This window comes from Lepidochelys kempii, chromosome 17, assembly GCF_965140265.1.
Source record: "Lepidochelys kempii isolate rLepKem1 chromosome 17, rLepKem1.hap2, whole genome shotgun sequence".
In the NCBI taxonomy this organism is placed as follows: Eukaryota; Metazoa; Chordata; order Testudines; family Cheloniidae; genus Lepidochelys; species Lepidochelys kempii.
Genome location: NC_133272.1, coordinates 1,343,679 through 1,479,142, shown reverse-complemented (window position 1 = coordinate 1,479,142; position 135,464 = coordinate 1,343,679). Strand labels below are relative to the sequence as shown.

The 135,464-nt window shown below is 58.2% G+C and overlaps 7 protein-coding genes across 11 annotated transcripts; all 7 read left to right on the top strand.

Moving 5' to 3' along the window:
- Positions 1-3,144: 3,144 nt before the first annotated feature.
- On the top strand, positions 3,145-5,142 carry SDF2 (stromal cell derived factor 2). The gene is made up of 4 exons (XM_073316001.1): positions 3,145-3,159; positions 3,245-3,317; positions 3,548-3,780; positions 4,397-5,142. The coding sequence occupies exons 1-4, from the start codon at positions 3,145-3,147 to the stop codon at positions 4,682-4,684; spliced, it is 609 nt and encodes a 202-aa protein (XP_073172102.1). The 3' UTR covers positions 4,685-5,142.
- A 4,483-nt stretch (positions 5,143-9,625) lies between these two features.
- Positions 9,626-34,979, top strand: BLTP2 (bridge-like lipid transfer protein family member 2). 4 transcript variants are annotated; one of them, XM_073315103.1, is made up of 39 exons: positions 9,631-9,743; positions 11,273-11,402; positions 13,072-13,121; positions 13,422-13,584; positions 13,680-13,798; positions 14,293-14,353; positions 14,732-14,942; positions 15,193-15,316; positions 15,778-15,902; positions 16,091-16,158; positions 16,278-16,426; positions 17,327-17,445; positions 17,862-18,025; positions 18,241-18,505; positions 18,716-18,921; positions 19,344-20,430; positions 20,735-20,926; positions 21,469-21,671; positions 21,752-21,870; positions 21,946-22,166; positions 22,488-22,678; positions 22,871-22,970; positions 23,054-23,256; positions 23,619-23,901; positions 24,199-24,356; positions 24,584-24,790; positions 25,094-25,193; positions 25,562-25,744; positions 26,318-26,439; positions 26,521-26,676; positions 26,769-26,881; positions 27,129-27,309; positions 27,397-27,483; positions 27,646-27,756; positions 27,965-28,100; positions 29,155-29,279; positions 29,656-29,757; positions 30,443-30,577; positions 34,346-34,979. In XM_073315103.1, exons 1-39 carry the CDS (start codon positions 9,682-9,684, stop codon positions 34,529-34,531), a joined length of 6,717 nt encoding a protein of 2,238 aa, XP_073171204.1. In that variant the 5' UTR covers positions 9,631-9,681; the 3' UTR covers positions 34,532-34,979. The 4 variants fall into 4 exon arrangements, with proteins under 4 accessions (XP_073171206.1, XP_073171204.1, XP_073171203.1 ...); XM_073315102.1 differs by having other exon boundaries at positions 15,763-15,902; XM_073315104.1 differs by lacking the exons at positions 9,631-9,743; positions 11,273-11,402 and adding an exon at positions 11,428-11,601 and having other exon boundaries at positions 15,763-15,902.
- A 3,442-nt stretch (positions 34,980-38,421) lies between these two features.
- Positions 38,422-43,861, top strand: RSKR (ribosomal protein S6 kinase related). Its single transcript, XM_073315316.1, has 12 exons — positions 38,422-38,623; positions 38,809-39,060; positions 39,587-39,670; positions 39,761-39,829; positions 40,305-40,374; positions 40,839-40,946; positions 41,214-41,254; positions 41,790-41,817; positions 42,067-42,156; positions 42,247-42,335; positions 42,946-43,056; positions 43,185-43,861. Exons 1-12 carry the CDS (start codon positions 38,459-38,461, stop codon positions 43,407-43,409), a joined length of 1,332 nt encoding a protein of 443 aa, XP_073171417.1. The 5' UTR covers positions 38,422-38,458; the 3' UTR covers positions 43,410-43,861.
- Positions 43,862-43,904: 43 nt separating this feature from the next.
- Positions 43,905-63,822, top strand: SPAG5 (sperm associated antigen 5). Its single transcript, XM_073315315.1, is given in 26 exon segments — positions 43,905-44,117; positions 45,610-45,756; positions 46,287-46,337; positions 46,339-47,103; positions 47,105-47,538; positions 48,498-48,690; positions 50,627-50,746; positions 51,529-51,621; positions 52,046-52,180; positions 52,854-52,973; positions 53,358-53,450; positions 53,865-53,999; positions 54,780-54,894; positions 55,372-55,465; positions 55,905-55,986; positions 57,189-57,322; positions 57,772-57,937; positions 58,094-58,187; positions 59,206-59,280; positions 59,758-59,881; positions 60,169-60,280; positions 60,963-61,043; positions 61,225-61,377; positions 61,899-61,952; positions 62,796-62,876; positions 63,545-63,822. Coding segments are annotated over 26 exon segments (3,804 nt in total). The 5' UTR covers positions 43,905-44,081; the 3' UTR covers positions 63,662-63,822.
- A 601-nt stretch (positions 63,823-64,423) lies between these two features.
- Positions 64,424-75,957, top strand: ALDOC (aldolase, fructose-bisphosphate C). Its single transcript, XM_073316000.1, is given in 16 exon segments — positions 64,424-64,447; positions 67,317-67,524; positions 70,889-70,978; positions 70,981-71,019; positions 71,661-71,687; positions 71,690-71,871; positions 72,253-72,307; positions 72,550-72,710; positions 73,296-73,379; positions 73,761-73,853; positions 73,855-73,936; positions 74,531-74,551; positions 74,554-74,605; positions 74,607-74,678; positions 74,680-74,725; positions 75,187-75,957. Coding segments are annotated over 16 exon segments (1,437 nt in total). The 3' UTR covers positions 75,388-75,957.
- Positions 75,958-78,410: 2,453 nt separating this feature from the next.
- Positions 78,411-88,531, top strand: PIGS (phosphatidylinositol glycan anchor biosynthesis class S). Its single transcript, XM_073315233.1, is given in 13 exon segments — positions 78,411-78,513; positions 79,448-79,587; positions 80,391-80,502; positions 81,540-81,629; positions 82,177-82,265; positions 83,052-83,192; positions 83,194-83,263; positions 83,689-83,831; positions 83,927-84,041; positions 84,519-84,664; positions 85,127-85,227; positions 85,893-86,103; positions 86,960-88,531. Coding segments are annotated over 13 exon segments (1,653 nt in total). The 5' UTR covers positions 78,411-78,494; the 3' UTR covers positions 87,236-88,531.
- Positions 88,532-92,403: 3,872 nt separating this feature from the next.
- UNC119 (unc-119 lipid binding chaperone) lies at positions 92,404-133,660 on the top strand. Of its 2 annotated transcripts, XM_073315286.1 has the most exons (6): positions 92,555-92,616; positions 107,977-108,082; positions 110,824-110,937; positions 114,592-114,694; positions 123,826-123,998; positions 126,732-133,660. In XM_073315286.1, the coding sequence occupies exons 3-6, from the start codon at positions 110,889-110,891 to the stop codon at positions 126,842-126,844; spliced, it is 438 nt and encodes a 145-aa protein (XP_073171387.1). In that variant the 5' UTR covers positions 92,555-92,616; positions 107,977-108,082; positions 110,824-110,888; the 3' UTR covers positions 126,845-133,660. The 2 variants fall into 2 exon arrangements, with proteins under 2 accessions (XP_073171386.1, XP_073171387.1); XM_073315285.1 differs by lacking the exon at positions 107,977-108,082 and having other exon boundaries at positions 92,404-92,616.
- The last annotated feature ends 1,804 nt before the right edge of the window (positions 133,661-135,464 follow it).

Sequence of the window (135,464 nt, the reverse complement as noted above, 5' to 3'; positions counted from 1 at the left end):
AACCCCCCCCCCCAGCCCCAATCGCCGGGCCTGGCTCCCGCCCCCGGGAACCCCCCCCCCCAGCCCCAATCGCCGGGCCTGGCTCCCGCCCCCGGGAACCCCCCCCCCAGCCCCAATCGCCGGGCCTGGCTCCCGCCCCCGGGAACCCCCCCCCCAGCCCCAATCGCCGGGCCTGGCTCCCGCCCCCGGGAACCCCCCCCCCAGCCCCAATCGCCGGGCCTGGCTCCCGCCCCCGGGAACCCCCCCCCCAGCCCCAATCGCCGGGCCTGGCTCCCGCCCCCGGGAACCCCCCCCCCAGCCCCAATCGCCGGGCCTGGCTCCCGCCCCCGGGAACCCCCCCCCCAGCCCCAATCGCCGGGCCTGGCTCCCGCCCCCGGGAACCCCCCCCCCAGCCCCAATCGCCGGGCCTGGCTCCCGCCCCCGGGAACCCCCCCCCCAGCCCCAATCGCCGGGCCTGGCTCCCGCCCCCGGGAACCCCCCCCCCAGCCCCAATCGCCGGGCCTGGCTCCCGCCCCCGGGAACCCCCCCCCCAGCCCCAATCGCCGGGCCTGGCTCCCGCCCCCGGGAACCCCCCCCCCAGCCCCAATCGCCGGGCCTGGCTCCCGCCCCCGGGAACCCCCCCCCCAGCCCCAATCGCCGGGCCTGGCTCCCGCCCCCGGGAACCCCCCCCCCCAGCCCCAATCGCCGGGCCTGGCTCCCGCCCCCGGGAACCCCCCCCCAGCCCCAATCGCCGGGCCTGGCTCCCGCCCCCGGGAACCCCCCCCCAGCCCCAATCGCCGGGCCTGGCTCCCGCCCCCCCTCCGCCGCCCCCAGCCCCAATCGCCGGGCCTGGCTCCCGCCCCCCCTCCGCCGCCCCCCGCCTCAATCGCCGGGCCTGGCTCCCGCCCCCCCTCCGCCGCCCCCCGCCCCAATCGCCGGGCCTGGCTCCCGCCCCCGGGAACCCCCCCCCAGCCCCAATCGCCGGGCCTGGCTCCCGCCCCCGGGAACCCCCCCCCAGCCCCAATCGCCGGGCCTGGCTCCCGCCCCCCCTCCGCCGCCCCCCGCCCCAATCGCCGGGCCTGGCTCCCGCCCCCCCTCCGCCGCCCCCCGCCCCAATCGCCGGGCCTGGCTCCCGCCCCCGGGAACCCCCGCCCCCCCCAGCCCCAATCGCCGGGCCTGGCTCCCGCCCCCGGGAACCCCCGCCCCCCCCCAATCGCCGGGCCTGGCTCCCGCCCCCGGGAACCCCCGCCCCAATCGCCGGGCCTGGCTCCCGCCCCCGGGAACCCCCCCCCCCCCCCCAGCCCCAATCGCCGGGCCTGGCTCCCGCCCCCGGGAACCCCCGCCCCAATCGCCGGGCCTGGCTCCCGCCCCCGGGAACCCCCGCCCCAATCGCCTGGCCTGGCCCCTGCCCCCCCGCCCCAATCGCCTGGCCTGCCTCCCGCCCCCGGGAACCCCCCCCCAGCCGCAATCGCCTGGCCTGGCTCGGCTCCCGCCCCCGCCCCCCCCAGCCGCAATCGCCTGGCCTGGCTCGGCTCCCGCCCCCGCCCCCCCCAGCCGCAATCGCCTGGCCTGGCTCGGCTCCCGCCCCCGCCCCCCCCAGCCCCAATCGCCTGGCCTGGCTCGGCTCCCGCCCCCGCCCCCCCCAGCCGCAATCGCCTGGCCTGGCTCGGCTCCCGCCCCCGCCCCCCCCAGCCGCAATCGCCTGGCCTGGCTCGGCTCCCGCCCCCGCCCCCCCCCAGCCGCAATCGCCTGGCCTGGCTCGGCTCCCGCCCCCGCCCCCCCCCAGCCGCAATCGCCTGGCCTGGCTCGGCTCCCGCCCCCGCCCCCCCCAGCCCCAATCGCCTGGCCTGGCTCGGCTCCCGCCCCCGCCCCCCCCAGCCCCAATCGCCTGGCCTGGCCTGGCTCGGCTCCCGCCCCCGCCCCCCCCAGCCCCAATCGCCTGGCCTGGCCTGGCTCGGCTCCCGCCCCCGCCCCCCCCAGCCCCAATCGCCTGGCCTGGCCTGGCTCGGCTCCCGCCCCCGCCCCCCCCAGCCCCAATCGCCTGGCCTGGCCTGGCTCGGCTCCCGCCCCCGCCCCCCCCAGCCCCAATCGCCTGGCCTGGCCTGGCTCGGCTCCCGCCCCCGCCCCCCCCAGCCCCAATCGCCTGGCCTGGCTCGGCTCCCGCCCCCGCCCCCCCCAGCCCCAATCGCCTGGCCTGGCTCGGCTCCCGCCCCCGCCCCCCCCAGCCCCAATCGCCTGGCCTGGCCTGGCCTGGCTCCCGCCCCAGCCCCAATCGCCTGGCCTGGCTCCCGCCCCCGGGAACCCCCGCCCGCCCCAATCGCCTGGCCTGGCTCCCGCCCCCGGGAACCCCCGCCCGCCCCAATCGCCTGGCCTGGCTCCCGCCCCCGGGAACCCCCGCCCGCCCCAATCGCCTGGCCTGGCTCCCGCCCCCGGGAACCCCCGCCCGCCCCAATCGCCTGGCCTGGCTCCCGCCCCCGGGAACCCCCGCCCGCCCCAATCGCCTGGCCTGGCTCCCGCCCCCGGGAACCCCCGCCCGCCCCAATCGCCTGGCCTGGCTCCCGCCCCCGGGAACCCCCGCCCGCCCCAATCGCCTGGCCTGGCTCCCGCCCCCGGGAACCCCCGCCCGCCCCAATCGCCTGGCCTGGCTCCCGCCCCCGGGAACCCCCGCCCGCCCCAATCGCCTGGCCTGGCTCCCGCCCCCAGAAACCCCCGCCCCCCCGCAGCCCCAATCGCCTGGCCTGGCTTCCACCCACCCCAACCCTGGTCACCTGGCTTGCCTCCCACACCTGGACTGGGACCTGCCTCCATGGATTGAAGCGCTTTCTCGCCTGTTCTCTTCCCATCCCTTCCTTATTGCTACATATTGTCCCAAGTTTGGTCTGGAACTGAGTCCCTTGCCTGGTCTCCCATCCCAGAAATCTACAGTTTTGGTACAGAATCTGTTCTCCCCCATCCACCCTGTGACATCATCTGCATCTGTGGCAGGCTTCTGGGAGCCTTGTTACCCCCAAAGTTCTTTTGAAGGCTGGGTATGTTGTCTCCTCTGGTGCAACTTGGGGTCCCTGCCCGCCTTGTACTCTGGCTGCACGTGGGCAGTTTTAGTGGCTCCCAAAAGCCTTAGGAAGGAAGGTACTCCTGTTCCTGGTTTGCGTGCTGCTGTACAGCATGCTCGCTGGATCGGTGCGTAGTGATCGATCTATCGCGTCTTGTCTAGACGCGATAAATCGATTCCTGAACATGCTCCCCATCGACTCCGGCACTCCAGCTCCTGAGAGGCGGAAGCGGAGTCGACACGGGGGGAGCGGCAGCCATCGACTCGCCACCGTCCTCACGGCCAGGTAAGTCGACCTACGATACGCAACTTCAACTACGCGAATAGCATACCTGAGGTCGGCGTATCTTAGGTCGACCGCCCCCGTGTAGACCAGGGCTTTAAGGGACCCAGCAGGTCAAAATTTTTTGTTGAACTAAAACTGCCTGATGGGCAAATTCCTGCTCTTGCTGAAGTCTGTCTGCAGCCTTCCGGAGTGTTTCTTGCCTTCTGCAGTAGTTAAGAATTAGTGGGCAGGTTGCACACTCTCTGACTTCTTTTCTGTTCACGCAGGTAGCGGGCAGCAGTCAGTGACGGGCGTCTCTGCTGTGGACGACAGTAACAGTTACTGGAGGGTTCGGGGAAAGACATCCACGGTCTGCGAGAGGGGGACTCCTGTGAAATGTGGGCAGTCCATCCGGCTGACCCACATCAACACAGGGCGAAACCTGCACAGCCATCACTTCACATCGCCTCTCTCAGGGAACCAGGTAATCCCTGGAGTTAGAGTTGTGTGGAGACAGCTGCGGGAATGGCTCCCACTTATTTCCCTCCTCTGTGGGGAGGTCTATGGTATAGCATCAGCCTTGGCACCCTTCTCTGCTCACTGAGTGGTCAGTACTTCTCTGAGGGGGTTGGACAGGATAAATCTTGACCTGTCTGCTTGAGAACTGGGCTTTTGCTTCCCTGAGACAGTGACACTGGCTACCCTGTTCTGTGCGCCTGAGAGAGGAGAAAGGTGTTGTGTGAATGACTGCAGCAGGGAGAGACTTGTCTATAAGTCACTGCCAAGAAAAGGCAAGTCCTTGTAGGTCCCTGCCCCCTTTTCCAGTGGGAAGCTGGTCTCTGTGTGAGTCCTGCAAATCTGACACAATGTGATTCCTCAGGAGGAGGGGGACATGGAGGTATGCTCCTTAATTCTGGTCCAAAGGCCCAAATCCCTGCTCAGTGATCATGATTGGAGGATTCATCTTCAGGCTAATATATAACCTGTACCAAGAATATAATCATTCCATGTTCTAGCTCTTCTCTGTGTGGCTCACTCTGTCTCCCCGGGAAGTTTTCAGAGGCCCATTTAAATAGTGTTTCCTTCTGCTGCTCTTGCAGGAAGTCAGCGCGTTTGGGGAGGATGGCGAGGGAGACTACCTGGATGACTGGACTGTTCTGTGCAGTGGGACCTACTGGGTGCAGGATGGCGAGGTACGGTTCAAGCACTCATCTACTGACATGCTCCTGTCTGTGACTGGGGAGCAGTATGGGCGACCTATCCATGGCCAAAAGGAAGTCCATGGCATGTCCTATTCCAACCAGAACAACAACTGGAAGGTGATGGAGGGGATCTTCATGAAACCCAGTGAGTTGTTGAAGACTGACTCCTATCATGCTGAGCTTTGATGGACTGCGCTGGGGCTCCTCAATACCTCTACCACACAGTGTTCAGCTCCTGAAGGAACCAGTCTGTCTCTAAATTCTTCTGGAGAGAGACTATTCCTGCACTGGTTGGCACAGGCCAAGGAGCAGAGCCCTTGGCCTCCTGGTTATTCCTTGTGTGTCTAATTCTCTGTATTATTTAGGGCTCTGTCTTTTGCAGGATCCTAGTGCAGTTGGTTTTCTCCCCGCAGTGGGGTTAAGAGAAACTCTCCCTCCACAGGAAAAGCAGGAAGGGACTTTTAATGATTTGTGTTTATCATCTTGTACTGAATCTGTTCTCAATGTAACGACCCTGAGCGTCTACCACATTGACATCCTGCTGCCCCTGTAAACTCCATATTGCTGACATTCAGGCACAGATGTGCCCTGGGGGAGAGAGCTGCTGACTAGGACTGGGCTCATAAAAGAATTCAATTGTCAAAGAGTGGGTGATACTTTATCTTGCTCCCATTCGTATTTGCTTACCGACTGAATTACTCCAACAGGCGTGGAAATCAGCAGCACCTCCCAGGGGGTGGGCAAGTGTCACCACACCCCCACTGATAAGACACATCCACGGTGCCGCCCCCCCACTGATAAGACACCCCCACGTCGCCACACCCCCACTGATAAGTGGCACAGATTAAAAAATAATGGATCAGCCAGCAAACTAATAGCACTTGGGAACTAAAAAAGCCCCAGACCACTCGTATCATCATCTGAGCACCAGCAGAGGCATGGTCAGCTGTTGCTGGCAAGAGCCAGGGTACAAGATGGGGAGAACGATAGTTAGTTGTGTTTAAACCAGTAAATAGCAATTGTCTGCTCTGCCTGCTCATCCAAAAGGGAATGAAAATGTTCTGTTGATAATCCCAGGTAGGAGAGCATAACTGTCTCGTGCAGGCGTGACCACGGCTCCCATGTCTGAACACAGGGACGGAGGGTGTCCGGGGCTGCTTGTCTCTGAAGGCTTAAGGGGGGGAGACTCCTGACAGCTTCTGGGATTCCAAAGTCTGACCATGTCTTCCTCAGGGCTTTCCAGCCTGTGCAGGTCAGAGGCAGCTCAGCACCAGTTGGGGAGGGGCTGTTGTGTTGCTTAGGCAGAGCCCGTGCTGCCACCAATGCCCAGGCCCCCACAATGGCAAGCCTTATTGGGTAGATGAGCTATGCCTAGGTGATCCATAGCCCATGCTGCAGAGGAAGGTGAAAACTACTGTCAGTCTGACCTGGGGGAAATTCCTTCTCCACCTCAGATCCGTTCCCTTGTCTCTAAAGAATTCATGCTTCTGGTGAACCGCTGGGTGGGCTTGTCCCAGCTGGAGCTAAGGGTGAGCCAGAGCGTGGGTTTGTGCTGAAGTCTTGCCACTGCCGAAGGACCTGGTGTGCGGGGGAAGAATTCTCTGTGTCCTGAACTAGCCTTTCCCCTTTCCCTATGGGACGGACACTCACCTTGCTGCAGGCTTGGGTGGGGCTTGGTTTCTGCTTTTTCAAGCAGGCTCCCTCTGGCTTCTGCCTGTGCATGAGTAGAGGGCTGGGCCCAGGGAGCTGCAGAGATGTACGAAAATAAAAGAACTGCTTTGGCCATGACCCTGTAACTCCCCACAGCATCACCCACCCTTTCAGGTGGGAGGTGGGGGACTCAGATACCCCAGGGAAGTGTGCCTCAAATGGACAGACACATTCTTAATTAAAACAGTCCAGCTCTATTGCTGTCAATTGCATTTTGGGGTGACTTTGGATAAACAGCTCCTGAGTTGCTGGTTCAGATGCCTCCTGGAGCAGTAGAAACGGCAAGGTATTCCCTTTGGATGGTGATTTCTTGGCTTTTGTGTAGGTCTTAGAGCAGTTCCTAATGCACGGGTGTCCACAGAATAAATCCACCTCCTCCAGTTTGAACTGACTTCTCAGGGCAATCCCTGCAGAGGCCCAGAGGTGAGTGAGGCAGGGACACTGACCAACCCTCCTACCCCACCAATGCTTCCTCCAGCAAAGGGCCGAGGCTGATGGGATGGTGGCAGTGCATGGAAGGGGAATTGCCCTGCTGTTCCCTAGCCTGTTCTTGTAGAAATGAATGGAAGCCGTCTGGCTGCAGGGCTGTTGATCCCTCACCTTTCACCAGCCACTCAATTCACTAAGCCATGCCCCAAGCCTGGCTGTGGGGCCGGAGTTCTAGGGTGGGAGAAGTGCAGGCTGCTGCCACCTGCTGTATTATTCTTTGTCCTTTCTAGTCCCAGGCCCTTCTGTCATTTCTCCAAGAAGTATTAGTTTGTGTTGGCTCCCCTGCACCCTGCCTCCATTAACAACCAGCTGTGATTTCATCAGGGAAAGGAGAGATGGGAAGGTTGGGGGCAGGATGCTGCTCTAATTCCTCTTGCTTCAGTTACACAGAGTGCTGCAGACCACTTCCCTGGAGCTTTTCAAGCCGCTTCCATGGTGTGGAAAGCACTGTTTGCGAACAGCTCTTTACCGAGTCCTCAAAGGCTGCTGTTGATATTCCGAGGGCATTACCACTGTCCCATCCTGTTAGCAGGGTGTTGCTCACTTGGTCCTGTCTGCACTGTAAACTCAGTTGGCATTCTGAACTATTCTGATGCAGAACTTGACTAGACACCAGAGAGGGAATGGAGTGATACTCTACGCCAGTTCTCTCCCCTCTCAGCTCCAGCCAAACTCCCTGTCCTCTCCTGTTCCAAGTAAAGGCAGTTATATAACAGAGTGCCTATCAAACTGAATAGAAACAGTGGGGATGTGGGGGGACCTGACCTGCCCCATTCTGTAGCCCGGCTTCAGCTGAGACATGCTGGCATCAAAAATGCAGAATTGTTGGGTGGATGTTTAATGAAATGGGGTTGGGGGAAGAGTTCTCAGCCCAGTTCTCAATGGCCAGGTGCCAATGTCATCAAAGTCACAGCTGGAATTGGCATTTATTGGGAGCCTCAGCAGAGGCCAAGGTCTACAAATAGGGACTGAAATTCCTTCTCCCCTGAGAGATGGTTCCTTGGAGTCAGGGAGAGAAGCAAGCTTGCCCTGCTCCTCAGCCTGTGTCTATTCTGCGGATAAGCAGGATTCCAGTTTTCAGCCCCAAATTCACATGAATTGGAGAGAGAAGTGGAAAAATGTATGCTCCAACCATAGGTTAGTGCATAGTTGACCAAACACAAAATGCAGACTTTTTAAAGGGGTAGGGTCCCATCATATTAAACCTTGAGTTTGGGTGAAAGAGGTGCCTGGATCTCATGGCAGTGGATGCTCCGTCCTGGATAGACGCTCTATGCTCAGACCCCGTGGTGACTTGGATGCCATGGTGATGGGCATTCAGATGTCATGGTGACAGATGCCTGGACATCATGGAGGGTGCTAAGATCCTGTGAGGACCGGTGCTCAGACGCCAGGGCAATGGCTGTTCAGAGCCCAAGGTGACGGATGTTCAGTATTATAGGCACTGGGGCACCATGATGACGGGTGCGGTATTGGACCTGGGCAGAGCAAAGTTGTGATCCACGTACCCTTGTTCCTGGTGCTGTGCGTGCCCGGGCTGGACAGGACAGCCTGGGGGTGGCCGCAGGATGGTCTTTCCCTGCTGGGACCCTGGGTTGGGGGTGGTGACATGACCAGGGAGGTGGCCGAGCGGCATTGAGGCTCACACCCCAGGTGGTGTCCCAGGCACAGAGACCCCCCTGCCAGCCCACAGCACCCCTCACCCTGTCGGAGCAGATCCCCTCAGCCCACAGTGCTCCCGACAGCACCCCCCTCGGAGCCAACCCCCCTCAAGCGCCCCCCATTGGAGCCGACCCCCCTTGCATCCCCCCATCGGAGCTGATCCCCCAGAGCCCCCCTCGGAGCCGACACCCCCAGCGCCCCCCGTCGGAGCCCCCCTCGAAGCCGACCCCCCTCAAGCGTCCCCCCTCGGAGCTGATCCCCCAGAGCCCCCCTCGGAGCCAACCCCCTCGGAGCTGACACCCCCAGCGCCCCGCCTCGGAGCCGACCCCCCCTGCGTCCCCCCTCGGAGCTGATCCCCCAGCGCCCCTCCTCGGAGCCGACCCCCCCTGCGTCCCCCCTCGGAGCTGATCCCCCTGCGCCCCCCCTCGGAGCCCCCCTCGAAGCCGACCCCCCTCAAGCGCCCCCCCTCGGAGCCGACCCCCCCTGCGTCCCCCCTCGGAGCTGATCCCCCAGAGCCCCCCTCGGAGCCGACCCCCCCTGCGCCCCCCATCGGAGCCGACCCCCCCTGCGTCCCCCCTCGGAGCTGATCCCCCTGCGCCCCCCCTCGGAGCCGACCCCCCCTGCGTCCCCCCTCGGAGCCGACCCCCCCTGCGTCCCCCCTCGGAGCCGACCCCCCCTGCGCCCCCCATCGGAGCCGACCCCCCCTGCGTCCCCCCTCGGAGCTGATCCCCCTGCGCCCCCCCTCGGAGCCGACCCCCCCTGCGTCCCCCCTCGGAGCTGATCCCCCAGCGCCCCTCCTCGGAGCCGACCCCCCCTGCGCCCCCCATCGGAGCCGAGCCCCAGAGCCCCCCCTCGGAGCCGACCCCCCCTGCGCCCCCCATCGGAGCCGAGCCCCCCTGCGTCCCCCCTCGGAGCTGATCCCCCAGCGCCCCTCCTCGGAGCCGACCCCCCAAGCGCCCCCCCTCGGAGCCGACCCCCCCTGCGCCCCCCATCGGAGCCGAGCCCCCCTGCGTCCCCCCTCGGAGCCGACCCCCCCTGCGCCCCCCCTCGGAGCCGACCCCCCAAGCGCCCCCCCTCGGAGCCGAGCCCCAGAGCCCCCCCCCGGAGCCGGCCCCCCCCCCCGGAGCCGGCCCCCCCCCCCGGAGCCGGCCCCCCCCGGAGCCGATCCCTCCAGCGCCCCGCCCGGAGCCGGTCCGGGCCCGTCACTCCGGGAAGGCCCCTGTCGGCCCGGCCGCTCCGCCTTCCCGGCGCCGCCCTCCGGGTTCGCGGCAGGTCGGCCCCGCAGAGGCGGCTCCTGGGCCGGGGCCGGGGCCGCGATCGCGATGCTGCCGCCGCCGCTCGCCGCGCTGCTCGCCCTGCTGCTGGGCGCGCTGGTGCTGGGCCGGTGAGCGGGGGGGCCGGGGGTGGGTGAGCGGGGGGGCCGGGTGTCGGGGGGGTGAACGGGGGGGGCTGGTGTGTGGGGGGCCAGGGAGGGTGTGGGGTGAGTGGAGGGGGGCTGGAGTGGGTGAGCGGGGGGGCCGGGGGTTGGGGGGGGCCAGTGAGCGGGCGAGCGGGGGGGGGCTGGAGGGTGAGCGGGGGGGCCGGGGGTTGGGGGGGGCCGGAGGGTGAGCGGGGGGGCGGAGTGTGTGGGGGTGAGCGGGGGGGGCGAGGGTTTGGGGGGGCCAGTGAGCGGGCGAGCGGGGGGGGGCTGGAGGGTGAGCGGGGGGGCCGGGGGTTGGGGGGGGCTGGAGGGTGAGCGGGGGGGCGGAGTGTGTGGGGGTGAGCGGGGGGGGCGAGGGTTTGGGGGGGGCCAGTGAGCGGGCGAGCGGGGGGGGGCTGGAGGGTGAGTGGGGGGGCGGAGTGTGTGTGGGTGAGCGGGGGGGCCGGGGGTTGGGGGGGGCCAGTGAGCGGGCGAGCGGGGGGGGGCTGGAGGGTGAGTGGGGGGGCGGAGTGTGTGTGGGTGAGCGGGGGGGCCGGGGGTTGGGGGGGCCAGTGAGCGGGCGAGCGGGGGGGGCTGGAGGGTGAGCGGGGGGGCGGAGTGTGTGTGGGTGAGCGTGGGGGCCGGTGAGCGGGGGGCCAGGGTGTGTGTGCGCGGTGTTGGGGGGCTGGTGAGCCAGGGCTGGGGTGCGTGTGGGGTGAGCGGGGGGGCTGGCATGTGGGTGTGGGGCAAGCATAGGTGGGGGAACAGAGGACATGGGGAGGGAGTGAGGGGCAGCGTTAGGCGCTAAGGGGGCAGGTGCTGGTGTCCGGGTACCCCAGAGTGTAGTTGCTGCACACTGGAACAGCTGCCGTTTCTAGTGGCTGGGGTGGGTTCCCTGGGGGCCCCCATCACCCCACGAACCAGGCCCCCCAGCCTTGAGGCCCCAGCACATTTCCCCAGAGGTGAATTGGGGGCCAGGACTGTGCAGCTGGGGAGTTGTCCGTTGCCCCAGACACCCTGGACTTGGGTTTCTGTGCGCCCCCTCAGAAGAGACCGATTGAGGCTCCCCTAAGCACCCTGCCTGGCACTGCCCAGGCCATTGTGTGCCTGGCTCTGGGCACAGGCGTCGTGGCCCCCCTGCTTCCCCCTCCGGCTGGCACTGCCCAGGCCATGGCGTGTTCAAACGCAGACTCTGTGCCACTCCCGCATTGGCACACAACATTTACTCTTTATATTGTGGCAATGCCCCACTCAGGGGTAGGGCCCTGTGGCAGTGGGTGCTGCAGAGACTCAGTGATCAAGTCCCTGCCCAGGGCTTGTTCCATGGGGCTGTGATTAATCCAGCTGCTGCTGGACCTACAGCGAGGTGAGTTGTTTCCTGAGCTGCAAGCAGAGGGTGGGACAAGTGTTCAGATTGGGAGTGACAGGGAGGCCCTCCGGGGGCTCTCGGAGAGCTGGCATTTACCCGCTCGGAGACCTGGCATTTACCCGATCTCTCTTTGACTTGCCTGCAGGTGGCTTGTGTGCCGACTGGCCACTAACTGGTGTCGTCAGAGGCTCCGGGCAGAGCTGAAGATTGGTTCCTTTGGGTTCTTTTGGCTCCAAAACATCAGCCTTAAGTTCCAGCAGGAGCAGCAGACGGTGGTGGGTACTATACTCCTGAGGGCATTCTGCGCCAAAAAATTAAAAATTCCTTGCATGATATTTTAAAATTCTGCAAGTTTTATTTGTCAATAAATAAATGCAGAGGCTCCAGTATGGAGGTGGGGAGCACAGACCGCTGGCTGCACGAAGGTGGGAGATCACCCTGCAGCTTCCCCACCCCAGGGACACAGACTCAGCGGTGAGGCTGCACCCGACCCTGACTCAGCACAAGGCCTGGGCCTGCCCCAGAAACACTCTGAGGCCCTGCCCCTCTCTGCCAGACACACCAGCTGTGGGTGGGCAGACTCAACCAGACAGGATCCAAGTGTGGAGGGGCTCATGTGGGGGGAATCCAGGTGTGGGGTCCGAGGATTCTGTGTGGGACAATCTGGGGGCAGGCAGCTCAGCGGGGGGTCTCGGTGTGGGGGGATCTGGATGCACAGGGGCTCGTTGGGGGGGTTCCAGGTGCAGGGGCAAGGGGACTCTGCAGGGGCTTCCAGGTGAAGGTGGTTGGGGCTCAGCGGAGGGGTCTGGGTGTGGAGATCTCAGCAGGGGAGTGTGGGTGCTGGGGGCATAGGGCTTGGTGTGATGGGGTTTTGGGTGCAGCTAGTTGGGGGTCAGTGGCCTGGGGGTCTGGATGTGGGGGCTCAGGGTGGTGCAGGAGGGTACTTATCAGGGTGGGGGGTTGAGTGCAGGGAGCTCAGTACAGGGTGGCCTGGGTGCAGGGGTGGGGGTCGTGAGGGAGGGGGTCTGGGTGCAGGGGGCTCCAGAGGCAGGGGTTGAGGTTCAATAGGGTGGGGTTCGGGTATGGAGGGCTAGGGGGGTTCTGGCTTGGCAGTGAGTATGGGAGGTCTGGATGCACAGGGGTCAGGAGGATGGGGGAGCAACTTGCTGAAGAGTGACCCCTCCCTCCCCCGCAGCTGAGAAGCAATGGGGGCAGGAAGCAGGGGAGGATGTTGAGCTTCCTGCAGCTGGGGGTGGGTCTGACCCAGCCCCAGCCACTCCTTGCAGGGAAAGAGGAAGTCCTGTCCTCTTCTGCCTCCAGCGCAGTTGGGACGAGCAGCTGATCCCAGCTTAGAGTGGGAGCCACTGGCTGGGGTGTCCCCAGCCCTGCAGTGATTTACCTCTCTGCTGGCTGCTCCGGGTGCCTGAAATGATGAATCTGCTCTGCTAGGGAGTGGTGCGTGACTCCTCTTGCAGCTTCCCTTTGCTTCCCCATCAGAAAGTCATTTTTCTGCAGGGAAGCAAAGAAATCTGCGGGGAACATGAATTCTGCGCACTCCTAGTGGTGCAGAATTCCCCTAGGCGTAGTACTAGAGGCGCTCAGAGTGACGGGGATCAGCTCCTCCGGGTATGCGAGGCCTCTGCCTTCCCCCACAGTGACCCGCTGAGGTCTCACATCCCATGGCAACCGCTCATGCAGCCACTGGAGTGAATCCCCACGTGGCTAGTCCTTTCCACCTAGCCCCACTGCTGGCCCTAGGCCCTTCCTCCCCCCGTACTCAAACCCTGATGCTCGCCCATCTGCACAGTGTGATGCCAGCTAGTCCGTGTGCTGGCAAGCTGAATGGGAGCTGGGAGTGGGGGGAGAGAACACAGGACGGGTGAGCATTACAGGGTGGGGCTAGGCTCTGTAGCTCCACTGACTTTTTTGTCTGTCCGTTTGCAGGAGATTGACAATGTCTGGATCTCCAGTAAACTCCTGAGCCACGAGCTGCCGTAAGTACCCACCCTGGCTCTTTCCTCGCTCTCCTTTCTGTGCTTGGGAGCGTGGCTAGACCCTGACTCCACTTGCCTTGCCAGGGTCCCCCAGCTCTGCCCGTAGGCGTCGGCCTGCTGCGGCAGGTCACATTCTCCTGCTCTCTGCCGTAAGGAGTGACCAGCTGTGACTCCCCTGGCTGCGCAGACTGTGTGGGGGCAGGACATGGGGGCACTATGGGTGGCTGGGCTGATGTAGGGGAGGGACTCCAGGCTGTGTTAAGCTGCAGTAATGCGTGCTGTTGCTGTTCCTCTGCGCAGACGCTACCTCGCGCTGTGTTTCGGCGAGGTGCGGGTCCGCGTGGATCTCCAGAAGGCACCAGCGGCAGGGTCCCCAGTCCCTGAGGCTCCAGCTGAGGGCGGCAGAGAGGAGAACAAGGGGGACCTGCCCATTAAACCCTCCCTGCTGAGAGTCCTGAGCCAGGTGAGTCTCCATGTGCTGGATCTTAGGAGGAGGGTGGGCGGGGAGCAGGCCTAGCTCCTGGCAGACGCTCCTCACTATGGCCCCTTTGCTCCCAGCTCTTCTCGATTCACGTGGAGTCCATCAACATCATGGTTCTGCACGTGGCCACCTCCGAGTCCCTGTGGCACATCCAGCTCACCAGGACGCGCCTGCTGCTGGACAGCGACGGGAAGCGGTAACTCCACCCTTGCTCTGGCCTGTGGGACCAGGGCTGGGTAACAACCACGTACAGCTCCCTTGGCTCACGAGAGCTCTGTTGTGGCCTTTGTCCTGGGAGACCATTCCCGTCCCGTGCCTTGTAGAGCTGGGCTGGGGGCCTGCTACTGGGACTCCTGCCTGGCAACATCCTTTCCGCCCACCCTCCCAAGGGCTGTTAAAATCCTCATCTTCTACCCCCTCCCTCTTGGTCAGCAGCTCTCTCTAGCCACTGGAGGGCGCCCCAGGAGCATGGCACCCTAACCCTCTCCCTCCTGGGACTGAGACCATCCCAACCCCTGTGTGATGCCTGGTTCTTGCGGGTGGCAGCCTCCTGCTGCATGGTCCAACTCTAGGGTGGATGCTCCGGGGGCTGTAGCACAGACCCCAAGTTGGAAAGACCTGGCTAGGGGGCAGCAGGGCCCCTCTGTGCCTGGCAGGTCTGAGCTGAGCTTTCTTCTGCTCTCCCCCCAGCCTGGACTGTGAGGTGACCCTGTCCCAGGTGAACAGCAAGGTGCTGAAGAGCAGCCAGCTGGTGAGTATCCAGGGTGGGGGGCCCTGCAGCTGCCCAGCCCCTGCTCTTGGGGAGCTCATGCTGCCTATCACCTGAGCCCACCCGGTGTGGCACCAGGAGGCATGGCGTGAACCACAGGGGCTCCCAGCTGGAGATGCTGGCCAGTCCTGGAGCCCGGCGAGCGATGCTGCCAGGTGGGGCTGTAGCCTCGGGGGGGTGTAGGACACTGCAACCTCCTGCTTTCTGCACTGTGACCAGGCTGCCTGTGGGCACCGGTTGTGGGCTGCAGGGCTGCACCCGATGCACATAAATGGAGTGGCTAGAAGCTGCCCCCATCACCATGGGCTCCCTCCCCTGTGATGTCATCTCGCTCTCCTTGACCCTCTGCCCCCCATGCAGGATGACACATGCCTGGCAGAGCTGGTGCTGGCTCTCACCTTCTCCATGGAGGTCAACGTGAGCAAACGGCAGCTGGTGGGCATCACCCTGGGCGTGTGGACCCTGCATGCAGAGCTGCATGAGGGGCTGTTCTGCAGCGAGCTGCTGCGCCGGGCAGCCAACGGAGTGAGACGCAGCGGCGCAGGGGACCAGCCAGGTTGCCTGGCCCCAGGTCGGCCAGCCATGTTCCCTGGGAAGTCTCGGGGGGCTGCGGGGAAGGGAGAGGGTGCCCTGGGACCCCCATGTTCCCTGCACCTCTGAGAATGCGTCTGGCAGAATGGGCATGGGGTGGTTTATGCTGTCTTGGGTCCCAGCCAGGGGTCCTCTTGGGCAGGTCAGGCCATTGCTGCCTCCTGCTGGGGGGAGTGGGGAGCTCTGGGGTGAGACTCCTGCCTGTGACCAGGTCTATCCCTTGCTCCCAGGCCCCGGGGAGGCCCCAAAGTCTCTGCCCCTGCTGAGCTTGCACACTCTGCAGCTCATCCCCAGCAAGGCGAAGGTGGAGCTGGAGAACACCAACGTGGTGCTGTCTGTGAACAGCCAGCAGAGGTAATGGGGAGCTGGCACCATGACAGGCCCGAATGCCCAGCCCAGCGGCTCTGCTATCCCTCCCGCCTGCAGGCGCCCTCCTGAGGCCCATGCCTCTCCCCTGGCTGCCCTCTGCTGGGCATCCCCTCCCTGAGGGCCTCCAGCCAGCAGGGTCCAGACGTGAGTGGTCCCTGGGGGAGGCAGGATTGCTGTGGGTGAGAAGGCCATGGGCCAGGCTCCGGGTGGCTCTGGAGTGGGGGCAGAATGAGCATGGCCTGTGCTCCCTTGGTCGCCCCTCCCTTCTGAGGCCGTGAGGAGCGCTCTGCCACGGGCTGGGCTTGGCAGTGATGGGGCAGGGCTGGGCCGTGCCCGGGATCTATGCTGGCCACCAGTGGGCAGGGCAGGAGGGGCTGGGTGGTGGAGCTGTGGCTCCCTTCTGGGTGTCCTGTGACTCTGCCTGGCTCCAGTTCTTGTGGGTTCAGGCACCTCACGTGGACCCTGAAGCTGCTGCAGTTCCTGTATCAGCGAGACGAGGAGCAGATCCCGCTGCGGAACTTCATGCCCACCTCCGACCTGGGCCAGATGAGCACTGAGCTGCTGCTGGAAGGCGAGTGCGGGGGGCTGCTGCGGGAGGAGTGGCTCTGTCCAGGGGACTGCGGGAGGAGGAAGGGAGATCCACACCACTCTCTGCCCCAATGGGTGGGGCTGGGTACTCCAGCTCCGCAGCATGTGCGTGGGGGTGGCTGGCTAACGCCCATAGCTCTGCTTGGTGATGGCCGCCCCTTCTCCCCACAGATGGCCTGCTGCTGTCCCAGAGCCGCCAGCGTATCGTGTGCCTGAACTCCCTGAAAGCCAGCGTGCAGGTGAGTGCGTGACTCTGGCGGCTGTGTCCTGGCACCTACCGAGCCGGCTGGGCCTGCTGACATGCGCGTGAGCAGCGGGGAAGAGGTCTTGCTCACACCTCCCTTCTCCCCATCTCTAGGTCACGGCCATAGACCTGTCAGTTGCTGTTCTGCTCAATACCTGCATTGTCCACTATCGCCACCAAGAGTTCTCTCACTGGCTCACCGCGCTGGCCCAGGAGTGCCGGGGCCCAGGAGTACCGGCCCCCCTCCAGAGCCACAGGCGAAGGTACATATGGACCCAGGGAGGGTGATGGCTGGTGTCGTTAACCACCCCCTGGTCTCCAGCTAGGGTGCTCAGCAGCCATGGTCACCTCCCTCGGAGCATGGGCAGAGCACACAGAGTGCCGCGGTTTGAGGGTTAACTGCACCTTCCCTTCCCCGCCAGCTTCCTCCAGGGTATCCACTTAAGGTTGCAGGCTCCCAACCATGGGGAGGCCCAGGTCTCACCCTCCAGACGGGGCTACCTCTCTTCAGGGGCTACACGGATGTCTGCCAGTCGCCAGCTAGCCCCCACAAAGCGAATGCCTTTCTTCGTAGGGGAAAAGCAGTGCTGAGAGAACATCAATCCACCCCAGGTTGGGGCCACGTGCCTGGGTCAGCCAGCAGCCTGAGGGGCCCTAGCCAAACCCTTACCAGCCCTGCTGCATTGTGGGGCCCTGGCTGGCTCTGAGTCACAGGAAGGCCTGGGGGTCCTTTATGCAAAAAGCCTTTTCTTTGTGTGCTGGGCTCTGGGAAGCAGTAAATGCAGCCCCCCCGGGGACTATCACCTGAGGGACTCACCTCGCTGAGCCCTGTGGGAGGAGCTGTGGTAACCTACCTCCGTGGAGCTGCCTGCCAACCCCAGCCAGTGGTGAGCCAGAAACTGTACCGGGCGGGCCCCAGAAGTGCCGCGAGCGGTGTGATACCTGCCCCATGGAGCATTCCTGCCCTGGCCCAGAGCATGGCCTGGTTCCCTCCACTCAGCAGGAGCTGCGCAGCTTGGCCTCTCTGCAGGCGAGAAGCAGCCCTTGGGGCTGGGCTGGCATGTGGCCTGCTGTGGCCCTGGGACAGGAGCTCCCTCCAGCCCTGTTCTGTAGCAGGGGGGCTTGGGCTCACTAATCCCATGGCGCTCTTCACCCTCTGGCAGGAGCTGCCCCCAGATCTTGGCTCCCATCATCCTCTCTGCCTCTCTATCCAACGTCAGCATCTCTGTGCAGCTGGGGGACACGCCACCCTTCGCACTGGGCTTCAACACCGTCTCTGCAGGTAGGAGCCTGAGACGTGACAGGGCGGATGCAACCCAGCCTGGGCAGAGCACGGCCTGGGCTTTGGCTGCTGCCATGCCCATGGGGCCCCTCCTCTGCTTTGGAAAGGGCTCTGTGGCTCCCAGGGCAGTGCCTGCAGCTGACAGAGAAGAGGCAGGTCTGGGCTGGGGCCCTCTGGCATGGCGTGGAGGGGCAGAAGGTGATGGGAATGGGTGCTCCAGCCTGGCGGGGAGGCCTGGATGGGCACTGCTCTGCAGCAGTTCCTCAGCTCCTGGGTCTGGGTCAGGATTGTTTCCGGGGGTGAGGTAGCAGCTTGGTCCGCAGCCCCAGGGGAGCACGCTGGCCCCTGCCTCGCACACTCCAGCGGGGCGTCCGGAGGGCCCCGGCCCATGCTCACCTCCTGCTCTGTGCCCTCAGACTACCAGCACCTGCGCCCCCAGAGCGTGCACCAGCGGGGAGTGCTGGCCATCGACCACCTGTGCTGGCGCGTGGGGAACGACTCGCACATCCAGAGAGCCCCGCACCCACCCAGCATGCACGTGTGGGGAGAGGCCCTCATCCTTGACTCCTTCAACTTGCAGGTGAGAGGGGCGGCCCGCCAGAGCGGGGGAGGGAGGATCAGCTCCCCCCCACCGCCCCAACAGGCATGGGCGCGGCTCCCTTGTGAGGCAGTGGGGAGGCGCTTCCTTCCCCCCCGGACCCTGCAGTGGGGAGGGGCTCTGCCTGGGCTGGGCTGGGAGTGGGAATGTGGCAGTTTCCGAGCTGCCAGCCAGTGACTGGACTGTGCTCCCTGCAGGGCAGCTACAACCAGCCCCTGGGCATGTCCAGCGCCCAGGCAGACACGCTCTTCCTGGACTGCACCATCCAGGGGCTGCAGGTGGAGTCGTCGGACACCTGCACCAAGTGCCTCTCCAGGGTCCTGTCCCTGCTGCACCCAGGGGCCAGCCCAGCAGAGCCTCTGGTGGAGCCAGCCCCCTCCCTGGGGGAGTCTGCAGGCCTGCTCTGGAAGGTGGACCTGAAGGTGGAGGATGTGAACCTGTTCACACTGTCCAGCCTGGTGGGTAAGTGACCAGGTGGGGCTGCTTGGCGGGGGCAGCACCATGGGCGGGCAGCCATCCCGCAGGACCTTCTGCGCCAGCCAGACGGAGGCAGTAGTCCTTGTCTCGTCCTGGCTGTCGGCAGCTGTTGGTCCTCCCTGCACTGCCCAGTGCGGGGGACTTCGAGGGCTGTGCCCTGTCCTGCCCCCAGAGATAACCTCCTGTTTCTGCCAGGTTCCTTGGAGGTGAGGCTGGACACGCTGATTGCCCTGGGCAGTGCTGAGAGCTGCACTGTTAGCATCCAGGGCATGGCGCTGGCTTTGGTGAAGAGCATTTCTGAGAAGATGCAGCCCTGCTGCAAAGCCCCAGCCATCCGTTGCCCCATCCTCAGCATCTCCATGCTCTCCTTCACCTACCACAGTAGTGTCCACGCCCTGGAGGTAGGTGCTGGCCGCTGTCCTGGCAGAGGGCAATCTGGGATGGCAGTGCCAGGCAAAAGATGTGCCCGTGGGCTGAGTCGGAGGGGGCTGAGTGACCAATCAGGTCAGGGCACCTGCTCATCGTCCCACTCACACTGGGACTTCAGTGGGGCTATCAGGTGAGGGCGAGCGATGGGCTCTCAGCCTAGGCCCTGTGCATCCGTGTCACACCCTGCCTTGTGGCTGGAGGCCTCTGCTGCAGCATGTAGCAGGGCTGGGGAGGGGGGAGGGGGGGTCAGGAGTGAGGTGGCCAGCAGAGCAGTGGGGGAGCTCGCTCGGCCCCTGCCTGCTCTGGCCCTCCTGGGCTCTCTCGGCCCCAGGGCGTGCTAAGAGGCGCTGACAGAGCAGAGACCCAGGCCCGCTTGCCTCTTTCTGTGCCCTAGGTCCAGTGTGGCGAGGGCCTGACCCTTCTGTGGAGCCCCCCTGACCACATGTATCTGTATGAGCACGTCCTCGCCACGCTCCAGTGCCGTGACATGCTGCAGAGCACCTTGGGCCGAAGGGGTGCTCCCTCCTTCCCCCCGGAGCTCCAGGCCGCTGAGGCAGTGAGCCCCAGCAAGCCTCCCAGCCCAGCCCAGGGTCTCCCAAAGAGAGTCCTCAACCTGACGCTGGAGATGAGCTCTGCCAAGGTCACGGCCTTCGTCTCTGAGGCCAGCTACATCAGCCTGGTGGCGGAGCGGGTCTCGATAAGCTGGCACGGCAGTGCCCTCCATGCCTACTGCCCTGACCTGGCCGCCGGCTTCGACGAGCACAGCATCTTCAGCTTCAAGGAGGTGGAGGTGCAGCTGCTGCCGGAGCTGGAGGAGATGATCCTGCATCGCAGCCCCTTCCCCACCCTGCGCACCCTGCGGAACCGCGTCTGGGCCTTCTCCTTTGCCAGCGTCGTCATCGAGCTCCCCTACCAGTACGACTTCTCCCGCACGCTGGACGAGGCCATAGGCGTGCAGAAGTGGCTGAAGAGCCTGCACCGGCAGGGCCGCCCCCGGACCTCGGCCCTGCCCCCGGACCTCCTGCTCAAGGTGCAGCACTTCTCCTGGGTCTTCCTGGACGACGTCTTTGAGGTGAAGCTGCGGGACAACTACGAGCTGATGAAGGACGAGAGCAAGGAGAGCGCCAAGCGGCTGCAGCTGCTGGACGCCAAGGTGGCGGCTCTGCGCAAGCAGCATGGCGAGCTGCTGCCCGCCCGCAAGATCGAGGAGCTTTATGCCTCACTGGAGAGGAAGAACATAGAGATCTACATCCAGCGCTCCCGGCGCCTGTACGCCAACATGCCTATGCGGAAGGCTCTGCTCACCTGGACCCTCTCCAGCCTGGAGCTGGTGGCCCTGGCTGATGAGTCCTTCCACGGCGTGGAGCGTGTGCTGGAGCAGATGAAGGACCTGGACAGCGTCAGCCCCTTCCCACCCGAGGGGCTGGAACTGGTCACCCAGTGGTGCCGCATGCTAAAGGGCAGCGTCAAGACCTTCTTCGGTGAGTGTGTCTATGGGGCTCCTCAGCCCCCATGGCCATGTCAGCTCTGGGCTCTGGTTCCCTGGCATGAAAGTGGGGGCATGACGGGCACCCAGGCCACATGCAGTGGGAAGCACTGTGGTTCCCCCACGTAGGGTCCCTCTGAACTAGCGGGGGGTGTTGCCTGCTCGGCCTCTTGCCCAGAGGCTGGGGAGAGTGAAGAGACCACTGAATGCATGGCCCCTCCCAGGGACCCTGGGGGTGAGTCTAACGCAGGCTCCCCTCTGGTCCGGCAGTCAGCGTGGTCTCTGGCTCTGCCCCACAGTGCGGATCCGTGACTACCCACGCTACCTGTTTGAGATCCGGGACTGGCAGCTCTCGGGTCGGCTGATCGGGACGGAGCAGAGCGGCCAGGCCTGCTCTCGCCGCCGCCAGCTGCTGAAGCTGGGAGCGCCATGGGGGGATGCTGCTGTGGAGAGGAACATGCCTCCCTTGAAGTTCTACCATGACTTCCACTGTAAGTGGGCTCTGGGGGGCCTGATCCTACAGGCAGGCATGCGGTTGGGGTCCAGAGTGGGGCTCCTTCTGGCTCTTGCTGAAGGAGCTTGGGCTGGGTTGGCTGGGAGGGGCTGGGGGGCCATGTGGGCTCCAGTTGGGACTGGAGGAGCACCGCTCTCGTGACAGGGTCACACTGATTTGGGGGTGGCCTTATCCCTGGCACTCTGGACCGTGAGCTTGGGCCAGGCTTAAGACACCGGGAATTGTGGGGGGAGGTGCAGGTGCTGGTCGGTGCGAAGCAGGCTTGTTCCCCTCTGAGCTGAGTGGAGGGAGGATTAGTGATGGGCCCACGTTTCCCCCCACCCCAGGGACTGGGCAGTGCCTGGGGTTTGGGATCCTGCCCCCTGGGGTCAGGATGCTGGAGTGGGGCTGCGCTGGGTAGCTTTGGGGGTCCTGGGGCAGCGCTGTGGAAGGGAGGGTGCAGAAAGTAACTTTGGGCCAGGCTGTATCTGGTTGGGGCAGGGACCGGGAGCTGCCCTGAGCCGCTGTCTGTGTCCCTAGCGGAGATCTTGCAGTACACCATTGTTTGGGGGCCATGCTGGGACCCGGCCTGGACCCTGATTGGCCAGTCTGTGGATCTCCTCACCAAGGCCTCGGAGGATCCCAGCCCCACCCTGCCCTGGTGGGATAAGAGCCGCCTTCTCTTCCACGGGGATTGGCACCTGGACGTCGAGCAGGCCAACCTGCACCAGCTGGCCACCGAGGTGAGACTCGCGTGGGGTCGTCCAGGGCGCCTGGGCCCCCCCACGGCCTGGCGGCCTCACGCTCCGCCTGTGTCTTGCAGGATCCGTACAACACCACCGAGAACATGCACTGGGAGTGGAGCCACCTGGCCTTCCTCTGGAGACCTGGCCAATTCGTCTTCAAGGGCGACTTGGACATCAACGTCCGCACGGCCTCCAAGTGAGTGTCAGCCCAGGGGGCGGGGGATGGGGGCTGTGATCTTGGAGAGCAACCCAGCACCTTCTCCCTGAGCAGGTACGATGACTGCTGCTTCCTCCACCTGCCCGAGCTCTGCATGACTCTGGACCTGCAGTGGCTTTGCCATGGGAACCCCCACGACCATCACAGTGTGGTGCTGCGCTCCCCAGAGTTCGTGCCCGAGCTGCCCGTGGGGCAGCACCATGACTCGTACCGGGCCTTCCGCTCCGAGAACCTCAACCTCTCCATCCGGATGGACCTGACCCGGCCGGGCGGGGGTGAGCGCTGCCCCGCAAGGGCACTCCAGAGCTGCTGGAAGCCAGCGTGGCCCCGTGCCAGCTGCTGCTCAGCCACTGACTGGAGCGTGGCCGTTCCTGCTAGGAGCTCTGGGGGCTGCTGGTTTGGGGCTCTGTGTTTGGGAGGCGGGGGGTCCTTGGAGATCCCCTGTATCCCTCCCCCGCTGCCTACCTTGGCCAGGGGACGAGCTGAGTGCTCGTGGGCTCTGCCATCCCAGGGAGGGCGGGCTCCTGGCGAGGGAGGGGCCGGGGGGGCCGGGCAGTGGCTGCCGTGTGCACAGTGCTGCCGTGTGTTGCTCTCAGAGCTGTCCCAGCCCCGGATCCTGCTCTACAGCAGCACTCTGCGCTGGATGCAGAACTTCTGGGCCACCTGGACCAGCGTGACGCGCCCCATCTGCCGCGGGAAGCTCTTCAGCAACATGAAGCCCGGCAAGAAGAAGCTGGGGCAGCACTACAAGCAGCTCTCCTACACGGCGCTCTTCCCCCAGCTGCAGGTGAGGCCGGGCCCCTGCGCGGCGCAAGGCTGGCCCTGCGGCTGGCCCTGCGGCTGGTGAGGTCCCTCGCGTTCCCTGCCCCCACCAGCTCAGTGTGGCGAGGTCCGTCGGCTGTCTCTCTCCCCCATCGGCTGCTCTCCTGCGTCCCGTCCCGTCCCCCCCAGCTCAGCGCCCTGGGTCTGCTTCCCTTAGGTGCATTACTGGGCCTCCTTCGCCCAGCAGCGGGGGATCCAGTTGGAGTGTGGGCAGGGGCACATATTCACGCGAGGGACTCAGCGGCTCATTCCCCAAGGTGAGGCTGGGGGCCCTGCCTGGCAGGGTGGGGTGGGGGCGAGGGGCAAGGTCCCCCCACTGATGGCTCTCTCCTGCCCCCAGCTGGCACGGTGATGCGGCGCCTCATCTCGGAGTGGAGCATCACACAGATGGTGAGCGACCTGAGCTTCGTCACCGTGCACCTGATGGCGTCGACCTGCGACGAGAGCGCCGACCACCAGCTCGGCTCGCTGGTGAAGAAAACTCACCTGCTGAGCCTGTCCTCCCTCACCTACCAGCGGCACAGTAACCGCACGGCCGAAGAGGTACCCACTGGCTCGCGCTGCGCGCAGACCCCTCCCGCACCGAGGCAGGGAACAGGCCAGCGACTAGCGCTCTGGCTGTCTGCAGGGTGAGCCCTGGATGAGGGAGAAACTGAACAGGGCCCCACTGGCTGCAGACTCAGCAGCCTTGGGTGCCGCTGATCACCCTCTCGAAGAGCTCAGCATGGGCGGGGCAGCTGGCCCAGAGGGACAGTGACATGACCAAGGCCACCCTGCTGGGGGTGACGCCCGGGTGTTCCCAGCCAGGGTGCTCCCTACTGGCCACAGGGCCTCCCTGCTGTTGGGCGGGTTTGAGCGGGGAGTCGCTCTGCCCTGGCCGTTGTCTGACCCCGGCTTGGCTCCAGGAGCTGACCATGCGGGATGGGGCCGACGCCTTCCACACCCACCAGCTGCAGCTGGTGGACCTGCGGGCGTCCTGGACCACCACCAACCGGGACATCGCCTTTGGCCTCTACGACGGCTACAAGAAGGCGGCTGTGCTCAAGCGGAACCTGTCCACCGAGGCGCTGAAGGGGTTGAAGATCGACACCCAGCTGCAAGCTAAGAAGCTGAAACAACGCCTGCTGTCCGCTGCCCTTCCCCCGCAGAGGGGGACTGGCACCACCAGCGAGCGAGGCTCCTCGGGGGGTGAGTGCCCAGCCGCCTGGGTGGGACCCTCGGGATGCCGCTCGGCACACAGCCCCGTCCCCCAGAGCTGCACAGCTCGTTCCACACATGTCCTGCCTCAGTACTGACCCACCTCAGCACCCACCATGGCCAGCTGGCCAAGGGCTGGCTCCCTCTCCCTCGGCCCTGACCCCCCCCGTCTGCTCCCAGGGGCCTCCCTCCCTCGATACTGACCCACCTCAGCTCCCGTCACAGTCAGCTGGCCAAGGGCTGGCTCCCTCTCCCTCGGCCCTGACCGCCACCCCCGTCTGCTCCCAGGGGCCTACATGCTGCAGAAGCTCATTGAGGAGACAGATAAATTCGTGGTCTTCACGGAGGAGGAGTCGGGGGCCAGCGAGCAGCTGTGTGGGATCGCTGCCTGCCAGACCGACGACATCTTCACCCGCAACTGCCTCGTTGAGCTGGTCAACTGCCAGGTACCCCGGTCCCAGCCAGGCTGCTTCTGGGACAGGCCAGCCAGAGCTCCTGCCCCGCTCCCTACAGCGCCCCCTGCTGGGAGAGGTGGTGACTCAGCTGCGTCTTTCTTTCCCTGGCGCTGCCGCTGGGGCAGACACTGCAGGCCTTCGTGGCTCTGGTTTATCTCCCGGCTCGGCCGCCCCGTCCTGGAGTTGGCAGGGTCACTTAGGGGCCTGTTCCCCTGCAGATGGTGCTGCGTGGTGCAGAAACCGAGGGCTGCGTGATTGTGTCGGCTGCCAAGGCCCAGCTGCTGCAGTGTCTGCATCACCCCGCCTGGTACGGAGACACCCTGAAGCAGAAGACCTCGTGGACCTGCCTGCTGGATGGCATGCAGTACTTCGCCACCACTGAGAGCAGCCCCGCTGAGCGGGAGGACGGCCAGCTGTGGCTGGAGGTTGGTTGCTGTTGGCCGGCTGCTTGGCCGGAGTGAACTCAGGTGGGGTAGGGGGTCCGCGGCTCTTTGGCTCCCATGTGGGAGGGGTTTGTCACAGCCACAGCCCCAGGGTGCTGAGACGCAGAGGCCTAAAAGTGAGGGCAGCCCTGGAGCCCCCTAAATCCATGGCAGGGCAGGATCCCAGTGCCAGGCAGCTGGGGGAGAGGGTGCCAAGCCAGCCCCAGGGACAAGCCCCCCAGCCGGCCAGCTCTGGCTGGGCTGGGCCCGAGGCCTGGGGAGTCACCAGTGTCCCTCCTGCCCCAGGTGAAGAACATCGAGGAGCATCGGCAAAGGAGCCTGGACTCGGTGCAGGAGCTGATGGAGAGTGGGCAGGCCGTGGGCGGCATGGTCAGCACCACCACAGGTCAGCCTCGGGCCTGAGAATCGTTCACACCAGCACCCGGGGATTGCTGGGCCCTCTCTTTACCCTTGGTCCTTGTCTGTCACCTGAGGGACAAGCAGAGCCAGCCCAGCTGAGAGCTCTGTCCCTCTCCTGTAGCGCCCCACGCTGGGATGGGCTTGGGGTCCCTGCCCAAGGAAACATTCTGGGGTAACTCTCCAGAGGACTTACGTGCATCCCCTTCCCCCACCTTGTGTTCAGATCCCAGAGGTTTTCCCCCTGCCCCCTACCCTTGCCCCTGCACTCTGATGCATCAGACTGTCTGAGAATCGGGGCCCTCATACCTGGGGGTGGCAGCACCGGCCCTGACAGCTGCCATGTTTGGCCCCCAGACTGGAATCACCCCTCAGAAGCCCAGCAGACCCAGCAGGTGCAGAGGATCATCTCCCGGTGCAGCTGTCGCATGTATTACATCAGCTACAGCCATGACATTGACCCGGAGCTGGCCACACAGATCAAGCCACCCGACGCCCCAGCCAACCAGGAGAAGGAGGATCTGCTGAAGAAACAGGAGGGTGCGGGCCTGCGCATTCTGGGTCGTTCTGCTCCCCTCTGGGAGGGAGCTCCTGGGGGCAGGCCACGACCACAGGCCTCAACATGCCGAATTCTCGTGTAACCCTTAGTAGGGGCTGTATCTCCCTTGGATCAGAGCTGGGCAGCTGCAGTCGGCTCCGGTCAGTAGGGCCCTGGGGTGTCTGGCACCGGGTGCAGTCTCTGCTTTCCCTTCTTGGTGCTGATCTCCGGTTCGTTCTGCCTGGTTCTCGGAGGCCAGGGAACGGCACTCACAGCCAAGTGCACAATTCATACCGCGCTCCAGCAAAGCCCGGCACAGGGTGGCAGAGCATTGTGGGCTGGAGAGACGGGTTTGTCTGTGCCTGCTGGGGCCTGTGTAGCGTCTCTGAGCTGTCATTGCCTGGGGGAGGGGGTGGACTTGGTCTCCCCAGCCCTGGCCCTTGTTTGTGTGTTAGCCCCGTAGGTGGTTCCCTCTGCAGCTCCCAGGGACTATACCGACCCCCCATGTGCTCTCCTAGCACTCCCTGGCTGTCACAGGGGCTGCCCCAACGCCCGTCCCTCTCCTCGCTCCCCAGGAGCCGTCGACACTTTCACGCTGATCCACCACGACCTGGAGATCTCGACCAACCCGGCGCAATATGCCATGATCCTGGACATCGTCAACAACCTGCTGCTGCACGTGGAGCCCAAGCGCAAGGTACCCGTGGGCCTGAGCGGTGCGCAGGCGTAGCGAGTTCCCCAGAGACCCCTCACCTCTCCTGTCTCTCTCTGGCCTCAGGAGCACAGCGAGAAGAAGCAGAGGGTGCGGTTCCAGCTGGAGATCTCCAGCAACCCTGAGGAGCAGCGCAGCAGCATCCTGCACCTGCAGGAGGCCGTGAGGCAGCACGTGGCCCAGATCCGCCAGCTGGAGAAGCAGATGTACTCCATCATGAAGGTGAGGCCTGGGCGTGCGGACTGCAGGTCCCTGGGTCGGGCCTGCTTAGCCTGGGGAGGTGCTGACTGATGCCGGCTCTTCGGTCCCTGCAGGATGACAGTAAGAACGAGAACCTGCTCGAGCTGAACCAGAAGCTGCAGTTGCAGCTGAGCCAGGAGAAGGCTGATCTGCAGCTGGAGAGTGAGGAGCTGAACATTCTCATCAGGTACCAGCCCCCACCAGCCTGATGTGCAGAGCAGGGAGGCAGCTTGCCCAAGACCTGCTGCCCCCCTGGTGCTGCCCAGTCCCACCGCCTTCCAAAGCCACCACGCCACTGCCCCCCGGCTCTGCTTCCCCGGGGCTCCCAGGCCTCCTCTCCCCCAGGCTGCTCTGAGGGGCTGCCCTTCGACTGGCCCTAGCCCCGGGGCTGCCCAGGGCCTGCTCTCACGGCTTTCCCGCGCCTGCTTGGGCAGGTGTTTTAAAGATTTCCAGCTGCAGCGGGCAAACAAGATGGAGCTGCGCAAACAGCTGGAGGACGTGAGTGTGGCCCGGCGGACCGAGTTCTACTTGGCTCAGGCGCGGTGGCGCCTCACCGAGGAAGACGGGCAGCTGGGCATCGCTGAGCTGGAGCTGCAGCGCTTCCTCTACAGCAAGGTACCGGGCCCAGCGGGCGGGCTCCGCCATTGAGGAGGAGGGGCAAGGGGTGCGCGGGGGTCCGCAGCCTGATGGCTCTGTTTGCAGGTGAACAAGTCGGACGACACGGCAGAGCATCTCCTGGAGCTGGGCTGGGTCACCATGAACAACCTCCTGCCCAACGCCCTTTACAAGGCAAGTACCAGCCCAGCGGGAGGCTGAGTGGGGCCCTGGCCGGGGCGGGGGCGTGGCGGCAGCCAGCCTGTGGGTGGGGTTTTCAGAGGGGTCACCAGGTCCAGCTGGGCCTGTGGCTGGCTGTGCCCCCACCGTCTCTGCATCCCCATCTATGCCCTGCAGGTGGCGCTGCGCCCTCAGAGCTCCTGCCAGTCGGGCCGGCAGCTGGCTCTGCGGATATTCAGCAAGGTCCGTCCGCCAGTGGGAGGCATCTCTATCAAGGAACATTTTGAGGTGAGGCTACGGGTGGATCCTAGGGGTCGGTAGGCAGGCCCGGGGCTGGTGTTCTGCTCCTCTGTGTCCCCAGTAGGAGGTGCTGTAGGCAACAGGGCAGGCGCACCCATCCTGGTTGGATATCTGGGTGAGGGGGCCAGGGTCCCCTGGGCTGCAGGGCGGCACAAGGATTTGTGCACTGGCCCCTGACGTACTGCTCCTCTTGCAGGTGAACGTGGTGCCCCTGACCATCCAGCTCACGCACCAGTTCTTCCACAGGATGATGGGCTTCTTCTTCCCTGGCCGCAGCGTGGAGGAGGAGGAGGTGGGGGATGAGGAGGATAAATCCAAGCTGGTGACGACGGGTGAGTGTGCTCTGTGGGGAGGAAGAGAGGGGCCTAGCACAGGCCAGCTCGACCCCCCCAGTTGAACTCAGTGCAGTGATGGGGTACATGCTGGCTGGCCAAGAGACCCCCAACGGGGATTGTAAATGGGGACTCCTCGTCGTGTGGGGTCCCCTGGGTCCAATCTCGACCCAATGCTATTCAGTCTCTTGTCAGTGGTGTGGAAGAAAATATTAAATCCCTGGGGGGTAAAGTTTGGAGCTGAGGCCCAGACTGGTGCAGTGGTGGATAATGGTGGGATAGGGCAGTTCTTGAGAGCAATGTGGATCACCGGGGAAGCTGGGCGCCTTTGGCCAACCTGCATTTTAATGCAGACAAAGGCTGGGTCCTCCAGCTAGGAGCCAGGAACGCAGCTCTCACTTACGGGGGGGCTGTGTTCTGGAAAGTGGGGACTCTGATAGGAACATGGGGTCATGGTGGAAACCAGCTGAAGCGATGGGCTGACTAAGAGGGCAAATGCAATCCTTGGCTGGATCCGCCCAGGAATATGGAGCTGGCGTAGGGAGGTGATCCCACTGCATACGGCCCATGGGAGACCATTACGGGGGTAGTGCTGGGGTCCACACTTCAGAAAGGACATGGGCCAGCTGGAAGGGCTCAGAAAGGAGCTGCAACGATTCGAGGTCTGGAAAACCTGCCTTACGGTGACGGGAGAGAAGCTCAGCCAGTGCTAGCCAAGAGAAGAGGAAGAGTGACTTGATCGCGGTCTGTAAATACCTACCTGGAGGAAGGTCTGTGAGCGGAGAGGGCTCCTCAGTCTAGCAGACAAAGGCTGAACGAAACCCAGGGGCTGGGAGCTGAAGCCACGCTGGGAATACGGTGCCCATTTTTAGCAGTGAGGGTCATTGACCATTGGACCAGCTGAAGGACCTGGTGCACTCTGTGGTGCACTGAGTGTCTCTGTTTCTACCAGCTCTGCCCTAGTCCAGCCAGGGTTCTGGCTGGCTGCAGGGATCAGTGTGGGGATACTGCAGTGGGTCAGGCTGGATAACCACAGTGCTCCCTTCTCTCTCAGGGATGCCCGTGGTGAAGCCGAGGCAGCTGATTGTGGCTGAAGACTCACTGGGCCCAGGGAAAGGAGTCGCTCAAGGACTGAACCGGACGTCAGGAGTCAGGAGGTCATTCCGGAAAGCCCCCGAGGTACCCACCCCACTGCTTTCGCGGGGAGTCTCCTTTAAAGCCTCCCCAGGAAGCGTCTGTTTGGCTCCTCTTGAGGCTCAGACAGTCTAGAGCCAGCGATTGCTCCCGCAGTGCCTGGGGGCAGTGGGCTGGGCAGTTCTGCCCCAGGGCTGTGAGGGATTCACCCACTTACCCTCACACTTGTCAGCAAAGCTGCCCCTTGCATGCTGAGCAGCTGGTGCAGACCAGGGGGTGTCATCCTGGGTCCCCTGGCACGTGGCAGGGAAGAGAGATGAGCCTTGGCTGCTCTCCTGAATGAGCTGGATCCGCCCCCTTCCCACTGGTCCAGTGGCCAGCTGTGCATCTCTTCCCCCTTCTCTTGCTCTGTCCCTCCCAGCACCCCGTGGACGACATTGACAAGATGAAGGAGCGTGCGGCGATGAACAACTCTTTCATCTACATCAAGATCCCACAGGTGCCACTCTGCGTCAGCTACAAGGTCAGTGCCTGCCTCCAGCACAGTGTCTGGGGCAGGGTGACCCCGAGGGTGCTGGGGAGGGAGGGGACAGCTGTGGTCCCGTGCCAGGGAGGGAGGGGACAGCTGTGGGCGTGTGCTGGAGTGGGGCCGGCCCTGGAGGGTGCTGGAGAGGGAGGGGATAGCCATTGGCATGTGCTGGGGTGGGGCCGGCCCCAGAGGGTGTAGTTGGAGGGGTTGTGTGTGAGGGGCTGCCCTGCCCTTTGATTGGCCCTATCCCTAGGGCTGCCCAGGGGCTGCTCTCACGGCTTTCCCTTGCCCGCTTGGGCTGAGCTGAATTCACTTTCTGCCTCTCCTCTCTCTGCCCCACGGGCCGTGGGTAGTACAGGGTGCCTGGTACCTTCTTGGGGCAGGGAGCCCCTGCCTTCTTCCTGTGCACTGTCACTGCTGTCTGTCTGGCTGGGATGCATGACTCTTCTGAGCCGTGGGGCAGAGGGGAGGAGGCCATTCCTGGGCCCCAGCACACTGCCCTCAGCAGGGGCCCTGTGTCCCCGTTTCCGCTCTGGGTCCCCTCTGCCCGTCTCCGCTCCCATGAGCCCAGGGGTTCTGGCTGCTGGGTCTCGCTCCGAGCCTGTAGGAACACGGCCAGCGGCGCAGGCCCATGATTGGCTGGCTCTGGCCGCGGGGTCTGACACGTTGTCTGGCGCAGGGCGAGAAGAACAGCGTGGACTGGGGTGACCTGAACCTGGTGCTGCCGTGCCTGGAGTATCACAACAACACGTGGACGTGGCTGGACTTCGCTATGGCAGTGAAGCGGGACAGCCGCAAGGCATTGGTAGCACAAGTAAGGGCCCGGACCCTCCCCCCACTGCGGGAGCCCCAAACTGAAGGAGCAGGGGGGGGATCTGCTCCAGGTTTTCTGTTAGCCCTGGGGACTGAGTTATACCCCCTCCCACGCTGGTGCCTGCTGCTGTCTGGTTCCAGTTTGCTGCCCTCCCTCCTCATCTTCTCCTGAGTTGTGCTGGGCCTGTGCCCATGGCGAGTGTCTCTCTGGGCAGGGCAGGGAACATATGCGCGGCCAGACTGGGTCAGACCGAAGGTCCATCTAGCCCAGTATCCTGTCTTCTGACAGTGGCCAGTGCCAGGTGCCCCAGAGGGAATGAACAGAACAGGGAATCATCCAGTGATCCATCCCCTGTCGCTCATTCCCAGCTTCTGGCAAACACAGGCTAGGGACACCATCCCTGCCCATCCTGGCTAATAGCCGTTGATGGACCTATCCTCCATGGACTTACCTGGTTCTTTTTTGAACCCTGTTATGGTCTTGGCCTTAACAACATCCTCTGGTTAAGGAGTTCCACAGGTTGACTGTGCGTTGTGTGAAGAAATACTCCCTTTTGTTTGTTTTAAACCTGCTGCCTATTCATTTAATAGAATCATAGAATATCAGGGTTGGAAGGGACCCCAGAAGGTCATCTAGTCCAACCCCCTGCTCAAAGCAGGACCAATCCCCAATTAAATCATCCCAACCAGGGCTTTGTCAAGCCTGACCTTAAAAACCTCTAAGGAAGGAGATTCTACCACCTCCCTAGGTAACGCATTCCAGTGTTTCACCACCCTCTTAGTGAAAAAGTTTTTCCTAATATCCAATCTAAACCTTCCCCACTGCAACTTGAGACCATTACTCCTCGTTCTGTCATCTGCTACCATTGAGAACAGTCTAGAGCCATCCTCTTTGGAACCCCCTTTCAGGTAGTTGAAAGCAGCTATCAAATCCCCCCTCATTCTTCTCTTCTGCAGGCTAAACAATCCCAGCTCCCTCAGCCTCTCCTCATAACTCATGTGTTCCAGTCCCCTAATCATTTTTGTTGCCCTTCGCTGGACTCTCTCCAATTTATCCACATCCTTCTTGAAGTGTGGGGCCCAAAACTGGACACAGTACTCCAGATGAGGCCTCACCAATGTCGAATAGAGGGGAACGATCACGTCCCTCGATCTGCTCACTATGCCCCTACTTATACATCCCAAAATGCCATTGGCCTTCTTGGCAACAAGGGCACACTGCTGACTCATATCCAGCTTCTCGTCCACTGTCACCCCTAGGTCCTTTTCCGCAGAACTGCTGCCTAGCCATTCGGTCCCTAGTCTGTAGCTGTGCATTGGGTTCTTCCGTCCTAAGTGCAGGACCCTGCACTTATCCTTATTGAACCTCATCAGATTTCTTTTGGCCCAATCCTCCAATTTGTCTAGGTCTTTCTGTATCCTATCCCTCCCCTCCAGCATATCTACCACTCCTCCCAGTTTAGTATCATCCGCAAATTTGCTGAGAGTGCAATCCACACCGTCCTCCAGATCATTTATGAAGATATTGAACAAAACCGGCCCCAGGACCGACCCTTGGGGCACTCCATTTGATACCGGCTGCCAACTAGACATGGAGCCATTGATCACTACCCGTTGAGCCCGACAATCTAGCCAGCTTTCTACCCACCTTGTAGTGCATTCATCCAGCCCATACTTCCTTAACTTGCTGACAAGAATACTGTGGGAGACCGTGTCAAAAGCTTTGCTAAAGTCAAGAAACAATACATCCACTGCTTTCCCTTCATCCACAGAACCAGTAATCTCATCATAAAAGGCAATTAGATTAGTCAGGCATGACCTTCCCTTGGTGAATCCATGCTGGCTGTTCCTGATCACTTTCCTCTCATGCAAGTGCTTCAGGATTGATTCTTTGAGGACCTGCTCCATGATTTTTCCAGGGACTGAGGTGAGGCTGACTGGCCTGTAGTTCCCAGGATCCTCCTTCTTCCCTTTTTTAAAGATTGGCACTACATTAGCCTTTTTCCAGTCATCCGGGACTTCCCCGGTTCGCCACGAGTTTTCAAAGATAATGGCCAATGGCTCTGCAATCACAGCCGCCAATTCCTTCAGCACTCTCGGATGCAACTCGTCCGGCCCCATGGATTTGTGCACGTCCAGCTTTTCTAAATAGTCCCTAACCACCTCTATCTCCACAGAGTGCTGGCCATCTCTTCCCCATTTTGTGATGCCCAGCGCAGCAGTCTGGGAGCTGACCTTGTTAGTGAAAACAGAGGCAAAAAAAGCATTGAGTACATTAGCTTTTTCCACATCCTCTGTCACTAGGTTGCCTCCCTCATTCATTTCATTTGGTGACCCCTAGTTCTTATGTTATGAGAAGAAGTAAATAACACTTCCTAACTTCCTCCACACTAGTCACGATTTTATAGACCTCCATCATGTCCCCTTTTAGTCGTCTTTTTTCCAAGCTGAAAAGTCCGTCTTATTCATCTCTCCTCATACGGAAGCCGTTCCATACTCCTAATCATGTTTATTGCCCTTTTCTGACCCTTTTCCAATTCCAATATATCTTTTTTGAGAGGGGGGACCACATCTGCACGCAATATTCAAACTTTGGCGTACCATGGATTTATATAGAGGCAATAGGTTATTTTCTGTCTTATGATCTATCCCTTTCCTAATGATTCCCAACATTCTGTTCGCTTTTTGACGGCCGCTGCACACTGAGTGGATGTTTTCAGAGAACTATCCACAGTGACTCCCAAGATCTTTCTCGAGTGGTAACAGCTAATTTAGACCCCACCATTTTACACGTATAGTTGGGATTCTGTTTTCCAATTTCCATTACTTTGCATTTATCAACATTGAATTTCATCTGCCATTTGGTTGCCCAGTCACCCAGTTTTGTGAGATCCTTTTGTAGCTTTTCGCAGTCTGCCTGGGACTCAACTATCTTGAGTAGTTTGGTATCATCTGCAAATTTTGCCACCTTGCTGCTTATCCCTTTTTCCAGATCATTTATGACTATGTTGACTAGGACTGGTCCCAGTACGGATCCCTGGGGGACACCACTATTTACCTCTCTCCTTTCTGAAAACTGACCATTTATTCCTACCCTTTGTTTTCTGACTTTTAGCCAGTTACCAATCCATGAGAGGACCTTCCCTCTTACCCCATGACAGCTTACTTTGCTTACGAGCCTCTGGTGAGGGGGGACCTTGTCAAAGGCTTTCTGAACATCTAAGTACACTCTATCCATTGGGTCCCCTTTGTCCACATGCTCGTTGACCCTCTCAAAGAATTCTAGCAGATTGGTGAGGGATGATTTTCCTTTAAACAATCCATATTGACTCTTCCCCCAAAAAATCACGCTCACCTCTGTGTGTCTGACAGTTCTGCTCTTTACTGTAGTTTCAACCCATTTCCCCGGTCCTGAAGCCAGGCTGACCGGCCTATAACTGCCGGGGTCACCGCTGGGGCCTTTCAAAAAATCAGCCTCACATTAGCTGGCCGCCAGTCACTTGGTACAGAAGCGGATTTAAATGACAGGCTGCAGATGAGCTGTCTGGGGGGCTGCTGGAAATGCCCGGGCTGGAGTGGGCACTGCTGTCTCTGCCAGGCTCACTCTGCTCGCCCAGATTGCTGCCAAGTCCCTGCCTCTGGGGCAGGCTGTGCAGGGGAGCCCCAGGCCACGAACCCTAGTCAGGTCTGTGGCTGAGCTGTTGCAGCCAGGACAAGCCTTGGCCTTCCCCCGCCCGTGCTGTCTCCTGACCCTCTCTCCGCCGCGCAGGTGATCAAGGAGAAGTTGCGCCTGAAGCCAGCTGCTGGTGCTGAGGCCCGAGGGAAGCTGGAGAACAAATCTGACGGGACCATCCAGCAGCAGCAGGAGGAGGATGAGAAGGCGCGGCTACTCATTGGCCTGAGTGTGGGCGAGAAGAACCCCAGCAAGAAGTCCATCTTTGGCAGGCGCAAATGAGGGCAGCACCCGTCTGGCTGGGAAGGGACGCGGCAGCTCCTGCCACCTCTTGGGCACATGGCCCCTTTGCAGGCCTGAGCTGGCACAAACAGGTCTAGGTGGGGGCCCTTGGTGGCACAGCCCAGCCATGGCACAAGAACTTGATGGACTGATGGCACGGGCAGAGCCCCTGTCCAGGCAGGGAGCGGCATGGCGGTAGGGGGACACCGCGCAGCGTGAAGTGGCTCCCCAGCCGCGGGAGCTGGGGCGGTGGCATCACCCAGGCCTGGGGCTGCCTTCATTTGCACAGAGCCTGGGTGGCGAGGAGCACTCTCCTTATTCCTGGTGGGTCCTGCACTGGCAGCACTGGGCCAGCAGCTCTGTCCGCACTGCAACGTGGCCGCTCCAGTCTGGTTACTGTTGGGAAGTGGGCACTGAGGAGAATTTAAATAAGAGCTTTTAATTTGGACCCACCTCTGTCCTGGTGTTACTGATCAGTTCCCCAGCTGGGAGAGGGCGGGAGCCAGGGCCCAGCGGCCTACCAGCCTGCCACCAGCACCTGGGCTCAGCCTGGGCCTGCTCCCCCACCCAGAGACCTGGGGCCTCACTGCCCGCTGAGCTGCTTTCCCCTGGTTTTCCCCTTGCTCTCTGGTGCAGCCTGCAGCCTCGCCTGCTCCGTTCCTCCGAGCCCCTAGCAGGACACTGCTGTCCGTGCTGCAGCCCTGCTATGGGGTTTGCTTGGTCTGTGAGTCCCAGCTCCCCAGGCAGCCGGGGGACGGCTGGGGGTGAGGCGCAGCTGGAGGTGACTGAGCTGATCTGTTACCCCCCACCCTCCACTTTCCTGGATTGTTTATCCAGCCTGAGTCCAGATTACTGCCTAGGGGTAGGAACCTTTCCTGTGAGCTGCCCCCTGGGTTAGTAAACATGAACACCCCTTGGCTTCACCCTGCTTGTATGTAACTTTTCCATTCTCCCAGCTGTGGTGCTGTCCCTATCACCTGCCTCTGCTCCGGCTGCTTTATAAACAGGAGCTTGGTGGCTTTTTTTTCAGTGCATTCCCCCTGCTCTGTGCTGGGCCTCTCGGTGCTGTTCTGGCTAGGGAAGCCCCATGCTGCACTGGGCAGCTGGGCGCAGACCTTGCTGGGGCCGCACTAGCCTGCAGCTCTGTTTTCAGTGGCACCCATCCCTCCCATCTATCGCGGTGGTCAGAGGCTCTCCTTCCCACAGTATCTTCCTGCCAGCAGGCGCCCAGGAGAGAGCATGAGCTCCGGAGGCTGGTTATTGTCTGTGGGCCGGGGGCCTTGGATGGGTCCTGTGTCCACAGGGGCTGAGACCCTCCTTGCGATGAGCAGCAGAAGCAGCTGGTGGCTGAGGGAGGAGGATGAACCATGGAACTCAGTCTGTACAGCATGACCTGAGCAATGTCCCTGCCCTTGCTGCAGTGCTTGGGGCAGCTAAAGCCAGAGCCAGCAGGGCCCATGCCTGCCCTGGGGCCCATCAGCCTGGGGCCCCTTATGGCCCTGCTTGGCCTGGCTCCTGGAAACTGATTAATATCCAGGAGGTGGGCATAGCCTAGGGCAAATTGTCCTGAAGAAACAGCCACTGGGTGCATCCCATAAGGAGCGAACAAGCAAATGGGCGGGGCTCGCATGGCAATGAAGGGGTAACAGGCTCTCTGCGTTATGTGTGTGTGGGGGGCAATGAAGGGGTAGCGGGTTCTGCATTGTCCGTGTGCAGGGCGGGGCTCGCGTGGCAATGGAGGGGTAGCGGGCTCTCTGCGTTGTCTGTGGGTGGGGCGGGGGTCAGGGAGGGGTAGCGGGCTCTGTGTTGTGCGGGGCGGGGGTCAGGGAGGGGTAGCGGGCTCTGTGTTGTGCGGGGCGGGGGGCAGGGAGGGGTAGCAGGCTCTGTGTTGTGTGGGGCGGGGGGCAGGGAGGGGTAGCGGGCTCTCTGTGTTGGGCGGGGGGCAGGGAGGGGTAGTGGGCTCTGCATTGGGCGGGGCAGGGGTCAGGGAGGGGTAGCGGGCTCTCTGTGTTGTGTGGGGCGGGGGCAGGGAGGGGGTGTGGGGCGGGGGGCAGGGAGGGGTAGCGGGCTCTCTGCGTTGGGCGGGGCGGGGGGCAGGGAGGGGTAGCGGGCTCTGTGTTGTGCGGGGCGGGGGCAGGGAGGGGTAGCGGGCTCTCTGTGTTGGGCGGGGGGCAGGGAGGGGTAGTGGGCTCTGCATTGGGCGGGGCGGGGGTCAGGGAGGGGTAGCGGGCTCTCTGTGTTGTGTGGGGCGGGGGCAGGGAGGGGGTGTGGGGCGGGGGGCAGGGAGGGGTAGCGGGCTCTCTGCGTTGGGCGGGGCGGGGGGCAGGGAGGGGTAGTGGGGCGGGGGGCAGGGAGGGGTAGCGGGCTCTCTGCGTTGTGCGGGGCGGGGGTCAGGGGTCAGGGAGGGGTAGCGGGCTCTGCGTTGTGCGGGGCGGGGGGCAGGGAGGGGTAGGGGGCTCTGCGTGGGGCGGGGTAGCGGGGCGGGGGGCAGGGAGGGGTAGGGGGCTCTGCGTGGGGCGGGGTAGCGGGGCGGGGGGCAGGGAGGGGTAGCGGGCTCTCTGCGTTGTGCAGGGCGGGGGGCAGGGAGGGGTAGCGGGCTCTCTGTGTTGTGCGGGGCGGGGGGCAGGGAGGGGTAGCGGGCTCTCTGCGTTGTGCGGGGCGGGGGGGCAGGGGTCAGGGAGGGGGTAGCGGGCTCTGCGTTGTGCGGGGCGGGGGGCAGGGAGGGGGTAGGGGGCTCTGCGTGGGGCGGGGTAGCGGGGCGGGGGGCAGGGAGGGGGTAGGGGGCTCTGCGTGGGGCGGGGTAGCGGGGCGGGGGGGCAGGGAGGGGTAGGGGGCTCTGCGTGGGGCGGGGTAGCGGGGCGGGGGTCAGGGAGGGGTAGGGGGCTCTCTGCGTTGTGCGGGGCGGGGGGGTAGCGGGGCGGGGGGCAGGGAGGGGTAGGGGGCTCTGCGTTGTGCGGGGCGGGGGGCAGGGAGGGGTAGCGGGCTCTGCGTTGTGCGGGGCGGGGGGCAGGGAGGGGTAGGGGGCTCTCTGCGTGGGGCGGGGTAGCGGGGCGGGGGGCAGGGAGGGGTAGCGGGCTCTGCGTTGTGCAGGGCGGGGGCGGGGAGGGGTAGGGGGCTCTGTGTGGGGCGGGGTAGCGGGGCGGGGGGCTCTGCGTGGGGCGGGGAGGGGTAGGGGGCTCTCTGCGTTGTGCGGGGCGGGGGGCAGGGAGGGGTAGCGGGCTCTCTGCGTGGGGCGGGGTAGGGGGCTCTGCGTGGGGCGGGGAGGGGTAGGGTGGCTCTCTGCGTTGTGCGGGGCGGGGGGCAGGGAGGGGTAGCGGGCTCTCTGCGTGGGGCGGGGTAGCGGGGCGGGGGCAGGGAGGGGTAGGGGGCTCTGCGTGGGGCGGGGAGGGGTAGGGGGCTCTCTGCGTTGTGCGGGGCGGGGGGCAGGGAGGGGTAGCGGGCTCTCTGCGTGGGGCGGGGTAGCGGGGCGGGGGCAGGGAGGGGTAGGGGGCTCTGCGTGGGGCGGGGAGGGGTAGGGGGCTCTCTGCGTTGTGCGGGGCGGGGGGCAGGGAGGGGTAGCGGGCTCTCTGCGTGGGGCGGGGTAGCGGGGCGGGGGCAGGGAGGGGTAGGGGGCTCTGCGTGGGGCGGGGAGGGGTAGGGGGCTCTCTGCGTTGTGCGGGGCGGGGGGCAGGGAGGGGTAGCGGGCTCTCTGCGTGGGGCGGGGTAGCGGGGCGGGGGCAGGGAGGGGTAGGGGGCTCTGCGTGGGGCGGGGAGGGGTAGGGGGCTCTCTGCGTTGTGCGGGGCGGGGGGCAGGGAGGGGTAGCGGGCTCTCTGCGTGGGGCGGGGTAGCGGGGCGGGGGGCAGGGAGGGGTAGGGGGCTCTGCGTGGGGCGGGGAGGGGTAGGGGGCTCTCTGCGTTGTCCGTGTGCGGGGCGGGGCCGGCGTGGCAATGAAGCGGGTCGAGATCCCGCCTGGTTACGTAACCGGCCCGCAGGGGATTAGCCGGGCCGGGCGCAGCGGGGCCGGGGCCGGGCCGGGGCCGGGGCCGGCGCAGGAAGGAGACGCGATGGGAGCTGCCAGCAGCGAGCCCGAGCCCCCGCCGGGGCCCCTCAAGGTGTGTCAGGGGGCGGAGCTGGCTGGGGGCGGCAGCGGGGCTCCCCCCGCCCGGCCTTGGGGTGCCTGCGCGGGTCTCCCTGCCAAGGAGTCCGCGCGCCCCTCCCGCACGGCTGTGGCTTCTGTGCCCTGCCCCAGAGCTGGCTGCAGCGGGGGCCGGGGCTCATCCTTCTGCTGGCTCTGCAGGGTGGTGGCCTCGCAGCCCAGGCCTCCTGGGTGCGGGGCTGGAAGAGCGTCTTGGCTGGCATCGGGGCGACGCTGTCAGGGCTGGAGCGCAACGTGGCCGCGAGGAGATGCCTCCAGCAGCAGCGCGGCCCGGGCGAGAAGCTGCCCCGGCTGGGGGAGAAGGTGGTGACGGGCTGGCCAGTCCCGCAGTTCGTCTCGCTCTTCCTCCCGGAGTTCCCCTTCCGGCCCCCCCTGGGACAGCAGCAGCTCAAGGTGCGATGCCCAGCTCTGAGCCCTTGGGGGGTGGCTGGGGCTGGGAACAAGACGTGGCTAGGGCCCATTGGCCTCTTGTGGCCCTTTGGGGGCCCAAGCCGGAGTCGAGGAGCCCAGGAGTGCTGGCACACGTCTGCCAGTGCTGATCCCACGCGTGGGAGTGTCGCGGCGAGCTCCGGTCTCCAACTAGGACTCAGGTAGCATCTGTTCCCTGGCCTCCTGCTCTCCCTCCGGCCCCTGGGCAACTACACGCCTTTCCTCTCTGAGTATGCTGGAAAGAGAAAAGGCCCCTGGGGTTCTCCCACCCCCCCATCCTTTGGGAGCCCGTCTAGATCCCAGCAAGGGGACGGGAGGCTGGGTGGTTCCCCCGCACACCTATTTCAGGGCTCTGTCCAGCCTGGCCAGGAGACACTGCCCTGCGTAGTCCCTGGAGCTTGTCCTAGCTGAGTCCCATGCTGCTCTCGTGGGACCTGGCCCTGCTGGTAGGAGCAGTCACACCCCACACTCACTGGTTCCTTCCTTTTAGATTCTGGGCTTTGTTGCCAAGGGCTCCTTCGGGACGGTCCTGAAAGTGCTGGACTGCGGGCGGGAGAAGGTCTTTGCTGTGAAGGTGGGTGCCCGTCACACTGCCCCCCTTCCCCAGGGCGCTGCTCCGTTCTCCTGTGTCGACTCACTGGGGCCATGGCTCCTTCTCTTGTAGGTGGTCCCCAAAGTGGAGGTGCTGCGGCGTGACACCCTGAAGCAGTGCAAAGAGGAGGTCAGCATCCAGGTAGCTGCTGCTCTCCTTGGGGGCATGGGTCACGGAGGAGGGGTGGAGGGATGGTTTGGGGAAGAGAAGAGACTGCTGAAGCTGCCCTGCCACAGGGGCCTGGCCAGCTGCCCTGAGCTCATTCTGTCACCGAGCCTTCCTGGCTCAGAGTCCCAGGCAGGCCATACCTGGCCCCGTCAGCTCAGGGCCCCAGGAGCACCGTACCTTCCTTGGCACCACAGCTTCAGCATCTGGTTTGCAGATGTGCCTCTTACCCAAGCTACCTGGCTGGCTCTTCTGAGCCCTCTCCAGAGATGCCCGGGGGGGTCGGGGCTGTATCCCAGAGGGGGTGGGTTAGGGCGCGTTGGCAAGAGGGATGTCCTGAGTCTTCCTGCTCCTCCCCGCCTCATCCCCTTCTCCTCCTCCCCGACTTCTCCCATTGGGTGTCCCCATCCCCAGCTCAGATACTCATGAGTCCTGTTTTTCTTTGTCCCAGAGGCAGGTCAGCCACCCATTTGTTCACTGCTTAGGGGACAGCTGGCAGGGACAGCGGCATCTCTTCATTAGTGAGTCACCATCTGCCCCCCTGGGGTCTCCCTAGAGTAGGGGCTCCTCCCGTGCATCTGACTGATATTAAACCTCTTCTCTGGCAGCTGGAGTGCAGCCTGGCTCTGCCACCCGCAATCCCCTGTGGATTAGGAGCTGCTTTGCGGCTCGCTCCCCTCCCCCATGTCCACCGTGGCTGGGTCATGAGAGCAGGATAAAGGCAGTTCCCTCTGGCAGGCCTGGGCTGGTACGGTTCTCTCGGCCCTCGGGCAATGAAGGGATTGGCAGCGAAGAGAAGCAACCCCACTGTAAATATCAGCCCAGGCCATGCCCGCTCTGTGCCCTGCCTCCCCAGCAGGTTCAGGCAGGGTCTGTAGATCTGTGGGGAGGGAGAGGGGATGGCATTTGCCTGGAGCCCTGGCTCTCCCCAGCTGGGCTGTGTGTGCTGGCCCCCCCAAGCTATAGTGTCTGTCTCCCTCTGCAGTGTGTACATACTGCAGCACCGGAGACCTGTACACGCTCTGGGCCTCTGCGGGGCGCTTTGCGGAAGCCACCATTCGCCTGTTTGCAGCGGAGCTGGTGCTGGTGCTGGGTAAGTGACCTGCTGAGAAACACTTGCATGGGAACCTGTGCTGGGGCAGGGCGTCCCTGTAGGTTCCCCTGGTGCTGTGTGGCTGATGCTGCCAGCACCCTGGGATCTCTGGGCCCTGGGGAGGAGGCTCTGTTTGGGGCAGAGGGGCCAGATGTGAGCTCCTCCCTGCCTGCTAGGAACTGCTGGTCAGACAGCTTCCCCTGGACTGGGTCCTCCTCGCCATGCCTGGTGGGACTCTGGTGACTCTCCTCCTTTCTCCTCTTCCAGGTTATCTCCACGACCTGGGCATTGTGCACCGAGATGTGAAGGTATGAGTGCCCTGGGAGAGGGGGTCTGACCTGTCCTGCCCCTCTCCGGTCAGACACGTGCTTGGGGCGATGGGCTCCACTGCAAGGCTCTGGGCGGCTGCTCTGCAGCTGGGTTTGAGTCAGTGCTGGCTGGCAGGAGCGGGGGAGTTGGGGGTGGCAAGTTCCTCTGCGGTGGGGGGACCTCACCCCCCCAGACCCCAAACTCACATCTGGTGGGGTGGGAGCTGGATTCAGCTGCTCCGCTCAGTGGCGGGAGTGGGCAGCTGCCCTTTCCCCCACTAGTTTGGGGGAGCGCTGCCCGAGGCCTGATCCAGCCCATTGCGGACCCTGGGCGGCTCTTAGAGGCGGGGCTGGTGTCCTCACACAGGCAGACGTGGAGCGTGAGCCGCAGGGGCCCTCGCAAGCAGCCTGATGGAATATGGCCCTTTCCAGGCCCGCAAGGCCAGCTGGTATGTCCTGTCCGGGCAGCCTCGCTGAGCTGAGTACACCCTGGCCGAGGATGTAATGTGATCTCTGACCTCTCTCTCCTTTTCAGATGGAGAACATACTCCTGGACGAACATGGTAGGTGCACTGCTTCCCCTCCACCCCCTGCGCTAGGGGCTGGGAACGTGCTGGACTTGGGCCTCTGTTCCCTGGGTAGGAGGGATGCTGGACTGGCAGCGTCTGGGGTGGGGGGAATGCCAGGTTGGCCGTGTCTGTGTACAGGGCTTGGGTGGGGGGGATACTGGGCTGGCAGTCTGGGGGCAGCAGGATGGCTCCATGGGGGCAGGGCTCTCGCAGGGCAGAGATACAGTGTGTGTCTGTGCACAGGGCACCTAAAGCTGACAGACTTCGGCCTTTCGCGCCACCTGCGCCGAGGGGAGCGGGCTTACACCATCTGTGGGACCCTGCAGTACATGGGTAAGGCTGGCACGGGCTGCTGCTGGGCGATGGGGCTGGGGGGCGGGGCACTGCACAAACCCTGACTCTGCTTTCTCTTGGGATTGACAGCCCCAGAAGTGCTGAGCGGAGGCCCCTACAGCCATTCTGCTGACTGGTGGTCTCTGGGCATCCTGCTCTTTACCCTGGCTACTGGGAAGGTGAGGTGACGGGGCCGGGGAGAGATGCTAAGCGGTCAGATTCTCTATCACTGGGAGGCGAGGGGCTGGGGCAGCATCCCTATTGGTCTGGGCACACAGCCCTGCTATCCCCTTGAGCCACATTGGCCAGTGGGAGGGTCTGGGGGCAGAGGAGAAACCTGTGTTCCTCATCTCTCCCAGATCCCGCTGGATGGGTCACTGGGCCCCCCTTCTCCTTGTCCAAAGGCTGCTTCCACTCTGCGTCACTTCCGCCAGCACTGCTGGCGGGTTCCCTGCTTCCCATCCCCTGCGCATGCATTGGAGCCCCTATCCCATGGTCTGGATTGTGGCTCTTGTGCAATAGATCAGGGAAGGACTTGAGCCTAGAGGGGCTTGGGCCTGCTGAGGGCTGGAAGATGGTGTAGGGGGTGGCTGATGGGTACCTGCATCCAACATGTGGTGCTCATGCGGCAGCCTGGCTCCTGCCCTAAGCTGCCCCAGCCTGGAGCTGGGCTCCTGCTGCAGCTGCTGGGCCTGTGCAGAGGCAGGGAGGCAGCACCCACTTCTGCGCCCGCTGCTCTTTGGGAATGCGTTCTTCCGGGGGACTAACAGCCCGCTCCTGTCTCCCCAGTTCCCGGTTCCTCCCGAGCGAGACCACCTGGCCATGCTGGCGAGCGTGAACCGCTGCAGCTACGAGAGCCCGAGCTCCCTGAGCCGGGGGCTGTCCCTCCTGCTCAGCGAGGTAACTCCTTCCTGCACCCGGTCTCCTGCGGCCCCTTCGCTGGCCCATCCCCCCTCCAGCAGGGCAGGCTGGCCGAGTCCATCCCCGGACATGCAGCCCGGTCTCATGGTCAGGCTCTCCCTCCCCAGCTCCTGTGCCGAAACCCCCTGCGGCGCCTGCACGACCTCCACCACTTCAAGAGCCACCTCTTCTTCCGGGGAGCGACCTGGGACGCCCAGCTCCTGCAGAAGCACCCGGTGGACATCGTCCTGGCCGCACGGCAAGCGGAGCAGGCAGCCCTGGAACCCTCCGTCGCCTTTGCAGACTTTGACTGTGACCTCCTGGCCTCCCTGAGCCGCCCCTGGCCTGGCTGAGGCAGAGCGGACCCTCTCCTCTGGCCCTGCTGGAGCTCCGGCCCGTTGGAGGCTCCATCTCCTTCCTGTTTGCCGGCTGTGACCAGGCCCCACGTGGGCCAGCCAGGGGCACCGTTCTGTGTGCTCAGGAACCCCCCTTGTGCAGCGCTCAGGAACCCCCCTTGTGCAGCACCCCAGCCCAGCTGCAGCCGTCTCAGGGGGAGCAGCAAAGGGCACCCAGCCCCCTCCCCAGCAGTGGCTCCTGCCTGGGCCAGGACGTGGCTCCCCTCATGGGCGCCCCGTTCCCAGGCCAGGCTGTGCCCCCCCCCCTCCCTCAGGTTAGACTCAGGCTGGGCCAGCGGGCTGCCCCCCGGGCCGGGCTCGTGCATGCCCCGGGGCCTGGCGGCGGGACCCCCCAGCTGGACGGGAGCGCGGGGCTGCACGTGGCTGAGCAATAAAGGGCATTTCCCGTGGCTGTCTGCGTGGCGTCTGTGGGGGAACCAGACCGAACCGCTAGGGGGCGCCCTAGTCCCTGCGCGCTGGGGCTGGCATGCGACACTTCGTCGCCCCCGCCCCCTGGCGTGATGACGTTGCTGGCGCTGCAGCCAATGGCGTTCGCGCGCGCTGTTCGAATGGCGGGTGCCGCGGCTGGCGGCTAGAGGCCGCGGAGCAGGTCGGGTCTCCCGGGTCACCATGGAGACCGCCGGGCCCCGCGCGGCCGCGCGCGAGGTGAGGGGGGGCCCCGGCCCCGAGCCTGGGTCCCGTGTCGGGATCGCTGGGCAGCTCCGCCCGGGGTCCTGCCCCGCCCCGCCCGCCCGCGTGCGTCCCGTTCCGGGCCCGCCCCCCCCCCGGGCACCGGCCTCCCCCCCCCGGTCCCCGCCCCGGGTCTCCTTCCCCCCCCCAGCCCTGGGCCCCCCCCCCGTCCCGTTCCGGGCCCGCCCCCCCCCGGGCACCGGCCTCCCCCCCCCCCGGTCCCCGCCCCGGGTCTCCTCCCCCCCCCCCCCCAGCCCTGGGCCCCCCCCGTCCCGTTCCGGGCCCGCCCCCCCCCGGGTCTCCTCCCCCCCCCCAGCCCTGGGCCCCCCCCGTCCCGTTCCGGGCCCGCCCCCCCCCCGGGTCTCCTTCCCCCCCCCAGCCCTGGGCCCCCCCCGTCCCGTTCCGGGCCCGCCCCCCCCCGGGCACCGGCCTCCCCCCGCCCCGGTCCCCGCCCCGGGTCTCCTTCCCCCCCCCAGCCCTGGGCCCCCCCCCGTCCCGTTCCGGGCCCGCCCCCCCCCCCGGTCCCCGCCCCGGGTCTCCTCCCCCCCCCAGCCCTGGGCCCCCCCCCGTCCCGTTCCGGGCCCGCCCCCCCCCCCGGGCACCGGCCTCCCCCTCCCCCGGTCCCCGCCCCGGGTCTCCTCCCCCCCCCAGCCCTGGGCCCCCCCCGTCCCGTTCCGGTCCCGCCCCCCCCGGGCACCGGCCTCCCCCCCCCCGGTCCCCGCCCCGGGTCTCCTCCCCCCCCCAGCCCTGGGCCCCCCCCCCGTCCCGTTCCGGGCCCGCCCCCCCCGGGCACCGGCCTCCCCCCGCCCCGGTCCCCGCCCCGGGTCTCCTTCCCCCCCCCCCCCCCAGCCCTGGGCCCCGTCCCGTCCCGGGCCCGCCCCCACCCCGGGCACCGGCCTCCCCCCCCAGCGCTGGCTCCCCCCCCTTGTCCCGTTCCGGGCCCTGGCTCCCCCCCCCCGGGCACCACCCCCCCCGCCCCGGTCTCCTCCCCCCCCCAGCCCTGGCTCCCCCCCCTCATCCCGTTCCGGGCACCGGCCTCCCCCCCGGGCACCGCCCCGGGTCTCCTTCCCCCCTCCCCCAGCCGTGGCTCCCCCCAGGGCCCAGCCCTGGCTCCCCCCTCGGGCACCGGCCTCCCGGGCCCTGCCCTGGGTGTCCTTCCTCCCCGCCCCCCGGGCCCTGCCCTGGCTCCCCCAGTCCCGTCCCAGGCCCTGGCTCCACCCTTGGGCACCGGCCTCCCCCCTGGGCCCCGCCCTGGGTCTCCTTCCCCCCTGGGCCCTGGCTCCCCCTCCCCTGGGCTCTGGCACCAGCCACTCCCACCCTGGGGCTCCTTCCCGCCCCCGTGCCCTGAGTGTCGTTGTCTGTCCGTCTGTCTCTTTCCACCCCCCCCCTCCCAGATGCCCCTGGCCAAGCAGAGCCTGGCGGGGGGGTGCAGCCTGTAGGGGTCACACATGGGGTTTCTTGTGTCCAGCCTCGGAAGTCAGCCGGCCGGGCCCCGCTCCAGGACCTCTCGCTCCAGCAGCTGGCTACTCCCCAGAAGCAGAAGTTTTCTCAAAGCGCGATGGAGTCTGCGAAACCCTCGTCTCTTACGCCGCTGTTCTGCAGGCTTCGGCTGCAGGTGGGGGCTGCTGCTGTGGGGCTGGAGAGCGCTGACCCCAATGGCCAAATACAGCCCCAGTGGGGCCGAGAGTCCGGAGTCTCCCGGGGCACTGACCCCATAGACCCCACACAGCTGTAGGCCCGGGGTGAAGGGAGCCTTCTCCTGAGTCAGGCTGGCTAGCCTAGTTCTTAGAACCCATCTGCACCCTGGCTCTGACTCCATGGGTCCCACAGAGCTGGGTGGGAGAGGGAGAAACAGCAGTTGGGAGGGGCTGGTGTCTTGCCATGGAAGAAGGCAAGGGGGTTCCTCCACATAGCCTAGAGAGCTTAGTGGGGCTCTCCTGCCGCCCCCCGTTCTGCGCTGAACATAAGGATGTTCCCTATATGCTGTCTCTGGAGACGGGAAGGAAGCTGGGAAAGGGGCCTTCTGGGGTCAAGCCAGTCAAAGCCCAACATGCAGGATAGGCATCCATGTGTCTGGGGGGTGCGGAACAGCAGGGGGCAGGGATTCTGCGGTTCTTGACCTCATTATTTTCCCCCTCCATGCAGGATGGCAGAAGCCCATTGCCTGGCTCACAGATGTCACCAGCTATAAAAATTCTGGGCAGACTCCCTGCCAAACACAACATTCAGCCCCAAAACTGTGGAGGAAAACAAAGCTAGGCCCAATACAAAAGAGCAACAGCTGGGTCTGGCTCCAAATAGCTCCACACCAAAGGCTTTTGAGGCAGCTGGTAGCCTCCAGGAAATGGGTCAGGGGGAAAGTGCCATATCTGCCGGCTCTCTTCCTGGGGCTGAACCTGGGGGGGAGCTTGTGCTGGGGGAGGTCGGGACCCTGCAGGACAACTTTTTGGGGAGGAGTGCAGATGCTGCAAACACTTCCCAGTTGGAGAGAGAAGTGGAGAAGGATGAGGCAGACTGGCCATGTACACCTGAGACGTCTCAGGCTTCTAAAGTAACAGTGAGGCTGGATGAGGATCAGGCCCACGTGACAATGGCAGAGAATGAGCCCTGCCTGGACAGTGACCCTTCGGACGCCAGGGCCATCCAAGACACTGCTGCTGAGCTGGGCGTGCAGGAGAAGCAGAGCCATGCTGCTGTAACGATGATCTCATTAGTCCCTTCTGTGTGGTCTCCTGAGAGGCCGTGCCTGCTCCTAGCAGGGTCTGCAGGGGGGTGTGATCCTGAGCGGCTGTCAGCGACACAGGCGCTTGGCAGCCCTCCTCTATCCGAGGAGAATGGCATCTGGGCCGTGATTCCTGAGGCTGATTCTCTGCAACCTCCCAGCATCCTGGCCACCCTGAAGGAAACGGAAGGATGTAGCAGTACCCTGCCTATCCCACAGGGAGCAGAATCGGGAAGTTGCCCCCCTCCCTTTTGGTAGTGACCAGCCCAGCTTGCTGGTGACTGAAGAGGGCTCCCCTCAGGCTTCTGTCTGGAAGGATGTGGCTTCAAGTTCTGCTCAGAAGCCTTCCCTGCAGGGAGGAGCAGCAGCTCTCACAACCCCAGTGCCCTCTCATGAGATTGGGTGCAACGTGGCTGGTACCATCTCCTGGATGACCCCACTGGCATGGCTGGAGAAGAACATGGGCACCTCTGCTGTGATGGAGTCCTTGAGGCAAAGCCTGCCGCTGCCAGCTCTGCAGCAAGATGCAGGCACAAGTGTCACCCCAATCTCCACCTGCTCTGCGGGGACCTGGATGACTCCCCGAGCGCTGCTGGAGAAGAGCATGAACACCTCTGTGGAATGGCCTGCCTGCGCAAAGGACAGTGCTGCAGAAACAGATTCTCTTCTCTGGCAGTAAGTTTCCTTGTTATCCACACGCAATTCTGTTACTCTCACACTCTAGGGGCACCCACCTTTACGCAATTCCTAGGGCTCGGGGTGTACTCTTTGCGGGTTTGCAGGACCTTTTACTAATGAAAGAGCCTTACACAGTAATACCCTTATCCTCTCAACGATTACCAGGCAGAATACCCATGCTAAGCATAAAGTGCTCTGCTCCCCAGTCCTGGCCAGGCAGGCGGACTTTCCTGTTGGCCAGGCAAGGTCGGTCTCGTCTGGATTCTGGCTGCTGCACATCATGGTTGTGCTGAGGGTTCTTAGCAGCTTTGGGCTGTGTCTTGGGGGTGAATTCTTCCAGGTCTTTCCTCCTCTTCCTTCTCTGCTGCTCTCCTCCTTGGACCCCAGTTTATACAGTGAAACTTGAGTCCTGCTTAGCTGTGCCATAACCAGTCATTTCATTAACCAATCCTAACATATTGTAACAAAATTTTCTAACCTAGTCATACCCCATCACCTTAATTTACACCTAACAAAATTAATTAACACACAGACCATACAGCCAAACAATAGAGAAAAGGGGACTATAAAGATAAAACAATAAAGAAATGAGGATTTCACAACCATAACTGTCAAGTGATTTCTTGCCAGACAGAATGCTATCAAACTAAGTTTTCTTTAACCATCATAAGATCTGTTTCTTTATCTGGTGATGGTGGGTGCTATTAGGACAGGGACCTTCTTAACAGCCCGATATTACATTGTTTTAATGTAATTTAGATGGAATGTGAGGATCCAACTTCCTGCTTCTTAGCTAATGGCTGCTTCTCTTCTAATATGGCTATAGGAAAAGACCTTATCCTTACATCCCCAGGTCCCTGGGGTTAGTCGATGTCCCTGAGCCGGGAGCCATTTCTGTAGTTCACAGGGGGTCTGTGCTCCTGAAGCCCCTCACAAATATCTTCTCCTCTGACCAGCTGTTCCCAAGAGCACCTGAGTGCCCTGTCCCGGGCGGAGCTGGAGGGGCGGCTGGAGAGCACGCTTATCATCATTGAAGCCCTCTCGTGCCAGCTGCGGGATTGGCAGCAGAGCCAGTGGCCAGTTCCTCGTCTGGGGCCGGCAGACCAGAGAGACGTGCTCACGCAGACTGACGTCACCCACCCCAAAGCAGTAAGAGGGGCCCACTGTAGAGATGAGATCATGTGCGTCTTGGTTTGCAGTGGGATGCTCTGAAGCAGAGGATGATGGCAGGTGTGGCCATGAGCTGTGCCTGCCTCCCTTCTGACTGAGTAGATCAGAAACTTCCCCTGTTGCCTACCAGTTAATTGCACTAGGTAGTTGTGACAAAGTGGGACTGTTCTTAATGTTTCCTCAGAATACTGTAGGGGTGCTTCAGTTTCCCCTGTGCATTTCTTAAGTCTCTAGGTGGTGGGATAAGGGGGTGTAATTGTTGCAGAGCAAAGGACCAGTGTACATAAATGGCAACACTCTGTCTCCTGGCAACTGATGGCATCTCTTCCCCCTCCCCCAACCCCACCCCCCACCCCCCCGCAAGGTGAGAGCTAAAGGGTTGGAGAACAAAGGAATCCGGTGACCTCCTGGCCTGGGAAAGGGACAAAGCCCAGAGGAGGAGGGGCTGGAGGGGGAGTCAGTTTGGGGCTGGCTGGGGACATGGAGTGAAGTGCAGACGTGGTTGTCTGGCTCACTGCCCCCCAAAATGGACCCAGATGAGGGGTCCTGTTCTCTGCACCTACAAGCTCTGGTTTAGACCAGTTCCTGCCATCTAATAAACCTGTTTTACTGGCTAGCTGAGAGTCCCGTCTGACTGCGAAGTTGGGTTGCAGGACCCTCTGGCTTCCCCAGGACCCCGCCTGGGTGGACTCGCTGTGGGAAGCGCACAGAGGGGCAGAGGAGGCTGAATGCTCTGAGGTCAGACCCAGGAAGGTGGAAGCTGGGTGAGCTGTGTGTCCTGCAGACAGGCTGCTCACAGAAAGGCGACTTCCCCAGAGTCCCGACTAGCTTCGTGGGGAGCAGTTCCAGAGCATCGCCCGGGGAGCCCGTGACTGCAGTCAGGCAAAGGGGTGCTTAGCAGCCCCCCATATGCAGTGCTAGCCTAGAACTTGGGAGCCCCGGGCTCTATTCCCTCTCTGCCAGACTTCCTGTGTGACCTTGCGCAAGTCACTTACCCTCTCCGTGCCTCTGATTTCTAGCTGTGCCATGGGGACAATAGCGCTGCCTGCCTCGCAGGAGAGAGACACTAAAGGTTTTGAGGTGCTCAGGTGCTGCAGAGGTAGGGGCCGCACAAATCCATTAGCTAGCTAGTGGTTCTGCAGTACTGTGGGGTGTGTCCAGAACCTCTGCTAGGTATGCAGCTGGGCAGTGCTGAGCAATCAAGGACTTGAGCGCTCCCTGGCCAGTGCTGGTGTGACTCCCCCACTGCAGCAAGTGCATGGACTCCAATGTTTCAGATCAACAGGCCACTCAAAGTACACAAGGTCCCACTGAGGGTAAATGGAGCGGAAGTGATGTGGGCTGAATGGCGATTGTTGAGTTCAGAGCTGATGAAACCTGGTCCCATGGTCGCCTGCTGCTACAGCACTGGCTAACCAAATCATGCGCATGGCTGGTCCAGCTCTTGCCAAGTTGGAGAACTGCAGCAGTCCTTGCTGTTCCTGGCCTCCTGATTACACTCGCCTGACTGCACCACTGACCACCAGCTCGTCCAGGAAGGAAGCTGCAAACGAGCATGTCTGCAGCCAGTGGGTGGGAGTGTGTGGGCTGCATCCTTTGGTGGGTGGCAGGGGGGTTTGGGAAAAGGCAGCACCTGGGGGAAGCTTGCAGCTGTCAGAACTAATGGTGATGCAAATGTCATAGCAATTGCTTAAATCTAGCCCTGCTGGGCAGAGATGCTGCCCAAGGCGCCCCTTCTCAGGCTGAGCCTGGTGCACGTGATCCTGGGGGAAGAAGACGAGGTGTTCAGCCTGTCTGGCTCTGCTGAGCCCCCAGAGCATGGGCAGAGTTGGCTCAAGCCCTGCCCACCTTACCCCTGTGAGAAACAATTCTCCTAGCCCTGTGAGCGATGGCTTGGGGATGGAATATCTTCCAGGAGGAGCAGCTTTATCATGACTTCTACATGGCAACCAGAGAGAGACTCAAGGCCCTGCAGCGGACCCAGGAGGACGAGCAGGCTCTGAAAGAGGAGCTGGAACAGGCCAGGGAGGCAGTGGTAGGTCCTGGAGGGGTTTGTGTACAAGGAGGGTAGAAAGAAAAGGAGTACTTGTGGCACCTTAGAGACTAACAAATTTATTTGAGCATAAGCTTTCGTAAGTTACAGATGAAGCATCCGATGAAGTGAGCTGTAGCTCACGAAAGCTTCTGCTCAAATAAATTTGTTAGTCTCTAAGGTGCCACAAGTCCTCCTGTTCTTTTTGTGGTTACAGACTAACACAGCTGCTACTCTGAAAGGAGGGTAGAGTGTCCTCAAGGGGGTGGGTGCTTCCAGGGCTGGCTGTCCAAGTGCGGCTTCCAATGAGAACAGCTGGAGCTGGTTAAACGTGCAGGGCTGTCTCTTGGTGGGGCTAAGCAAAATGGGCTCCTGACTCCTCCCTGTGGTCCTCAACGAGTCATCCACTACAGGGAGGCAGGGCTAGTCCGCAGGTGGGACGTTCTGCTCCCCATCCCAGGTGTTGTAACAAGCAGGGCCCCTGCTTTAGCGATCGATTCCATGTACAGTGGGTCCTCTGAGAATGGCCACTCTAGGGACAGATGGCTTGTCTACTTGCTCATCTGCACATTCAGATACTTTGGCCTGTCTCTGAAGGCAGGAAACTGCCTAACAAGGGTCGTCACTTGTACAGGTTCCTCTGCTACCAATGGTGGCAATTTGGTTACACCACCAGATCTCCAGTGGGTCCTGGACCCTTGGCTGGTGCCCAAGTCCCAGCAGTGGCCTTTCGATAGGGTTCCCAAAGCCACATCTGCGGTGTGAATGCTCCTCTTGTCTTGTAGAGATCCTGGACTGTGGAGTCTCAATTGTTCCTGGACACCGCAAATACTTCCCTGCGGAATCTGCAGGAAGACCGAGGAACCCTAAACCAACAGGTGAGATTGTCTGGCTCTGCGATGCTCTGTGGCTGAGCCTCTGAGCGCTAGCAGGCGTATGTCAGCCCTCGGAAAGTGCCTTCGGCTCTTCCAACAGCCGTGCTCAGAGAGACCCTGGAGAGGGCCGGGCCTGGCTCGTGGTGCCCCGGGTTCGTTGGAGCACTCAGCGGCTGGGATGTCAGATGGCTCTAATTCGTGAGACTTGTCCCTGTGGAGCTGGTCACACCATGTGTTGCCAAGGCTCTGGGTGGGGTGGGTACCCCAGGGAGGGGGTCCAGCCTGGCAGCCTTGGTGCCCAATGCACGGGCCGCTTGAACGGCGCCTCTGAAGGAGCATGGGGCAGGCCTGTGTTGGGCCTGGAACCTCTGGGATTCCGCAGGGACTCCAGGCTGTCCTCAGGGGCGCTCTCCTCCTCCTCTTGTAGCAAGACCAGATGAGGGCCCTGCTCTCCCGGAACCGGAGTTCACTGGACAAAGTGGCAGCCAAACTGAAGAGCTGCCTGGCGGAGCGGGATGAGATGCGGAGCCGAGCGGCGGAGGCACTCAAGGCTAAAGAAGCGGTAATAGGCTCAGACCCCTGTGGGATGCTGTTCAGAGGGCAGGGCAGGGCAGGGCTGTGGTGGTGCTGGGCCCAGAGCATGCCCTGCCCAACAGTGGGGTAGGAGCAAGAGCAGCTGGCAGGACTGGTTAGCCTGGGCCTGGTGGTCGGGGCTCTGCATGCCAGGGCTGACTTCAGCCCCACTCTCGCTGCTAGCTCCGCAGTGCTGGGAATGCTACTGGTGTCTCCGGGGGGCAGGTGTCTCGTAGCTCAGCAGCAGCCACGTCGGTGGACAAGTGGGGTTGCCTCTCTCTGCGGGAGTGCTGGACAGCCCCCTCTCAGCCAGTCCCACTGGCACTTGAAGAGGGTGCTGGGTGACCTGTTGGCAGGAAGCTGTGCCCCAGGCCAGCGTATACAAGGGGGCAGGGTTAAGGACTTGGCTGAGGCCTCCCCAGTGCTTCAGCAGAGGGGCATGAGGGAGAGCCCTGCCCTGCAGCCTGAGTGTAGCGCTGGTGCTTCCTCTGTGACATCAACATCTTAATCTCCCACGGGTGGGTCCTGCTGCTAATGTGTGCTGGAGCTTGCCACCCCTCAGCAGTGGGGCTGTCAGGGCTCCTGGGGCACCTGGCAATGGTGGCACTAGGCTGATGGATCACTGTTAAAATCCCCACATGCACGTGTCTCCCCCTCCCCAGAGTGATCTGGTTCTGGAGGCCTTCCGTGTCCATGCCAGCGCTCGGATCAGAACCCTAGAGCAGGGATTGGAGTCCCAGTGCGAGCTCTGCACCCTTATTGAGGAGGCTCGTGAGCACCAGGTAAGGAAGGGTAGTGAGCTCTGCGTGGGTGTCTGGCCCTGCTCTTGATCTTCTTAGCCTGTGGGCCCAGCCAGCTTGCTGGAAACCTTGTGTGCTGCCCACTGCACGGGCTCAGCCTGGGGTCTGCTGAACTTGTGATTCAATTTGATATGCTGCAGCTTGGGGCAGTGTTCTCCTGTCTCTGCCATTAGTGATGCTGGGAGTTTCCCCTGCCACTACTTTGGCCTGGTCTCAAGGCATGAGGCTGCCTAAGACCAGTTCCTCTGCACTTCCATTGGGGGCGACTGACTACACCATCAGTTCTCCAGAAGGTCTTGGACTCTTGGCCACTGCCCATGTCCCAGCATCCGCATTGGCAATGCTAACGCCCCTCTTGTCTTGCAGAGATCCTGGACCGTGGAGTCTCAGTTGTTCCTGGACGCCGCAAATACTTCCCTGCAGAATCTGCAGAAAGACCGAGGAACCCTAAACCAACAGGTGAGATTGTCTGGCTCTGTGGCTGAGCCTCTGAGCGCTAGCAGGCGTATGTCAGCCCTCGGAAAGTGCCTTCGGCTCTTCCAACAGCCGTGCTCAGAGAGACCCTGGAGAGGGCCGGGCCTGGCTCGTGGTGCCCCGGGTTCGTTGGAGCACTCAGCGGCTGGGATGTCAGATGGCTCTAATTCGTGAGACTTATCCCTGTGGAGCTGGTCACACCATGTGTTGCCAAGGCTCTGGGTGGGGTGGGTACCCCAGGGAGGGGGTCCAGCCTGGCAGCCTTGGTGCCCAATGCACGGGCCGCTTGAACGGCGCCTCTGAAGGAGCATGGGGCAGGCCTGTGTTGGGCCTGGAACCTCTGGGATTCCGCAGGGACTCCAGGCTGTCCTCAGGGGTGCTCTCCTCCTCCTCTTGTAGCAAGACCAGATGAGGGCCCTGCTCTCCCGGAACCGGAGTTCACTGGACAAAGTGGCAGCCAAACTGAAGAGCTGCCTGGCGGAGCGGGATGAGATGCGGAGCCGAGCAGCAGAGGCACTCAAGGCTAAAGAAGCGGTAACAGGCTCAGATCCCTGTGGGATGCTGTTCAGAGGGCAGGGCAGGGCTGTGGTGGTGCTGGGCCCAGAGCTTGCCCTGCCCAACAGTGGGGTAGGAGCAAGAGCAGCTGGCAGGACTGGTTAGCCTGGGCCTGGTGGTCGGGGTTCTGCATGCCAGGGCTGACTTCAGCCCCACTCTCGCTGCAAGCCCTGCAGGGCTAGGGATGCTGCTGGTGTCTCGGGGGTGAGCCTTGCAGCTCAGCGGCAGCCACGCCACATCAACAGCTGAATCTCCCACGGGTGGGTCCTGCTGCTAATGTGTGCTGGGGTTGCACCATCCCTCAGCAGTGGGGCTGTCAGGGCTCCCTGGTGCTAGCTGGTGCTTAGCAAATGCCGAGGGCTGAGCACCTCCTTCCTCCAGGATGACCCTGGTGCAAGATGGCCATGTGAGCAATGCCATGTTTAGCAGCCAATGGCAGGAGTGTAGCTGCAAGGAGGCCTGTCTGTCAGATGTCTGGTGCAGACCCGACGATGCCAAGAGGCAGATGAGTGGGGCACGGTGGGCATTTGCCATCCAGGGGTCAGAACGTGGCTCCTTTTCCAGCATCGCAGTCTGGTACAGAACTGCTGCCCTGCCCCCTCCTGTATCTTTGGGAGGGCATTAGAAACCCCTGAGCACTTGTCCCATTTGGGATGTGGATGCCAGCAGCGTCCAGCTCTCGGTGCCTGTTGGGCTGGGCCAGAGAAGCCCCCAAGGGGCAGGATTGAGCAGTGAGCCAGGTGCTGTGCTTTGTTGCAGGCTTCTAGGGAGCTGGAGGTGGCTTTCGGGAGGCTGGAGGAAGTGACTGCAGAGCTGCAGGATTCTGTAGCCCAGGTGGATCAGCTGACTGTGACAAACTCCCGGCTGGGAGCAGGTATGCCTGCATGTGAGGCTGGGTCTCTCGGTGTCTTGTGTGGATGTGCAAAGGCCCAAGAGGTGGCAGCAGCTGGCCCTTCCTGCGGTAAGAGACTGGGAGACACTCGTACAGCTGCACCTTGCTGCATGCTGGTCACGTGCTAGGGCACAAAGCCCAGACCATGTCTTGCTATGCTGAGGACGGAGCTGAGCATCCCGAGCCTCCAACATTGGCTAGAGGACTCCTCCTGTAGCAGTAGCTGCCTGTTCCATTTGCATGTCAGTGCCCTGTAGATTTCTTGGAGGCCACCTTGCTGACAGCTCCAACAGCTGGATCAGACTAACGTGTGCACCCCCACCATACTCCAGTATCTGGGCTGCTGCTTAAGACCTGCTCTGGGGGATGGGCAGGCAAGGGCTCCTCTGCCTTCTCAGCTTTGCACGTTCACTGGTGCCAACTGTGCAGCTAACCTCCGTGCTGTGCACTGTGCCCTAGATCTCAGCACGCTGTTGAGGGACCTGGCCAGCCTGCAGTGCGAGCGGGATGAGCTGCGAGAGAAGCATGCAGACCTGTCGGAGGAGATGGCGCGGTGAGTCTCCAGCCTCCGGGTGCTGAGGCTGGGGGGCATAGAAGCAAAGTGCTGTGCAATCCAGTGACTGAATAATGAGGAACAAAAGGTGATGCCCTAAGGAGGGCTCTTGGACAATCCTCATTCTGCTGCTTCCCCTTCCCCGAAATTCACTTCTGTTCTGAAAAAAGAACAGGAGGACTTGTGGCACCTTAGAGACTAACATTTATTAGAGCATAAGCTTTCGTGGGCTACAGCCCACTTCATCGGATGCACAGAATGGAACATATAGTAAGAAGAGATATATATATATATACACACAGAGAAGGTGGAAGTTGCCATACAAACTGTAAGAGGAGTGGATCTCCTGGGCAGATCCTGTCAGCTGCCCCTCCTGCGCCCAGAGCCTGCAGCTGGCAGCCGAACTGCACACTAATTGCTTCCCTCCTTCCTATCTCAGGCTGACCAGAGAGCAGGAGCTTCTCCAGCAGCAGCACGACCGGGTGCGTCAGGAGCTGCGTGAGATGACCGAGTGCCACGAGGTAGACGCTGTGGGGGATGGGCTAACCCTTCTGTTAGGGGCACAGGACACTTGCTGTGCTAATGGCATGTGCTTCATCCCATTGACCCCTATGGCAGCCTTCACACACCACGATATTAAACCGTAGACCAGGACCAGTTAATGTCGCCTCCTCCCTGCACGTAGGCCTGGAGCTGCCAAGCCCCACTGACCGCTCAAATGTCCTTTCCAAAACCCCTCCTAGAGGGACACAGAAAAAGCTGGGCATCCTAACTGCGGGTGCAAATCCTACTGGCCCAGGACTTGCTATATGCGGTGCCAGACCCGTGCCATAAAACCCCTGGCAGCTAAATCTCTCAAAGGAACTCTCTCTCTCTGCCTTGGATCCTAGCCCTCCTCGCTACTCATCCTGCCCTTTCTTTCACTCCTTAACCTTCTGGTATCTGATACTCCAGGTGCGTCAGTTAGTGATGCTGTGGAGACTGGAATCCCAAGGTGACTTCCAAGTACAAAGGGCAGACTTCCCGCTCCAGCAGTTCTTGAGAAAGCCATGGCTGAAGTCATGGAAGAACTGGCTGAGCGTCGAAAGCAAGATGGGCATTGGAAGGTCTGGTATTTCACAAGCTGCAAGGGCTGAACAAGTGTATAAATGCTGTGGGGAGCAATTGCTTGTTGCTGACCCTGTGCTCGGTCCTTTGATCCCTGTGGTCAGCCTTCCCAACCATCTCTGTGCAGTTACTCTGGGTGTGAGACTTGGCTGGGCCTTTCCATGCACTTGAATGCCTGACCCAATCCCCCTGGGGAATCGGCCTGGCTGCTGCAGCTTTGGCCTTTGCACACCCCAGTGCAGGGTGAGTCGGACCATCCCGTACTTCCTAGCAGAGTCTGCTGGCAGGTGAGGTGTGGGGGTGGAACTCTGATCTGCCAAGCACTCTGGTGAGAAGGGAGGAAGACTACAGAGCTGTTGCTGGGCTCTGAGGCCTGTTAGATGAAAGACCCCCTGATACCCGGGGGGAGGCCTCACCAGCCCCTCAAATGAGAATGGGGTCGGGGAGGAGTCTCCACTTGGGCACTTGCAGGAAAGTAGAGTGGGATTTGAGCTAACTGCTCCCCAGCTCCTGGTGTGAACATGGCCCTCCTTAGCCGTTCCTGGCCTGCATGTGCTGAGCACCTCCCGCTGTACCAACTCCCACTCCTCCCTAGTAAATCTTCCCTCCGCCCCAGTTCATTGACCAGGAGAACCGTGTGTCCCGGGAGCAGCTGACAGAGACAGAAAATGAGCTGAGAGCCACCCTTGCAGTTCTGCGGGAGCGCAGCATGCAGTACGAGGACCTGAAGGACGCCTACCAGCACCTCCAGTGAGCCAGCAGCTCCACTCTGCCTCTCTGAGCCCTTCGTGTGCCTCCCGCCCCAACTCGTTGCTGTGTCTGGAAAGCCTGCGTCTGGGGGAAGGAGCTTGGCATGTCTCTGTTCAGCTCCTGACGGGCAGGGTCCCCTCCCAACCTCACCCATGGCTGGGAGGCAAAGGGTGCCAGTGAACGAGCCCCTCTATGCACCCTAGTACATCCCTAATTGTCCCTGTGGCAAACCCACAGGCACTCTGGCTGGGCACAGCTGGTCTCATCCTCTGGTTATTCAAAAGGCACCTCCAAGTGTCCCCCTGTGCTCTGGCCACCGAACCGAGGAAGTCAATCACAGCCAGGCCATTAGGCTGCCATGACATGCCTACCCTTTCCCCTCCCCACCCTGAGAAGATAGGGCCTCGGTGGGCACTGAGCAAGCTCTGACTTCCCCCTGTTCTCCCCAGGAAGGAGCGGGACATCCTCTGCGAGGAGCTCGACTGCAGCAAGGCAGAGGCCCTGGGCCTGCAGCTCATCAGGGACAAACTCCTGAAGTCCTCCCTGGAGCTCGCTCAGACCAAGGAGAGGCTGCTGGACCTCACTGATGCTCTCCAAGCTGCCCTGCCAGGAGAGGTAGGAGTCCAGGGAACTGCCCTCTGGCTGTTGATCGCAGAACCCTCTGTAGCATGGGTTTCTGCAGCCCGTCTGCCCTGGGGAAGCAGAGCAATGTCTGTAATGCTGCCTTGGCATCTGTGGGACAGCCACTCTGACCTTCTTTTGTCATTGAAGGCTGCTGATCTTGCATCGAGGAGCAGAGTGTGTACCCCTCGCAGCGTTCCCTGCTCCTTCGTGGGCAGCGTCTTAAAAGCTATGGCAGGAAAAGGTAGGATGTGGCTGCCAGAAATTGTTTATTGGCTCTGGTTCTTGTCTGCTGCTCCAGAAACCCTGCCTGTGTGGAGGGGGCTGGTTAGTGCTTCACAGACAAGGAGGGGCGTGAAGTGCTCTGTACACCAGCCAAACCCGGGGCTGAGCCTCCCATCACCCCTGCAGCATGGTGGGGCCTTCCTCTGCACTGTGCAGGCCTGTCATGCAGTGACCCTCCCCTTGGTATTGGAGATGCAGCCATTGCAGTGAGTGGGGGACCTGCCCATAATGCTTTGCTCTGCCGCGTGCTCAGGAGCCAGAAGTACCTTGCTGACACTGAAGCAAGGCAGAAGTGGTTACAGCTTCCCAGCCAGTGGTTGAGGCTGCTCCCGTGTCTGGGAAGGAGCCGTCAAGCTTCCAGTGCCCCCCGCTTTATTGTCGAATCCTGTGCCTCTGCTCTCCCTTCCTGTGACTGGTCGGGCTGCATTAGGCCTCCAGCGGGGTGGTGGATGAATTTTGATGAACCTGCCACAGAAAACCAGCTCTGCCCAGAACACTACAGCCCTCTGCTGCCTCGTGGGCTGTCTCTGACCCCGGAGCCAGATTGCTTCAGTGAGGAGTGTCGGCGCTTCCGTGGCAAACAGGACCCTCGATGCCCAGGGCTTCCTGTCTCCGGTTAGGCCTCCTTCCCATGCAGCCTGCAGACAGGGGATGGTTCAGCTCTTCGAGGCTGGTGCTGTTCCTCCCCGGGGCTGCCAGGATCACCCACTGCAGGGCCAGAAAGCACAGAACCATAGTTGTCTTGGGATGGCCTTGTCCCAGGGCTCCTCACATGGGGCGTGGCGAGGGGGTGATGTGAACGGGGCCTCAGCACCAGTCCCCTCTCTCAGGGCCCAAGCCCCAGGGACTCCCCAGAGGAGAAGGGAAGTTCCCGGATCTATGCAGGCACCATGGCCTAGCAGTGGGTCAGGGTCATAGAAAGGGGTAACCTGTGTTGATAACCCAGCATCAAGCCCCTCTGACCTACTTTGTTACAGGCATTGATGAAGAAGCTGCTGAAGGCTCGACCACGTTCACCGAGGTTGAACCTGCTACTCCTCAGATGCCAGCAGGTAATGGCCTGGTGTCTGCCCTCTCCTCCCTTGCCAATTAACGTGGCCTTGCTGGGCCCCAGTGCAAAGGGCACTGGCCTAGTCCCAGGAGGTGCCCTGGAGCAGGGCAGGTGCAAACACGTGAGTGCACTAGGCTTTCCCAGGGAACCAGGCTTGTCCCTTCATCCAGGTTTGACTCAGCAAGAGGTTCCCTCTTGTAACTGCTGAGCACCAGGGGGCCGGGCCGGGGGCAGTGGCTATGCAGGTGGGCTAAAGCTGCCTGCTGTTCCAGGCATAGCATCTGGTGTCTGTTCCTGGCCTGGCGCTGCCCTGGACCTTGCTGGGTAATTGGAACCTGAGCACAGTATAACACACAGGTTTGTTTCCTTTTGGCTTGTGAGGGGTTCTCCATTAACCCTGGCATTGCGGGCTAGCACCGTGCACTGTGAGCCATTGCTCCCCTGCCATGCAAATGGCTGGTGTCTGCTCTGCCCCCAGAGATCGAGGAGAGCCTGCAGGAGACTGTCTTGGAGCTGAGAGCTGCTGTCTCTCATCTCGTCACTGTAAGCTTCCAGAGCCAGAAGGCGGCACAGCACGAGGTTCAGGAGCTGCAGGCTAAACTGTGAGTTCAGCATCTGGCCCTTGAGTCAAAGGAGAGGTGATGGGAATACCCAGTGGGCTCTGGGCAATGCCACTGCTGCTTGCTGACCTGTCACTCCCCCACCGCCACTGGCCATCCCTGTGCAGCTGAGCAGCACGTCTAGGACTGCGACCCCCAGGAGCTAACCCTGCCAACCTCCAGCCTCAGGGTCAGGGGGAGGCAGGGTCACCCTGAGAGCACGGCTATGCAGCCCACGTTCCATCTGCTTTGTGCCCTCTGAAGCCTCAGTTTGGCTCTTCTTCTCATAGCTCTGACCATCAGCACCAGCTGGAGAGCCTGGAATCCAGGCTCCAGGCAGAGATTGATGCCCGGGATGCAAACCTTGCCAAGCTAAACAAGACCCTGGGAGTCAGGTTTCAGGTGAGCAGGTGCCAGAACTGGGTTAGGTGTGAACTCCAGGGCAGAGCTGATCTGGGACGTGGACCAGGCAGGCTCAGATTCTAGGACACGGGAGAATCTGGGTAACTGGTTTTTTCCATATCCTGCAGCTGCTCGCTAGCCTGATCTAATGCGGCACTTGTGTGGCTCCCCAGTGTCCCAGGCTGAGGGCACATTACTGGCTGGGTCCTGAGTGTTCCTGGGTCAGGACTGCTCCAGCCTAAGAGAACTGCCCCCATCTGGCTGTGCAGGTCCAAATGTAATGTCTGCATTGGGGCAGGCTGGGACCCTGGTGTGACTGACCCCTCGCTACCTCTGGTGATGGGGCAGGATAACCCCGGCTCTGTGTGCAGCCTGGTGGCAGGGGAATGGTGTTGGGACTCACCTGACTGAAGCTGCTGGTGAACTGGGGGCTTGTGCCCAGCCTGTTGCCTGCCCCCGCCCTGTCCTCACTGTCCATGTCCCGCTGAGTGTCTGCTAGCAGCTGTTGTCACAGTGACTGCAACAGACAAAAGCCCACCAGCTGCCTCCCCTCGGTACTGGGCCTGGGCTCCCTCTTTGCCTGCTCCTTTCCTGGGAGAGCAGCACGTCCATGACTCTGCTGCAAGGGTGGTGCCACTCCGGGAGGCTCTGTCCTAAATGCTGCCGCCCTCTCTCTCTTCAGACCGAGAAGGAGCTGCAGGACATTGTGCGGCAACAAGAGGAGAAGATGCTGCAGCTCATTGACCGGAGCCGGGAAGTCACGGTACCCGCCTCTGCAGGCTGGGGGCATGTCGGGTTAGATCCTGGAATGGGCTCGGCCCTGCTGCCCACTGTGCTCAGTACGGTGCCACGTACAGGACAGGAGCTGCCCTGTGGGCCCCTAGAGGCTGGGACGGAGTCCTTTGCCCCACTCCCCGGCATCTCACTGGCTTCTCTCCCCTCAGAATTTGAAGGCAGAGGTCTCTCACCTGACGCACCTGCTCCGGCGTGCGGAGACGGAGGCTGAGGTGCTGTGGGAGGAGGTGAGGGGACGAGACCCCAGCACGACACCTCTGGATGCTGACACTGTCCAGGAGAAAGTCTGGCTACGGCAGGAGGTGAAGCCAGCAGTACTTGGGCAGGGGCAGATTCTGGTGCAGGAAGGGAGGGGCTTGGTGGGGGGGTCGCTCTTGGCCTAGGGCAGTTGTATAGCATGGGGCTGACTGCCAAGAGACAGGTGCCCTGGGGCTGTTGGCATGTGTTTTCCCCCACCCATCGGCCCTTTCTTGCTACGTTGTGGCTCCTTTCTATTAGTGCTATGGAGAGGGAGCAGGGAGAGGCCCCGCAGCCCTGCTGGTGGTTCAGTAGTGGGTTAGACAGTGGGCGCTCCAGCCTGGCGGCAGGAGGGGGAGTGCTGGGCATGGCTAGGCCCGAGATGGTCTGCATGCTGGGCATGGGCTGGCTAATGGCAGGGAAGGGGAGGCAGTACGTGCCCTGGCTGGGAGCGGCTGGCACAAGGCGGGAGCCAGCTCTTTGGGGGCTGGTGGGGTCTGTTCTCTCCCCATCCCTGAGTCAGGCTCTAGCCCTGGCTGTGGGCATCCAGCTGCATTGTGCCCCTGTGCCAATACTTGTCTTGCAGGTGAACAAGCTGAGGGAGCTACTCCTGGAGACACAGCATGACTACCAGGACCAAGTAAGGAGCAGGGCCTAGGGTGCCGCGTGTGCATGTGTGTTGGGGGGGGCGGGGTGTCTGGCTGCATTGTCCCCTCACCGGAGGCTTCAGGATTGACTGCTATGGAGCCTCTCTCATGCCTGCTCCTGCTCGGCGTTCTCCCCACCCAGCTGCTAAGCCAGAGGTGGGCAAACTACAGCCCGCGGACCACGGGACTGTCCTGCCTGGCCTCTGAGCTCCTAGCCCGGGAGGCTCGCCCCAGGCCCCCCCCGGCGCAGCCTCACCTTGCGGGCGAGCTCCTGGGGCAGGGCAGCTGCAGAGCCCGGCCTGACCCGGTCTCTGTGTTGCGTGGTGACCTGGCCCAGCTCCAGCTGGGCAGGGCAGCTGTAGCGCGACCAGGCAGCGCGGGAAGGGGGCATGGAGCAGGGGGGTTGGATAGAGGGCAGGGGAGTTCGGGGAGGTGGTGGTAGAGGGTGGATGTGGATGGGGGCAGGAACAGGGGGTTGAATTGGGAAGGAGTCCCAGGGGGGCCGTCAGGAAGGAGGCGGGGGGTTGGATGAGGCAGCGGGAGTCTGGGGGCAGTCAGGGGACAGGGAGCGGGGGTGTGTGTGGATGGGGTAGGGGTCCCAGGGGGGCCGTCAGGGAACAGGGGGGTTCGATGGGGCAGGGGTTCTGGGGAGGATAGGAGGTGGGGGCCAGGCCACAACCCCCTCCCCTAACCACCCCTCCATACAATTTCCAAAACCCAATGCAATCCTCAGGCCAAAAAGTTTGCCTGCCCCTGTGGTAAGCCATTAAAATATGCGGGCTCTGGGGTTTGCTCTGCTCCCATCCCTCTGCACAGCTCTGTGTTCTCCTTTGCAGAGAAGAATCCTGGAGGGGAAACTCCATCATGCCCAGATGATGCTAAGGAGCCGTGAGGAAATGGAAGAGAAGATCAAAGAGGTGAGGCCCTTTGGGGCGGGGCTCTCACTACACCTGCATGGTATCATTGATAAGGCTCTTGGCATGGCTAACTGACAAACAGCCAGGGCTGCCCCCCTTCCCCTCATCACACAGCCTGTTTCCACACTGCCATGCACAAAGCCCTTGGGAGAACAGCTGCGTCTCAGGGATGGGCCCAGCCCAGCCCCACCTGAAAGCATCGCAGGTGAGGCTGCCTTCAGAAGGGCCTGGTCTAGCTGCAGGGGTCTGGCAAAGGACATGAGTGATGTGACTGCTGTGGAAGGGCTGGGGCCCAGGAGTGTGGTGGGATTGCAGCCCAGGGAGAGCCCCTCCATCCTATTCTGCTACTGTCTTTGAGGGGCTCCCCACCTGCTGCCCCATGCTGAGGGCAGTAAGTGGCTTGTGTGCCGTCACTGAAACGACCACTTCTGCACCCACAGCTGCTCCCTGTCCTGTCTTTCTGGGTCCTGCCAAGGCCTAGGCACTGCCCCGGCTGGAGGGCCAGAACCATTCACACAGCTGCCTGGCCCTCGCTGTTAGGATTGAGAGCTATAGATGGAGACCCTCACTTGGCATGGCCTGCCTGTCCCATTCCTAGCTGCTGGAGTCCTGCTCCCCCACCTCCAGCTTGGCTGCAGCTCCTCGAACTCTTCCTCCTCCTTTCCCAGGTGCTCTCCTCCATCCCTGCTGCGGTGACTGCCGGCTCCTGGGAGTTCCAGAACCTGCTGCACTACCTTGGGCTGAAGCTGGTGGATGGCGGCAGATGCTCTGGGGACACACCGTAGCCGTGAGGTGTGATTCACTCAGTGTTTGGAAGCCGCCTTGCTTAGCTTCCCCTGTATTTGAACTGAGCCCGGTTGAGTGTCTGGAACGCAGGTGGGCTGGGCTCCGTAGCAGTACTGGTGTGTGTGTATATATATATATTTATTAAAGTTGTGACACCCTGCATTGCTCTGCCTCTTGCCTGATCCGAGAGCCAAGCTTGGGGGTGGGGCTGGGGGGGCCTCTCTTGGGGCTCACTAACAGGCTAACTGCCCAGGTAGGCTGGAGTTCATTCTTTGGGTTCTCTGCTGCCTGCCATGGGAGCATTCATAGTAACTGTCTGAGGGCACCTGGCATGACACCTGCTGCCCCTGGTCAGAGCAGCTGGACTCCTTTGGGCTTATCACAGGGCAGATGACTTCCCCACCACTGTCTCCTCTCCCTGTGTTGTGACAGCCCCCCCTTCCTTGGCAGGGGGTCACTCCTCTGCCTGGTGTTCTGTAGTTCGTATGCAGCCTTGCTGATCTTCGCGTTCCCAGGGCTCCTGCGAACTGCACACACATGAACCCAGCAAGGCTGGGCTGACCTAGTTTCCCCTCAGAGGCAGCTCTTGCTCTTGGTGTCCTAGATTCTCAGTTCCTTGCTCCTCGGATCTAACTTCCGGTGATCCTTTCTTAGGGTGAGAGCCTCCTGCAGAGGCAGTAGCCTGAGGCTGCTTTGTCCTTGGGACCCCCGGCTCTTGGGGGTGGTGAGAGAGATTCCCAGGACCCAGCAGTAATGGGGTGATGTGGAAGTGCAGCCTGGGCCCGGTGAGAAGGGGAAGCTGTCTGGTGGTGTGAGCATGCAGCAGAGCTGGACCACACAGCTGGGGCTAACCTCCTGTCACTGTCCCTCTCTGGCCAGCCCAGGGCTTCCAGGAGCAGAGCCCCTTGCCACTCCTGACCTCTCCCCAGCAGTCCTGCTGGGGAGGGGGGAGCACGCATGCTGGGCCTTCCCTGAGCACAGATCTGCGACAGGGGGCTTGTTTTGAAAACCTCTTTCTGTTTCGCTCAAATGTTGATTCCTTCCCACCTCCCCCCTTTGTCAAACATCTGCAGGATCTCCCTGCCTTGAAAGCATGAGGGAAGCCCTGAGTTGGAGTCTTCCATGCTGTTGCAGGACGTAGCCTTGTGCTGGCTCCTATGGGCCATGCTGTCCTCTGCTCTGGATCGGTGGGTTGTAGCTGCATGGGTCTATTGATCTCCTCCCAGGGCAGAGCTGCTGCCAGGACAGCACTTGCTTGTGACCACACTAACCATAATGTGCCCAAAAGCAGCTATATGGAAATAAAACGCTCTGGTTTTTAATGGCTTTACTCCCTGGTGCTGTCCCCGCCTCTCAGCTGGGTGGCAGGGTCACCTTGCCTCTCTCTTCAGCTGTGGAACAGCTGCCTCTGCCCCTAGCTGTAGCTGAGGGGAGTATGGGAGGAGCTGGGAAACAGGCTCACTTCCCTCTCCTCCCCCTCCTGTATTCAGCTTAAAGGACAGGTCTCCTAAACAGCAGCCTCTGAACAACTGCGATGCAATGCCTAGACATCCTGCCAAGGAGCCTCTAGGACCTGCTGCGAGTAGATACCACCTATGCTGCTACTCAGCCCACAGTCCTGGAAAATTAACTCGGTTGGGTACGTTTGCCCTGCAGTGCAGGGTACAGAGCAGATGGCCTGGTCCTTATCCCTCTTCTGCTGCTTAGAGGGACAGCAGGGAGCTGCGATTTCACTCCCTGTGAAGGCTGAGTGGCCTTAAGGACAGCATGGGGGCCTGTCCCTCCACTCCCTCTCTCAGCATTGTGCTCCTCTCCCTCGAACCACCTCCCTGCCGCATGCTACCATGGGCCCCACAGAGCCCCTTCTGCCCTACCTAGGACAGCAAGTAGAGAGAGACCCATTTTCATCTTCGAGCCTGGGAGCTGCTGTAGGGGACTGGGCTGCAGTTCTAGAGGAAGATGGAGGCCCCATGTCACGTGGGGTGACATGAGGAGACGCCCGACTGGCCAATGGCTGGCTCCTGGCACAGGCCTCCAGCAGCAGAGAGAAGCTGTGAATCTCGGTGGGGAAGAGCTGGGCCGTGTGTGCCGGGCAAGGCCTACGGCTCTAAACTTCCCCTTTGCTAAGAGGAGCCATTCAGGGCCAGACAATGGGAGACTGAATGGAGAGGACTTGGCAGTGGTTCCTGGAAGGGGGAAAGGCAGGGTCAGGTACTGCGAGGGGCCCAGGGGGGGCCTGGACAGCGAGAGGACAGGGTGGTTGCCTAGCCTCCCTGCCTTGGGCGCAAGAGCAGCATGGGGGTAGGCGTCCATGCAAGTGCCAGGGCCCTTGGAGTTCGAGGGCAACAGGCCCCCCCCGGGGCTTCTGCGGGGGTGCCCTGGCAGCCAGGCCCCATGCTCCCTCCCTGCTTGTCACGTACTGGGTCAGGTGCTTCGGCTTGGGTCGGGTGCTGGAGCCCACAAGCGTTCTCCAGCCAGGCCCTGGCTCTCCCAGGGGGTGCAGCAGAGCCTAAGGCCCTGTGCCCCCAGCCATGGCACAGGTAGCAGGGCAGGGAGTGCTGGAGAGGGCCCCCTGCTCCCCCCTTGGGAACTGCCCTGTGGTCCCATAGCCCCCCTGGGAATAGCCCCCTGCTCCCCCCTTGGGAACTGCCCCATGGCCTGTCCCTTGGGAACTGTCCTGTGGTCCCATAGTCCCCCTGGGAACTGCCCCCTGCTCCCCCCTTGGGAACTGCCCTCTGGTTCCATAGCCCCCCTGGGAATAGCCCCCTGCTCCCCCCTTGGGAACTGCCCCATGGCCTGCCCCTTGGGAACTGTCCTGTGGTCCCATAGCTCCCCTGGGAACTGCCCCCTGCCCCCCTCTTGGGAATAGCCCCCTGCTGCCCCCTTGGGAACTGTCCTGTGGTCCCATAGTCCCCCTGGGAACTGCCCCCTGCTCCCCCCTTGGGAACTGCCCTGTGGTCCCATAGCCCCCCTGGGAATAGCCCCCTGCTCCCCCCTTGGGAACTGCCCCAGGGCCTGCCCCTTGGGAACTGTCCTGTGGTCCCATAGTCCCCCTGGGAACTGCCCCCTGCCTCCCTTTTAGGAATAGCCCCCTGCTGCCCCCTTGGGAACTGCCCTCTGGTCCCATAGCTCCCCTGGGAACTGCCCCCTGCCCCCCTCTTGGGAATAGCCCCCTGCTCCCCCCTTGGGAACTGCCCTGTGGTCCCATAGCCCCCCTGGGAACTGCTGTCTGCTCCCCCTTGGGAACTGCCCTCTGGTCCCATAGCCCCCCTGGGAACTGCCCTCTGCTCCCCCTTGGGAACTGCCCTCTGGTCCCATAGCCCCCCTGGGAACTGCCCTCTGGTCCCATAGCCCCCCTGGGAACTGCCCTCTGCTCCCCCCTTGGGAATAGCCCCCTGCTCCCCCCTTGGGAACTGCCCTCTGGTCCCATAGCCCCCCTGGGAACTGCCCCCTGCCCCCCTCTTGGGAATAGCCCCCTGCTCCCCCCTTGGGAACTGCCCTGTGGTCCCATAGCCCCCCTGGGAACTGCCGTCTGCTCCCCCTTGGGAACTGCCCTCTGGTCCCATAGCCCCCCTGGGAACTGCCGTCTGCTCCCCCCTGGGAACTGCCCTCTGGTCCCATAGCCCCCCTGGGAACTGCCCTCTGGTCCCATAGCCCCCCCTTGGGAACTGCCCCCCTCCCCCGCCTCGCAACCGCCCCCGCCCCCGCGGGCCCCCCGGCGCCGCGGGCGGGGCTGAGTCACCGGGCCCCGCCCGCCGGAGTCACGTCGCTCTGCGGCACTTGCTCCAGCCTCATTTACCGGCGCCCGAGCCGCGCAGCCCGCAGAGCCGGGAGCCCAGCCCAGCCCAGCCCAGCCAGCCGGTAAGGGCGGCCCGGGACGCTGCCCCCGCCGGGCCGGAGCTGGGGCGGCTCGAGGGGCTCCTGGCCGGGGAGCGGGGCGCGCCGAAGGGCGAAGCAAGGTCGCCGCCCCCGGCTCTGGCGGGGCAGGATGCTGAGGGGGCCGGAGGTGGCTTGGGGGGGATGTTGGGGGGCCGGTGGTGCGGGGGGGGGGCGGTGCGGAGGGATTCTGGGGGGCCGGTGGCTTGGGGAGGCCGGTGCGGGGGGATGCTGGGGCGGGAGCGGAAGGGTTGCTGGGGGGGCTGCTGTGGGGGGATGCTGGGGGGAGCGGAAGGGTTGCTGGTTGCTGGGGGGGGCCGGTGCGGGGGGATGCTGGGGCGGGAGCGGAAGGGTTGCTGGGGGGGCTGCTGTGGGGGGATGCTGGGGCGGGAGCGGAAGGGTTGCTGGTTGCTGGGGGGGGCCGGTGCGGGGGGATGCTGGGGGGGGGAGCGGAAGGGTTGCTGGGGGGGCTGCTGGGGGGGATGCTGGCGGGAGCGGAAGGGTTGCTGGTTGCTGGGGGGGGCCGGTGCGGGGGGATGCTGGGGCGGGAGCGGAAGGGTTACTGGTTGCTGGGGGGGGCCGGTGCGGGGGGATGCTGGGGGGGGGAGCGGAAGGGTTGCTGGGGGGGCTGCTGTGGGGGGATGCTGTGGGGGGGAGCGGAAGGGTTGCTGGTTGCTGGGGGGGGCCCGGTGCGGGGGGATGCTGGGGGGGGGAGCGGAAGGGTTGCTGGCGGGGCTGCTGGGGGGGGATGCTGGGGGGAGCGGAAGGGTTGCTGGTTGCTGGGGGGGGCCGGTGCGGGGGGATGCTGGGGCGGGAGCGGAAGGGTTGCTGGTTGCTGGGGGGGGGGTCGGTGACTCGGGGCGGATGCTGGGGGGCTGGTGGCTTGGGGAGGCTGGTAGGGCGGTTACTTGGGGGGAGAGCAGAAGGGTTGCTGGGAGGCCGGTGGTGCGGGGGAGGATGTTGGGGGGCCGGTGATGTGGGGGGGCCGGTGCGGGGGGATGCCGGGGGGCCGGTGGCTTGGGGAGGCCGGTGCGGGGGGATGCTGGGGGGGCTGCTGCGGGGGGATGCTGGGGGGAGCGGAAGGGTTGCTGGTTGCTGGGGGGGGCGGTGCGGGGAGGATGCTGGGGGGTCGGTGGCTCAGGGCAGATGCTCGGGGGCCGGTGGTGCGGGGGAGGATGCTTGGGGGGGCGGTGCGGAGGGATGCTGGGGGGGACCAATGGTGCGGGGGAGCGGTGCGGGGGGGATACTGGGGGGGCTGGGTGCGGGGGGATGCTGGGGGTGGGGCGGAAGGGTTGCTGGATGCTGGGAGGTCGGTGGCTCAGGGCGGTGCGGGGGGGATGCTGGGGGGCTGGGAGTGCGGGATGGATGCTCGGGGGCCGGTGGTGCGGGGGAGGATGCTGGGGGGTCGGTGCTTGAGGGGGCAGTGCAGGGGGGATGCTGGGGGGCCAGTGGTGCGGGGGGAGCGGTGCGGGGGGGATGCTGGGGGGGCTGGGTGCAGGGGGATGTTGGGGGGTCGATGGTGCGGGGGGGAGGCTGGTGGGGGCGGTTGCTGGGGGGGGCCTTTGCCCAGAGGCCATCTGCTGACACCAGCTGAGTGCCCCCAGATGCCCAGAAGACCCTAGGGTCCGTGGTCCCGAGCAGCCGAGTTCTGTGCTTGCTGTCCCCATGGCAAACCTTGGTGCCAGGCTCAGCAGACAGGCTGGGGACCCTGGCTCATGCCCCTCTCTGGAGGGGTCCGTCTGGCTCTGGGAGCAGGGGGCTTGGCCCCAGCTGGCTGCAGAGTGGTCACCCCAGCACCCAGCTGACAAGCCTGGCTGGGTCTTGGCTGCGTGATGAGCATCTGAGCTCATCGGGCTGCCTGGGCGCTGTGCTGGAGCAGACAGGCTCGTAACCGGCCTTAACTGGCTTATGGTGCATTGCAGGCTTGTCCTGACCAGCCAGGCCCACTTGCAGCCCATAGGAACCTTGCACATGGGCTTTCCACGGCTGCTCCCTGCTGGAGCAGCATTTCTGTGGGTTGCATGGGAAGTCGGCTGCATGCACTGGGGGCCCTTGTAGCCCCGTGACCGGGCCTCCGTGGGGGTTACAGGGAGCTTGAAATGGACTCTCATGCTGTTAGGCTCCTTCTCCCCGGGGTTGGAGCTCAGGACTGTGAATCGGGGCTCCTGTTCCTGGCTCTGCCTCAGTCTCGCTTTGTGAGTGCGAGTCTCCCCGGCCAGCTTCCCACAGTAGAAGGGGGCTGGTACGCTGCCCCTGGCCTGGAGTGCAAGGGGTGGTGCGAGAGCTGATAGCCCACCTTGTCCGGCTGGGCTGGGGATTTCCCAGGTCTGGTCTGATTTTTGCCCCCACCTGGGGATGCGACTAGAGAAGGCCCCACGCTGTGCGGAGGGGGGGCATCTCCCCTGCGTGGGGGAGGCTCGTGCCAGGAGCACAATGGACCCAGTATCTAATCCTGGCTCTCCGCGTGCGCAGCAGAGCCCTGAGATGGCGGGGGGGAGGGAGGGGAGGAGCAGGCTGGGCCCGTGCTACACGAGGCTGGGCCCGTGCCTGGGGTGGCAGCACTACCCGTTACATAACCGGCCCCATATGGGTTAGGACAGTCAGGTGGGTGGGTTCAGCCCTTTGTCTCCGGGACAATCGGAGAGAAGCCTCTGGCCAGATGGCTGCTGACCCAGGCAGGGTGGCAATGGGCTGCTTCCCTGTGTTTGGCGTGTTGACCCAGCTGTACCACAGCCATGGAGGGAGAGGGTGGGATTGGTCGTCCCCCCCGCTCCCAAGGATGCTGGGCTAGGGGGTCTCAGCTGGTTTCGGGAGCCTGGATGGGCTCGATTCCCCCATCGGTGCAGGGAGAGGGCAGCCGAGGGGTCACTGCAGACTCGGTGCCCCTGCGTTGGGGGGGCACCAGGTTTAGCAAATGACCTTGGAGTTTTTGAAGCAGCAACACTGCCGGGTCTGGGCGGGAGCCTCCTGCGGTGTTTGCGATGGAGGGGGCAGGTGCTCCCCAGCCAGCACTCTGTCCACTTCTGCTCCCGACACGGAGAGCCTCTGGGGAAGCCTGGGACTGGCACAAACATAACCCCCAGCCAACACTCCTGCATGGAGAGCCTGGGCCTGGAGTCGGTGAGCTGCCGCAGTGCCTCCTGGTGGGCAAGTGGGTGTATTACAGACCTGAAGGGGGTCATGGTGCACACTGACCAGTGGGGGAGGCCGCTGAGTGCTCTCAGTGCTGCGGGGGCTGGAACGGGGACCAGGACTCTGCCTTCGTGGCAGAGGTGAAGACTTCCATCTGTCCCTGCTCCCCAGAGCAGGGGATGGGCTAACTCCTTGCTCACCCCACCCCCGGTTCAGGGAGACTCCAGCTATCCGTAACGATGACGCACAGTATCCCGCGCTCTCAGCTGAGCAGAAGAAGGAGCTGTCTGACATCGCACTGCAAATCGTGGCCCCAGCAAGGGGATCCTGGCAGCGGATGAGTCCGTAGGTTGGTCTGAATAACTCCTTGCTGGGGAGAATGACCCTTTGGGCTCCTGCTCCCTCCCTGCAGCCCCCATGCTGGTCTCGGCATCCAGCTTGGGTTTGGCCTGGCACATCAGTGACGGGGGGCGTTGAGGTTCTAGAAATGGTGCTGAGCTGGCGGCTCCATGGCTGACATCCAGGCTTGAGCACAGCTGGCTCAGGAGCTGACAGGAAGAAAACCCGGTGTGCCATGCTGCGCTCTCTTTAGAGGCTCCCTCTGTACAACTCCTGCTGCAACCTCTGGCCCCAAAGACGTTCGTGATCCAGAGTCCAAGGGTCACGCCAAGGGGGTCCTGGACTGTGGTGGTCCAGGGATCACTGGGGGCTGTTTATCTCCTCTCCTCAGATGGTGACGTTCCCTTCAGAACCACAACAGCCTTTGCGTCTGCTGCTCCTTCATGGGTATTCGCAGAGCTGCAGCCAGAAAGTTGGTGTCCCAGGCAGCTGCTGCCCGCACATGCCCACTCGCTCCCCGGGCATCGGGTGTGGGTGGTGGCTGGTGCTGAGACCCAGTGCTCAGTGGCAAATGCAGCATTCCCCTGGGCTCCTCTTTCCCCCAGGGAAACGCATCCCATGCGTCATCCATGCCCCCCTCTGTCCCTCCAGGAAGCATGGCCAAGCGTCTGAACCAGATTGGGTGGAGAACACAGAGGAGAACCGCCGGCTCTACCGCCAGATCTTGTTCAGTGCCGACAACCGGGTGAAGAAGTGCATCGGAGGTGTCATCTTCTTCCACGAGACCATGTATCAGCAGGGGGACGACGGCACCCCCTTCGTCAGGATGATCAAAGACAAGGGCATCGTGGTGGGCATCAAGGTGTGTGGCTGGGGGCTACTGTGAGCGGTTCTGCTTGGGGTGGTGTGGGGCACTTGCACTCTCTGGTGGCCGATGCCGGGGTGCGGCAGGCCCCATGCGCTTGGCTGCCCCGGGACGTTGCTGCCCTCGGGGTGTCTGGACTCAGCGGGGAGGCGCACTAGCTGCTCACCCTGACAGCCCAGAGGCTCTGCTCCCATTGCCATGGCTTCACTCGGCTCAGGCCGGGGCTGCTTTCCCAGACACCGAGGCCCCTGTCCTGTTCCTGGGCATACCCTGAGTTCCCTGTGGCGGGTGTGTGTCTGGGTTTCCAGCCAGTCCCGGGGAGGGGCTACCGGGGCGCTGCGGTCTGGCCTCACCTGTGCCCCGCCGTTCCCTTTGCAGGTGGACAAGGGCGTTGTGCCTCTGGCTGGGACAGATGGAGAAACCACGACCCAAGGTATGAGACGGCTGCTCGGTGCGTGGGCTGGGGGAGCTGAGATCTGTAATGCTGAACAAACCCCTCAGACCTGTCTGAAAACGGTGGCGATTCCCCGTCTTGATGGGTGGAGCTGGGGCAGCTGCCACGTGCCCTCAGCATGGGGATTCCCACTTGCCCGGGGAGTGGTTGGCACCAGAGGGCAGGGTGGGGTCCAGAGGCCTCAGCTGAGCCTGGCTGAGGGTAGCTGTGTGTCGGGGCAGGACTGGACGGGCTGTCCGAGCGCTGTGCCCAGTACAAGAAGGACGGCGCGGACTTTGCCAAGTGGCGCTGCGTGCTGAAGATCAGTGAGAACACCCCCTCGGCCCTCGCCATCCTGGAGAACGCCAACGTCCTGGCCCGCTACGCCAGCATCTGCCAGCAGGTGAGGGCAGCGCGGTGGGGCTCCAGACTGGGGCTGTGGGGCCCAGCGTCGCTCTGACTGTGCGCGTTGTGCTGTGCAGGGCCCTGCCCCAGAGAGCTTCCACTCGGGTCACAGGGGGATGGGCGCAACGCTGGCCCCATCCGGTCCGTGGTACCTGAGCCCTGCGGGGTCTTCTCCCCCTCCCCGGCCCCAGCACTGAGCAGCCCCGGTGGTGCAGGGGCTCGCTCGGGGGGGCCAGGAGGCCTCTGGCTGGCAGGCCGGGCGCTCAGTCCCTAGGGCAGTGAGGTGTCCCTGTCGCCAGCTGGGGGTGGTTTTGGATGGCACCTTTCACATGGATCCCAGGGCCCAGTTGCGTTAAACGCTCCATGGCTCTGCTAGACCCAGCTGTGGTGGCCCCTCTCTGACCAGGGAATGTGTGTGCACTGGTGCCAGGGGGTGAAAGCTTGGCGAGGCCTTTGCCCTGCAGGGCAAACCTGCCCGCCCCATCGTCCCCTGCAGAGCACCCTTGGGTGAGGAGACCTGTCTGGCATGTTCCCTCCTGCTCTGCCACACAGGGTGCTACCCGTAACATCTTCCCCATTGCAGAACGGCATCGTGCCCATTGTGGAGCCGGAGATCCTGCCCGACGGAGACCATGACCTGAAGCGCTGCCAGTATGTGACCGAGAAGGTGAGCCCTGCCCCAGCAGTGCTGGGGCGTTGGGGGGCATGGCGCACAGCGAGACCAGGGGACGATGTGTCAGTGGAGCTGCCTAGAGAAATGTACCCACCCCAGCCGCTGTTCTGCGTGCCCCGTTATCCCCCATGCAGGTCGCCTGCACTCAGAGGGCTCTGCAGTCTTAACTGCCACCCTGGTGGGCAGAAGGCGCCATGCTGGGACGTCACCACAGCACTCCAGGCCCGGCACTGGGGCACGTGGGACATCCCCAGCAGCTTCTTGGGCTCTGAGCAGGGCTCGGGCCATGGTTTGGGCTCGTGGGAGACCCTAGAGCCTGGGTTCCCAGGGTGCAGAGCAGACGTGGGACCTAGGCGCTTGCTGCCTTGCTTTCAGGTGCTCGCGGCTGTGTACAAGGCCCTGAGTGACCATCACGTCTACCTGGAGGGCACGCTACTGAAACCCAACATGGTGACCCCAGGGCACGCCTGCCCAAACCAAGTACAGCGCTGAGGAGATCGCCATGGCCACGGTGACCGCGCTGCGCCGGACCGTGCCTCCCGCCGTCCCAGGTAGCCAGGGCACAGAGCAGCTGCCTTTGAGCTCCCCACCCCCAGATGGTGGAGTGGCTTGGTCCCGAGGTTCCCGGCCCGGGAAGGGAACAGTGCTGAGCTCATGGGAGAGGCTGATGCTCCCTGCATCCCGGCCACGGCTGGGACAGCCGCACTCGAGCTGTAGCACCCTCGTCCGCCGGCAGAGCAGGGTGTGTGAGGCTGTCCACGCTGCACAGCACCGCTGCACAGCACCGCTGCACCCTGGTAGCACTGTGTGGACACGTGTCCTGTGTGGACGGAAGCGGTGTCTGTTGCTGTGGTAAATGGCCCCCTCGAGGCAGTTACTCTGGCGACCGAGGCATCCTTGGTGCTCTGGGCGACGGAGCTAGCTCGTTTGATTTGTAAGTGTAGGCCAGGCCTGGGAGAGGGGAGCTCGCGGCTACCCGGGCCAGGCAGAGCCCGGCTCTCTCAGCTTGTGGGTGCTGCGGAGTCTGTTCTGTAGTGGAGGTTCGGGGCTGTGCAGGAGGTGGGTGTGGAAGGCCCTGGGTGTCCACGTATCTGGGTTTGAGCCAGGATTCAAGCCCTCCCTCAATGTCCTGGCCTTGTTTTCAGGTGTCACCTTCCTTTCTGGGGGCAGAGTGAGGAGGAAGCTTCCATTAATATGAACGCCATCAACAACTGCCCCTGGCCAGGCCTGGGCTCTGACCTTCTCCTACGGACGTGCCCTGCAGGCCTCGGCGCTCAATGCCTGCGTGGCCAGAGGAGAACGAGAGCTCTGCCACTGAGGCGTTTATGAAGCGTGCCGAGGTACTGAGCCGGAGGTCGGGGTGCGCTGCAAAGGGTCCTTTCCCTGGTTCCCTGCCCTGGAAACTCCTGGGCAGCAAGGACCAGAGGTGCCCTGCCCGCAGCCTGAGGGTGTCGTGGGTGAAAGATCTGTTTGGCCACTTGCAATCTAAAACTTCCTGTAATTGTCCATTCAAGCCCCTGTGTCCAGCAAAGTGTTGGGATGAGCCCAGTGCGTCACGGCAGGGCTGCCGGGAGACGCCGGGAGGGAGTGCGTGTGTATTGTGTGTCTGGAATCTCCACGTCCAGGCTAGAAATGGCATCTGGCACACGTGGTGAAGGGAGCAGTGAAAACGGGAATGGTGGGGTGGGTGGGGGGACATTCCTCTCTTCCCCAGTGTGGCACTTGGTATGTCTCCTGTCGTGCCACGGCTGGGGGCACAGCCAGTGACGAGGATGCTAACTGGTTTCTCCCTGTGTCTTAGGTGAACAGTCTGGCTGCTCTTGGCAAGTACGAGGGCAGCGGAGATGACGCCGGTGCTGCCGGCAGTCCCTCTACGTGGCTAACCATGCCTACTGAGCCCCTGGCTCGGAGCCCGGCCGGGCGTTCCAGCCCCACTGACCAACCAGTCCCCACTCTGCTACGTTCCATATCAGCCACGAGTCACCCCCAGCTTGTACTGTAGCCCGCCTCCAGGGCGGGGAGAGGAGGAGCGAGCCCCACCTCGACGTACTGCCCCAGTCTTGTGTTTTCTTTCAACTGCTGCCGACTTGTGCCTGTGAAAGAGGAGGGGGAGTGCCCTGACAGAGCCTCCTGTGAGGGACTGGCCAGACAGTGCAGGCAGGCTGCAGACCCCGTCCCTTCCCCTTTAATTCTCCCATTGTTTGGAGGTGGGAGGGGAGCCAGGCTGGCAGGGGTGGGGAGGGGCGATGTCCCTTGGGCCCAGGCCTGGCTCTGTGGCAGGAGGCCCCGGTCCCGAGGGGGGCTTGTGCGCAGGAAGCGTTCCGTTTTGTTGGTGCTCCACGCACCCTGGCCGCGTGGGACCCACGCTGCATTACACTGCACTTCGGTGTGCAGCTGTAGCTTTGCAGTTCTGATTGTGTGCCCCCCCCCTCATAGTGCCATCACCGCTGTCTGGCCGAGTCAGGCGGGGAGCAGCCGACGGTAGGGGAGCCAGTTCCTGCCGTGTGTCGTGTTCTCCATATGCACCTGATGTACCGAATAGTCTAACAATAAATCCTAGAGAAAGTGACAAGCGACTGCTACTTCCATCTGTGGTGGGGATGGGGGCTAGCTGCTTTCTCTCCAGGGGGCGGCCGTCTGTTCAACATGGTATTCTGAGTTGGGGTGAAGAAGTCAAAGTAGCTGCTTCCAGCCATGCACTCTGAGCAACAAACCCACATGGAGACTTCTTCCAAATCCCGCCCTTCTCTCCCAAAGCTCCGGGTCTCTGCTGTCCATTACAACTTCCTCTCCACATCCCCCTACGGCTTCAGCTGGACACTGGTGCTTTCCTCCCTTCCTCTGCTGAACTGTCTTGTGCTGCTAAAACAGCTGCCAAGTTCCACCCCAGAGGTGGCGCTGCTTCAGTGGTGGGTGAAGCTCCTCCATCAATTGCCCAGGGCTAGCTCTACCAGTCTCTTGCTGCATGCTCAGTTCAGTAGAACTCTTCCGTCCCTGTGCAAGGAAGGCAGCTGCTGCCCTCCTGTAGGGGTTGGAGTGGGGCCTACTCCGGAACTGTAGTAAAACAGGACTGGGGTGTTCAGCTTTTTCTGGTGCAGCTGAGATTCCCCTTAAGCTGTTTCGGTGGCACGTGCTCCATCCCCATTCCTACTGCAAGGTCTGCCTGTCCTAGTGGTAGAGCTGTAATGTGCTCCAGTCCACTCTCTTGAGTTCTCTTGGTGCTTTCCTTGGCCAGCCATCCGCACCTCTTGACCTGGCTGCTCCTTAAGGGGCTGGATCTTCCTGATCTCTGCCATTCTACCACCAAGGGAAGTAGTGTTAATCCTCTGGTGTCACAGGGCTCTTGCCAATTTCACCAGCCTGCAGCTGTGGTAGCTGTGATTTACAGCTGGGGAAATGGAGGCAGAAAGGTCAAATGCCTCCTTCCTACAAGGTCTGAGTGGCAGTTAGCGAGAGAAGAGTGGGGCAGCCCCAGGCTCTGCTCAGGGTTCAGTCACTAAGGCACTGTGCTGGATTCTGAGTTAATTAGGAGTGTTGGGGGAGGGGTGCAGTGCCCGATGCTGGTGGGGGGGATAGGGGACACTGGCAGGAGGAGAGAGAGCTGCAGTGCCCAGGGAAGGGGTGCAGTGAGGGTGTGGTGCAGTGCCGGGGGAGGGGCACAGTGCCCAGTGCTGGGGAGGGCAGGGTGTGGGCACAGTGCCCCAATGCCAGGGAGAGGGGTGTGGGTGCAGTGACGGGGGAGGGGCGCAGTACCGAGGAGCCGGGGGTGTGGGTGCAATGTCAGGGGAGGGGCACAATGCCCAATGCCTGGGGAGGGTGGGGTGTGGGTGGAGTGCTGAGGGGGCTGGGGATGGGTGCAGTGGAGGCAGAGGGGCACAGTGCCCAGGTCCGGGAGTGGGTACAATGGCCGGGGGAGGGGTTCAGTGCCGGGGAGGCCGGGGTGTGGGTGCAGTGCCAGGGGAGGGGTGCCGTGCCGAGGAGGCCGGGGTGTGGGTGCAGTGAGGGGGAGGGGTGCAGTGAGGGGGAGGGGCGCAGTGCCGAGGGGGAGGGGCGCAGTGCCGAGGGGGCTGGGGTGTTTGTGCGGTGAGGGGGAGGGGTGCAGTGCCGAGGAGGCCGGGGTGTGGGTGCAGTGAGGGAGAGGGGTGCAGTGAGGGGGAGGCTGGGGTGTGGGTGCAGTGAGGGGGAGGGGCGCAGTGCCGAGGGGGCCGGGGTGTGGGGTGCCGTGCCGAGGAGGCCGGGGTGTGGGTGCAGTGAGGGGGAGGGGTGCAGTGCCGAGGAGGCCGGGGTGTGGGTGCAGTGTCCAGGGCCGGGGTGTGGGTGCCGTGCCGAGGAGGCCGGGTGTGGGTGCAGTGGAGGGGTGCAGTGCGGGGTGCAGTGAGGGGGAGGGGTGCAGTGCGGGGGAGGCCGGGTGTGGGTGCAGAAGGGGGGAGGGGTGCAGTGCGGGGAGGCCGGAGTGGGTGCGGAGGGGGGAGGGGTGCAGTGGGGGGGAGGCCGGGGTGTGGTGCAGTGGGGGGAGGGGTGCAGTGGGGGGGGGAGGCCGGGGTGGGGGTGCAGTGGGGGGAGGGGTGCAGTGAGGGGGAGGCCGGGGTGGGGGTGCATGCAGTGAGGGGGAGGGGTGCAGTGAGGGGGGAGGCCGGGTGTGGGTGCAGTGGGGGGGAGGGGTGCAGTGAGGGGGGGAGGCCGGGTGTGGGTGCGGAGGGGGGAGGGGTGCAGTGCGGGGGAGGCCGGGGTGGGGGTGCAGTGGAGGGGAGGGGTGCAGTGAGGGGAGGCCGGGGTGGGAGTGCAGTGGGGGGGAGGGGTGCAGGGCTCGCTGGGCGCCGCTGGCCCGGTGCAGTTGCTCTGTGCGCAGCCCTGGACCCGCCCACCTCCCTCTCTGCCGGACCCCTTCGCGGGACGGGGCACCCCCCTGCGCTGTCCCTCCGAGGGACCCGTACCAGATTGGTGCCTTCGCGACCACCCCTTTGGCGCGCTTAGTCAGCCCTGATTGGTCAGCGCTGCTGTCGGTCTACGCCGTCTTCCGGTCCTTGGCCTGCGCCAATTGGCCGCCCGCTGGTTTCCCGGCTTCTAGCCCCGCCCCGTGAGGTCCGGGAAGAGCGGTCGGACGGGAGGATGGTGGCTGACGGGGCAGGTGCGGGGTCCGGGGGTGGGACCGGGAGCGGTTCGGAGCCGGGGGGGGGGAACCGGGTAAGCGGGCAGTGAGGAGCCGGGGGGGGGGAGGCGGGAGCCGCGGGTGGGACCGGGAAGCGGGCGGTTCGGAGGCGGGGGGGGACCGGGAGCCGGGGGGGGCGGGCTGTGAGGAGCCGGGGGGGGGACCGGGAGCCGGGGGGGGGCGGGCTGTGAGGAGCCGGGGGGGGAGGCGGGAGCTGGGGGGGGGACCGGGAAGCGGGCGGTTCGGAGCCGGGGGGGGGAGGCGGTGGGGGGAGCCGGGGGGGGACCGGGAGCCGGGGGGCGGGCTGTGAGGAGCCGGGGGGGGGAGCCGGGGGGGGGACCGGGAGCCGGGGGGGGGCGGGCTGTGAGGAGCCGGGGGGGGGACCGGGAAGCGGGCGGTGGGGGGAGCTGGGGGGGGCGGTGAGGGGGGCCGGGGGGGGACCGGGAAGCGGGCGGTTCGGAGCCGGGGGGGGAGGCGGTGGGGGGAGCCGGGGGGGGACCGGGAGCCGGGGGGCGGGCTGTGAGGAGCCGGGGGGGGGACCGGGAGCCGGGGGGGGGACCGGGAGCCGGGGGGGGTGGGCTGTGAGGAGCCGGGGGGGGACCGGGAAGCGGGCGGTGGGGGGAGCTGGGGGGGGCGGTGAGGGGGGCCGGGGGGGACCGGGAAGCGGGCGGTGAGGAGCCGGGGGGGGAGGCGGTGGGGGGAGCCGGGGGGGGCGGGCTGTGAGGAGCCGGGGGGGGGACCGGGAGCCGGGGGGGGCGGGCTGTGAGGAGCCGGGGGGGGACCGGGAAGCGGGCGGTGGGGGGAGCTGGGGGGGGCGGTGAGGGGGGCCGGGGGGGGACCGGGAAGTGGGCGGTGGGGGGCCGGGCAGTGAGCTCCCGGCCCCCCCGCGCCATTGCCCGCCTGTGCCCCGCAGAGGAGGCGCGGGGGAAGCGCGCTGCTCTCGCCTTCGCCGCCGTGGCCCTGGTGCTGGGGCTGCCGCTCTGGTGGAAGACGACGGAGACGTACCGGGCCTCGCTGCCCTACGCGGGGATCAGCGCGCTGGGCTCGCTCCGGGTAGGGCTGCGCCCCGCGGGGTGACCTGGTGGAGCCCGGAGCCCCTCGCTCCAGCCTGGGCCGGCTGCAGCCTGCTCCGCCTCCGGCCTCAGGGCTGGTCCGCGGGTCAGGGCCCGGTGCTGGGGAAGAGCCGGGCCCGGTGCTGGGGAAGAGCCGGGCCCGGTGCTGGGGAAGAGCCGGGCCCGGTCCCCCCCAACTCCCAGCCCGAGCCCCACACTGACAGGGAGCAGGGTGTCGGCAGTGTGGGGTTCTCCCTGGCCTGGCCTGGCCGGCCTGTGACAGCTGCAGCCCGATGGGAGCCTGGTTGCTGCGCGCCCTCCTTGCCAGCGGTGGGAGTGGCCGGGGCACCTCTTCCGCCCGCCCACTGCACAGCCCTTGGTGCAGGCCTCCCTGCTGGCTGGGGGTTCTGGGACCCAGTGCCGTGACGGGAGAGCTCTGCCACTTGAACGCCCTTGGCTTGCTTTGCTAGCCCTGTGCCTGGGGGCCGGCTCGCCCCGGCAGGAGTCTGCTGCCCCTACGGGGGCCATTCCCCATTGGGAAGGGCTGAATGTCCCACACCTGTCAGCCCTTTTTGGCACAGACTCTTGATGCAGGCACAGGAGTTTCCAGCTGGTGGCAGCAGCAATTCATGGGTCTCCCTTCACAGGGTTCAGATACTGTTAAAGTTCTCGGGGGCCCCAAGGGCTGTGGGTGGTTCTGGGGCTCGCAGAAGGGCTGTGAGGAGGTGCTGGGGGGTTGACAGAGGCTGGGATGGTGGCAGGGGACGTGGCTTACGCTGCCAGGTAACGCGGCTCTTTGCTCAGTTCCAGCTGACTGTGCCTGTCTCAGTGGTTTTTGCCAAGGGGGCTCTGCCAGGAGCTCAACAGAGAAGGCTCCCTTTCACAGACACAAAGGAGGAGGAGAGCCTGTTAAACTGTAAGAACCTCTGGCTGCTGGGGGGCTTGTGCTTTAGCTGTAACCCCTTTTGTTTTCTTTAATCTCGTGACTCTCCCCACTGTCCCTGTTCTTGCCCCATGGCTGTTGCTGCACTCGCTGCCCCCTACAGATGGCTTTCTGCTGCTGCAGTGGAGGCCAGCAGCCCTGTCCACCAGGACCCACACCCCCATGGCGCTGCAGGTACCATCTCAAGTAGGGAAGCCGAGTCCTCATTTCTCCCCTCCAGCTGCAGGAGCTAAGACTGCGCTGGGGCTGGGGCTGTCCCCCACAGATTAGTCATGGTGGCGAGTCATGATACAAGTTCCTCACATTGTTCCAAGCCGTGAAAGGCTGGAGCAACTCTCCTCCAAGCATGAGCCTCTTGTGACCCCAGTGCAGTTAGGCATTGGGCTAGAGAGGGGCTGGCTGGTGAGACATAGGCATGGAGGGTGAAGATCAGGAGGCACTGACTGCTTCCCGCCTCTGCCCTCTGGGCTGCTTCCCACCGTGCACCCCAGCCTGCAGTGTTGGAGCGAGGAAGTGTCCTTCCCAGCCCAAACACCCGGGTCTGGGGGGAGCCACTGAGGGTAGCTGGGAGCACAATGTTCCCGAGTGTCTGGGGGCGCACACCATGAGGTGGGAGGGGAGCACATGGGAGGGTAACGAGAATCAGAGGAAACAAAGGGAAGGAAGCTCCCTGCCCATTAGGTAGGTCACGCTGAAGTTATCTTCCCAGGGAGGGGAGCCTCATCACTTGTGACACATCAGACTGGGCAAACCCTAGGGAACACGGACCAGTGAACCATCCTGCCTATAGGGATGGACCAGCCGGACCATGAGGCCTTGCTCAGCTCTGGGAGCTGGGGCTCAGCACTGGCCTAAGGGGAGGCTTATGGCATGCGCACAGCTTGGAGAAGCTGCTGTATCCCTTTCGGCCTGGCTCCTATCGGGGTACCAGTGCAGGGCCCTGGTGCTGGAGAGCACAGCACATAGGGCCAGCTGGCCTCACCTGCTCTCTCTCTCCTCCTTCCCCGCAGCAAAAACAAGCGTTACGTCTCGCTATGAGACGACTTACCGGAGTGCAACCGTCACAGAGCAGGCAGCCTTGGCCTTGGCCACAGTGAAAGGTACGGAGTCTGTAGGACACGCTAGGTTGCTGCCCTGGGGTAGAGCTGGCAAAGAGCTGGGAGTCCTGGCTCTCCTGGGATGCTTGCAGCTGGCCGTGCCCTGCAGGTGCTGCTCTGCGGTCTCCAGGCCTGAATGGGATGCAGGTGGTGGGTGCTAGTTTGGCAGCCAGTGAAGTTGTTGCCGTACCTGCCCAGAAACACCACTGGCTGTGGGGAGCAAAGGGCCTCATTCCGAGGGTGCACGGGGGCGTGTCGCACGGGGGCGTGTCACCCGGGGGCGTTTTGGATTGCTGCTGCTGACTACCAGTGGAGCTCTTGGAGCACAGGAATGGGCTGCTCCAGGGCAGGGGGGAGTTCCAGGAGCTGGCGGGGTGGGGCAGGGACCTAGGGGTGACTGTGGACACGGACTTGTGTTGTAGTGGTGGCTGCGAGGGAGCCCGGTGATCCCGGCTGGAGAGAGAGGAGGGTTTCCCCTCTCTGGAATACTTCCTTTGGGCAGCTGGTAATGCCCACCTGGCACATGCCTTCTCTCCCTTCTCTCCCTCAGAGGCAGACGCTGCGCTGCTCCCGCTGCAGGACTCGCTGGGCGCTCTGACTGTATACGTGATCCCGGAAACCTCCCCTCTACTGCCTCAGGTACCGCATCCTCTGCTGGGAGTGCCCCACCTCCTTGCTCTGGGACCAGTAGTGTGGCTTGGAGTGTCCTGCGGCTGCCTGCTGCTTCCCATGAAAGAGCTGTGTCCCTGGAGTAAGAAAGCAGGCAGATGCCCCCCAGAGAGACTGTGCTGGACAGAGACCTGCCCAGAAAGATGCCCTATTCCCCCGTCGCGCTCTTTTCTCCAGGCACAGCACAAAGGGCAGAGTCATGTGGCTGGGCCTTGGCAGGTGGATGATCTGAGTGGGAGGGGGCACTGCTGGAAGGGGCACCCTTCTGCAGAAACAGAGACTCTTCCCATGTTGCTTGCCCCATAGGCAGGAAGGGGCATGGCTCTCCTGTGTATTTTGTGAGCTCTCCCCTGCCCTTGCAGAACAATCCAAGACCCTCTTTGTCTGAGGCTGCTGTCCATGGAGCTTCCCCAGCCCTGTTATCCTGGATCCAGGCACAAGAAGGGGTCATAGAATCATAGAATATCAGGGCTGGAAGGGACCTCAGGAGGTCATCTAGTCCAACCCCCTGCTCAAAGCAGGACCGATCCCCAATTAAATCATCCCAACCAGGGCTTTGTCAAGCCTGACCTTAAAAACTTCTAAGGAAGGAGATTCTACCACCTCCCTAGGTCAGTCTGGGGCAACCCCTGCCAGGGGCTGAGCATGTTGCCCTGGGAGCGCTGAGCTCTGTTTGCTCTGTGCCCAGGAGCAGGGGAGGTGTGCACACCCTGCCCCTCCCCAGATTCCTGGCTCACTGCCCTGCCTTCTCTGCAGGGTGTTGGCGTGTACATCGGGAAGCACCGCAGTGCCGTGATGAGGTGTACGCAGGGCCCCGGGGATGTCCTGGCTGCTGTTAGTGCCTGGGTGCAGCAGATTGTGCAGGCCATGTCCTTCACCACTGACTCCATCGCCACCCGCCTTGTCTGATCGCGTCCCCATGGACCAGCTCGGCACGGACACGAGGCGCCCGTTCAAATCCAGCCTGGGTAGGACGTGCTGGGTGCCTGCCAGGAGAGGCTGTTCCCATGGTTCTCTGCAGCACGTTGTCTTCCTTGGGCAGGGCTGGGGCAGCACAGGGCCACATACCTCTCCCCCACCCTCGGATTCCCAGGCACCCCCTCCCTTTTAGTAACCAACTCTCTGGGGTCCTCTGTGCACCCCATCAACCCATCTGCTGGTGCTTTGTGCCACTGCCCGGGAGCCCCTTAGCTCAGGAGCGTGAGACTGGGTCCCACAGTTATCCCTTGGAACGTTGCTCTGTTCTCTCTCTGTCCCACTTGGCATCTGCTCTGCTCTGGAATCATTGCTCATGCACTCCTGCCCTGGGGATGGCCAGACTGATCCTGGGCAGTTGGCAGCTTCTCCTTGCAGAGGGATGTTGTTGGCAGCCTCTGTTCTCTGCTCTTCCCAGGGTACGAAATCACCTTCAGCTTATTGAACCCAGACCCCAAGTCCCACAACGTGCACTGGGACATCGAGGCCGCTGTCAACAGCTACGTACAGCCCTTCCTCGACAAGCTGGGCTCAATGGCCAACTTCTCTGTGGACTCCCAGGTGAGAGGTGCGGTAGGAGGGGGGAGGGTGCCCCCACCCAGGCTGGCCACAGGGTGGTCTTCCCACAACATCCATCTCCTTGGTGATCCCCTCAGATCCTGTACTATGCTGTCCTGGGGGTCTCACCCCGCTTTGACAAGGCCTCCTCCAGCTTCATCCTGAGCGCGCTCAGTCTCCCCCACGTCATTAACCCGGTGGAAGCCAGACTGGGTAAGTGCCACTCTGCGTCCTTGTGGTGGCTGCTTTGAGAGTTTAGTGTTGCTGAGGGTAAAGGCAGAGACCTGTGCTGGCAGACACAGCACAGGCTCTGCCCCCCCAGAGCCCTCGCTACCAGCCCTGCACTGCCCTCCGGGGAGGCTGCCATACTGCTGACTAGTTAGAAGGGCAGATCCCCATGAGAGGCGTAGGCTGAGATCCAGCAAAATTCGTGCTGTTTGACCCGGGTGGGATCTCACCATACGGCTCATATTGAAAGCACCGATGTAGCCCCGAGGCCACTGACCCCTTCTCAGGTGGAGTCTGGCCTCCCTGGCAAGGGGAGGAGAGGGTCCGGTCCCGCCCTGCCCCAGTAACATTCCAGATGCTGAGCTCCTGCAGGCAGCTTCCCAGCCTCCCTGATGCCCGCCAGTGCCTGGCAGGCCAGGGTCTGCCCTGGAAATGTGTGGTGCTCACTGTGCACTGCTGCAGGTTCCAGCGCCACTTCGCTCTACCCCGTGTTGAACTTCCTGCTGTACGTGCCAGAGCGCGTCCATTCCCCTCTCTACATCCAGGACAAGGACGGCGCCGCTGTGGGGACCAACGCCTTCCACAGCCCTCGCTGGGGTGGGATCATGGTAAGGAGGAGGGGCCTGGCCTGGCACAGCCCTGCCCTGTATGAGGAAAGCACCGCAGTCCCTTTGGTCCCCTGCCCTCGTGCTGGGACTGTGACTGGCAGGGGCTGACCAGCTGGAGCCCTGTGCTGTGTTTGGGAGCTCCTGGTCCAGCTCCTCCCACCCCCGCAGCGTCCTGCCAGAGCCCCAACAATGCCCACTGCACCCTATGGGCTTTTTCTACTTGATGCCAGTTTCTTGCCCCTTCCTGTGATGCAGCTGGTCTTGGCCACTCTCAGAGATGGAAGGCTGGGCTGGATGGGGCCTGGGCCTGAGCCCCATGGCCGTTCCCTGAATGAGACAGCGCTGCTCAGCACTGCAGGGTAGCCCAGAGCTGTGGGCTGACTGGAGAACAGGGACGGGGGGACCCTTGTGTGGTGAGGCATAGCCTGTGTCAGGCCTGCCCTGGACACACTCTCTTGACAGGTGTACAACATTGACCACCCAGTTCCTGACAAGGCCCCTCTCCCGCTTTGGGTGGACGTGGACATGGTGCGAGTGATGGAGGTGTTCCTGGCCCAGCTACGGTGAGGACACTGCTCTCTTCTCTGCCCTGCCCCAGCCGTTCCATTCTCTGCATTCCTTATGTTCAGTTCCACCAGAGCAGCGTGAGGCTGTGGCCCTGGGGCTGTGCCTGCCCTGGGAGGTGTGTGCCAGGGCAGAGACGCTGCCTCTCTGGCTCCCCCTGCTCTGGCAGCCTGAGGCTGGTTCTGTGCTTTTCCTAGACTCTCTGGGTCACTGGCTGGCTTGGGGGGTCGGCAGTGGCGTGTGGCTCCAGTTTCCCCTTAGCTGCTGGGTCAGTCTGGCCTAGGGTGGTGGTGGCAGCTGGAGTTGTCCTGTCTGCCAGCTGTTCAGTAGTGTTGGTGGGTGTTGGACCAAGGCCCGGTGACCACAAAGCCCACAATCTCACTAACTTGCCCCTTTTCAGCCACGGTGTCATGGACCGTCCTCTTTCTGCCCTAGCTCGGCAGTAATGTGTTTGGAAAGCCTGACTCGCACCTACCCTGCTGGGCAGCAGGACTCAGACCGGCACCCTGTGCCAGAGCTGAACTTGCGTCAGGAAAGGCAAACGAGAACATTTCTGCCACGTGCCCATTCCATTCCTCTGCTGCAGGGGGTGTGAGCACAGGGAAGAGTTGGCCTGGTGACCTCCCTGCCAGCTCAGACCTGATCTGCCCCTTCTCCCCCACAGGTTGTTGTTTGGGATCTCCCAGGTGTCGCTCCCAGAGGAGTTCCTGCTGGAGAGCCCTGGGAACGACGGGCTGACTGACTGGGAGCTGGACCGCCTGCTGTGGACCCGGACAGTTGAGAATATCGCCACGGTGTCCACCACCCTCACCTCCCTGGCCCAACTGCTAGACAAGATCGGGAACATCGTCATCAAGGATGATGTTGCCTCTGAGGTGGGTGGGGTTGGGAGGGTCCCCATGAGAGGTTGGGGGCTGCCAGCATCACATAGGAGCCTTACATGCTGCTGCTGGGGACCTTGTCTGCCCAGACTTATGTATTTATTTCCCCTCTTGGGGAGGGGGAAGGGTTCTGAAAATTGTTGCCCTTAACCTAAAGGGCTGGCCAGGGCCTGGCTGCTTGAGTCAGCTAGAGGACACGAGGGCGCCCTCTCCTGGGCTGAGAATTCTGCCTTTGCAGCATCACTCCCCCCTTATGCCCTGGGCCTATAATTAATAGAAATGGCCACAGCCTCACTGGGGAGAGACCTTCTAAATCCTCCCATCCCCCCTCTCTCTGGGCTGAGACCCCTTGATGCCTTTGAGTGAAAGTCTGCGCTGAAAAGTGAGTGTACAAATGGCAGATCTGCTCCCTGGGGTTTTGTCGTAACCCTGGAGCCAACGCAACTCTGGGGCAGCGAGTGGGTTCCAGCCCTTCCTTCCCCTGCGGCGTCAATGGAGCAGTTGCTAAGTTCCTGGTGCAGGCCCACGTCTTGCCCCGGTTACTCAGTGTGCGAGCCACTGAAGAGAATGGGACTGCACAGGTGTAGCTGAGAGCGTAGAAAGCAGTGGGGTTGAACAGGTGGAGGAGGAGTAGGTGGCTTGACGCTCAGAGCCCCACTGGCTGTGGGGAGCTGAGAAGGAATATGCAGAGGTCAGTGTCACTTCTTAGAGCAGATCCAGACTTGACAATCCAGGATCTGCTCAGCTTCTGGCACTCCTAGGCCTCAGGTGTGGTGCCTGGAGCTCCCTTGACCTGCTTGGGCCAGACAGGGGGCTGCTGTGCACTGACTCTTTGTGTGGTCCCATCCAGGTTTACCATGCAGTAGCATCAGCACAGACTGCTATGCTGGAGCTGGCCTCTGGCCGTCTGGGCTCAGCATTCCAGGCCAGTAAAGAGGCGGTCACCTCCTCGGAGCGGGCCTTCTTTGACCCTTCGCTGCTACATCTCCTCTACTTCCCTGATGACCAGAAATTTGCCATCTACATCCCACTCTTCCTGCCTATGGCGGTGCCCATCCTGCTGTCCCTGATGAAGATCCTCCGGGAAGCCAAACAGAGCAAGAAGGAGCCCACGAAAACTGACTGAGCCTGTCTGCAGCTGCCCCATGGGGCAGGGGAGCTCAGAGCCAGCTCATGACAGCCTGTCTGTAGGAACAGTCAGGGCCCAGTTAAAGGGCTTGGACTCGGATGATTCTTTATGAATCCTGGAAGAGTGGAAAGTCTGGCAAAAATAGGGTGTTGGGTCAGAAATCAAGACTTAGAACCACCACGGCTACTTCCCAGCATGGAGCTCTTGGGTTCGCCTTTACCTAGGGGTTAGCGGGGACTCTAAAGGGGACATCTGTGCTGCGTTTAGACACCTGTGGCTGGCCCGCGCCAGCCAACGCAGGTTAAGGGGCTGTTTCATTGCAGTGTAGCTCTTTGGGCTGTGCTGGAGCCTGGGCTCCAGGACCCTGCAAGATGGGAGGGGACCAGAGTGTGGGCTCCAGCCCAAGCCTGAATGTCTCCACCTCAATTAAATAGCCCCTTAGCAAGAGTTCCACAAGTCTGTCAGCTGGTATGGGCCAGCTGTGGGTTTTTAACTGCAGTGTAGACCTCCCCCAAGGAGTGTAGAGCGGCTACAGCTGCATGTGACTGGCCACCTGAGCAAAGTGCCCCTGCCAGCTGGGTCCACGGTGGATGAGCTCAGGCCACTTCTGCTTTTTCTAGTTACTGCAGCCAGCTCCACCACCAGACAGCAGAGGAGGCATGAATCAAGCTTGCATTTCCCTTCTCCCCGCTCAGCTCACCCCCCCCCCCCAAGGTGTCTGGATTAAGGGGCTCTCCTTTGAGTTGAAAGGATTGGCGTTAGCTTCTGGGAGATGCTCTGGAGTCTCTCTGTCCCCTCTGAGTGCTTAAGCAGTCTGAAGTGCACCCTTCCTGCCCAGCCACTACAGGATGTGCCCCTGGGACTGCCTAGTTTAGCAGGAGTGAGACTGGTGGGGCATCTTCCTTTTACTCCTGTTGGGAGCCTTGGTATTGGCAGGGCCCCCCTTACATGCCTGGACCCAGGTCCCTCCCCTTGTGAGCTATTGATCCACAAGTGTGACCCTACCAACTTCCTCAACGTAGGGGGATATACAGGCCAGCCTGTGCACTGGGGCAGGGCTTCCTTGCAGCGTCTGCAGCAGGTGAGTGCTGCTCGTACTTCAGGGAGGTACAGAAAGTGGCTCTTGGGTTTCTTAGCTTCCTACCACTGCTGGCAGCCTGTGGGTCTCTGTGGAGGGAGCCTGGGGCCTTGTATTGCAAGAGGGCTGGGTGGGGACCAGACGTGAGAGTGATGCACTGATGAATGCTGAACAAAACAAGGTTTCCTTTTAATAAAAGTAAAAGCCAGACTCTGCTGAGGGGCAGTGTGCCTTTCCTGGGAATTCAAGCAGCCTGTGCCACCCTGGCCGGCTTGGCCTGGGGGAGATCCTGCCCCTTAGGAGCTTCTCAGGGTGGCCCACGGGATGGCTCCTGTGTGTGCATCGGCCTGGGAGGGTTTCCTGTCAGATGGGCTAGGTTCTGGGAAATCAGGTTCTCCGACAGTGTGGAGAGTGTTGTGCTGCTCACACTGGCCAGCTGCCTCGCTCCAGTCTCTCTCCTGCCCAGCATCTGTCCCTGTCCTTCTCAAAGAGGAGGAGCTGGCTGCTCTGTGCTGTGGGAGAGGAGTGCTGCAGGGAGCTAGGTGCCGCTGGAAGCTGTCCAATTCTGTCCAATTCTGGCTGTGGGGAAGTGCTTCCCTGGAGATGAGAGCAGGGCCTGAGAGGTTTCTGCACTACTTGCTTGTATCTCAGGAGCTCCAACCAGTGGTTCCGGGGACCTTGCAACAGGATGGGCCTTGTCTGTGGGCAAGAAAACCCGGGTGAAAGGACAGTCCACTGACCTACCAGAGAGCACCAGGTACCATGCTCAGTAGGCCTCGGAGCCCTGTGGGGCAGTAGGGGTCTGACTGTGCAGTTCTCCGCATTCTACTAGGCAATGGCAAACTCCCCACCATAGCCAATCCGGGGTGGAACATGCTCAGCACTAAATTCCCTCTTGACTCCCAAAGAGTGCCCCGGTCCTCCAAAGTGTGACCATGAGCTCCCTGGCCATTGATAAAATTCTCACATCAGTGTCCCATTTCTGCTTAAATACGTCACTGCGGCTTGGCTTCCCCCTCCTCTGCTGGGAGCCCCATCATCTGTATCAGCCCCCTTCAGTACTTCTAACGTAACCCTTTGCCCTCTTGCTACGGTCTCGGGTAGGTTTTCAAGTGTCATGTGTGAGCCTTAGCTTGCTGCCTGCCTTGGTTATATTCTCTCTGCACTAACAGTCTGAGCTGTCACTCTCCTTGTCCTGAAGCCCCTTCCTTGCCTTTCCTCTCTCCATGCCCCAGGCTGCCGGCTCTTCACCTTAACTAAGCTTCCTTTAAATGGGCAATCAAAGCAGGCACTTCCGAGGCACCAGGCAGTGCGCTAGACTAGAGAGTCTTGTTTTGTTTGGTTTTGAGTGTGAAATCCTCTTGACATGTCAGCAAATAGATCCCCTCGTACTGTCTGAGCGTAACAGCCACCCTGGTCTGCTCCCCTTCGCCAGCACGTTCACCCGGAAAGTGGCAGCTGTGGCAGGCAGGGTGTCTCAAGCCATTGCTGTTGGGTCAGCGCTGTCTGGGATGGTGCTTACTGAAGGCGGGGTCCACACTGCCACTTTCAGCGCGAAAACTTCAGTCGTTCAGGGGTGTGAACCCCCCCCCCCCCAGCGACAAAAGTGTCAGTGCTGAAGAGCCCCGCTGCTGACAGTGCCGTAGCGCCAGGAGCCTCGGGTGGGGTGGTTATTTTTTATTGCTGGGAGAGCTCTCCCCACGCTGCCCCATCCCCGTGGGGCCGCAGCCGTGCTGCAATGTGGGCAAGTTAATGATGTACCCTGACTGCTGCTCTCGAGTAGTAAGGTGTAATGAGGGGCACCGGGCCTTCAGCCACAGGCAGCAGCTCCTCTCAGATCCCCCCTGCTATGCCACTACCCCCCACCTTGTCCCCTCACCCAGTTTTGCAAACACCTTGCCCTGCTGCACCTCTTACTGTTCCCTCTGGACGGGGCCTGAGCGTCCCAGGCAGAGTGAGTTTCCATATGTCTGCGATGTTCCAGGCTCAGACATCACGAGAAGCCGTGTTGCCAAAAGCCAACCCCACCTCTGTTTCGATAATGGGGAAGGCTGGGAGAGGGGAGGGTGAATTGGATCAGCGTGCGATTTGGTGTATTTCCATTAGTCTGAAGTGTTGGGTGTTAGTCTAGAACGGAGCTGACTCCTCCCGCATGAGCTGACCCAGCAGCGAGAAGTCTGTTAAAATACTTAGTACCATTTAGCTGTTGAAAAGGAGGAGCCAGGGCCATGTACCCCTCACTTCATGGCAGACCACCAGCAAGTGCTTTTTGGAGGGCAGCATGATGCTGTGTGGCCTGCGCAGTCCTTGCATCTGCAGTCTCTAACTCCAGGCCCGGTCCGGTGCTGGGGCTAGCTGAATGGCTAAGGGAGGCAGCGTGTTTGTGTGGGTACCGTGAAATAGCTAACCTGCAACTACCTCTATCTGCTTCTTTACGATGTGCACCTTCTGCTAGTCGGGAGTGTCATGATGTATCCACCTTACTTATTCCTATTACATTTTAGGGAATGCCTATTTCTGCTTTCGGTTTGATATATCCAATTTCAAATAAGGAGGTGGGCTAGCATCCTTGGGGGCCTAAACAAAGCTATTTTTGAGAACTAGAAGCACAAGAAAAGTTTCTATATTAAAAATTCCATCAACTCCCCACTGCTTAAAATAAAATCTGTGGGAGTGGGGAGGTCTCAGGCACTGACTGCAAGCTGTATGTAGCCTTTGTCTACAACCTGTCCTGAAGGACGACCCATCACTCTCATAGATCTTGGGAGACTGGCCAGTGCTTGCTTACAGACAGCCCCCTAACCTGAAGCAAATACTCACCAGCAACCACACAACAGAACCACTAACCCAGGAACCTATCCTTGCAACAAAGCCCCTTGCCAACTGTGTCCACATATCTATTCAGGGGACCCCATCACAGGGCCTAATCACATCAGCCACACTATCAGAGGCTTGTTCACCTGCACATCTACCAATGTGATCTATGCCATCATGTGCCAGCAGTGCCCCTCTGCCATGTACAGTGGCCAAACTGGACAGTCTCTACGTAAAAGAATAAATGGACACAAATCAGACATCAAGAATTACAACATTCAAAGACCAGTTGGAGAACACTTCAATCTCTCTGGCCACCTAAAAGTGGCAATATTTCAACAAAAAAAACTTCAAAAACAGACTCCAAAGAGAGACTGCTGAATTGGAATTCATTTGCAAACTGGATACAGTTAACTGAGGCTTGAACAGAGACTGGGAGTGGATGGGTCATTTCACAAAGTAAAACTATTTCCCCGTGTTTATTCCCCCCACCACCACCACTGTTCCTCAGACCTTCTTGTCAACTGCTGGAAATGGCCCACCTTGATTATCACTACAAAAGGTTTCAGAGTAATGGCCGTGTTAGTCTGTATTCGCAAAAAGAAAAGGGGTACTTGTGGCACCTTAGAGACTAACCAATTTATTTGTATGCATCTGATGAAGTGAGCTGTAGCTCACGAAAGCTCATGCTCAGATAAATTGGTTAGTCTCTCAGGTGCCACGAGTCCTCCTGTTCTTCTTACTACAAAAGGTGTTTTTTCTCTCCTGCTGGTAATAGCTCATCTGACCTGATCACTGCCTTACAGTGGGTAGGGTCACACGCATTGTTTCATGTTCTCTGCGTATATAAATCTCCCCCCTGTATTTTCCACGGCGTGCATCCCATGAAGTGAGCTGTAGCTCAGGAAGGCTTAGGCTCAGAGACATTGGTTCGCCTGGAAGGTGCCACAAGCCTCCTGTTCTTGCTGTCTTGTTTCCGCAGCTGACTCAGCCCTCTGGACATCTGAGCCTGCAGGGCAAGGTGCTGCCGCTGTCGCCGTGCTCGGCGCTGGCTGCGAGCCGGAGAAAGCCCGTTGATCCTGCCCCGTGCAGGGTCCCGCTTTGCTCTACGCCCCCCAAAGTGCCCTGCAGGGCAGCCCGAACTCGCGGGGGGCGGGGGGCGTTCCTCGCCCCGCGGGCCCGTCCCGGCTCGGTGCGCGCAGCCCGGGGCTCCCGGGGCGGGGCGGGGCGGGGCGGCCCCTCCCCGCGCGGGCGGAGCCAGGCGGCCGGGCCCTGCCGGCAGAGGCGGCGGCGGGCCGCGGGCGAGGGATGAGCCGGGCCGCTCTCCGCGCCCACACGCGCTCCGGCCGGCGGGGCGGCGCGGCCGCGGCCATGAGGGTGAAGAAGGGCGGCGGGGCGGCGGCGGCCGCGGGCCCCGAGGACGAGCTGCTGCGGAAGCCGCTCATCGGCCCCGAGGACGTGCTGGGGCTGCAGAAAGTCACGGGCGGTGAGTGCGGGCCCGGCCCCGGGGGAGAGGCCCCGTGTCGCGCCGTGGGGCCCGGCCCCGCTTCTGAGCCCCCCTCCCCGGGGGGGGCCCCGGCCCCGCTTCTGAGCCCCCCTCCCCGGGGGGGGCCCCGGCCCCGCTTCTGAGCCCCCCCTCCCCGGGGGGGGCCCCGGCCCCGCTTCTGAGCCCCCCTTCCCGGGGGGGGGGGCGCCCGGCCCCGCTTCTGAGCCCCCCTTCCCGGGGGGGGGGGCGCCCGGCCCCGCTTCTGAGCCCCCCTTCCCGGGGGGGGGGGCGCCCGGCCCCGCTTCTGAGCCCCCCTTCCCGGGGGGGGGGGCGCCCGGCCCCGCTTCTGAGCCCCCCTTCCCGGGGGGGGGGGCGCCCGGCCCCGCTTCTGAGCCCCCCTTCCCGGGGGGGGGGGCGCCCGGCCCCGCTTCTGAGCCCCCCTTCCCGGGGGGGGGGCGCCCGGCCCCGCTTCTGAGCCCCCCTTCCCGGGGGGGGGGCGCCCGGCCCCGCTTCTGAGCCCCCCTTCCCGGGGGGGGGGGCCGGCCCCGCTTCTGAGCCCCCCTTCCCGGGGGGGGGGGCCGGCCCCGCTTCTGAGCCCCCCTTCCCGGGGGGGGGGGGCCCGGCCCCGCTTCTGATCTCTCCCCCCCCCCCCGTGGGGGCCCGGCCCCGCTTCTGATCTCCTCTCCCCCCCCCGTGGGGGCCCGGCCCCGATTCTGATCTCCTCTCCCCCCCCCGGGGGGGCCCCCGGCCCCGCTTCTGACCTCCCACCCTCTGCGAGGGGGGCCCCCGGCCCCGCTTCTGATCTTCCCCTTTCCCCCGGGGGGGCCCCCGGCCCCGCTTCTGATCTTCCCCTTTCCCCCGGGGGGGCCCCCGGCCCCGCTTCTGATCTTCCCCTTTCCCCCGGGGGGGCCCCCGGCCCCGCTTCTGATCTTCCCCTTTCCCCCGGGGGGGCCCCCGGCCCCGCTTCTGATCTCCTCCCCTGGGGGGTCCCGGCCTGCCCTTGGAAAGGGGCCCCGGCCCCCCGTCTTGTCTCCCCCCGTGGGGTCCCGGCCTGCCCTTGGAGGGGGGCCCCGGCCCCCCATTTTCCCTGCCGTCGTGAGGTCCCAGCCCCTCCAAGGGGGAGGTATGTCCACCCCACAGTGGTCTGTCTGTGGCCCAGGGGTGCAGTGCTTGTCCAGGGCTCCTGCCCCATCACCACTCCCTATCTGGGAGTCAGGGCTATTTCTCTGCTCAGGCTCTAGTGACCCCTTGTTCCCTAAGGTCTCAGCAGCTGGGGCCTGGCCCTTCGCTTTGAGATCTGCCTGGGCAGGGGGGTGGTCGCAGTATTTGCTCTTCATCTGCTGGGTTCTGTGCCTGGGCTGAGCCCCTGCTTTGTGCAGTTGGGGACGGGGCGGGATGTCTGAGACCCCTTGGATTGCATGTCTGTTCTCGAGCTCCGTAGCCATTCTCTGCCGCCCCTCCCCAGGGTGCAGCCCCCACCAGTGGTTTTTTACTGCCAGCACCCGGCTCAGGCCGCGGGCCACGTTGCTGTGGGTCTGTGTCGCTGGGTGGGCCGTCTGAGGACTATGCAGGACAGCGCCTTCTCGAGAAGTGGGCACTGACTGATATAGACTGACGACCTGGTGCTTGAACCTGAAAATGCAGGGCCAGCTCGGTCTCCGAATTCAGCAGCGCCCTGGTCCTTCAGCCTCTTAGCGTTGTCAGAGGCGGAGGACCGCTCCAGCAGGGGGACAATGGGCCTCTGCCCCAGTGGACAGACTGTGGGACAGCTGAAGCTGGTGGCTTTGTGCTGCACCCAGACAGGCGAGCACGGGAGCCAGCCCTGGTCTGAAGCTCAGGGGCCTGGTTTCTGTGTTTGCGAGAGGCCCCCACCTGAGCCGGCCCTGTGGGTGGCGGAGCGCCCTGGGTGCTGCTGAGTGGCAGGAGTAGCTCTCGCCAGCGTGCCTGGCTGTGGAGTCGGGGCCCTTGCTAGTCCGAGGCTAGGGACTCTTCTGCAAGGCATGGAGGTCTCGGGCCGGGGGCAGCTGGAGTAACTGCCCCACCTTCCACTCGGCTTCGGGTGGGGAAGAGGGACAGGAGGTGAAACTGAAACACCGTTTGCTGAGCTGCTAACCCAGGACTGTCTCTTAAAATAGATTCAGGTGGGATTTTCAGAGCCTGCTGAATCATTTTATGGCTCTATCGGAAAGAGTCTGTGCTTAAACACTCCTCTCCCGCACAGCTGGCTTTGCTGGGAGCCGTCACGCCCCAGGTGGGTCGCTGCTGCCAGAGGAGGGGCAGATTGTGGCTGTGGAAGGGAGTCTCTGCTGTCCCAGCTTCTGTTCCTCCATGTGCTGAGAGGGTCCATGGGGCTGCAGGTCTCTCTAGCAGGGGCCTCTGGGGAGGGGAGGGGAGTACTTCCAGGTCTCCCCTTGAACAGATTTGCAAGGACCTCCCCCCCTTCTCCCCCCCCATTAGAGCTGGGGAAAAGTACTGAATTATTAGCCCTGCTGACTGACATTTTCTCTCCGAGGAACAGGCTGCTGTGCTCTCCATCAGCACGCCTCAAGCATGTTGTGATGGGACTTGGGGGTTCGGTCTCCTTGGCTTCTGTTGACTCTGCCTCACGGGGGCCAGCTAGTGCCAATGTGCGAGTGGTTTTCTAAGGCAGGACTAGGCCACCCCCACACCTGTAGCTAGAATGGGGGCACAGTGGGGCTCATGATGGCATTGCTGGAGGCTGATCCCAAGGGAAGGGTGTGCTGTTTCCCAGCTCAGGTGGGCTTCACTCTCTTTGCAAGAAATGAAAACAATCATTTCTCACAATCGCTGCGTTGCTACTGATCTCGGCTGTACACGGTAATTTCAAGAATCTGCCACTTTACTCCTGGTATTCCATGCTAAGCCTTGTGCCTGGCTGATGGCGTTTGGAACAGGAGCCCTGAAGAGTCTGGCGCTAAAATGGCACCTGAGTGTTGTCAATGGCTCTGGGGAAGTAGGGTTTGGGAGGCTGTGCAGGGGGTGGGGTGTACCCCTGTGAGTGCTCCCTGGGCAGTAGGGGGTAGGGACAAGGAGAGGTCCTGCCCACATCCTCTGCTCTTGCGGGAGGAGCATTTGGGGTCTCGAGGCTCCTCTGGGGCGTGGCCGTTAACACTCTGCGGCACTGGGGGAAAGGTTCCTCCCCAGTGCCCAGCTAAGACACTTGGGTGGAGTGCTGTGGGTGACTTTCCGGCCTCTCATGCTGTGCACAGAGGACGGCTCTCGCGTCCTGTGGTAAGAGCAGCTGTGCCATGCAGGATGAAGTGCATTGTGTGGTTTGGCAAACACCGATATAGTTGCTCCAGATAAGTGTGCTGGTGTTTGGACAAGCATTAAAATATTTTGTGATAGGCCATGTAACTGGTGCTGCTGCTTGGTAGCCACGTCTGGGTGTATCTGTGGTTGACATGTCCATGCATGCTCTCTCACGTAGAGTTTTAAAGGGAATACACATGAACATATATTGCAGTCTGACACTAACATAAATGATCCTTCCCCCTGTAGACTGGCACTTGTAAAGTGTTCTTCTCTCCCAGATCTAGCAGCCTAGTGCAATGTTGGGAAGTTTAATTAGTTGCCCAAGGTTGCATATCAAGCTGGGAACAGAATGATGAGCCCACGCTTGTAGTCACCTTCTCTAACTATGGGACAACAGTCCCAGAAACAAACCGTTTAGTTACCTCCTTCAATGGCCTTGTCCCTTGATGCTTCTTGAGCAGGTCCCCGGGAGACCTTGAGAGCTTTACTTTTGCAGAATGTTCCCCTGCCATCCCCACGGCGTCCACGTGCCAGAACCCTGCTGCACTGTGGGCCATGTGCACGTTCCCGTCTCGACACCATGCATCAGTGTGTAGAGAGGGCGTATTCTCCCTGTGTCCATCGGCTTCCCCTGGCCCCGCACAGCACAGGGGTTCCCAACCTTGCATACTAGTGGCATGTTCCAGAGCAGTCAGGCAGGGGCTGCTAACAGTCAGAGAGAGTGGCTCCCCTTCCCTCGTTTGGCTCCCATTCAGGGTGCTGTCACTGTGCACGTGGCAGGATGGGTGCTCCAGCTTGAGAGGAAAAGCTTAACTGCTGCATGGTTGGTCCCGTCCCTGGCTCCGGAGGCGTGTTGTGTCTGGCAGGAGCCCACCCTCACTTCCAGGGCCTTGTTTCTTCATCGCTAGGCTGTGCAGATTGACCCCAGTTTGTGTGAATGCGCCATTTGATCTGATGTGGGACTAATATTGTAGCTGGCTGATGCCAGGCCTTGCCACGAGCACCTGAGGAGCGTGCTGGGCAGTGTCTTTGCAGGGCTGGGGCTGCAGTGAAGGCACATGTGGAATGTAGTGTTTTTGCAGACTCAGGTCCTGGTGCATTGGTCCTGCCTGCGGTACCATCCTTTGGCCCCTGGAAGTGCAGAGGGATGGTTTTTCGAAGAGCGCTTTTCAGGGCCCATTCCTTTTCAGCAGATGCTGAAAACATCCAGCCATTCTGTGCAAGGCGCTGCAAGGATGGGAAGGAGCACTGGCTGTGGGAGGGAGGCTGACAGCTCGTCCAGCCTCAGCCCTTTCCTGCTGTTGGGGCGCTTGAGGTGAGCCGGTTTGGCAGGGAAACTTACTCTGGGCTCCTCTGGCCCTCTGAGGGTAAGCATGAAACACAAGTGCTCACAGTTGTTTCCTGTCCTAGCTGTTCTCAAGTTAAGCTCCCCTAGGCCCCGTGGACCAGCCTTGTTGCTTTAGGTGCTTGTCCCAGTCCAGAGCTGACTCTAGATACTAGGTGAACTCTCCTCCCATGTTTTTAGCGTAAGGCTTAGAAAATCCCAAACCCAGGGAGTCCATGAAGTGTGCAGTGTTCATGCAGGCCCAGCGCATGCAGCAGGAGCCAGACTGGACCTGACCTGGGGTCTGTCTCCTCCAGTGTCCTGTTACCCAGTCACCAGCACCAGATGCTCCAGAGGAAGGTACAAGAACTAACCCCCTGTAGAGAGATGTGGGATAATCTGTCCTGTGAAGGTCTCAGCCTAACCCCTAGGAGTTAGTGACTGACTTAAACCCTGAAGCATGAGGCTGTCTCTCTTCTCCCCCCCCCCCCCAGCCCCCATACTCTGTTAATATCCTGTGGATGCGGTGACTTGGCCTTGGGGCGCTCAGCCAGGGTACCATCCTGCATGTGGTGCATGGCTTGGCCCTGGCAAATGGGATGGGCCCAGCAAGCCCTAAAACAGGGAAGGGGCCCAGATAATGGGGGTTGCTCCTCAGAAAGGAGGTCAGCAAACAGGGCTCTGCTGGCCTGAGCTCCAGGGTCAGGAGAACAAGTGACTCTAGCAAGGAACAATTCCATTCTGGCCCAGTGACGTATGTTTGCTAATGCGTGTGAGTCGCAATGGCTTTGCTGGGGGGAGTGTTGAGCGGCGGCAGGGGAGATGGCGTGATCAGCCAGATTCCAGAGGGGAAAAATACTGAACTGATTCCACCCCTTGGAGGGCCTAAGTTCCTGTTGCCATGAAGTCATTTGAAACAGTGTTGGTCTGGCCATTGAAGCTCTGTCTGCGGTGTTGTGGCCCTGGGATCTGACTCATCACAGTACACACTGTCATTAGGCATTTTATATATATATATATGTGGAGCTATACCTGGCTCATAGAGCTTGAAAGGTCATTGAGTCCAGTCCCCTGCCTTCACAGGAGGACCAAGTACCATCCTTTATTTTTGCCCCAGAGCCCTAAATGGCCCCCTCAAGGATTGAACTCACAACCCTGGGTTTAGCAGGCCAATGCTCAAACCACTGAGCTATCCCTTGCCCTTGCTACAAATGTACCTCGGGCTATGGGGCCTTCAGTGCTTTGCAGTTTAGTTTCCTCTCGTTTCTCCGAGACGGTGGCGAGGCCCAAGGCCCGCTGGTCCAAGTGCAGGCAGTGCAGGTCAGGGGTGTGGGGATGGTGACCGCTGGCTATAGCAAGAGGCTGTGCAGGCCTTTATAAGTCAAACCCTTTGATGATTGAAATGCTTCCTCATCTGGGGCACTTCGGAGCATCAGCCTTTCACCTGGGACAGAGCCATTATCAGAGTGAATAGCCTGGGGTAGATCCGGTCCAAGCATGGGCCTTCCATTGTGCCCTGTGGAGATTCGCTCATCTGCTGTGCTGAGGGATGCTGGTTATGGCAGAGCAAGGCTAAGAAGTCTTCTGCTAACCCGGTTCTAACGGGTCCAGGCCCAGCATGGGCTAGACTGGCTTAGGTGCTGAGATGCTGCAGTGACACGCGCTTTAGAGACTAGGCGACATGTCTGGAATTCTGTGGTCGCATGCCAGCAATGCCCCTTCTTGTTCGTCCCCTGGCCACTCGGCTTTGTGCAGAGACTTGCCGGGTTTCCTGAAGCACTTGTGAAATTTGCCAGCCACGGCAAAGGCTGGAAGAGCCAGTTCTCCAGGGCCCTGAGCGTTAATGTCCTGTGATGCTGGGGGCGGGAAGCAGGCCCCAGGACTTCTCCCAGCTGCTGTGTGCGGGTGTTTTGAACTCAGAATCCCTAGCCCCTGGGTTGGAAAAATCATGAGTCTGAATGCAGGGTGCATGGTGCTGCTCTTCCAAGCCCTCAGACTTGAGTGCCCTTTGGATTGGCACTGAAACACCCCCCAGGAAGGGGCTGGCGTGGTGGAGCTGGCAGCTTGGGGGTGGAGCCGGCAGAACTCGGTGTCTAAAATGCAGTGGTTTTATGTAAGAGGAACAGCTGCTCTCTCCAACGTCCAGGCTGGTTACTCAGCAATTACCACAGAAATACCCGCTGACATTAGAAACCGGCTTAGTGCTGAGCCGGCCACGAGTGCACTGTGGGAGCCCTGTTATGGAACCACACGTGGGTGGAAGGAGGTCTCTGCTCCCAAAGGGGACACTGGTAAATCTTTTAGATGGCTCAGGGCAGCTGGCTGGCTGTGGTGAGAGGTGCTGTGAACAACATTTGGTGAACCCTGTGGCAAACGAACACTTGCTTCCAATTCATGGAAGCTTATTCTGTCTGCTGATGTATGCAGGAAGCCAGGAAATCTGGCTGGCCTGTCTTCTCAATGTTTCCCTGCCCCTAATAAGCTTAAGGGAGGAAGATGCTGTCCAAACTCTCCTGGGTGTGTTGTGTCCTCTTCATGTGAAACTCTCCCCAAGTTCCATTGCCTTGCCCTGCACCAGAGCTGTCAAGGGCTGGCAGTGTGGAAAATGGCAGGGTGCAGTTACGTCTCCTCTATGAGCTCACCTCTGGCATAGCTCTAGATGGATTAAACAGAAGGCGAGTGTAGCATTCGCTTTGCTATTAGCAGGATTTGTCACTTGCTCTTACAGCCACACTCACAATAAGAGGAAAACCTTGCAGCCTGATTAACTTGGGATTACCCGGGAGAGGGCAAAGCTAATTTCAGATTGCAGTTAATTACAAGCGCAGCTGGAGGGGAAGAAAGGTCCCTCTGTAAATCTAGGGCCGACATCCGCTCTGGGAACACAGCCTGGGTTGGCCAAGGAGTCAGGAGGGCACTGCCCTTCCCATGCTGTCTGCCCAGAAAGGTGTCCATGCCTGTGGGGGACACCCTAGCTCTACTGTGCTCAGGGTGCTGGGAATAATGAAGACGGGTGCATACACAGGTTGCAGGGGCTAATGTGTATCTAGGCAGGGTGCCGTTAGTTCCCTTCTGTAGCATTTCACCTCTTCCAAGTGAAGGTCTAAGGCTTTGTCTGTCTTGGGGATCATCCACTGGTGACTTTGTTAGCTACCATGGTGCATTCTATGGAATAGGCAGGCGAACTCGCGTCTCTGCTGGCAGGTTTATGGTCAGTTTAACAAACCGAGCTTGCCCGGGAGGAATTGGTTGGGCTGGCTGACTGCGGCCCCGAAGGGCACTTGGAAGGGTCCGACTCGTCAGTAAAACGGGTTCTCTGTGGTGGTCGTAGCATCTCGTCCTCTCCGGCCTTGTGCCCTATCACAGGCTGTCCGGGCTGCTGCTGCATTGTCTTTTGCAGCACCTTTCCCAGCAAACCTGGTTGGTGGCGGCAGGGGACGCTGTATTTCCAGCATGGCGAGTCGCTAGGGTTGCTTTCCTGCTGTTCGTTGGTTTGTTAATCTATCGTTCCTTCCCAGTGAGCCATGTCTGTGTAAGGGGCTTGTGGTCAAGCCTGGCTTGGCAGCGTCTTCCTGGGAGAGGCGATTTGACCTCTAGGGAGCCTGTAGCAGAGGCCCGTCTGCATGCTGTTGGGCAGCAAATACAGGGAGGTGGTGCCAGGCCAGCCTGACCGTTGGCAGTGGAGGTTAGTTTTTCAGAGAGGCCCTTTTGCTGGGGCTGGGGCACTGTGGGATAGCCCTTGGAGGACTGCTATACCTTGCTTGGCATAGCATGAGCCTGAACTCTATCCACAACATCCCCACTCGGAGCACTCGTGACGCAGTGCGGGGTCCCTTCAGATTTCCCCTCTGGGGAAGCCGAGCAGACTCAGTAGGGCTCAGAGTACGACTGAGGCATGGTTTAGGGACTCCTGGGTTGAGATGTAGGGTCAGTTAGTTGTTGTTTCTCTAGTGAAGATGAGCCCTAAGCGGTAGGGGTGACGTGGGGAGGGGCCCTGCGTGGGACTGTGGTGTCTGGTTGGTTGGGGCCCTCTCTTGCAGGTTCTTTACACTAGTAATTCAGGGCTTGCCTTCTCTAGCCTGGAAGACTCCGTGGAAGCTGGCAGGACTGAGACATTATAGGTCTCAAGCTATGAATCCAGGGGAAGGGATTTTTATTCAGACAAATACTGAACACACCCTCCAAATGGTGTGTGAGGCTGTGTGTCTCCCCCACAAAACCGGCCATAGGCCCGGTTCACCCCACCTGGCGCACACTGGCCCGCTGCCTGAAGGCCTTGCTGCTTGAATGATTGGACGAGAAATGCCACAATCTACGTCTTCGGGGCCTCCATCGAAACCAGCGTGGGTGAGATTGGCATGTCCTGGTGTGTCCACGGTCCAGTAGACGTAGCTGTAAGGCTGGCAAAGCCTTTTGCAGAGGTTGTGGAGGGATCTCTTGGGCTGCCATTATATGGTGCTGCAGAAGGGCTGAGACAAACCCCAGGGAGGACTGAGTGCATCAGGAACGTTAGTGGAATTGCAGGCCCAAGGGTACTCTCAAGCAGGTAGTGCCAGGAAACATGCAGCCGCAGGAAGCCTGCAGCAGCTGCTCTGCTCTTACGGAGCCGGAGTGAGGATTTGGTCCCCCGGGAAGCCATGATGCCACCTCCTTACCATGGTGCTAGCGGGGACACGGCACTGGTTCCCTTTCCTCTCAAAATCCTCCTCTTCCTCCATCCCCTTTCCCGCTACGCTTCCCAAGAACATCTGTCAGTTCCTCTTCCCTCACGCTCCCCACCCCATGTGGGACTGAAACGTGCCCCTCCCTGGGCTGCCATGGGCTTGTGGTGGGGCGGAGGGCGTGAGATACCCGTACAGGGCAGTGTTTGCGCACTTGTCTACAAGACAATAAACTCGAGGAATCAAGTGGCAGGGCAGCCTTCAGCCCAGCCCAGAACAAGAGGCTTGGAACCACCTAGGACCCACTATTTTGCACCAGGGCTTTGTTAGGATCCTGCTCCTTGGTCTCCCCTGCCCTCTTCTCTAGGGGGTTTTAATGTTGCTCCATCTGGTGAGTCTTCTTTCCTCTTCCTTGTTCTGCATTGCTCTGGATGCCAGGAGTACCCCAGTGCTCTGAGTCACCCCCTTCCTGCGGAGTGGGGCGGGGGGTGTATTCTGGGCTGGGGAGACAGAAGGTGCCTTTCCCTGGGTCACCAGCCTGCATGTTCAGTGTGTCTGTGCTATGTTTGCCCTCCTCCTCCTGAGAATCTCCAATCTGATAATCTCCTAATCGCCAGCTCCAAGCAGTCCAGCATCAGTGTCTGCGTCTTACACCTGGCTTACCTCTTGGGAGCAGGTTTCGAAATAGCCTCTGACCTGGTTTCTTAAAGCATGTTAGGAAACAGCCATGTGCTAGCCAGGGGGTTCCTGCCTCTTCTCAATTTCTGTTCCAGCTCCTGTTGGCAAGACAGGCTCACCCCAGGTGACTGCTGCTGCCTCCCTTGTCTGTATGGCCAAGGGCCCTTCCCAGATTCTAAGACCTTCCTCCTCCTTTTGGCACTCTGCTTCCCCTCCCCCACCCCCAGACAATTAAAGGCTTAGAATAAAATCTGCCAAAGCTGAGCTCAGATGCTCTAAGGATGAGATGCCTATAAATAAATGTTGGTGAGGCTAGAGGATTTTCCCTTTACCCCCATGGAGGGCACTGTAAATTCGTGGCCCTGATCTTAAGTGGGAGGTTGCTGGGAGCATTCCCCCCCGAACCTGATCCCCACTAATTCACTGAAGCTGCCCCAATAAAAGGTGCTCTGGCCAGGCTGGTGCCGAAGTCCAGTGTGGCCTTTCACCAGGCTGGGAATAGAGGCAGTCTGCCAGTGTGCTCTGGTGATCTGCAGGGCTTTATGGGAGAATTACGTCTGTTTGGCTGACCTTGAGGCCCCAGGTTTGTTCTCTATTCTCTTCCCCCCCCCCCCTCGACTGTTGGCACTGAATGCTGTGTAATCCCATCCCTCTCCCACCGAGAAGTGCATGCTGGAGGAAATGCTCTCACCAGCACAGTAGGCTGAACATGAGAGCCGGGGCCTTTCATGCTAATTTATGGCACCCACTTGACTAAAATGAGTAGTTACTAAAGGAACAAATCTCTTAGAGAATGCAGAAGTGCCCTCGTCAGGGCTCTGTGTGTCTCTTGAAATGAGAACTGGAGCAAGGTTACCATTGCCCAGGGGAGGTGAGGACAGGCAGTGTTTGTGTAGCTGCACATACTAACTTGTCTATTGCCATTTTGTTCTTAGCTACTTAGGGGTAGAAGGTAGATGTGCCTGGTTGTTGCCGTGAGACCGGTGCATTCTGATGGGGATGAGGCTGCCCCTCTGACAGGACCAAGTGGTAACTGGCAGCATTCCCAGGCAGATGCTCCAGCCACCCGCTTATCTATCTTTTCCTGCTTTTTTGCTTCTGCCATGGGGTCGTTCCATCCAAGCCCCCTCCCTGGAGTTCCCATCCTCAGCTCGCCCATGGGAGAGGGAACATTCATGTTTAGGCTGCCCTGAGGGTGGTTTGTGGGGCTTTTACCCTCCCCTTGTGGACCATTTCGCTGACAGCATGGGTCTCCGTGTGTAAAGCACGTGGAATGCCCTTACATTTGACCAGTGCTTCTCCACCTACCGCCCGGCCCACTGAGTTCCCTCCAGAGCCAGGCACGCCCCCTTGGGCTCTAAGGCTTCTCTCGCGCTAGTCACTGGCATGTACAGACATGCCAGGTAGCCTGTCCTCTGTGCAATGTCCTCTGTCACCTTCTTTTCTGCACTGCTCAACGGGTAGCAGGAGGCCATCACTGTCTTGGTGCAGTGAGGCTGTGTGTCTCCACCCTTGCACGTGCACTGTTTGGGGAATTGCGTCTTTCTGAAGAAATAGGAGGAAAACAACATGCTCTCCTTCCGCGCACTCGCTTCAGGCTTACAAGGGTTCCAGTCCCCACCTGGTTGGTTTCCCGAGCCGGACAGAGTCTGCGGGTGAGGGGGGAAGGGGTACCAAGTTCACTTCCTTGGGATGGGCAGTGACGTGTGCCTCTCCTCTGCTCGCTGCAGCGCTTTGGCTGAGTGGGGATGCAGAAGCTGTGCCCTGCTTGGCTTCACAATGTGTATGTGCTTCATTGAACTGCCATTGTGAAACTGACTGCTCCTTCCACCGAGCCAGGCTTGCCCCCCTGGTGCTGAAATCCCTGCTGCTCTGGGGGTTTTCTGGATACAGGCTGCCAGCAGTTCCCATGTGCAGAATAGCATTAGAGACACAAGTTAATGCTGCCTCTTTTGCCGCTGGCTCCCATGCAGCCTTGGGCTTTCCAGTAGAACACCCTCTTCTAGCCTCTGCTGCAGAGGTGAACTCTGGTTCACAAGTGCTTTGTGTTTCTCCCTTCCTCGTTCCAGAGGGAGCCAGCGACTGAGCGGCAGCTGCTATTGCTGTCTGAACGTCTCCTCAACCCAGACAGAACCAACCAACAATCAAGACAAACACTCACATTAGATCAAGAAGAGATCCCCAAATTTAATCTCACTTGTGACCTGTGCAGGATTTTATAACTCAGGCCTCGAGGAGTGCTATTCGGGTTTGACTTGTGGTGACTGGTTGCCAGCATGGGATTGGGGCAGGGAGGGGCAATGGCACCAGACACCCGTCATTCCCGTCAAAGGGGTTGTTTTGCTTCCCTTCTCAAAGATGCAAGAGCTCTCTCGCCATTAATGATGTCTGACATCTGACTTTACACCAGGATCTGTGTGTTACAGACTAGAGTGCGCGTCCTCTGCTGGCGTTTCCTAAGCAAGGCAGAAAGCAATTTTTCAATCCTGCCCTGCTCCCAGGGGAAGGGGGAAGGACTGCAAAAGTCACTGAACTTCTCTTTCAGTGATTTATCTATTCCCTACTCTGTAGAAGGAAGGAGAGGAGCTTGCAGCTGGAAGTTTGATGGTGACTGGGTTGTCTTGTGTATCTAGCCATTCATCTGTTACATGTAGGAAAGACTTACTGAATTGTCTTGCAGATAAGATTGGAAGCTCTCATCTTGTGTAAAGACACCAGTTAGCTTGATGCATGAGCAGTCCCCTTCTTCTGTGTGTTACTCGATCTGCATTTATTTCTAAACCATTATAATTTTGTGTCTTTGAACTTATCTACTGATTATGAAGCGAGCAGAGCTTGTATAATGTATTGTAGAGAAAGGAGCTTGCAAATTCTGCAGGTCATGGCCTGGGGATCTGTAAGCCTTGCAACCGACAAGCTCAGGATTTTAAAGCTAGGAGTTTAGGTGCAAAACCCTGCTAATGCGATGTTGAGTTGGTACCGTTAGACTGGCAATGCAGTGAGCAGCATTGGCCCAGCTATGCTGCACATATTCAAGGGCTGATTCTTTTCTTGTTAAATATGCAGCTCAATATATTGGGGTCATAAAATGCATCCTCCAAAACACGTAGGACCTGCAACATGGCCAGCCTATCACTGCTGCTGGGCCCCTAACTCTAGTATTTCCTGGCCGTCTGCAACCTTCTAGTTGCAGTGTGCAGGTTCTTGTGCTGTGTGCACATGCAAATGCTCCGAGTTGTGGGCTGATTCCCTAGGACATAGTGTGAAAACGGCCATCTTCTCCTGATAGCCAGCCATGGCCTCCTGTTGCGTCGGCACTTTTCGTCAGAATGAAATCCCACATGGAAGTGCCGAGGCTGCCGACACCGCAGGACCATGCTGCCCTGGGGATTTTCCCCTTTGGATTTGGGCAGAAGGTGCTGCTGGCACAGGAGCACAAACTGTATTGCCCGGTCCTATTCCAAATAATGGACCGTGCCAGAGACGGGACGGGATACACGACCACTGGCTTTAAGGAGTCAGACTTTTATTTTGGTAGGGGGCACTGAAGCCTCCAATTAAATATTTTGGCTCTGAAGTTTGTGAAGCGCTGTGTGAAGAATTCCTGGATGTGGGCTCTTCTCCTCTGACGAGATGGGACTCTGTTTCTGGAGACCCTGAGAGCATGTGGATTGCCAGCCAAAGAGACATCTCTGGATGCCTGTGTTCCCACCCTGTCTTTCCAAGGCCATGTATCTCGCCCTTACAGGGGGCTCTGGAGAGGCAAAGTCATGAATGAGAAACATTTTTCTGTTTTACCTGAGTTTATATAAACCTTATTCTTACACAACCTCCATGTGGGGCTGCCTGGCCCGCTGGCGTCCCTTCACCCTGCCACCTGTTGTTTTGGGCTTTCGTGCTGGCTCAGCACCAAGCCCGTTCTGGTGCAGTTTGATCATTTTACCCTCATCCTCAGACGTGGGGCTTTGGGACATACGTACTTCATGCTGCTCCCCGGAGGAGTGGCTCTTCCTCTCCCACCAGGCTCTGGCCGCTGATTGAACCATGCTGCAGGAGTTGAGCTTAGTTCTAGTGGCGATGACAGCGCTGCTGGTCCCCTGGGCTGCCTCTGGTTCTACAGGCCTTGGACTCGGAGCCTGGTTCTAGCCGTGGTCCTTTGGCCTTAACCTGTGGTCAGCGCTCAGCAGTGAGACTGCAGATGTTTCTCTCGGACTGTCTATAAATGGGAGTTGCTCATTCTGGTCAGTTTGTGATGCTTCCCCCTTTAGAGCCACACAGGTTGAGGTGGAGCTGGTAGAAGTGACTAAGTGGGAGGGAGAAGACTTTATGTAGATGACTCAGAGGCAGTACCCTACAGCTTGGGTGTCAGACTGTAGGCCAAATACAACGTACAGTGTTCTTCAAAGTTGCCTGTGGCCATTTCTCCCCCTTCAATGTGGTGGAGCAGGCCAGGTTGGAGCCTGTAGTCTCCAGTTCTACCTCTGTAGAGAGGAGGCTGCTCTGTCCTAGGCTAGTTAGGTATGACCTTGGCCTTCTGGCACCCTGACACTTCTGCTCGCAGGTGAGCGAAGCTCAGACTCTGTGGCTGCAGGCTGTGGACAGGGCTTCTGCTGGTTCTGTAGAAATATTTATCTGTAAAGAGAAGGTCAGGGTAGGGTCTCACCAGTGGTTTACATGAGGTGCTGGATTCCTTCTCTGACAACACATTTCTTACATAATGTCCTAGGTGGTTCTTAAATACAGCAGGCCTTGGAAGAGGAGGCAGTGTTTGTGCAGTTAGCAAGTGTCTCCATCATTAATAATGGGAGCTGTTGGGAAAGAGCCTGTTTCTGAGCAGGACTTGGAGGAAGCAAATATCTCCGTGCAGACTCTGAGAGGAGCTGGGTTGATACCACGTCAAGTGCGTGCGTGTGTGTGTCTCCACTTGGAGACTGGACAATGCCATTCTAGGGGGTAGGGCGGGAAAGCTGTTACCAATTACACCAAATCCCACCTTCACCCTGGCAGCTAACCTGCCTGGGGGTGGTCCAGCTAGATACCAGAGTACCGGTAAAGATGAGGGTTCTTTCAAAGACTTCCCCCGCAGAGCTGGAAAAGGTGGTGAAGGTTTTTCAGTGCCAGAGAGACAGAGTGGCCAGCACTCGGCCTTCTGTGTAGCTCTTTGCCCATAGCTCTGCTCTCATTTGGGTGATCCACAGACACTGTTACTATAGCAACCACCGCTGCCTAGGATGGGGATAACTGTTGCCATGGTGCTAGCTGGGGAAGAATTCTGCAGAAGAAACAGTTAATTATTAACTTGTGGACAAACATGACTTGCACATCGCACCCCCTCCCCCTTCCAGACTGTTACCAAGTAGTTCACTTGTCTGGAGCATGTGGTCTGATCATGTTACTGACTGTGGCTCTTACACCTTTCAGAAGCAGCTGCCTCTCTCTGCGATTAGGTGCACAGCCTTTGATAGTGGGCAGCAGTAGCCTCCAGAAGTGATATTAATATGTGCCTATGGGGTACAAATTAACTTACGTAAGTATCCTAGAATGTTCCAGCCAGATCAGCCTTGCTAACAGTTTGGCCTGGCCCTGCGCTGACCCTTAACCCTCATGTATCTTCACATGACACGTTCCCCGTATTCAAGTTTAGGGTTTCCTTGTTGGAGTCCAGAATGGAGTGTTGCTTTAAATGCCTGGACTATCTCTGCCTCAAGAGTCACCAGGAAATGTGGGGTTTTATGCAGCTGAAAGAGTGCTTTGCTTTAATAGGGTTCTTCTCTCAGCAGTGGGCCTCAGCTAGATTTGTGATAACCAGCAATGACTGACATAGTTGAGCTTCTGCACAGCTCTTGGATAGGAAGAAAATTATTTTGGCCAAACCAACAATCAAAGAGCTGCTGTTAGTGTTTCCACTTGTTCTGTGCTGATACTCTGAGAGGGAAATGTCACTGCCACATGCCAACAGAAAGCTTTGTGCTTAATAGCATCCCTAACGGACTCCATTTCCTATGAACTTCCACTGTCTGCTGGTGATGGCACCCCGCAGTAAAATCCTGTGGAGGGTAAGTCTAATGCTCCTGTTCTTTATGCTGTTGAGTGCTCAAACAGTTCTCTGGATAGAGCATCTGCAAAGAGGCTCCTGGAAGAGGAAAGGCACAGAATGTGCAGTTAACTTTCAGTAACACAACAGCTGAAAATAGTCACACAAAACCGCAGATTACATGCATGGTACAGGCTAGCAACCTGGGAATGATCAAACACATGTCTGCATCTGCTCTAGAGTGCTGGGATCTAGTTCCTGTGATTGCAAATCCCAGCCTGAGGGCTTTGTGGTCTGGCTTCTGGTACAGTTTGTTGTGCAGAGATCATAGGATATCTTTCTGTCCTGCTAGTCACAATGTGCTTGATTTAAGACACATTCTTAATGTACTGGGGCAGTCTTGAATCACACCGGTCATTTTCTATCCAAGGATTTGCCCAACACAGTAGTTAGTATACGCACTTCATTTGTGCTTCCTCTAAAGCACGCTCCTCCTGTCTGAAACCTACAGTAATTCCCTCACATGTGTTAGGCTTTGTCTACACTACACTACACACGTATGTCGATATAACTTCGTCCACTCCCTTGTGTGACACTTGAACTAATCTCTGGTGTAGACAGCAGTATGTCAATGGGAGGGAGGGCTTCTCCCGTCCACATAGGTCTCACCTCTCCAGGAGGTGGAGTACCAGTGCCAACAGGAGAAGCTCTCCCATCGACATAGGCATAGTCTCCACTATGGACTAGCACACAGCTGCAGCATTCATAGAATCATAGAATGTCAGGGTTGGAAGAGACCTCAGGAGGTCACCAACTAAATCATCCCAGCCAAGGCTTTGTTAAGCCGGGCCTTAAAAACCTCTAAGGAAGGAGATTCCACCACCTCCCTAGGTAACGCATTCCAGTGTTTCACCACCCTCGTAATGAAATAGTGTTTCCTAATACCCAACCTAACCCTCCCAATGTAAGTATAGATAAGTCCTTAGCTAGCTGACCCTTACTACACCCCTGGGAGGTGGATACGATCCCAATTTTAGAAGTGGGGAAGCAGGCACAGCCACTAAGTGATGAGCTGGGATTAGAACTCAGGAATTAGATTCCAGCTGTGCTCAAACTTCAGACCTGTTGTGCCCAAATTTTTCCTGTCACTTCCCCCCGGCCCCGCAACTAGTAATGGACTCTGTCTGCCCGCCGCGCGCCCCCCCCCCCCCCATTACTGCACAGTTAGCCCGGCAGAGGAGCTTGGGCTGAAGGCAGAACTGGGGATGGAGGAGGAGGAGGTGGTGACCTGGGGGTGGAGAACATTCCTCCACGCTCCTCAGTTTGGGGACCACTGCTCTAGAGCAGGTCTCTCAGAAATGCCCCAGACACTGTTCTTCACTCATGTATTTACAAGCTAAGTTCACTTATGTAGATTGGTGGTCTAAATTAATTTAGATTTTGCCAGCATAAAATAGGTTTTCAGAGCTGCCTTTACTCTGTGCCTCTGTAACATGGAGAGTAACCACAGGACTAATGATCTCCCCTCCCGCACCCAGCACAAAGGTAAAGTTGCTGTCTAGTGGCAGGGAGTTGGAAGTGGTCCCAAGACAAAGCAAGACAAGGGTTGGAAAGAGTGGTGTTCAGCCACAGAATTTAGCAGTGATTGACTCAGGAAAGGGCCCCATTAGCAGACCACAGTCTAGTCAAGATCCACCTCTAGTTAAAAATAGCTGCAGGCCGGTTGCTATTAGCTTTCATGAGGCCTGAGGAAAAGGTAGCAGAACTCACCCCCAGACTAGTGTGAATGGCGAGGTGAGGCAGTATTGTGTCTTGGGAATACTTGTTCTGTTTAGGTGAAGTCGGCTTAGTGCCTGTGAAGCTGTTTAGCATTTGCACTCTTGCAGACTTCTTAAACGGAAAAGGCCAGAGCTCGATCGACTGCTGCCTGCTTTTCAGGGCCCTGGATGAAAAGGGATCCAGAAGGTGGAGGGCCAGGATCAGGGCATGGCAATGACTCCTCCATGCCTTGGGAGAAGGCATTTTTCCATCTTTTCATCTTTCCATTTGGATCAACATGGAGTGCTGCAAACTGGGAATTGTAGCCTCTGTAGGCTGCAGCTCTGTATTAAAGAAAAGGGGTTTTTGGGGTGCATTTGGCCACCCCCACTGCTGGTTGTGATCCCAGAGAGCAGTCTGAAGTCCAAGCCAATGCAACACACCCTTTCCTTACTGAATTTGCTTTCCTTCCACAGATTATTTGTGCACTCCTGAGGAAAATGTGTACAAGATAGATTTCACCAGGTTTAAAATCCGAGACATGGAGTCTGGCACGGTACTGTTTGAAATCACCAAACCACCTGCCTCAGGTGAGTGCAGAGAATGTTGTCACTAATAAACAAATGCCACTTCACACCTCTCTTCTTCAGAAATAACCTTTGCCTTTCTCTGGCCTCTTTCACTCCAAGCACTTTCCAAATAGCAAAGAGACACTGTCAACTTGAAATCTAGTCACTTCAAGGAAAATTATCTTCCTATCGAAGTTGGGCCTCTAAGCCAGGGGTGGGCAAACTTTTTGGCCCAAGGGCCACATCTGGGTGGGGAAATTGTATGCAGGGCCATGAATGTAGAGCTGGGGCAGGGGGTTGGGGGGCAGGGGGTTGGGGTGCAGGAGGGGTGTGGCAGGGGGCTCAGGGCAGGGGGTTGGGGTGCAGGCTCCAGCCCGGTGCCACTTACCTCGAGCAGCTTCGGGGTGGCAGTGGCGTGCAGTGGGGCTAAGGCAGGCTCCCTGCCTGCCCTGTCCCCACACTGCTCCCGGAAGTGGCCAGCATGTCCGGCAGTGGCTCCTGGGGGTGGGATGGGGCAGGCGGCTCTGCCACATGCTGCCCGCTGCCCTCTGCCCTCGCCTGCAGGTAACACCCCCGAAGCGCCCATTGGCCACAGTTCCCCATTCCTGGCCAGTGGGAGCTGCGGGGGGCAGTGCCTGGCAGCGCACAGAGCCCTCTATCCTCTCTCCCCCAGGGGCTGCACACTGAGCCCTCTGTCCCCCCCTCCCCCAGGGGCTGCAGGGACATGGTGCCGACCACTTCTGGGAGCGGCACGGGGCCAGGGCAGGCAGGGAGCCTGCCTTAGCCCCGCTGCACCGCAGCTGGCAATCCCGCGGGCTGGATTGAAAGCCCTGACCAGACGGATCCGTCCCGCTGGCCATAGTTTGCCCTCTCCTGCTCTAGGCATTCGCCTTCATCAGTGCCCATTGTGCCAATACGGACGTGATAAAAAAGCAGGTCCCTTCCACAGTGTTCTTAATTCGCTACATGTGACAAGAGGCAACAGGTGGATGCTGCACATAAATGAGAGCGCGGCAGTATGAGGTCCTGGTGACACTTGTTCGCGTAATTGGAAGCAGTAGTCTCAGATTTGACACCAGCTTCTCAGTGCCCCTGCCAGTTTCTGTGGTTTCACAGTCCTATTTTCCTATCGCTTAAAATGTCTTTCACACAGCAGCAGTGAAGAGACACTTCTCCAAAGGGAGACTCTGTCTGTAGAGGAGGAGCTGAGTATATGTGAAGTACTATCAAAGGCACAAAGTAAGCAAACTGAAACACACAGGTTTGTTTAATCTCTGTCGACTCTTTGGTGTTACTTGTAACCATAAATGATAATGACAGTTCAGACAGAAGCATGACTTATATTTTAAGTTGTGTCCCTTTGAACCTCTGTCTCCCTGCACGTGAAATGGAGTTTTTTTCTTCATGTTACAGATGGAGAAAGTGAAGCACAGAGCTGAAATGGCTCGTTCAGTGTCCTGCAGTCAAAAGTATAACTGGGTTCAAAAAAGAATTAGACAGGTTTATGGAGGATAGGTTCATCAATGGCTGTTAGCCAAGATGGTCAGGGACACAACCAATGCTCCAGATGTCCCTAAACCTCTGACTTGCCACAAGCTGGGACTGGATGACGGGATGGGTCACTCTATATTTGCCATGTTCTGTTCTTTTCCTCTGAAGCACCTGGCACCAGTCACTGCTGGAAGACAAGATGCTGGGTTATGTGGACCACTAGTCGGGCCCAGTGTGGCCGTTCTTATGCTCTACAGGAGACAGCAAAGTGACTCCAAACACTCTCAAATCTTTACTGACACAGAAGTGTAAGAGTTGGGACACTAATGGGGGCTTGCCTACACTCTCACCTCTGGAGTGATTGATCCAGTGGGGGTCGATTTATCATGTCTAGGGAAGATGCGATAAATTGACCACCGAGCGCTCTCCCGGAGTGAGAAGCGTAGGCGGAGTCTACAGGGGAGCATCAGCAGTCGACCTACTGCAGTGAAGACACTGCAGTAAGTAAATCTACGTACGTCGACTTCAGCTGCATTATTCATGTAGCTGAAATGGCGTAACTTAGATCCATCCTTCCCCCTGCCAGGGTAGAGCAGCCCTGGCTAGCAGCATGACTTTGCAGCTGGGATTGAGATCAACGTTTACATTTGAGGAACAAATCCTTTATATTTCAGTCATATAAATAACTTAAAATATTGTTCCCTGAATGTAAAGCTCTTACCTGCTCAGTGACAGAGAACGAAAGTAACCTGTAAACAGTTTCCCCAGCAGCCAGTGAATAGAGGGAGCTGTTCAGAAGTGGCAGGCAGGCTGATTTGCTGTGCTTGGCTGCAGGGCAGTCTTAACGCTGTGAGGGACAGAATCAACAGCAGATGTGGCAGAAGTGGCAAGTCTGTGCCCACTCAGAAGGAAAATGGGAATTGGGAAATCTAGCATTCCTGGACTTTTCTGCATGTCCGCTCCCATCGTGTGTTTATTGCTCCTCCTCCAAGCCCTCCAAATGTTACTGAATTTGGTGCTATGGAAAGTAATAGGCTTCTTATGTCTGACTCTAGGCAGGGATAGTGTGGGTAGGTGGTGTGCAAGCTTCCCATATGTGTCTTTGCTAACACACTTGCAGCCCCAGTGGTTCTTCCAGTTCTGGGCCTTACTTTCCACTGTTAAATCACCTGGGTCCTTGCCTTCAACTCTCCTACTGTTCCAGCAGCGAGTCTCCATTGAGCAGAGGTTGCCAGTCATTCCAAACTGTATGACTGTCTTATACTTGTGAGCCAACTCCTGAGAGAGAGGGAGAGAGAAGCTAGTGATCTGGCCTCCACTGTCCAGGTTCTTCTGCAAACATTTACTTTGTGTAACTGTTTTCAGATTCTTCCATGTTTATAGAGCTGGAATCCAGTGTGTGCATTACCCCTTTCTGCTAGGGATGCTATCCCTATGGAATGGCATGAGAAGGACAGAGCTGAAGAGCCAAACTTTATGGCTCTGAAGCAACACTACAGCCCCACACTGATAGCCCCATGATGAAATCAACTCTGAAGAACCAAAATACAATAATGAGAACGTGCTGAGGAGATCCAGAGAGAGGCCCCCCACATTCTCTACTGCCCCAATTGACTTGATTCCTTCACAAAGAAATTCCTGCTGCAAAGGTGGACTCTGCTATCTCTGTCACTACATTTCCCTCAAGAAGCAGACAGGTGGTAGATCTGTCTTTAGTTTTCTGGATGTATTCATACTCGTTAGGGATACAAACTAGCAAATAGATTAGCTGACATAGCATCAGTGACCTGGAAGTGTTTAGGGTAGATGTGTAATACTGAACATAGCCATTTTTTCTTCAACATTACCTTAATAAAATTATTAAATCTATACTTGTGTATTACCTTCCACCTGAGGCTCTCCAAGCTCTTTACAGAAAATACACAGCACAGGACCCCTAGTAGGTAAGTAAACATTAGCCACTGTCTGCAGATAGTTAACTTTTCAGTGCCTGAGTTTGCCTGACTTGTCCACAAACATCTTATGCAGTCTTTGGCTGGGCTTTCAAACTGAGGAGACAGGCAGTATCAGGAATGGAGGATCTCTGAGGGGGAGGGCGGACTTCAGGGTACCACATAAAGGTGCTCTCCTTAGGTTCCTGTTTCTCAGTCCACAATTATGAAGATTTGATTTGTACCATTCCAGAACGTGAACATGGTGATAAAAAGGATGTTGACCCTAATGCCGGACGGTTTGTTCGCTATCAGTTCACTCCAGCTTTCCTTAGACTTCGGCAGGTTGGAGCCACGTAAGTATCTGGGGTATTGTGCTGCTCTTCCTAGTACTGAAATCGGTTGCACTCTTACTGTTTGGGGTGAAAGTGTCTTTAGTTTGCTGTAGGTACCAGATAGGCTTGCAACTTAAGTCAGTTTCGTAGGGGCTTTTTGCTGATTGTGACGAGGATCTCCTAACACCTTGAGGTTTGAACATTCAACCTGCCCAGTGCTTGTACCATATCGAGAAATGGGGCCTAAGAGACTAACACTAGGGTCTCATGTGGCGGTGCAGAACCAACAGGCTACATGCAGGTATCCCAGCTGCTCTTTGGAGAAGCGTGGCTTGGCAGTTGCTGTCCCAGTTGCTCAGCTTTTGAAAGAGGGCTCTGCAGCCTCCCTCGTTCCCAGCATCACTCCATGGATGCGAATGGAATCATGAATTCCAATGAGAACATTTAAAGCACATCAGCATTTGCACCATTGCATTGCCTTTGGTGGGTTGGGTAGGACCTGGTGCGGGTCAATAAGTGATGCTTATGTGCAGCACCAGTAAAACAGGTTTTTCTGTATAACTTCAGTCGAGGAATATCGCCACTGACTTTTACATTGTAAAGTGCAGATGTGCATGTATGTGGGGGGCATATCCTGAAACTGAAAAAACCAACTGGTGCAGGGAATTGGTTGTGTATTAATTTATTCCAGCTGAGCCTAGCTCGCTCAAAATGTGTCCTTCCCTTACAGGTAGCAATGTATCTGTGGTGGGGTGTTGAGAGGTGCAGGTTTTGGCTGAGATGCCCACACTTTCCCTTCTGGGTTGGGTGGGAGGCCCCTTTCTGCTCTCCTCGGAGATTGCCGACAGGATATTGGATAAAACGGTTACTCACTTTCTCGTAACGGTTGTTCTTCGAGATGTGTTCATCTCCATTCCAAGCAGGTGTGTGTGCGCTTCGTGCACGCCAGCCGGAAGATTTTTCCCCTAGCAGCATCCGTAGGGTTGGCCTGGGCACCCCCTGGGGTGGTGCCTTCATGGTGCCCAATATCAAGCCCCGCCGACCCCCACCCCCTCAGTTCCTTATTGCCGACCATTCCGACAGAGGGGTAGGAGGGTGGGTATTGGAATGGACATGAAGAACAACAGTTATGAGAAAGTGAGTAACCGTTTTTTCTTCTTTGAGTGATTCTTCATGTCCATTCCAAGCAGGTGATTCACAAGCCAGAGCTCAGGAGGTGGGGAGTTATCCACAGAAAAGAGCACAGCTCGCCCAAAAGCTGCATCATCCCTGGACTGTTGTGTAATTGCACAGTGCGATGTAAATGTATGTATCGAGGACCACGTGGCTGCCCTGCAGATTTCCTGAATAGGGACTTGTGCCAGGAATGGCACAGAGGAGGCCTGGGCCCTGGTAGAGTGAGCAGTTATCTGCAGAGCGGGCTCCTTTGCCAGGGTAGCACTCCCTAATGCAGGACGTTATCCAGGACGATATGCGTTGAGATGATACCGGAAAGCCCTTCATTCTGTCTGCCATGGCTACGAAGAGTTGGACGGACTTCTGGAACGACTTAGTTGTCTCTATGTAGAGGGCTAAGGCCCTACGCACGTCCAGTGAGTGCAGCCTGCGCTCCCTATCGGAGGAGTGTGGCTTGGGACAAAACACTGGGAGGAAGATGTCCTGGGTCATGGGAAAATGGGAGACAACCTTCGGGAAAAAAGCTGGATGAGGCCTCAGCTGAACCTTATCCTTATGAAAAACTGTGTAAGGGGGCTCAGACTTGAGGGCCCTGAGCTCTGAGACCCGTTGGGCCAAGGTAATTGCCATGAGGGACGCAACCTTGAATGAGAGAGATAGCAGGGAGCAGGTGGCCAGAGGTTCAAATGGCGGGCCTGTAAGCCTGGAGAGTATTAAATTGAGGTCCCAGGCAGGGACAGGCTGATGCGTGTGTGGGAAGAGCCTGTCCAAACCCTTGAGAAAACGACTGACCATAGGGTTTGCAAAGACCGAGAGACCGTCTGAACCCGGGTGGAAGGCGGAGATAGCGGCCAAGTGGACCCTTACTGATGACCGGGACAAGTTCTGGTGCTTTAGGTGAAGGAGGTAGTCCAGGAGGTAGTCCAGTATAAATGGCATGGGGGCGAGGAGCGGTGTCTAACTACGTTGCTCTGCCCAGATGGAGAACCTTTTCCACTTGGCCAGGTAAGTAGCCCTGGTGGAGGGCTTTCTACTACCCAGGAGGACTTGCCTGACCTGGTCCGAACAAGAGAGCTCTGTGGCACTTAACCATGGAGCATCCAGACAGTAAGATGGAGCGACTCCAGATTTGGGTGCTGGAGACGGCCCTGGTCCCGTGTGATCAGGTCAGGAACCAGCGGTAAGGTGAGAGGGGCCGCTATGGACATTTTCAGGAGCGAGGTGAACCACTGCTGACGCGGCCACACCGGCGCTGTTAGTATGACTCGGGCCCGGTCCCTGCGGATCTTGAGGAGCACCCTGTGGACTAGCGGGATGCGTGGGAAAGCATATAGCAGGCCGCCCTCCCACGAGAGAAGGAGGGTGTCCCCCATGGACCCATCACCATGGTTCCCTAGAGAACAGAATGTCTGACATTTCTTGTTGTCCGGAGTGACGAACAGGTCTATCTGGGGAGAGCCCCAGAACCGGCAGATTGAGCTCACTGCATCTGGCCAAAGGGACCACTTGTGGCTGTTGAAGGTGCGGCTGAGGCTGTCCGCCAGCGTGTTTCGCACCTGTGGGAGGTATGGGGCCTGCAGGTGGATCGAGTGCTCTGTGCAGAAGTCCCACAGCGCAAAGGCTTCTCGGCACAGGGGAGAGGAATGAATGTGCACCCCCCCTTTATTGGTATAGAACATCGCAGAGGTGTTGTCCGTGAGGATTGAAACACATCTGCCCGTTATATGCGTTTTGAAAGTGTAGCAGGCCAGATGCACTGCCCTCAGCTCTTTGACATTGATGTGAAGAGCGAGGTCCACCGGAGACCAGAGGCCTTGGGTCTTGAGGTCCCCTAGGTGAGCCCCCCAACCCAGATCTGAGGCATCTGACACCAAGGTGAGCGAGGGCTGAGGGCTGGCAAAAGGTACCCCTGTGCAAACCATTCAAGGGTTGAGCCACTGTAGGACGGAGTCCAGTACCAAGCGGGGCCGGGTTACAACCCTGTCCAACGCATCTCGGGCTGGTCGGTACACTGACGTCAGCCAAGACTGGAGTGGGCGCAGCCTGAGCCTGGCATGCTGCACCACGTAAGTGCAGGAGGCCATGTGTCCCAGCAGCTTTAGACTGTTTCTTGCAGATATTGTGGGGAACTGTCCGAGGCCTTGTATGATGTCCTGAAGTGAGCGAAACCTGGCCTCCGGGAGGTACGCTCTGGCTTGAGTAGAGTCCAGGACCGTGCCTATGAACTCTATCCTTTGCATCGGGGACAGATTGGATTTCTCCTCGTTCAGGAGGAGACCTAAGTCGAGGAAGGTCCTCCTTATAAACTCGGCCTGAGCCTCCACCTGGGCCCTCGAGCAACTCTTGATCAGCTAGTCATAGAGGTATGGAAAGACCTGTATCTGGCGCTTGCCCAGGAACGCCGCGACGACTGCCATGTATTTTGTGAATACTCGCAGGGCAGTCGACAGTCTGAATGGGAGGACGGCAAACTGGTAGTGGCCTGTGTTCACCACGAACCTGAGGTAGCGTCTGTGATGTGCGACTATTGAGAGATGAAAATACGCATCCTTCAAGTTGAGGGTGGCGTACCAGTCTCCTGGATCCAGTGAGGGGTAATGGAGGTTAGCGAGACCATGCAAAACTTGAGTTTCTTTACGTGCTTGTTGAGTTGTCGCAGGTCCAGTATGGGTCTGAAGCCCGCCCCCCTTGGCCTTTGGTATTAGGAAGTACTGGGCGTAAAAACCCTTGCCCCTTAGCTCCTGAGGAACCTCCTCCACTGCCCCTACCAAGAGGAGGGACTGCAAAACTTCACACACAAGTTGCTCGGGAGAGGGGTCCCTGAAAGGGGTTGGGGGGGTCAGAGGGTGCAGAATTGGATGGAATATCACCTCTACTGTGCGGAGCACCCAGCGATCCGAAGTAATTTGAGACCAGGCACGGTAGAAAGGGGAGAGACGGGATGAGAAAGTAAGATGGGAAGGATCCAAAGGTCGAACTGGCAAGCTGTCCTCGACCGTACCCTCAAAAGGGTGGTCTGGAGCCCTGTGGGGCCCTAGGCTGGCCTGAGTTTTGCCCAGGGGGAGGACGTTGCCTCCTCAGAGTGCTCCTGTTCCGCCTATGTGGAGCATCCCGGCGGTTCTGGGGTTGATAAGGACGAGGAGCAGGTTGAGGCCTAAACTGTCTGCGCTGGGTAGCAGGCGTGTGAAGCCCCAGCAAACGAAGGGTAGCCCTCGAGTCCTTCAAGCTGTGAAGTCTCTTATCCGTCTTCTCGGAGAAGAGAGCTACACCTTTGAAGGGAAGGTCTTGAATGGTCTGTTGGACCTCATGGGGAACCAGAGACCTGTAGCCAGGAGCCTCTCCTCATGACAACCCCTGTGGCTGAAGTACGAGAAGCCACATCAGCCGCGTCCAGGGCCGCTTGTAAAGACGCTCGGGAGACTAACTTCACCTCCTCCACGAGCACAGAGAACTCCCCCTGAGCTTCCTGGGGCAGAAGCTCCGTAAATTTTGCCATGGACGAACAGGTGTTATGTCCGTAGCGGCTTACTATGGCCCGTTGGTTGGCTAATCGAAGCTGTAGACCTGCTGTGGAGTAGACCTTCCGGTCAAACAGGTCCAGGTTCTTGGCATCCCTGTTTTAAGGGGTGGAGCCTTGAAACCCCTGACGTTCTCTCTGATTGGCCGCGTCGACCACCCGGAGGAGGGTGGGTATAAAGGTATTCATACCCTTTAGAGGGAACAAAGTAGCGGCACTCAGATTTCTTGGCCGTAGGTGCCAGAGAAGCAGGGGTTTGCCACAAGTTCTTAGATGTTTGTTATTGACTTGATGAATGGCAGTGCAACCCTGGATGGGCCGGAGGGAGCCAGGATGTCTATGACCGGGTCAAAGTCGTCTTCTACCTCCTCTGCCTGAATCCCCAGGCTTTGGGTGGCCTACTTCAAAAGCTGTTGAAGAACCTGGTTGTCCTCCAAAGCTGGGGCCGGTGAAGTCCCCACGACCGCTTCGTCGGGTGAAGATGGCTTGCCCCTGGAGTGAAACGGGCCGTGCGGTCGCCGGGGACTTGTCCCTCCTTTGGGAGGAGGCCGGCACCGGGAGGCACATCAGGTCCATTGCCGCCTTGAACGCCTCTGGCATTGATGGTGGTTGTATGTCCACCAGATGGTCCAGGGACTGAGGAAGGTTCAGCCTCGACTGGACCCCGGCCGGGGCAGGAGTCGACGAGACCCTGGGTGGAAGCGGTCTGTGCTGAGCCACTCGCAGACGGCACTGGCCCCTTAGGCTTTGGGGGGGGGGGTGATTGGTCCCTCACTGGCCTCTTCTTCTTTACCGGCACCAGAAACGGAGAACAGTGCCGAACTGATGCCAACGCCCTATGTCCCTAAGAGTGGCGGTGCCGGTGGGCTTTAGAGTCCTTCGTCTGGCCCAGTTCGCACGCCGTTGGCGCCAGAGTGCTGCACACCGAAGAGGACGTGCTCGGTGCCGGGTCGTTGGGTCCTGGGTCGGACTGCGGTCTCAGAGCTGCCTCCGTGAGCAGGAGTTTGTCTCTGCTCTCTGTCCTTAAAGGTTCTTGGGCGGAAAACCCTTGCAAATGCGGCACTTGTCCTTTTGGTGAGTCTCACCAAGCACCGCAGGCAGGATGAGTGAGGATCACTCTTGGGCATAAACTTGCCACAGGACTCAGTTTAAACCCTGGAGACCCAGGCATACCCCCGGAGGGGAAACTAACGATCTACCAAACACTACTACCTATGTGATAAGTACAGAAAGAACAGGAGGACTTGTGGCACCTTAGAGACTAACACATTGATTTGAGCATAAGCCTTCGTGAGCTACAGCTCACTTCATCGGATGCTTCATCTGTAGCTCACGAAAGCTTATGCTCAAATCAATGTGTTAGTCTCTAAGGAGCCACAAGTCCTCCTTTTCTTTCTGCGAATACAGACTAAAACGGCTGCTACTCTGAAACTAAGAACAAAAACACTGCTAAGGCGCTTGCTGCAAGAGCGAGCAAAGTTCCAGCTAGCCGTCACGGGCAGTAAGAAGGAACTGAGGGGGTGGGGGTCGGCGGGGCTCGATATTGGGCGCCATGAAGGCGCCACCCCAGGGGGCGCCCAGGCCAACCGTACGGACACTGCTAGGGGAAAAATCTTCCAGCTGGCGTGCACTCGGCGTGCACACACCTGCTTGGAATGGACATGAACAATCACTCGAAGAACAGGCTGTGTCTGATCCTTTTGTTTTCCTTGTTTTCTCCATGTTCACTTACGTATAAATTAGTACAGCAAAGTGCTTCATGCCCATCAGTATTATAGCATCACATCTACAATACTTTAATTAAATAAACAGCAGCTGCTGTTTCAGTACCAATCCCAGGTTTCAGGTGTGTAGAAGTCACTCATCTGGATTCATGTCAGACTGGAATTTGGGAAACTCTTCCAGTTTCAAAGCAGGGCTATTCTAATAAGGGGTTTGCATTAATCTAACTTTTAAAGAAGACAAACAGCATTTTTGCTGCTCTTAGGGTGTCTGATTAAATGCTAATTAAAGGTTGAATTTTAAAGAATGAGAACTTGGAGGCAGAAGGTTTAGGAACAAAGTGAAGGTTTCTGCCTCTAGAGTCTTAAAACAAGCACCCCCAACGTTGTGCTGTGGTTGAGAATCCACATCCTTACTGTTTGGGACAAAGAATCAAAGTTGCTTGCCAACCTCTTCATCCTACTCTGTTCAAGCAATAAATATTCACTTTCATTTGGGGTGGGGACATGCTATCTGATTGTACTCAGGGTAAAGTGTGCCAACGTTGCATACAGCTGAGCCTACATGAATAATTTCCTTCTAACCCTAAGTGGTCATGCCTCCTGGTTAGGATAGAAGCACAGTGGGGAGCCGTGATCAGAAGCTTGTCCTGCTTCTCTCTCTTCTGGGATTGTTTTGTAGACAGAGGATGTGAGTTTCTAGTTTAGAGCTCTTCATCTAGCACCATTAAAAAGCATTAAAATTAGGGCTGTTGATTAATCACAGTTAACTCACGCGATTAACTAAAAAAATTAATCACGATTAATCGCAGTTTTAATTGCAATGTTAAATAATAGAATACCAATTGAAATTTATTAAATATTTTGGATGTTTTTCTACATTTTTATATGTATTCCATGTTGTAATTGAAATCTAAGTGTGTATATATTTTTGCTTACAAATATTTACACTGTAAAAACGATAAACAAAATAAATAGTATTTTTCAGTTCACCTCATACAAGTACTGTAGTGCAATCTCTTTTGTAAGTTGCACTTTCATGACAATGTAGATTTTTTTTTGTTTTGTTTTGTTACATGACTGCACTCAAAAACAAAACAATGTAAAAATTCAGAGCCTACCAGTCCACTCAGGCCTACTTCTTATTTAGCTAATCGCTAAGACAAACAAGTTTGTTTACATTTACAGGAGATAATGCTGCTCTCTTCTTATTTACAATGTCACCAGAAAGTGAGAACAGACATTTGCATGGCACTTTTGTAGCTGGAATTGCAAGATATTTACATGCCAGATATGCTAAACATTCGTATGCCCCTTCGTGCTTCGGCCACCATTCCAGAGGACATGCTTCCATGCTGATGACACTCATTTAAAAAAATAAGCATTAATTAAATTTGTGAGTTAACTCCTTGGGGGAGAATTGTATGTCCCCTGCTCCGTTTTACCCGCATTCTGCCATATATTTCATGTTATAGCAGTCTTGGGTGATGACGCAGCACATGGTGTTCATTTTAAGAACACTTTCACTGCAGATTTCACAAAACGCAAAGGTACTGATCTGAGATTTCTAAAGATAGCTACAGCACTCCACTCAAGGTTTAAGAATCTGAAGTGCCTTCCAAAATTTGAAAGGGACGAGGTGTGGAGCTTGCTTTCAGAAGTCTTAAAAGAAAAACACTCCAATGCAGAAACTACAGAACCCAAACCACCAAAAAAGAAAATCAACCTTTTGCTGTTGGCATTTGACTCAGATAATGAAAACGAACATGCGTTGGTCTGCACTGCTCTGGTTTGTTTTCGAGCAGAACCCATCATCAGCATGAACTCAAGTCTTCTGGAATGGTGGTTGAAGCATGAAGGGACATATCAATCTTTAGTGCATCTGGCATGTAGATATCTTGCAATGCCAGGTACAACCGTGCCATGTGAACACCTGTTCTCGCTTTCAGGTGACATTGTAAACAAGAAGTGGGCAGCATTATCTCCTGCAAATGTAAACAAACTTGTTTGTCTGAGCAATTGGCTGAACAAGTAGAAGTGAGTGACTTGCAGGCTCTAAAATTTTACATTGTCTTATTTTTGAATGCAAGTTTTTTTTGTCCATAATTCTACATTTGTAAATTCAACTTTCATGATCGAGATGGCACTACAGTACTCATATTTAGGTGAACTGAAAAATACTATTTCTTTTACAGTGCAAATACTTATCAAAAATAAATATTAAGTGAGCACTGTGCACTTTGTATTCTGTGTTGTAACTGAAATCAGTATATTTGAAAATGTAGAAAATATCCAAAAATATTTAAATAAATGGTATTCTATTGTTTTAGTGCGATTAATTGTGATTCATTTTTTTAATTGCTTGAGAGCCCTAATTAAAATGGCTTTTGAAAAAAATCCACCTATACCAAGGAAGCTGTGCTGAATGCTCTGCTGTTTATGCAGTATGTTTGAGCAGCTTTTCCTCTACTGATGGTGATTTAAACTGTGAAATTCACACTTGTATTTCACTTCTGTGCAGGAAAAATAGTTGTGTGCATTGTGTAATCCTGATTGCTTTGTTTCCTGGCTGATTTGTAGCATCACACTGTGTGCCTTTATACAAGCATGTTTTAGGATCAGTTACTTTAAGATTTTCAGCATTGTTTAAAAGGACACAGTTGTGCGTGGTGGTGAGCAGCAAACTTTTGGCCAGGAACAAAACTCCCTGTTTCAATCTTCCTTTTTCTCCATTGCAGGGTAGAGTTCACAGTAGGGGACAAGCCTATTAATAACTTCCGCATGATTGAGAGGCACTACTTCCGGGATCAGCTGCTCAAGAGCTTTGATTTTGAATTTGGGTTCTGCATCCCCAGCAGTAAAAACACTTGTGAACACATCTATGAATTCCCACAGCTCTCGGAGGATCTCAGTAAGTTCTTCCAGTCAATGGGTTGCCAGGGAGGGACGATAAACGGCGGTATTTTGGAGGACTCCATCTCAAATGGAGCTATGTATTTATTGTGAAGTGGAAATGGGAGAGTACAAAAACCACTTGGAAGCATCAGTGTTAATAGAGAAATCATATTCTTGTGCCAGATGTACAACCACCGCTGAAATGGCTGTGCTTGTCTCTTACCAACAGAAGTTGGTCCAATGAAAAATATTACTTCACCCATCTTGTGTCTCTAATATTGTGGGATTGATGCGGCTACAACATTTCGTTTTGTGGTGCATTTTTAGAATTATTTCCATCAAACTGTGAAGACCTAAGTAATTACAAAATCACTTAACATTGCTGTATAACTTAGTGCAGCTGAGCGGTAGAAATCAGGATTGTTGCACATTAGATGTAAATGATTTGGCCCAAGTCCCTGGGGCTTTGGCTATCAGCAAAAGAGTAACTCTGGGGCAGGGGGTTGTAGCTTCATGTTTATTCTTTCAACAACAGTCATGTCAAATGTGCCAAGTTTTGAGTTTTTCTGCCTAAATGCCAGCTCTGCAAACTACCTAGGACTCAAAAATTGAGCAGTATTTTTTTTTTCTACCTCTTCTTCAGAATTTTGCACTCAGAATTTACCATCGCTGAAAACGATCAACAGAGAGAGTGCTCACTCTTCTGTAGATGTATTGGTCGCGCTATATTAATTTCAGTTATAAACAGGCTGTGCAGGGTCTAATGATTGATAGATGATGTCAGCATGTAACAGGCCTGAGAAGTATGTTTTATATATAGGTGGTTATCAGCATATCAGTGGAAAGTGTTTATAAGCAACCTGTTCGACACTAATAATTGTTTACCCATTTATTAAAACATCTACCGGTCGCTTATTGAAAAGCTTGTAAGTGGAACCTTAATATGAAGAGATTTCTGTATTGCCTGTGGAATGGTATCCACTTTCGAGTGTCAGTCGTGCTCACAGGAAGCAAATTCTGAGTAAGAATGGCATGTCCCTAGTCACTTTTTGAGCGTAGCACCCCTCTGCTCCCCTCACCCCTGGCTCCCTTTTAAACCTTGTGCTTAGAAAGGAAGGCTTTATGCTTAAAGCACTAGACTAGAACCCAAGGAGATCATGGTTCACTTCCTGCCCTGTCACAGACTTCATGTGTGATCTTGAGCAAATCACTTCGCTTTTTTGTGCTTCAGTTGCCCATCAGTAAAATGGAGATGATTCTTCCCATCTCACAGAAGTGTTGCAAGGAGAAGCACATTAATGCTTATTAATAGGCCCCTGAGAAACTATAGTTCGATGGGCTGTGCAGAAATCACAAAAGTAGTCCAGTACTGCGATTTTTCCAACAGCAGAGAGGGGGCCTCTGCATATGCAGTTTGGTGCTTGGCGCAGCTCATGGTGTGTGGCAGCCTCCTGTTGGAGCAGTGCTGCCTTGTGTAAAATCGTCTGCTAAATCGCTTCCCCCCCCCCCCCCCGACTGCTTTCATTTCCTCATGCTTTCATTTCCTCAGCCAGCTGCAGATTTTTTTTCTCCCTGTCTTCCTTTCTTCTGCCGGGTGGGCGGGCACCAATCTGGCTCATCTGCTGCACACTTGGTAGCTAGTTTTATGCAAGGCCACTGCTTGGAATGTGAGCGGCCTGAGTGGGGAGCTGGAGACACGCCAGTTACTGAATCCCCCCAAACTACTGTTCTGATGTCACACTGAGCATGAGACCAGTGCCTGCTGATGGGAAAATTGCAGCCATTTGGGGGGACTTGGCAGCTGGTGCACACTTCACCTCCCCACTTACGCTGTGGCTGCTCATGTTCCAGAAAACCGTCTGCAGGTGAGCAGCTGAGCAGATAGGAAGATTTCAGAGTAACAGCCGTGTTAGTCTGTATTTGCAAAAAGAAAAGGAGTACTTGTGGCACCTTAGAGACTAACCAATTTATTTGATTATCATACACGTTGTAAGGAGAGTGGTCACTTTAGATAAGCTATTACCAACAGGAGAGTGGGTTTGTGGGGGGGGGGGCGGGGGGGGAACCTGGGTTTGTGCTGGAAATGGCCCAACTTGATTATCATACACATTGTAAGGAGAGTGATCACTTTAGATAAGTTATTACCAGCAGGAGAGTGGGGTGGGGGGAGGTATTTTTTTCATGCTTTGTGTGTATAAAAAGATCGTCTACACTTTCCACAGTATGCATCCGATGGAGTGAACTGTAGCTCACGAAAGCTCATGCTCAAATAAATTGGTTAGTCTCGAAGGTGCCACAAGTCCTCCTTTTCTTTTTGAGATAGGAAGAGAGGGAGATCGTAATTTGCAGCCACCAGAATAAATCACAGCAATTCATGAGGGACTCAGTGGCCGGTTTTATACAAAAGAATGCAGCAGTGACCTGTTGCTGACTGTATTCCATGCATATCTCATGAAAATCAGTACCGGACCCATGACACTGCTGTGAACTTTCTTTAACAAATCTTTGATTTTTCTCAGCACCCTACGCATGAGGCGCTTAGTTACTATGGAGGGCAGGTAAGTACCTAGACAGTATGATTTCTCCTGGTCACTTGCTTCGGGATGGCCATTAGTTGTTACCAGAACAACCATGTAAACTGTATCTTTATACATCCTGGTATAACTGCTGAAGAAAACACCAGATTTACAGTCTATCGATTTGTGTGAGGTAAAAACAAAAATTTACCAATGTGCAACTTCTTTTGCAGTTCGAGAGATGATCCTTCACCCCTATGAGACACAGTCGGACAGTTTCTACTTTGTAGACAACAAGCTGGTGATGCACAACAAGGCAGATTATTCGTACAGTGGAGGACCATGAGTACTGAGTGGACAGCAGAGCCGTGCTGGCCTTTCCTTTCCTGTAGAAATTGTCAGGGATTCTACCACCTTCCTGCAGTTGACTTCCAGGGTCAGCTGAGCACAGGTCCATGAACCAAGGACTCTCTGCTTGTAGGAGTTTCATGACTAAACTTGTTGAAGTCTTTCATCTTCCCTGAGCTTTGAAGCAGAACCCAGTCCTTCAAGAACTCTAAACACAGTTCCACTCCAATGAGTGATCTTTGGTCACCAGAGTCTGAGGCTCTTTAAATAGCTCTGTGTAAAAATGTCCTGATATATCATCCAGTTAGTATAAATCCAGGAATTCTGGGCCCAAATTCTCCAGATCCATGTTTTCATTATTAAGCCTCTCTTTGTACAATTGCTCTCTCTTAGAATGTGGGGTGGAAGAGCCTGTGAACAAGCAGAAGTCTAATGCAAATACAGAGATGCATATCTTTATCTGATTCTGTTTCTGAATGCTTCAAAGGGCACAGTTTTAATCCTAACTTCATTTGTACATCCACATAAAAATGTCTTGTCTTTAATCCTGAGAAACAAAATGTAAGTGTGATTTTAGAGAGAGAGCACCTCTCTAAATCTATAACTCAGCACATGTTTTACCTCCACATAACATTTCCTGTAAGGTATCCTGGAAACAATGAAACTCACCCTGAAGGACAGTAATTCAATGACAGGTCTGTCTTAAACTGCCCTTTTTTTCTGCCTCTGTTAGAAACCTATTATTGAGGGTCTGCAAGTCCGCACAAGCGTTGTCCTCTTTCATTTCAGCTTCTGTGTTCTTTGCTGAATCTTTCAGTCAAGAAGTAGATATGTTTTTAGTTTAGCTTGGCATTATCAGGCAGTTAATTTTCAGCCTGTACCTGGTGTAAGCTTTTCTTCCCTGAATCAGATTTCTTCTTTAGCTACCTTTAGAGACAAGATGCTTCAGTAGGGTTGTCAGAGGAAAGTAGTTCCGTTTCTCGAAGGTGATTCGAGTGAATGGACTTTCTGGTTTTTCTTTTTATGTCTGAATTTGAAGCATTTTATGGTCAAGTGTGTTTGGTTTTTGTCCAAAATTTTTTGGGCCAGTTATTAATGTCTCAGAGAGCGTAAATTTGACACTGTGCATCTATGGTCAGTGTACAACATAGGTTAGCCAAAATGATTGCGCCCCTTCCAGTCCCGCGTAAGGAGTTTAAGAACGGTTTTGCCCAAGTTTCTCATAGTATGCTGCTCTTTGGAGCAGGGAAGTGGAGAGGAGAGGCAAAAGCAAGCTAATGAATCAGAGAGAATCTGCTGTACTGTACATTAGAATAGATAAAAATCAATTAAAAGGTCCAAAATGAACAGAAGCAAAGGATGAAAGCTTTCTTCCTTTTGTTTGCAGGCGACTTATGGTCATGAAACCCTCACTCAAAAAATTTGGTTCACTGGTATCAGAAGAATTAAGCTTTGCAGTTTATAGCTATTTCTATGAATACATTGTCTTTATGTCTAATTCTGTGAGTTAAGTGGAACATTATACATTAGCCTCAGACAGATCCGATTGTAACAATTTTTTAAAATACCATTTCCAGTTGTTACTAACACCTTTCCTCCAGTCACAGCCTAGTCAACCAAGAAAATTGCAAACTATTCCAAGTGTAACCGTCCATCACCTGAAAAGGGAGGCCTTGTCTGAGAAAGCTGCCATCAGTGGGATTGTGATAATACTAAGGGTCACTGTTTGCTCTTGGTTGGCTTGTTTTTTACGTTGGACAGTTGATGGTTTTCTGAGGCAACTGCAGCAGGTGGGGACACAACACAGATCATTCTTAGTTTAAAAAATTAACTGTAGCCAAAGTGTGTGTACACAGTTCACTGCTATAACAAAACAGCAAATACTACCCAGATGAGACCTGTCGTCATGACCGCTTCTTTGTATTGTATCTAACTGCAAAATCAGCCCAGGGCTGACTTGTCCATTTTAAGATGGTTATAAGGAATTTTCCCAATTATTTTTATATTCAAGTCTGATCAGCCATGTATCTTGGCACAGTGAATCGTCTGAAAATGAAAAACAGTTGACAAAAAACGTTGGACAATTTAAAATTGTTTTTTGTATTTTTTTGCATCAGGGCTGTTATACTGTCTTACAAATCAAGAGACTTTCCAAACTCATGGAAATATTGAACAGCTTTTGAAATAGTCGATATGTATTAATATATAAAAAATACACTGTTATTTGGAGACAGTAGAGTGTTTTTAGCCATTATTTCATATACTTCCCCTATACTAATATCTTCCATCACTCATTCATTGTCCATATTAACCTCTCTTGTGCTTAATTATAACAGCTACATACAGCAAGTGTGCCTGTCCAGCATTGGCTGGCAGACATACATGTTCCAGGAGCAGAGAGTTCAAATGTCATCTTTTAATGTCTTAGTCCACTGCTGTGAAAGTGGTGTCAGTTCCATGTCACCTTTTAGCTTATCTTTTCATATATTGGGTTGTCATCTCAAGGATCCTCTTGGTATGTGATGTTGTAACAAGCCATTTGGAAAACACTCAAATTCATTAGTCCCCAGCTGCTTTTCACACTCTCTTTTTGCGACCTCTTGTTGCTCTTTTTAAAGATTCCCTTGAAGTATTAGTTGATAATAGGATTAAAAATGTTATATCTTTTGAAATGGGAAGTGGCTAAACAAAATATGCTGTGGGGTTGCCTGCTTTTATCAAATCATAGGAACAAGAAGCTAGAGAAACGGTACTTCGTTCCCAGAAGTGCAATAAGTTACAGAATGAGCTTCTTGGTACACTGCATTTTATTGCAAGTGAGAGGCTAAGTGTAAAAAAAGAATGAAATATTCATGACCAGATTCTGGGACTAGTTTGGAAAACTGATCATGACCCATATTCAGGGGGGTTATATTTTCAGGCTAGAAAAAAATCATGATTTATGTAGAAATGTTTAACAGCTAGTTAGTTTGCCCAGTCCTATAAATAAAAATGCTGATATCCTTTAAAATAGAGGAGAAAAATTTTCAGCCATTTAATGGAGTAAATTACTTGATTATCTTTTGGCTTTGGGTTTTCAATGGCTGCTTTATAAGTTATTCTTTTCAAAAATCAAATATGGAAAAAAAACTGTCAAAGTGCTAATGTTACAAGACAGCCTGAGATACAGTTATGAATTCTTTAGACCAGTATGAAGCTTTCTCTAGAAGTGTTATGAAGACAGAATTTTACAGTCCACTGTAACTGTCATTCTGTAGTTGCAAACAGTTTTTCACCTAGAGAGCTGTATGCTGTCATAAATTGTTTCCAACTTTTAAATAATCTAAGATTAATACAAAAAGAAAAAGAAAGGCCTTGGCTAATGGACAGGTTCCATTTCTACTCTGGCTACTCATGCAGAAATATGCTGTGTAATATTGATGCAACATCCATCGAATTATACTGCACGTATCTGTGAAATATACATGAAAAATCTAGTAGGAGCTTTTCCAATATATTCATCGTTTTAGTGCAATTTTATGACAAAATTATTATTTTCCTTCTTCTGGGGCTTATTTTGTAACAAACTTCTAATCTTTCCTCTGATCTTAAGATGGGTCACTTTTTTTGAGATATGAAGGAGCAGAGTTACATATGAAAGAAACTGTCTATAAGAGATCATTTTAAAACCAAATGCTTATAAGATGCTGAGTGCCTTCAACTACCATTGGTTTGAATGGGAATTAAAAGCACTTGGCACCCTTCTAGAATCAGGCCCATGACTTCTTTTAAAAATTGATACCTTATTTTTGGCAAAAGATAGAATTGAAATTAAAACATTTTTCATTCATTGTTTCCAGAAGGCTCTTAGCTACTCTCCCTGTAGCTGTTTACTCTATTGACTATTAATCCATGCTGGGCTTACCTTTGTGTCCAGGCTCTGAAATCCTAGCTTTCCAGATAGGTATTGCATTCACTTTACACCCAGCAGGTCAAGCCAAGACAGTACACCTTAAAATTGGGTTTCAGAGTAGCAGCCGTGTTAGTCTGTATTCGCAAAAAGAAAAGGAGTACTTGTGGCACCTTAGAGACTAACAAAAATGTTCTTAAAATTGGGGTGTTCTAATTACCCTCTTCGCCAGCCCCATATATGATTTTAATAGCCACTGTATCGAGAATTCCATGTATGACAGTACCATTTGAGAGTCGGGACCCTAGTTTGCAATGATATAAAGGATTATCTCTAATGTTATTGATTTGTAAGCCACTGGCTATTAAATGTTGGAACTGAAGCGAGATAAAAGAGCAAGAGGGTAATCAAGATGACCAGCTTTGAGATTAGATGTTCCTTATTATTAATATATTGATCATGTCTTTTCTTATTTGTTGAATTAACTTTGTAAAACCCTTAGTACTCTCTGGGAACACGTTAATATTTTCCTGCACTGTGCTTCACTTAAGTGAAGTTTGATGCTGTAGGAGTTCCTGCTGTTGCTAACGTTCATAGACTTTAAGGCCAGAAGGGACCCTCATAATCATCTAGTCAGACCTGCACTGACATAACTCTTCTTGAAATAAGGAAATCAATTATGTCTCAATTTAGTTATTCTAAGTGGACAAAGTATTGGACTTTCTCTTTTCTAGATCTTTATAATTTAAGTTCCTTGGAAATATAGGGAGGTTTTCAAATAGCAAAAATAACATTAAATTAATACCTTTACTATATGGTCCAATATTTCACAGATTGCTAGACTAGAAACATATTGTTGGAACAGGACAAATGCTTTCAAGACCAATACATTTTTATATGCTCTGGCCTTGGACCAATGATGATCAAGAGAAAAGATTCCTGCAGATATAGTATATGTCCTTTATGCTGTGAGATGGTTTGTGCATTAATTGACTATTCCATTATCATCGTTGACTGGGGAGGATTTTTGAGCCTGATTAAATGTAGGCAGTCTCTTCATTTCAAGATTAAAAACAAGATGTTATGTTAATGTTCTTGCTCACAGTCTCTTTTGTAATAAAAAGTCTTGTTGTATGAGCAGATCAGTAAGATGGAACTGCTTGGCTTGTCTGTCAGCCATTGGGTCACACTGAAAATGCTCGTACAAGGTAGCAAAAGTGCAACCTGCAACTGCACATATCTTTAATATAGAGATACAGGCTAAAAGTTCCAACACGCAAGCTTCATCTTAATCCAAACTGCCTACTCACTTGCATCAAGGATGGAGCACTGTGTGTCAGAACCTGGTCTCCCTGGGTCAAACCTTTCTTAAAGAAGAAAACAAGTGCAACATGCTCCATTTTATGACCATTAGATGCAATCCTTTGGCTCAGGGAAGTGGCCAGTGCTGCCCTTGGTTGTAAAATTTGAAGACCCTGTACTATTATAAAAGACACTGTTGAAGAGTGTGCATGTCTAGGGGTGTCTATTGAACTATCCTCTTAAATTGTGAACACTTGGTAGAAACTGTTTGTTTTTGGTTGAACAGCACCTATCGTTTCGTTGGTGCTCCTGACATTCAACCTCCATGCCTCGTATGTATTGTAAAAATAATCTGTTAATAAATCTCTGTAATCTCTGTGAAAAGTTGAATTGGCAAATAGCTCCAGTTAACCAAGTCTGACTAGGAGCTGGATTCCAGGAACCAGTGCTACCACTTGAAAGAAACAGAAGTGGAACAACTGAGAAACTACACGGTAGATTTTGGTTAACTGGAACTAAGAACTGTAAGGTCCTGACAGCTTTAACTGTTTTTCTGTTAAAGGAAAACCTTAGCTCATAGCTTCTGTTAGCAGTTGTTTTTCTGAACCCCAAATGTAAGTACTAGTGAAGTTTACATAAATGTTTTAATTTTAAAATCAGATTTATACTTAAAGTCTCCGACAGCTCTTTATCAACATGCAAACACAAGAGTGATATGCTGGGCATGAAATGCCAGATGCATTATCTTCTGAATCATGGCATAGTCTAAACAGATGGTACTGTACGTTTGTAGATCCATTTATATGATTTAGTGAACACTTCCCTAGAATCACTGTGCTAATGCCTTCCTACTGTAAGTCTGCTTTTACTTTAATGCTACACTGAGAATACCTATCTGAATGTGACTTTTTTTGCATAAAATCAGATCGGATTGTCTATTAAAATATGTATTTATAAAATAAAAATATATTTTTGGTGGAAGGAAAGTAAAAATGTAGGCATAATTCCATTGGGATAATGTTAGCAACATTTTTATCAAGTTTATTTTATAAATGTTTGTATCTTGTTAGTTGTCTATCTTCAGTTTGCAGTAAGAACATCCACTGTAGCTCACTTAGTAGAAATGCATTGCACTGCCATGCAGAGAACCTGGGTTTGGAAGAATTAGGATTGTTTTTCCTTCTGGAATTGAGAGAAACTGAGCAAGTTGCCATGAAGAATTTAAGCCCTGGCAGTCAATCCACCTGACTGGCATTGGTTTGAGCACTTAGTTTGCTTTATTTGTTTGCAGAGACTGAATTGTGGGCGGCGGGGGAGGAGACAGATGAGAATAATTCAGAATAAAGAAAATTAGAATATGATTTTAAGGACTCCCTATAGGGGGTAGGAGTGTAGATGTTAGAAGTAATGAACACAAGGAGTCAAAATAGTGAGTGAATTTGCTCACTCAGAGCTATTTAATATTGCCAGTTCAGTCATCAGTATTTAGGTTAGGGAATATGCTTAAATATTTCTATTATTTTGGAAAAGGGGTTAAAATGTGTATCTTTCATTAGCAAGTATTTTGTTTCTTGTAACAAACTGCGAAATGTTTAAAAAAATTAAAGGTAAATTATTGATCCTAAAAATGGTGGTTTGGTTCTTTGCATTGAATGCTGGTATTTTGTATGATTAATGTATTATTCCGCTTTAGCATGAAAGTGTGTTGTTCTACAGCGCCCCTAGAAACCTTTTAATGAAGAGCTGGGACTTGTTTGGATTTAAACATTCCGTTACAGTATTTGCAGCCCAGTCTTCTGTTAATGTATATCTACCAGAAAACTAAACTAATGATGGAAGCATTACAAAGCACAAAAGAAAAGTATAGTGAAAAGTAAATTAAAAATGAGTTTTAATAATCTCAGAGGGTAATAGTATAGTAAAATAGGTAAGGACACTGGCTTTTAAAACTGATTATTTCAAAACATTACAACATTGCTTCAATATTTAGTCCTTGTATTAAATCCTCAAGCCTTAGAGTTAACCTGGGGATCTCATTATTTGCCTATTAATGTGTACGGTTTATACAAAGGGAAGTCGGTCAGACACTAGTACACTATAAATAAACCCTTTTACTTCATCACACAGCAAACACTTGTTATAAAGTTTTCTACTGCATGCATCCGATGAAGTGAGCTGTAGCTCATGAAAGCTTATGCTCAAATACATTTGTTAGTCTCTAAGGTGCCACAAGTCCTCCTTTTCTTTTTAGGGTTTCCACTGGCACTGAATCTTCATTTCACAATGCATGGAAGAAAAGAGGGTTTTGAGGAACACACTTTCAAGTACGGACTAATGTCAATTAGTAAGAACAATAAAGGAAATAAAGGCAAAATATGTGTCAAATAAAAAGATCTGAATGATCAACTGTCTGGTGAGGAAACAGCTAGGTCATGTATGTGAATGGTTTAAAATTGCAAAAAACTTCCTCTGTAGTTTGCCTGTTTTTTGGTCTGTGTGTGGGGTGTTTTTTGGAAGGGATATAGACAATTTTTTTTAAAAAGTGAATATTTTTACCTAATATAGTTACAAATTACCTAAGATTACTATAAATTAAACTTTTTTCCTACATTTGACCGTACTTTAAGAACAGTTATTTAGTTTGTATTTTTGCCCCACAACAAGAGGGAAGACATTTTTTTTAAGTATATAACCTCAAAAATTGGCAAGGGGACTTTTGTTGCATATGTTGTACCTGAAGCTATTTTAACTCACTTTTTGAAAAGGACTTTGAAACTTACAGTTGCAAGACTGCATTAGTTTTCAAAATATTTGGAGAAAAAGATTTTATTTTCCAAGCATTTGGTTAGAGATCTGAAGACAAAAATAGTGGTGTGGCAATACAAATGCATTTTAAATAAGATTAAATATTGCTTAAATTACAGGAGAGACAAAAGAAACTTGAAATAAAATATGGTAACTGAAAAGAGGGTAGTAACCTCCAGAAACCAGTAACCTGGAAAATGATTCAGACATCAGGTAGGTGGGAGTATTTTGTGGTACAGGTTATTCTGAGTATATTATACAGAACTGGGAGCTTCCCTTTCTATTGCATCAGGATACTCTCCTGTGCAATCTGCAATGCTTTCCATGTAGAATCAGATTCAGAATTTAGCATACAGCTGTAGTGGCTGTCTCGGTTCTCTGAACTGAAATTGAAGTAGCCAGTGTGAGGGTGTGTGGCACCAGTCTTGACCCTATCTAATATGAGGGATAACTAATTTCAGTTCTTGGCATTTCCAGCTATGTTAACCCTAGCATTATTGGGCCTAGTGCAAACAGTGTTGCTCATGAAATAGTGGCTAAACTGCAGCGAAGTTGAGTATTTCTTGGAACAGTTAGGCTAAAACAATCCATTTTTGTTTGACTATCTAACCGCTGTAGTACA

Coding starts and splice junctions, on each gene's coding strand:
- SDF2 (XM_073316001.1), top strand. Junction 3,318..3,547: donor GCCACCGTCCTCACGGCCAG/GTAAGTCGACCT, acceptor ATTAGTGGGCAG/GTTGCACACTCTCTGACTTC. Junction 3,781..4,396: donor CGCCTCTCTCAGGGAACCAG/GTAATCCCTGGA, acceptor CTGCTCTTGCAG/GAAGTCAGCGCGTTTGGGGA.
- RSKR (XM_073315316.1), top strand. CDS start 38,459: ATGAAGCGGGTCGAGATCCCGCCTGGTTACGTAACCGGCCCGCAGGGG. Junction 42,157..42,246: donor TGGGACCCTGCAGTACATGG/GTAAGGCTGGCA, acceptor TGGGATTGACAG/CCCCAGAAGTGCTGAGCGGA. Junction 42,336..42,945: donor TTACCCTGGCTACTGGGAAG/GTGAGGTGACGG, acceptor CTGTCTCCCCAG/TTCCCGGTTCCTCCCGAGCG.
- BLTP2 (XM_073315102.1), top strand. CDS start 9,682: ATGCTGCCGCCGCCGCTCGCCGCGCTGCTCGCCCTGCTGCTGGGCGCG. Junction 20,431..20,734: donor CAGCGTCAAGACCTTCTTCG/GTGAGTGTGTCT, acceptor TCTGCCCCACAG/TGCGGATCCGTGACTACCCA. Junction 24,791..25,093: donor ACGGCCAGCTGTGGCTGGAG/GTTGGTTGCTGT, acceptor CTCCTGCCCCAG/GTGAAGAACATCGAGGAGCA.
- UNC119 (XM_073315285.1), top strand. CDS start 92,439: ATGAGCCGGGCCGCTCTCCGCGCCCACACGCGCTCCGGCCGGCGGGGC. Junction 114,695..123,825: donor CTTCGGCAGGTTGGAGCCAC/GTAAGTATCTGG, acceptor TCTCCATTGCAG/GGTAGAGTTCACAGTAGGGG. Junction 123,999..126,731: donor ACAGCTCTCGGAGGATCTCA/GTAAGTTCTTCC, acceptor CTTCTTTTGCAG/TTCGAGAGATGATCCTTCAC.